This window comes from Acanthochromis polyacanthus, chromosome 6 (genome assembly GCF_021347895.1).
Source record: "Acanthochromis polyacanthus isolate Apoly-LR-REF ecotype Palm Island chromosome 6, KAUST_Apoly_ChrSc, whole genome shotgun sequence".
Taxonomy (NCBI): Eukaryota; Metazoa; Chordata; class Actinopteri; family Pomacentridae; genus Acanthochromis; species Acanthochromis polyacanthus.
In genome coordinates, this window is record NC_067118.1 from 16,278,422 (window position 1) to 16,422,600 (window position 144,179).

Here is a 144,179-nt window from a genome sequence, read left to right on the forward strand (position 1 = left end):
AGATTTCTTTATTAGTGCTATGAGAGGCTGATTGTGACATTACAGCACATAATACAACAAATATATAATAAATAAAATTTAAAAAAAATCAGTACAGTGTTTAATGGTGCCATTTAAATGCTTCAGAATTCCAAATATCATGAAAGCGTGTATGTTTGGATGCCTCATCAAACTCAAGTGTTCTCCCTCCCAGGATCCTAAAAACCCATCATATTCCTTGATAAAGTCACTCTCAGTAGGCACTGCAGTGCAGTCTCCTGAGGCCTACTAGTCTGCATCACCTGAGACCTCTCTCTTCCATACCTACTGACCTAACTTGTCATACTGGCTTCATGGTTACAAAACACATCAGCTCTGTGTCCTCAACAGTGATGCACTGTTGGCAGCTCCTCTGGGGGCTGACAGACCTGACCTATCTGATGATACTAGGTTTCTGAACTCAGAAAGTTGACCTCGGTAGGTGTGTTGGTTTTCACCCCAGCTGAGCACTTCCAGGTTTTAACTTGCTTTCAACATCATTTCTTTTATCCTTATTTATTCTTATTTAGTCAATCAATCAATCACTTTGATTTATTGATTATTTATGTGCAAATGTTTGTACATGTATGTCTTTTTTCATTGTGTTAAAAAATAAATTACGTAGAGTAGCTGAATAAACAGGCTCTGAAAATGATGAATAAAAAACAATTCGGTGGCATCACTGTCTTATTTTTTTTAAAAACACACAATTTATTGAGTTTTGAAAGATCCATCGATTTTTGTTTCATCAAATTAATCTTTAAATGCTTCAGTAAATCAGCGCCACAGCCACCCTGTGGATTCATCTGAAGACAGGACAGCAGGCAGGGTCAGCAGAAGCTCCACCGACACAAATGCAAAATATCTTACGCAGAACTACAATTTAGACAGAGAGCCTTTTCAATCAAAGGCTGCCACATCTGGAATGCATTACCAAATGAATTAAAATGTTAGCAGATTTAAAAATTTTAACAGCAAAAGTAAAGTATTGGCTGAAAAGAAAAACAACAATTTGCCACCTATGACATGTGGATTATGCTCATGTGAGTGTGATTGTTTGTACATGTCGCGCTGTGATAGACTGGTGACCGGTCCAGTTTGTCCCCTGCCTTCACCCTAAACTAGCTGGGATAGACCACCCCCCCCCCCCCCCCCCCCCCCCTTAATGTTTTTGATGTTTCTCTCTTGCACTAAATGGATTGTGGAAGAATGTAAAATCATCATCTGTACCACTCTTTGAGGCTTGCAGATGCTCTGTTATTACAGAGATGACAGTGAGAAAACACAGCTGCAGGAGGCTGTGCTGCTGCATGCTGTACATACAAGCATATATGAATACGCAAACAACATTTACTGTTTAAAACCAGTACTTAAATGTCAATTGATATTCATTAAAATCAACTTAGAAGAAAAAAAGTCAAACCATGCTTGAGTCGTAGTAGCATTAGTAGTAGTAGTTGCCTTTGCACCTTCCACTTTTACATTTCTTCCTGGAAATCAGCTTTATTATTATTTCCAATCGTATGTGACTTTTGAAATATTAAGGAATTGAATGTATGAAATAATAATCTTCCAACAAGATTTGGAAGCTAAAGCCATTAAAGATGTATGGTGCATTGATGCTAATGGTTTGTTTCAATCTGTTGAAGATGGATGGATGGTCATGCTGGAGCATGGCGAGGATGAATAGATGGCTTTTCTGCTGTGCAAAGAGAAGGGTGAATGGTTGCACTGTGCCACAGCTTCAAAGAAAGGGCTGTGGATGGATGACTCACCTTCTCTGCCTTTGTGGACTTTAGGACAGACAGGACAAACATATTTGGATAGCATGTAACATTAGCAGCTAATGTCTTTGGGCACAAAGTCAAGTGACAATGAGAATTTCGATAAACCTTTGCAACCTACAGTCAATACACGACCGTTCAAAAGTTTGGGGTCACCCTGGCAAATTTTTTTTATGCACTAACACAATTGCACAAGGGTTTTCTAACTCATTAATTAGCCTTTCAACACTATTAGTTACACGATGTAGCATTAGAACACAGGAGTGAATGATTGCTGGAAATGTTCCTCTGTACCCCTATGTAGATAATCCATTAAAACCAGTTGTTTCCAGCTAAAATATCATTTACCACATTAACAATGTCTAGACTGGATTTATTCATTCATTTGATGTTGTCTTCATTGAAAAAAATGCCTTTCTTTCAAAAATAAGGACAATTTCTAAGCACATTGTTTTGACAATATACATTCAGCTGCTTTAAACATGTGTGTGAAACAGGGTTGGCGCAAATAGCAATTTGTGAGCTCCGGATATTCGGCCGTGATCAATTAATTAATCGGTTGGCAATGCCCGACTGGGGGGTGGGTACCGAGTGTGCAACATCGTGCGACATCCTCCAACGGGTGGGAGCTGAGGTTGCAATCCAAATATTTGGATCTCAAAATAAACATTCGGATTCCACTATCGCGACCGAATATTCAGATATTCGGGTCCAGCCCTAGTGTGAACAGCTCACAGCAGGCAATGGAGACACACTTGAGGATAGAATTGCTCCCAAGTTGGTCATAAACCTGTGGTCTTATTGTCACTTTCTGTGATTGTTTCTGGCTGTTCAATCACAAGGTCATTAGGGCAACAGAGCTCTCTGACAGCAATGGGCAATAATCATTGACTGAGTTTCTGTTTTTCAGCTGCAACAACACTTTACAAATTACCTGTAAAGCGTATGACCTCTTTTTGAGTATATCACAGTGAATTTGGAAACAGAGATGGTGAATTACTTTCAGCAGAACGGAGCCAGAGTTTATGAAGGTGCTTTTAGCCCAAGGGCTTTTCATGTGTTTGGATACCAGCTGTAAATATAACATGGGTGTAGCCTTCATGTCCAAAAAGTAAATCAGATATGAAAGTGTGTAAAACCTCATTTTTTCTAATGGCCACAGAAGGGGGCGACTCCTCTGGATGCCAAAAGAAGTCTGATTTTATAGAAATCTATGAGAAAGCACCCTTTTTCTCACTTCCTCAGTAAAAAAAAAATGTTATGGTCTCAAACACTAGTTTCAAGTCTCTTTAAATACAGCATAGTGTTCATTTAGTGAATTATAGTGCCACTTAAAGGAAAATACATGGCAAAGTATGGCATGCCTACCATTTAACTGACAAGTTGCTACTGTATGTGCATGCATTGTTTCATCAGACTGACAATCAGACCCGTCCCCCCACTCATCATATCCAGTTAAAAAGAAAAGCACACACACATAATGGCAATGACCTAAATGCTGAACTTGAAGCTTCAAAAAAGTCTAGCTTGCACAGGTTATTACATGTTGTTGTACATGCACATTGTTTTGCAAGACATTAAGCATCATTGTTTTCTTCAGTCTTGGAACATCTTAAAATGTCTAACTAATGTAAGCAGTTTATTAAAGGTCGGTTAGACTTTTTGGAGTTCAGTGATTGCACAAAGTTTGATACCATACAATTGGATTTTCTTACATATATACAATCTGTGTCAGATCAAATTGTGGATTGTGCAGTTTAAAATTAAAAAAACATACATAAACATAAACTAGAAGTACATTCAGGCAGCAAGAAGGGACTGTTTTGAAAATTCAGTTCAATTGAAAACAGTTTATTTATCCTCAGGGGCAATTAAAAGGCACAGAGAGAAGTAAATAGTATAGAAACAAACCAACCCAGTCTCACATCAAATTGTGACATAGTCACGTTTGTCCACAATGCAAAACGTTACAATCTCACAATTTTGGCCTGAAAATTGTGAGATGCTCACGTTTTTTCCCGCAATTCTTTTCTATGGGTCTGACGAAGGGTCATGTGACTGCTTGCTGCAGGCTTCTCAAAATGAAAACATGGCAGCTATTCCTTTTATTTTCCGTGGAAAATGCATTATTTTAAGATAGTTTGGACAGAAAAAAATTTTTGATTACATTTTTAGCGAGAAATATATATAACACTTTCACATTATCCATTCAGTTATTGGAAATGATCTTTGGTTTGGTTTGTTTTTACGCTGAATTTCACTTCACGGCATTAAATTGTGACAGTGTCACATTTTGTGCGTTATGTTGGTTGATTAGGACGCTGCCAAAAACGAAAACAAGCGGTGTGTTTATTTTTGTATTGTTGCATTGTGTAATTTTTTGAGTTGTTAAATCATTTATGTAACGCTTGGTGATTACTGCAAGTTACTGAGATGTCTTCCCCGGCCGTTCATTAGTTGACGCGCTTCGCTCCCTTGTTAACAAGTTGCATTTCAATGATCCACAAGTCGCTCGTTGTCAATGCAAACAACCGTATTTATTTCCATGAACGTGCTTTTGTTCATTTGTTGAGCTCATCCATACACCAGTCAGCGCACAGCGATCTAAAAACTTTATTCCTGCCCACAACAAGATCCCCCTCTCTTTCTTTAGCCCGTGGAAGCGTCCATAGCAACCACCATAGCAACGGTGGGAAAGGTAACAATTCCACTCCGAGACGTGAAAGATTCATCGTAATAACAAACCAGAGATCATACACAAGAACTGAACGAATATTGTGAAATTAAAATGTATATTTTTTGGTGTCGCTGTAATGCCTGAGGCTTTGCTGCTGTCCGCTTTCTGACCGTGGTCGGCAAAATACAGGGGAGAACGACGTGCAGAACCTGCTGCACCTTTCTTCTTCGGTGGTGTCTGTGTAAAACAATGTCCAACATGCAAACAGCACACCTAGCGCCATGAAGCACAAAATGCAGGTGTAAATCAATGACATCTTACAATTACAATGTCCTGTCTTTTAACTAATAAAGACACATATATAAAGAACTTTACATAAGTTTGTTTGTTGTTTTATTAAGATCCCCTATCAGCTTTTGCAAAGCAGCAGCTATTCTTCCTGGGGTCTTCATAATTTCATTTGTGACAACACCAAAAAGCAACATGTACACAAAATACATACAAATCAAATTACAAAATACATAAACAATACATACAAAAATACACGTATACAATACAAATAACATACATATACAAAACCTGTCTAACCAAAAGCATACAACACATAATACTCCCACCTTGAATTATAAAAATAAACTTTTCTTCTTCAAAGATACCATGACCTAACAGTAATAATTAAAGAATAATCTACCTCAGAAACCAACCATAACATAAATCACATAAACAGTGACATTACAGTCACTACATTTAAGTTTAAGATTTAATTTAATGAATGATTGTATTTTACAAATTTCTATTCCCAAGCAACCCACTAAACTAATAACTAAAATTTGTGCTACATAATGCTCTTTTAGTTTAATTTTAAAGTTTTCAATATTCCCCATTTTTGAGAAAATCCGGATGTTATCACTCGCTCCCGACAAAAGCATCATTTTTTAAAAATATTTTGGATTTCGATTAATTAGACAATGAACAAATTGACGTAATTTCCTGGTGGGTGTGTTTATGCAGCCTATTAACTTTTTTCCCCATGAAATAAAGTACAATCCATACATCATGGTCCGGTGTTCATTGTTTGTTTTGTTCACTGACATAGTGCAATAAAGTTTTGTTTTTTAAACCATCCAGTACCGTAATGAATATTGAATGAATATGGCATCTCGTTTACATCTCTAATTAAGGAGCAAGAAATTTACTGACGTTGATTTATGATTCAAGACAAGCAGAGGACACACTGTGTGCCCCTTTAATGTCCAAAAGGCCAATTAAGGTCAAAATCTCACAGATTCTTTGACCGATTTGGACCAACCTGCACATGTTTGATATTGGGTCCTAAAGCAATACTGGTGTACGTTTTCAGACCACCAGGACCTACAACGGCAAAATAGGAGCAAAGAAGACACTGGAACAGGGGCCTTTGTTAAAATGAATGAGAAACAGTGTGAGAACATCAATCAAAGTGCACCAAAGTGCATAAAGTCATAGAACAGGGTGTGCTGAATGCTCTGGGAGCAAGTCTGCAGTGAAAACACCTTTGAAGGGGTCAAGGGTCACTAAATCTGAAGACTTCAAATGAAGGAGACATTTTGTGCAACATATCAAGTATCATAAAAGTCATTCCCAGTGGAATTCAAGTCTGATATTGTGTGGGACTATTCAGAGCAGTCACATGAAGCACTGTATCTGTTTTCAAGGGTCTAGCTCCATGGGAACCTGCTTTTTTCAGCAGTGAGGCCTGCTAGTAGTGATGAAGCCTGAGGCCTTCAAACATGTAAAAAACATTCCTGCTCGGTCATTTTTGGGTCTAGTGACACCAAATCGGACACTCCTACTAGACCACCTCCTGACCTTGCATATTTTTTTTCAGAGAGTTAGCTCAAAAGGGGCCCGACACGTCCTGTTTCTGACTCTACGGTTAACCCTTTCATGTCCAAATGCTTCAAAACGGGCTAAAAAGGTCAAAATCTCACACATTCCTTAACCAATTTGGACCAAACTGCACAGGTTCTAGATATAGAGGCTAATGTGAATGCTCATGCACGTTTCAGACCTCCAGGGGCCCTGAAGAAGGAATGAGGGCCAAAAAAACACGTTTTTCAATAGTTGTCCCTCTTTTGCTCTCATTTCTTTCTGTTACACTCAGAGAGCTGAAACCTGGGATCTGGTACCTCTGAAACATCTAAAATCTAAATCCACTGGAACTGTTTTGCTAGCCCCTCCCAAACCGGAAGTAGCTCCAGGAACGACCTAGAGACTTGTGCTTCAAATCAATTGTTCACCAAGGTCACCTAAATCACCCCTAAAAGTTTCAGCTCATTTGATGCAAAAATTACTAATTTATGGGCTTCAATGTCCAAAAATGTGACATTTTGACCCTGCGCCAGGGGTCACAGGAAGGTCATAGAGACACCAAACCACCACAGTTCAGCTCCAAATATAGCCTAGTATAACATAGTAAAAGATCAGCCCCAGGGTCCCAGTAGAAAAATCTGACCAAGTGTTCATGTTGGAAAATCAGGTCTTGTTAGACTTATTGACCCTGAGAGCCTTCTGCCAGTGGAATTAGACCCTCACCCTCATTTTTTACCCGAACGGGACGAAATTTTAACCACAAGTACTAGGGCCCCTGTGAGTCGGTATACACAATATCAGCCTCCTAGGTCAACAGGGGGCCAGATGGTACCATGTTGAAGTTTGGAAGTGTGCCCTTTAATGTCCAAAAGGCCAATTAAGGTCAAAATCTCACAGATTCTTTGACCGATTTGGACCAGCCTGCACATGCTTGATATTGGGTCCTAAAGAAATACTGGTGTACGTTTCAGACCACCAGGACCTACAACGGCAAAAGGAGCAAAAAAGACTGCTGTAAACTTGGACATTTTAACGCAGGGATCCATAGAGATTAACTCGTTTTTGAAGCAGCTTCAAGCAGACGTTTGACAAACTGTAATTTTCTGCATTTCCATGTTGCCTTTATTGTTCATTCAAAGAGTTTGCTGTTTGGTTGCAGCACAATTTCCTTGCAGTCATTGTACAAGTGGAAAAGAATATTCCATCACTGAAAAATCTTTGTTTTATTCATCATAACATCTCAGCATTTAGTCATCATTTTATCATTAATTTTCTTTGGTGCACCTCACTGTGCTGCGCTGACTGACTCTGAAAAGAACACTTTGCCCACACACACAAAACTTATGTCTGTTTGTGTGAAACTTTATTCATTACCTTTTTTTGGCTACTTTATTGTGTCTTTAGCGTGTTTATGGTTCCTTATATATAAAGAGTCTGTATATTTTGTAATAATGAGGAGAGCAATAATGATATTTTTCTCTGTAGATGTTGTGGTATTTGTTGTTGCTGTAGTTGTGTTGCTATGCTGGTGTGTCATTAACTCCCTGAAGTAGTTTCTAGTTGCTCCAGTCGTATTTTAAATCCCCCTGGGCTCATTGTTTTTACTGCAATATAAAGTTGTGTGCCTCTATGAAAACAGCACAACCATGGATAGAAGTATAGAGAACTGAAAAAATGCACTTTGGTTTTTTTTGGCCCTCATTCCTTCTTCAGGGCCCCTGGAGGTCTGAAACGTGCATGAGCGTTCACATTAGCCTCTATATCTAGAACCTGTGCAGTTTGGTCCAAATTGGTTAAGGAATGTGTGAGATTTTGACCTTTTTAGCCCGTTTTGAAGCATTTGGACATGAAAGGGTTAACCGTAGAGTCAGAAACAGGACCGTGCTCGGGCCCTTTTGAGCTAACTCTCTGAAAAAAAATATGCAAGGTCAGGAGGTGGTCTAGTAGGAGCGTGTCCGATTTGGTGTCACTAGACCCAAAAATGACCGAGCAGGAATGATTTTTACATGTTTGAAGGCCTCAGGCTTCATCACTACTAGCAGGCCTCACTGCTGAAAAAAGCAGTTCCCATGGAGCTAGACCCTTGAAAACAGGTACAGTGCTTCATGTGACTGCTCTGAATAGTCCCACACAATATCAGACTTGAATTCCACTGGGAATGACTTTTATGATACTTGATATGTTGCACAAAATGTCTCCTTCATTTGAAGTCTTCAGATTTAGTGACCCTTGACCCCTTCAAAGGTGTTTTCACTGCAGACTTGCTCCCAGAGCATTCAGCACACCCTGTTCTATGACTTTATGCACTTTGGTGCACTTTGATTGATGTTCTCACACTGTTTCTCATTCATTTTAACAAAGGCCCCTGTTCCAGTGTCTTCTTTGCTCCTATTTTGCCGTTGTAGGTCCTGTGGTCTGAAAACGTACACCAGTATTGCTTTAGGACCCAATATCAAACATGTGCAGGTTGGTCCAAATCGGTCAAAGAATCTGTGAGATTTTGACCTTAATTGGCCTTTTGGACATTAAAGGGGCACACAGTGTGTCCTCTGCTTGTCTTGAATCATAAATCAACGTCAGTAAATTTCTTGCTCCTTAATTAGAGATGTAAACGAGATGCCATATTCATTCAATATTCATTACGGTACTGGATGGTTTAAAAAACAAAACTTTATTGCACTATGTCAGTGAACAAAACAAACAATGAACACCGGACCATGATGTATGGATTGTACTTTATTTCATAGGGAAAAAAGTTTTAATAGGCTGCATAAACACACCCACCAGGAAATTACGTCAATTTGTTCATTGTCTAATTAATCGAAATCCAAAATATTTTTAAAAAATGATGCTTTTTTCGGTATGCTTTTGGTTAGTACAGGTTTTGTATATGCATGTTATTTGTATTGTATACGTGTATTTTTGATGTATTGTTTATGTATTTTGTAATTTGATTTGTATGTATTTTGTGTACATGTTGCTTTTTGATGTTGTCACAAATGAAATTATGAAGACCCCAGGAAGAATAGCCGCTGCTTTGCAAAAGCTGACAGGGGATCTTAATAAAACAAACAAACAAACTTATGTAAAGTTCTTTATATATGTGTCTTTATTAGTTAAAAGACAGGACATTGTAATTGTAAGATGTCATTGATTTACACCTGCATTTTGTGCTTCATGGCGCTAGGTGTGCTGTTTGCATGTTGGACATTGTTTTACACAGACACCACCGAAGAAGAAAGGTGCAGCGGGTTCTGCACGTCGTTCTCCCCTGTATTTTGCCGACCACGGTCAGAAAGCGGACAGCAGCAAAGCCTCAGGCATTACAGCGACACCAAAAAATATACATTTTAATTTCACAATATTCGTTCAGTTCTTGTGTATGATCTCTGGTTTGTTATTACGATGAATCTTTCACGTCTCGGAGTGGAACTGTTACGTTTCCCACCGTTGCTATGGCGGTTGCTATGGACGCTTCCACGGGCTAAAGAAAGAGAGGGGGATCTTGTTGTGGGCAGGAATAAAGTTTTTAGATCGCTGTGCGCTGACTGGTGTATGGATGAGCTCAACAAATGAACAAAAGCACGTTCATGGAAATAAATACGGTTGTTTGCATTGACAACGAGCGACTTGTGGATCATTGAAATGCAACTTGTTAACAAGGGAGCGAAGCGCGTCAACTAATGAACGGCCGGGGAAGACATCTCAGTAACTAGCAGTAATCACCAAGCGTTACATAAATGATTTAACAACTCAAAAAATTACACAATGCAACAATACAAAAATAAACACACCGCTTGTTTTCGTTTTTGGCAGCGTCCTAATCAACCAACATAACGCACAAAATGTGACACTGTCACAATTTAATGCCGTGAAGTGAAATTCAGCGTAAAAACAAACCAAACCAAAGATCATTTCCAATAACTGAATGGATAATGTGAAAGTGTTATATATATTTCTCGCTAAAAATGTAATCAAAAATTTTTTTTCTGTCCAAACTATCTTAAAATAATGCATTTTCCACGGAAAATAAAAGGAATAGCTGCCATGTTTTCATTTTGAGAAGCCTGCAGCAAGCAGTCACATGACCCTTCGTCAGACCCATAGAAAAGAATTGCGGGAAAAAACGTGAGCATCTCACAATTTTCAGGCCAAAATTGTGAGATTGTAACGTTTTGCATTGTGGACAAACGTGACTATGTCACAATTTGATGTGAGACTGGGTTGCAACAAACACGAAACATAACATATATACTGTAAAAATCGTCTGCAAGTAACTGATTACATTTTGAAGTGCTTCATAGTAATATTAAGTGTGCAATTCAGTCATAGTGAGACCGTCAGCAGGGAAACGGTGTGTAGGGAGAGGTTGTGATGCCGGAGCAGGGAGTGCTCAGAGTTCAGGTCATGTTTGCAAATTTAGAACTGGTTCTCAAACACTTTTTCCCTGCTAAAATAAAGGTCATATAAATAAATAAATAAATAAATAAATAAAGGTGTTGAACTGCTGCAGGGACAAAAATGACTCTCCTCCTCTGCGTCCTGCATTCTGGACAGCGCAACCTGTGTCCTGAGGAAGCCATTCAAACACAGGATGCAAGATGTGTGAGGGGTCTCAAAGGATCCTGAAGGCAGTTTTGATGTCTGTTGTTCACAGAGGACAGACAGAGCTATAACAGGATGTACAATATTTGGAGCAGGACTTGAAGGAGTGGTACAAGGTGGTGAGAATGTCCTTGTCAAGCCCAGCTGATCTCAGCTTCCTCAGCAGGTACTGGTGCTGGTGACATGTCCTAAGGATGTCCTTGGTATTGGAAGAAAACCTCAGGAAACTGTCAAAAATTGCACCCAGGTACCTGGTACCAGGTACTATACTAAAGTATACTTATTGGTGATAATCATAGTATTTTTTTTTTTTTTTACATCCTGGAAAATCAGCTCAGTGAACAAATTATAAGCAAACAAGGAAAGAATAATGTAAAATGACCATGGTTAGATTTAACACTGCAAAAGTGTCAGACATAAACATGTTGTGATGAGATTTTTTTCATTAAATATTCATTAATAGGAAAGATAAAGAGAATCAACCCCAAAGCAGTTTTTTTTCTTATCTAAATTTACATATTGCATTCAGGTTGAAATTCAGATTGACCACATATAACACAATCACATATGTAAGATCTGGGAGTTGGGGCTGAAGGGAGGGCTGGGGAGGGTGGGGTGGGATGGGGTGGGATGGGGTGGGCAGGGCATAGGAAAGGAATGGCAACCTTAAATGCTGTAACCAAAATACTGTGGCAGCTGTCTTATGTTTTGTATTTTCCTACCTGCAATGTGTGCTGCAAACAAAGTGTTAATGAAGTTAATCGAAAATTCAATAAATCAAACAAAAAAAAAATTATCTTGTGGCTATTTTGGCAACTGACTGCAACCTTTACAACAGTAATGCTCAAAAATGCACAATTTACATACAATTGGCTGAAAATGACCAGTGTGGCCCCTAATGTGTGTGCATATTGTGCATTCCCTTTCAGTCCTTGGTGAGATCAGAGAGATGTTTGAATGATTTATGGGGAAATTTCCATTGAGTAACATTGTTAGTGGCAATGAAGACAGGCAGAATAGCTGGTGAACTATATAGAGGTTGAGCTTAGCAGGTTCCAGGCTGATAAGCACTAAAAAGAATGTTTAGTAAGATGAAAGCTGCCTTCGGCCACTGTGTAGTTTGGGTTGACATCTCTCCAGTGGCTCCGACTTACTACAGCTGCCCTTTTAGCAGCCTTTAATAATCCACAACTTTCAGTTTTCCACTTAAGCTGTTCAAAAAGCAGGTAGCAACAGCATGAAACAGTAGCTGCAGATCCTGCTCTGCAAGTGTTAACACAGCGGGCTCGATGGCAGTCATCACATCACCAATCCATAAAGCCTGCAATGTTCCTGTTCAGTTTGGTGATACAGCACCTCTGGGGGTGGCAGAGCAGTGCAGGTAAATTTAAAAGCTTAGTGTTACAAGCTCAGGGGATGGAGTCACTGCAGAAGAAATAAATGACTTATATGTGTTTTTAAAGCCCTTTTAACAGCACATCTAGGATAACAATTTCTTCTGTAGTGTTTATGATCTCTGGGGCACTTACATGGTCTCTGTGGTTCGCACCAAATGAATTACAATGTGTTTGGTGTGAATACAGCAGCACATGGCTGATACACCTCAGCCGCTTAGACATTTGTATAATATGTGCAGGGAGCCGCTTCACTGGATCCAAGCTATTGGGGTGGGGGGGGGGGGGGGGGGGGGGGGGGGGGGGGGGGGGGGGGGGGGGGGGGGGGGGGGGGGGGGGGGGGGGGGTGGAGGGAGTGCCAGATCATTAAGTTATTTAATAGTTCACTGAGTCCTTACAGTTGGATGGTAATTAAACAATATTCGATCAATGTGAGGAGGGAGAGGCAGTGGATGACATTAAGTAGATGAGATAGTCTTAACCCCTGCAAACTGCTAGGATCAACTGATTGGCAATTAATGTTCTCACCAGCTGCCACTGATGAAACCTGCTGAAATGACTTTGAAAGCTCAAACTTTCCATTAATTGCTTCTGGTATTTGCAATGCCAACATGGCACTGTATGCAAAACTGCATAAACTGCATGTTAGTTGGTAAGGATTAGTATCTCAACATGAGATTTTAAAACAATGATGTACTCACACTGTGCTTACATGATAAATAATCTTCCTAGTTTTGGCAGTTTTTTTTTTTAAAACCATGTAGCGAACATCTTACTGAACCACACAGTGAGACTTAAACACTCTGTGTCAGGGCTCCCTCCTCACCCCCGTCCTTCCCACCTGACATCCCCAATACCCCCTTTCCCATCTGGTTCTTCTCCCTCTCTTGCTCCCCTCTCTGTCACTCAGTTTCTGTCTCTGTCTCCCATCCGCTCCTCTACCCCTGTCTTCCCTTACAGCTCGGTGCCTGAGTGGAGTTTGGCTTCCCAGCTGACTCCACTCAGGCAATCAACCACTTCTCCGGCTCCCGGACAACTGATGAACATCACTCTGATTACTCACCTCGGCAATAAGAACCGGCTCATCCTTCCACTCCCTGCCAGATTGTTGAACAAAGACCCCACAGTCAGTTCGCTCTCTAGTCTTCTGTAAAGATCTGTTTGAGTTTGCCTTTCTCTTACGTTGCTTTCTCCTGCTCCTCACCTAGATCAGCTGTCTGGGATCCCCGCCATCCTCCTTTCCCTCCGGCTCTTCCCAGACCTCTGGATACCGGTTCCCCCCCCCCCTCACTGGACTCCCTGTTTCTGCCTGGACCCCCCGACCTGCTTCCCTCCCAACCTCCCGGAACCTCCAGACACCTGGCCAAAACACCCCACTACTTCAGCCGCTCCCCGCTCCTGCACCCTGGTTTCCCCATCCTGGCCATTATTCATCCCCTGCAATAAATCATTCGAAATCTCCTCTGGTCTTGGTAGTGTGGCTCTCTGCTCGGGTCCAGCCCTCCGTAGTTCGTGACACTCTGTCAGAGAAGGTACCTGCAAAACAAGCAAAAGTTAGCCCTAATGACCTTAACTGTAAATAATGGTATGTGAATAAACTAATCTCTAATGTTTTGTTGACCCTCAAGAGCCCCAACCAGGAAAGTGAGTAAATAGGTAAATCAATATAGACATATACTTAATTGACCCACAGGGAAATTTATTTTGTGCTTGCTTGTCACTGCATCACACAACATTCTTGTCAACAGCATCATACTGTACATTGACACAAGTAGTTAGATCATGCAACAATTTGTGGAAAAAACAAAACCACAAGTTTACTGCTTTTGCCATAAAGTCTATGCCAAAAATACTACATCTGTAGCTTATAGAAGTTACAAGATGGATGAGTACTGGATTGTGGTCACCAACAAGCTTGAGATAGATATTTGAGATTTTTAACCATCACTCGTGTGTTCTAATGGTGCATTGCATTAACTAGTGGTGTTGAAAGGCTAATCGATGATTCGAAAATCCTTGCGCAATTCTGCTGGCACATAAACAAAAGTGAGTTTTCACAGAAAACATGAAATTGTGTGGGTGATCCCACATACAGGAGTGTATGTGACTATAGGCAATTTTCTGTCTGCACACAATGGTGGTAATGGTTGGAGCAATAAATAATTTTTATATTTAACAAATCATTTTAAGATGTTTAACAATGATAAAATAGTATATTTTATAATGTGACAATGTTCATGGCACCAAACTAATTATCTGGAATTAGAAAACATTGGGTTTTGGGTTCAAATGAACATTTTCTGGAGGAGGGGCTTGTTGAGGAGGAAGGACAAGTGTTGAAAGCAACACCTAATGTGACCACCGGCTGCAGGGGTAGAAGGGTGACATTCCTGCTATTGCTCTGCCAACATGAGTTGTTCAGTCAATTATCCAGTGAACCCTGGTTTACGCTGGCCTTATCTGTTTGCTTCATGCTTTTGTCCACTTTGACACTTTGAATGAAGACAGTAAAGTTGAGCTATATGTGCAAGTAACAGCTGTGAACTAGTTAAATTCAGATATTTTTTTCCTCCTGGGCTTTATTAAAACTAGTCATTAAAAATGATAAAAAAAATATTGATATGAACTGAAATTGAATATTTTTATGATGATAGATTTACAGCTATATTGTCCAGTCCTAGTGTTAATAATACCAAGCGTATAGTGAAGTTAGCTTGTAATGGCGTCACTCTCCTGCATTTTTCTTTTCATTTTTATTACTAGCTAAGGTTACAAATAACCTTAATAAGCATAAATGTCAAGCTTTAAACCATAGATTAAAGAAGAATCAGGAAGTGATCCTTGGAGAAATGTCACAAAACAGTTGTGTGTGTATATGTGTGTAAATACAAATGTCTATGAATTAAAAACAGACTTTTAACACACACTAAAACCAGTCTTATTAGACCCCTTCTCTGATCACTGGGATGGTGGCACCTAATGACAGCAAAACTAGGAGGCTGTCAAAGAAATAAAGGATTCTGAACATAAAGGATAAATAAAGGATTCTGGGCCTGATCCTCAGCAGGGCAGCAGCTGTATTGATCATAAACAGGGTACTCCCATGAAAACAGCTGAAAGGTCAAGCTGGCGGGACTCTGTCTGCAAAATATGAAAATCTCCAACTTATCCGTGATTGTAATCACAGTGTGCCATCTCATCTGTTGTTTGCAGGCAGTTAGCATCTGGATGGGAATTTGTCAGATAAAGCAGATTATTTTAATAATGCAACATGATACTTGGTGAAATAGTACCGCTCACACATGCAGTGGACTGACAGAGAAAACTGTGTTGTCTTTTTACTGCCTGTTATACTCATCCCTGCAAATCCGTACGAAATATCAGAATTATTTAAAATGAGTATGCTTCTCAAGTGAGCTGTAATGCTTCATTTGAGTTCCCAAAGACACTTGCCACATTTTTTACACTTTACATGACTTCATCTTTGCTCCACTCATCCACTTAATTCCCTCTATAGTGTTTAAATGCTTACACATACTCACACGCATGCAATGTTAAGGATTTCTTGCATCAAAGTGCACAAGTTCAGTTTGCTTAATTCTATCATCCCCAGTGGCTGTGTTCTCATCAGGAGCAAACGTAACAATGAACAAAACCGACAGAAAAGGCTTTCGGCTCATAGCAAAATGCAATTTCTCTTTCCCTCTCCCTCTAAAATATTAACATCAGAACCAGCTTTGATCTCATTTAACCCTCTTCACTTGAAACTGGGATCAAATGCCTCTGTTTTTTTTTAAATAAATGACCTGTAAAGTTAGTCACAGATGAATTTCTCTTAATTTTAAAAGCCAATCCTTTGGGACTAAACAAGTAAAATAATTAGATTGATAGCGAATTTGTGACCCTACCCTGTCTGCTTAAATAATAACAGAGAAAATTGTATAAAGTGCTTACTGTATAAACTCTTCTTCGTCAAATTTAAAAATGAGTTTCACTCTTGCTGTCACTTGTGCCTCTTTGATCTTGTCCTGTCTGGTTGAAAGAGAACTCAGTCATAGAGAAAGAAGTCATCTTCTATCAGCTGAAAGAAAACAAGTCACAGGCGGCAGACAATGAATCTAGCAGGAGCTCTCTCAGTCGGCCCTATTTTTCCTGCTGCCTCTACTGTTAGTTGGACTCCTGACCTGCAATCTGGCCATTCAGAGCCACTGGACTGGGAGAAGGTAATCAAGGTTTTGTGTGGACATGAGAAAAGGGACATCAGGGTGATGAGGGATGCAGGCCGTGCCCTGGAGATAGATGGGAAAAGGCGGATCTAGGCTGTCCTGAAGTCAATCTTTGTTCACTCAAAGGGAGAGAGTGATACTGGGGGGGCAGGGCACTCTCAGTGAGAGAAGAGGATATCGCCTCAGGGCACCCGCCTCCTCTGCCACTGCTGAACCCCTTTAATAAACATTTAACATTCACAAGAAGGAAAATCAATACCCACAGAAAGTGACTTTGCTGCATTTCCATGACTTGCCGCTGACTACTAAGAACATGTCTGACAGTGTGTGAACAGGTAGCAGAATGTTAAACCAACACTTCACATTCATGTGTGTGCTGAAGAAAGAAAACCCAAGTCTCTGCTCTTATATCACTATTATGTGTTAAGAAAACATAATGCATTCTGTTTATACAGGTGGGGTAATGTGCCCTCTTACAGCCATGCTGGACATCCTGTGACAGGTTTTGCTTTGGGCTTTGTATATTTTCCTTTTGCCCCAACAAGGGTGGAGCTTGATTATGATTTCCTCACAAAATGTTATTACTATCAAATATAATTTAAAAAGTTTAATTGAAAGACTTACAACTCTGTAATTAATGGCCATAAAATGCTGATGAAGCTTTTAAGATTCCAGTCAAAGTGAAATATCTCAACGGTTATTATAGATAATGTTATTTAGGGTCTTCACGCCATGATTCTTAATGACGTTGTTGACGCCTTAGCTTTCATCTAGTGTCATTACTAGTGTTGTTGAGAGTGAAATTTCTTGACATCTAAATGTATTCCAGTTTAGACATTTGTGTCCTGTTCAGGATCATTTATAATAGCATCAGTAAACCTGTAACTTTTCATCAAGCGCCATCATTACGTTAATAGCACGAGCACTTGTAATGAGCTCTTGACTTTTTATCTTTGTGTTGTAATCCCTACACTATTCACCTCATTTGGATGTAAATACCCTCAAATGAAAGCTGAAAGTCTGCAATTACCACACATCTTGATTGTCTCATTTCAAATCCTTTGTGGTGGTATACAGAACCAAATGCTAAATATTGTGTCAATGTCCAAATTTTATGGACATAACTGTACATAGAAATATGGCCAACCTGAATGGTAGCCAAGAATCCAAACAATGGGAAGTGAGATGATTCATTTTCTTGCTGAATATTATTGAATTTGCATACCTCAGTAATAAGTATAATAATGTTGAATTAACATTTACTCATATCATAAAAGTCTTAAGCCATACTGTATACACCAGAAGTGAATACACCTCTTGTGAAATATTGATAAATGTCAAATGGTTCAAATTTGCATCACTTCTCAACAATTTCATTATTTCTTATAGTGAACTGTAGAGTATTGCTCCTCAAAACCAAATAATTTGTAATGACTTTATTGAAAATACAGGCGCAAAGATACAAACTCAGTGCAGCAAAAATGAATATATCTGCAGCCACCGATACATCAATTACAAAACCTGGAACACTGAACAAAAGTGAGTAGAAGTGGGCTTTTCAGTTAGACTAATTATGTGAACATGGTATTAACACGACCAGTAAATATCAGAACTTCTTTGATTTCGAACCTATAGATTGTATCTACCTGCATCATAGCTTCACATAGAAATGAACTGACAGAGGAACAAAAAAATCTGATTGTGAAACTTTGCAAAGATGGAAAGTTTTCAGGATTGGAGACCAACTAAAAATCAGCTGAAACACAGTTGCAGCAGCAATCAGGGAGTACAGAGCAGGTCGTAGTGCCACTAATCGGAGCTGCAGTAGTCGTCCTCCTAAATGATGCAAAGGGCAGTGCACTCATCTAAGTCAGACAAACAGATGGTCAAGTGTTTCAGATTTGCCACAGGAGTATTAATGGACATCAGAGGTTCTGTGACAGCTCAGACCGTGTGAAGGACAGTGCAGTAACTTGTAGATGAAACTTTGTTAATGAACGTGTAAGCTCTGCAGAAACTTGGCAGAAAAGGAAGATTTTAGCATGATAACGACACCTCCATAAAAATCACTTCTCAAGAAAAAAAGTGAAAGTTATGGCCTGGACAAGTATGTGAGCTGACACAAATCCAATGGAATACATTTGTAATATTTTGAAAGGAAAAGTAGGACAGCACAACCTCTCTAAGAAAGAGTAGCTGAAATATTTGTCTCTGAGGAATGGTAGAACATTTCCTCAGAAATTTGATATCCTCCAAGCTGAGGAAATTGATTCTGTCATACAAAAATAAAACATTTGAATCTCAGTAATAAAAGTGTATTGACTTTTTCCCTGAGTTCTTATAAGGAGACCAAGTAATGCAAGTATTGAGAACAATTTTTAATCATTTCAAATACTGCGCAGGGGTGTACTCACTTCTTCTTCAAAACCTGACTAAAAGCTTGGCCAAATTAAATTTACACAAAAGTGGAGGTTTTTTCTGTAATTTAATGAATTTTTGATAGAATTTTTATATAGAATAATATACAGTGAAATTCAAGATTTATTGATCACATTGTCAGTATTTATTTTATCTTATGTATTATTATTGCAACAAACCCTACAGCCTGTAGGTGGCACTAATTTAGATGTCAAGTTTCACTAATTAAACACAGCTGCTTGTGCCATCTTATGTGTAAAACTGCATGATGCCTGTACAAATGTGTAAACCGGGGCTCCATTTTTGTGGTTTGTGTGATTCATACTGGGGCAATGTATTTGTTAGGTGGAGGACAAAATCTCAGTTTTTTTTCTTGCCTGTGCTCTTTTGGTATTTTGGTGACTCACCATGAACATGACTGAACCTGACTGAGGTGGGACAACAAGCACAGTGGGGGGTTTGTCATCGACGATCAAGCTGCCAGTGTGATTCTGAGTCAAGCTGCAGCTCTTCTTCAGTAAGCAGACTAAAGATTCGGCTTTCTCTGTATGGTATGTGTTAAGGATTTGGTTAGAACCCGAGCAGAGAGCACACAGCGAGACAGGCTGAATGGAAAAACAGGTCTTAATGGCGCGGGGTTTGGTGGGAAGGCGTGAAGGGAGGTGAGGGAAGGTCGGGGAGGGAACCAAGGAGGGGAGTGGAAACGGAAGCAGCGGTGGGGAACACTCAGGATGACCGGATTGTGGCACTGCTGAGCAGGTGGACGCCTAGGTGGCGGAGAGCGGCTGGCGGCTCGAAGCTCCAGGAAGGATGGAAGCCAGCAGACGGGGGGTCCGGGAGTGTGACGGCGGGCCCGGTGAGCTCTTCAGGCAGGGAGGGAAGCAAGCAGGGGATATCTGAGAGGGGAAACCAAGATCCGAGAGGGGCAGCAGGTAGACCGGGTGAGGGAAATCCGAGAGGGAGGCCGGGGTCCGGGGAAGACTGCAGGTTGTCCAGGTGGGGGGATCCGAGACGGGCGAGCGGGGAACCAGGAGGGACAGCAGGCGGTCCGGGTTAGTCTGGGTCGGAGTGTCTGGAAGCACAGGAAGAATTAGTACGAAGTACAGTCAAAAACATGAAGCAGAGGCTAGAAAGAAACTTATTGCTATAGCAGAGTTTTACTATCTTGGTGGCGGGTGGAGGGAGAGACCAGTTCTTATTGTTGCAGGTGTAATCAGGGAGATGACGCTCAGCTGCCCGGGCACTGGGGAGAATGCTGATTCCCAAGTGGAGACAGCCGTGAGGCTGCACTCCACTCGGCAGCAGCAGGGAAGAGCGAGAGGGGGAGAGAGAGGGAAAGGGAGAAAAGGATGTCAGGAGGGGGCAGAGGATGAGGAGGGGGCCCTGACAGTATGATGTGGAAATGGGCACCTGCATTATATCAGAGTCAAGGTATAAATATCCAACCAGTATGACTTCTACTTGTCTATAGGCATTTAAAACTTTAAACTTTTCATTTAGGTTGATTTAATTTATTTGTTATTTCCTGAAATACTTTTTAATATGTTTGATATTCTTTGAAACCATGCCTGCAGATAAAGGTGGCCTCAACTTAGAAGTAAGGCAGTTAGTGTTATTTGTCATAGTTTTGAATAATTTATCATTTGTGCAATTTTGCATAAAGTCCTACTCTCTTCTCTTGTGTGCTGTAAATATTCAGTTAAAAATGAATAAATACATGTTTCAGAAGTATCTTTCACATAAAACAAGTACAAGTGGGGCTTGGTTTGGAGGGAGTTAAATCCATCCATTGTCTATACACCACTTAAACATCATTAGGGTCAGAGGCGGGGGGCTGAAGTCTATCCCAGCTGACTTAGGGTAGAGGCAGGGGACATCCTGGACAGGTCACTAGTCTACCACAGGGCTATAGAGACAAACAATCACACTTGCATTCACACCTACGGACAATTTAGAGTTACCGGTAAATGTCAGCATGTTTTTGGACTGTGGGAGGAAGACGGTGTACCTGGAGAAAACCCACACATACACAGGAAGAATATGCAAACTGCAGAAACATCCCAAGCCCAGACCTGGACGTGAACTGAGGATCTTCTAGCTAGAAGGTGAAAGTGGTAACCACCAAGCACTGTGCAGTGCCCTCGTTTTAAAGGAAATTTCTAAAATGTCCGAAGGCTATAAGTGTATTACTTTCAAGGAGATGCTCTCAGGAGCACTCCAATTAAAAGCAGTCTTTCTGAGTTTATCCCTACACCTGCATTACACCTACATGTGCAACACTAATAATAATAGCAAATAATAAACAGAATACTCAAAACCCTTATCATGACCACGATGCAAATGCTCATTTAAATGCAGCCATTGTAAATGAGTTGGAATTTCAGCTACACTCTGTATGTTCCATTATGCACTTTTTGTAAGATAAAAAAAATGCCCTGATTTATGCATTTGATGACCTATAAATTCATTTATTTGTACCAACAAATGACTCCGGTTATCTTCTGAGGCAGCCAATCACTGCCAGCAGTTGAGGCACCTTCAGATAGGAAACTCTGCCAAACAGAAGGATCAAACAGCTGCTGGGACCTGTTCAGTGTCTTCTACTATTACTGGCCACACAACACACACACAGATTTATTCATGTTTAATTAAATGGAAATCAGTATATGTGGACCGCATGCAAGATGGTTGCTAGAAATCGGGCAGCATTTTTATTCCAATGTATGTCACCGTCTCTCATTTAGCGCTTCTGTGCATGTTTGTACATTTCTCTGTCTGTGCAAATACCAGCAAGATAGAATACTCCGGCTCAACTGTGCAAGTAGTGTGTGATAAAGCTATTCTATCAGCCAGCGAGGCGGCGGTTATTGCATCCGTTCCGCATCTGTGAGCTCTCTCCTTAAACTCAGCAAAGAAGCTCTTGGAGAACCCCATTTGCAAGGAATTGAATCACTGTTTGGAACACAGAATAGCCTGGCCCCAAAAAGGATAAAAAAGTGAAATGGTTTTATTTGGAAGCTTGTGTATATACTGTCTCAGTGTATCATATACAGGTAGTGTTTGAGAGGCTGCTGCAGAGAGAGAGAACGAACTCATGAATGTTTAATCAACATTTTCAACGTGCAGTCAAAACAAGCATTTATATTCCTCGAGTTGATATCCAGTGCGGATGTGTGGAGGCTGATCTATGTTTAGCCATGCAAATGTGGGGATTAAAACTTCAGGCTAGGCTGGAGAGAGGGGAAGCGCTTGCTGCTAAATTAGTCATTTCCACAGAAACGCTTTCGCATGCACATGTGGGCATGCACGCTCACAAATGCTCAAACTGAGACCCAATTTGATGTTGCTGGTCTCCGACAGAATGCAATATAAAAACACTTCAACAAAGCGTTTGATGTTAAGAATAAACTGTGAATCTACCGACCTGTTTCGATAGCAAGCCACCCGCCATGGTGAGTGATGGCCTCGATCTGACAAACATCTACCATCCTGGAGACATTGCCCATCCACTTCAGCATCAATCAGCCTGGGGCACAAAAATTGCCCAAAAAAAAGCCCATTTAGGTCTGTTCACTGATGTGTTTCCCTCAAAGGTGAGTCATTTGTTCCACACCCAGACACTCTCTAATTGGATTGTAAATCTTTGGTGACGATTAATCATACTACCTGCTTCAGAGGTGCTAATGAGGAGCTATTTTAGCTGGATGACATCACCACAAATCACCTTTGGCAACTCCAGGCTCCAGGTTTTAACCTGTTTTGGAGTGTTTCTTCCAGTTGCAAGAGGAATTAAATTGTCATTTTTACGCTTTCCTCAGGCCACCCCTGATTTTGAGTTTGTTGATGGAATGGAAAAGTCCTAACTCCCAAATCTGTGTCTGGCTCTCTCACTCTCCAGCTTCTCTAACCCTTTGGCATCTCACGGCTGCTCTAAGTGACAGACATTAAGTTAATATGTCACCCAAAACGTTTTGCCATTTTCAGATTTAACAATGCACTGCTGTCGGTGCTAAGGATGAGCGTATTTTTATAGCATGGCATTTGACCATAAGTGCTGTGTAAGATTGTGGTACTTCTTGTCCTTTTTTAAAAATCTCATTACCAAGGCTGTAAAATGTCTTACTGGTGTCAATTGGAGGATTTTCATTTAATCGCAGATCTTACAAAAAGATGAAGTTAATGTCTGTCACTTCACCATAGGTTCTTCAATGACAGTTTCGAAGCCTGGATTTGGGTTGACATTTCGTGAAACCAGATAATCCCAAACTGGTCAAATGGAGGAGCCAAGATTGGAGATGGAGAGTAATGTGAAAGCAGGACAAAGCAGGTATAGCCAATGGATGAATTCTGTCTGCCACCAGATACGAAATCCTTAAAGAAAATCCAAGCTTGACGTACGAGACAAAGGACATGCATCTTTCGTCACATAAACAAAACAGGACGCTTTCTGCAGGTAGCTGAAATGGAGGATGGCGAAACAAAAGAACTAACTATGGAAACTCCACCAAGCAAAAGAGAAAAAGGCTGTCCATAGGAAGCAAAGTAAAACAAGGGTGAACTTCAGGATGGGCTTTTGCTCAGTGGATACAGGTGTCTTTCTTTGCTTCACCATAACACTGAGTTAGAGGATTCTATTTCAATCTGAGATTCCAAGGGTTGCTTTACATGCTGTTTCTAGAAATGCTTTCTTCAGCTCTCTCCTCCACCCTGACACCAGCCTCTGCTGTAGTTACTTGTTTGCATGAAGCAATTTTCAAATCATAATATTATTTCATATAAAATTGTGACTTTTTCACTCTACCTGCCTCTTTACCTGCATTTTACACTCTACATGCCTCTTTCTTCCCTTTTCTTTCTGAAGTGGTATTGATTGTTCCGTGTTGTACTGGTAGTTGCTATGTCTAAAGAAAATGGAGAACAATTCAGTCTTTTTGGCACAACAGTAACAACCCTTGAAAATGCTAGAGTAAGAAAAGGTGAAAAATTGAATGTTGCCACTTTTATACGAAACAGTAATGGTCACTTTCATGTTGCTGGTTGAGATATTGTGTGTTTCATGACCAGACATCACTCTTAGCAATGTTTGGTTGGATCTAGGCACAAATGGCAGGGATATCTCAAACAAACACACATAGTAAACAGTACTGGACCTTTGTCATCATGGTTACATTATTAACCACTTTAGATTAGCGAATGATCATGGTCATGGTTAAAGACAGCAACATTGCCTATCATTCTGTAAGGTAATACAATGAAGAGTCTCCTGATAAATTCCACTGTTTAGTTTTCTCATCCGTCCACTACAACTTCCTTCCTCTGATGACTTCATAGTAGCACAACTCTGCTTCTTTTTTTGAATTGCAGATCTTTTTTTATTATTATAGTTGCTTTTGTCATTGTTTTGTTTGTTTGTATTTTGAGATGGAGGGTCAGTCTCTTAGTTTACAGTATGTTTTTTTTCCCTTAATTTACCCCTTCTTACTCTTTTTGTTTTGTTATTTTATAACTAATAAATAATACTGCCAATAAACTGGTCACAGTCACATGTCTAGAAACTAGTAATAGACAGTATATTGTTCAAGATTTGGTTGATTAGTACATGCTATTCCAAATTTGACCATCATCTGGTCACGAGGTAAAACACCAAGCTGGCATGGTTCTGTTTGTGAAGAACTCCATGGACTTCAAGTAAGGACAACTACATCGCTGTCATCAGTTGAATATGCAGATTAGGAGAGTAAGAGAACCTGACTAACTTTACCATCCTAATGGATTTAACAGTGGATTTAAGTGTGGATTTACTGCCTGAGACAGATTGGCAACACTGTGATTGAGCTTCTCTTAGCAGCTAGATTTGCACATTAAATAGTACACCATAGCCAAGGATCCACTACATACATCAGTTACACGGGTGGACCGCTTACTAGGAAGAGACACTTTGTAAATGTATGTTGCACCGTTTATTTGACTCTCCAGCACTGCAGTGATTGTTGTAGGAGAAGTGTAAGACAGTGGCAGGTTAACATAACCCACAGCTGTGATTTGTTAACTTGCCTGAGTCACAGCATTCTCTGAAGGCAACCCTGATCAGCTGCCATTAAGGTAGGAGGCATAAGAAGCGATGCGTTAAGATTCTGTTTCATCTGGAGCCTAAAGAATTGGCAACCAGAGAAACCAGAGAGCTGTTGCTTGCTTACAGAGAAGACTACTTCATGGCACCAAGCAGGAACTGTGCAGCTGTCTTTCCACCATAAATGGAACAAGAATAAAAATCCTCTCTCACTGAAAAAGTAACAGGATTTGTGAAAAATATAATCTGTATTTGAAAATCCACTGACAATGCCTAGACCTCGATAGAGACTACCCATCACCACCACAATGGCTGCATAACATCATGAAAGTCAGAACTTTGAGTGGGACAGTCTCTCAATCCTACTTTCACCTATACCTCAGCTGATCTGGGTGATTGTTTCCACAGTAAACAATCAAAGAGCTTTTCAACTTGGACTGGGCTTGGTGGCAACAGACTCAGACAGTTTTAGGTTTGCAGCAGGAATTAATCTCACCGCACTGAAGTATCTCCCTGGCAGCTGCTGGCATGTGCCGTCCACCCCATTGATCGGGTCCGTCTGTGCAGGCAGCGCTGCATAATTCTATTTAATGTATGAGGAGTGAGGGGGGCTCCAGGCCTGTCACAGTCAGTGGACTGATCCAACTGGCCTCATGCTAATGCGGCCTGGCAGGCCTCCCCGAGGACAGAGTCTAGCTTTAGGGAACACAGAGGAGGACTCATTCTGCCCATGCCGATTCGTCAAATAGGAGAGGAGAACTGTATCTCCAGGTGATCCCAAAAAACACCCAGATGGCATGAGAGAAAACGCGAGGATGAGAGAGTGAGAGAGAAAGAGCACGACAACACAGGGAATGAGAGATAAGCCTCTGATCAGAAGATACAACGTTAAATGGTAGAACACGAACTGACTGCATGGGGGAATTAACATTTATTGTCTCATCAATGGAATCAGTTGACTGTGTGTGCCATGTTAATGGCCTTGTGTATTTGTTTTTAATGTATTTTATTTTTTGTGAAAAATGTCAAATTGTTTTTATTGTATTTTATTTTATTTATGCAAATAAATAAAATAAAACTATTTCACATCCATGACTGTGATCTTAAATCATTGGTTTTCAAAATGGAAGAGAAAAAAAAGTTTGTTTTTTATGGTGAATTCTTTTAATTCATGGATTCACCTGCACATTTATCCACCTGTGCACCCAGGAGTTAGGCACTGTCTTTGCCAATTTTTTTGTCTCTACATCGGACACGTCTGACAACAGAATGTCCTCCCTGTGTATCAGCATTTTTACAATGACAGGAAAGAAAAAGGTGAAAAATGTGTTGTTATAAATCCAGGTCAAAACAATCATTATTCATACAAACATGCCTTTTGTTGATTTCACTGACTTCTATAAAATATTAATCTTTCAAAGTGCTAAGGCCGTCTACCTGAGAAGTACTTAACCTTTTTAACAGGATACTTTTTCTATCTTGTTCTATGTCCCCCCTTCAAACCAACAGCCCCCTTAACCTCAACAATCAGTTCATCTGCCTTAATTACAATAAGTGTTGGCTTTATAGCACTTAGTATTTGAAAACAATGTCTTGTCCAGGTAATAAAAAAAACATAATTACTGTTGTTTAGCCTGTTAGCCTGTTCTAATTACCACAACACAAAACAAAAATGTTGATAAAATTATGTGTTTTCAATTGTTAATCAAGACCATAGTATTTGACAAATTAAAACATTGACATTATGCAGTGTACACAAGTCAACTGATTTGAAAAGGTATTGTAACTGTATCCCTGTAGCAACTTCATACTATAATAAACTAAGCATAAAAATCCAGCAAATACTTGTGGGCTACAAATGTGAACCCTCATTGTGCTTCTGTAGTAGAAGCAATCCTCCAGCAGCCATTAATGTCAATACAAAACGAAAGGTAATGCATCCAACAGTTTATATTTCAGTCTGCATCAAGGTGTGGGATGAGAGGACCAGTATTACAGTCCTCATACAGTGCCATGCAGCTAAAAGTGGCTGAAATGTATCCCAAATATGACAAAAAACAGAGTAAAGAATTTCCACATGAAAAAAAGTATAATGATTCCATTGCTGCAAGTGAAGTCAGTGGCTTTCTCATGTGAGTTGCTTGTAACTTTAGGTGAATGCTAAACAGAATTGTCCACCCAGCCTTCAAAAGCCATTGTGAAGAGAATACTAAACAAATAGGGACTGTGCTCTCAAAGCTTTAATCAATGCTATTATTTATGGTTGGGTGCTTTAGATAGGAAGAAAATTCAGCTGAGAGAACATTTCACACTTTAATCAGGTAGAAAAATAGCTATTGCAGCACTTATGGCTTTCCCTGTAAATATGTTACTGCTCATTTTGGAGCTTTATATCCAGACAAACCATGGTGCCACCGTAATTTTTGTCATTTTAGAAAGCAAGGGTGCTTTAGAGCCAATAATTAGATCATAATGACCATAGTAATAGTTGTATCATATTACCAGATGTTTAGCACTAATTTCTTTTTTAAATTGCAAGCCAATGATACATTGTCAATAACTTCAAATATGCTTTTAGCTGATTGCAGTTAAGCCCCACAGTTAAATGGAGCAAATCAAAAATATTATCAAACTGAGATAATTTGTTATCAATAGTGAAACTACTTAATACACTTTTACCAATTTGAGTTACGGAGATCTAAAGTGGAGAAGCACAGCAACACAATATTTATTAACAATAATATGATGACTGACGTAAGATACTCAAAGAGTATCTCCTGGGGCTGAGAAATCTAGCAGTGAAACAAGTATCAAAAACTGCAGTTCCCTGAATGTCCCTTTGAGGCTGCTTCCTTGCATGTCGATCTCCATAGATCTCATGTTAAAATGCCCAACTTTACAGAAGAAACTAGAAAAGCACTCAGAGTGCAGACCTCCGCCAAGGATAGAGAGGAAAATAGGAAACCCATGCAGTAAAGGATCATGAGCTGGAATCAAACCTGCATTTTTGACACCGTTCTGTTTACAAATCACCTTCTTAACCAGTTGAGCTATCTGGACACCTTGCTCCAATTTGTTGGATGACATACTAACCTATGATGTTTTTGTCCTATTTTGGACCACATACCAAATCACAACCACCTTGGCTGAGGTAAACATACTAAAAAATTCAAAGTGTTCCAGAATCCAGGATCCTTTCCGGATTGCCACCAAAATTAAATCAGCTCTTCCTCTTACCATAGTCTACATCCCCTCAAAATTTCATGTGAATCTGCCCAGGCGTTTTTGAATTATCTTGCTAACAGACAGACAGACAGACAGACAGACAGACGGACAGACAGACACACAAACGCCGGGTGTCACATAACCTCCTTGGCGGAGGTAACAAACATGTTTACAGCCTGCTACAAAAAATAGTTGTGGTCTCTATAGATAATTCCCTTGTTCAAGACAACTATACATGTAGTGATTTTTTTATATAACCCGCCCTTTTAAATTATGTGCATAAAAAAAAATAGTAAGGCTGCTTTCAGTGACAAGTGGGTGTCATCACAGGAACCAGAGACATTTGCATGGCCCACCTCTGCATCATTCAAGCTCCACCTCATTATTCATTTTTGGATTTACTGTGAATTAGGAGAAGTCAGACTCTGCAAAGATGGCAATGGCTGGAGCCACTACTCTGAGCTTCAAAGCTGCTCTTTAGGAATCCTATGGGCAAGAGCTGAATAGGGATTTGTTAAGGGAAGGGAAATCAGGCCCCACAGATCCGACTGCACATAGTAGAAATAGGGACAATTCCCTCAATAGTATTCATAGTTATAATGTTGTATCTCACACTAATTCCATTTTCCTCTATTGTATTGATGACATTTTAGAGTTTCTCTCTAACTCTCTAACTGAATATATCTAAACAGGCAGAACCCACTAGGGAGAAGCCAGAGCATATTTTTCATTTATTTAATTATTATTATTTTTTCTGTATTTGTAGACTTTTTGTACCCTTAATTTGTAGCTTGGATTAAACAACAGTTAAATGAGTTTGAGGACAGAAAAAAAATATCTTAATGCTGGTATTCAGCTGGGGATGCTCCATGGTGATACCTATTAATTAAAGACTGTGCCATACTCACCTGTACTGTGTCCCCTTCATATTCTGTTGATGTTGTTTTGTAAGATACATTCATTCACATATCTGCTCACACACACACACTTGCATACAACTGGAAATATGCAGGCATTAGTTGCTGCATCATTTGAAAATTGCATGAACCCGAGTCAAGTTTTTTAAGCAGGGTCAGGGGCAGCGTGATTTTTAAAAATTAATTATCATGTATTATGCCATCTAAAGAAGTAAAATTTGGGGGTAATTTAGAAATGTCCTTATTTTCGAAAGAAAAGCAGCTCTTTTCAGTGGAGATAACATTAAATTAATCAGAAAACTAGTCTAGACATTGTTAATGTGGTAAATGATCTGGCTGGAAACAGCTGATGATTTTCATAGAATATCTACATAGGGGTACAGAGGAGCATTTCCAGCAACCATAACTCCTGTGTTCTAATGCTACACTGTATGAGCTAATGGTGTTGAAAGACTGATTGATGATTAGAAAACCCTTGTGCAGTTATGTTCACACATGAATAAAAGTATGAGTTGTCTTGGGAAACATGGCATAGTACATCATAGGATAAAGTTTTAAATGTTCATTTTTTTATGACTACAATGTCTAGGTTATGCAAAGAAAAAAATGTGCAAGACTGACTTGTTCCTTTGTTGATGCTGGAACAACCCTGATCCAGTGTCACACACGCTGATGGATAATTATGCTGCTCTTAGTGCTGGTCTCAGTTGTTGGCAGTAATAATACTAATGTATCAAATTTAACAAGATAATTATTTATTCATTAAAATGGTAACTAAGCATAACAGCTTAAAATTTAGCATGTCATTTGATTTGACAGATGCATCAGAACTCAGCTTGAATTCATATTCAAATCTTTTATTTTGTGCTGTTTGCTCTGATCGCTGCGTTCCCCCAGACTCATTCCAACAAAGTCCCTATAGCACAGGCCTGTGATGTTTTACATTTTATTAATAGCAACATCAGAGTACTAAATGTACAGAGGACGAATCCAATGAGAATCGCATTTACAGTGCTTGCAAATACAGAGCTTAGTAGTACAAGAGTAACCAAATCAAAGTCACCTGGAAATTGAAACGTTTACCAATAACTACAAAAGGAAGAGATGTGGTTCATTAGACACAAAATAAAAGTTATACAACATTTAGCCGTCACAGAGACAGACTGAAGTCCCTTTGTGGAGGTGTGTTGTGTGTGTATGTATGTGTTTGTATATACTATAGTCTTATACAAAAGTTAACAGAGGTACTCATTGATATATTAAACACAAATATAAAAAGTTTAAGAGTCACAAAGTACAAACTCTTCATTTTTATGGCGACAACACAACTTGAGTCAGGTTCCTTCACGGTATGGATGGATTGTGATTGTAGCTTCAATGGTTTACATTGTGTGCCCCCATGTGAACACCCCCCTCCCCCAAACAAAGAAAACAAATATTCTACAAATATCCTACCCCTTGAAAGTTATACTCTACTTATGGTATTTATTTTTTCATGTCATTTTTTGGCACCTACATCCACTTCGATTTTGATCAAGTCTCAGCGAACATGAAACAATGCGTCAACATTTTCTTATTATCTCAAATTTCCTTGCCGTGTCACTAATTGCAAGCCTGCGCTTTGCTCTGAAGGCATCGTACAGTGCTAGAGGCCCTCTATGCGGATTAGTTGACACGACGGCAGATTTGAGTCACATTGCCAGTCTCCATCTAGCAGAGGGATTATGGGAGAATTGAGATGCTGCAAACAAAGTGTTTTTCTATTTTCAAGTCTTTGACTGTATTGATAAGCACTGACAGTGACAGTGCATTAGCTCTTGTGAATAGAACAGTAAAAACATGACCCGAGAGGAGAGTCGGAGCCCTCCGCTTTCGATACAGTAAGCGCACAGTACGTGATTTTTCTGAAAAGACGAGGAAAAGCAGAGTGAGGAGCTACAGTTTTTTGAAGACTAAAAAATGGAATCAGGAAGTTACATATCTGTCTAGAGAGATAAGCTCTGTCCTTTTGTCTGCATTTAAATTTTTTTGCTGTATTATCAAATGTTTTCATCCTCTTTGCTGGGTCCCACTTCATTGTACAAGTCTCCTATTAAGTTTTAAAAAACTAAAAATAGCCCCAAATCACTGTCAGTGCCAGCTGTGTAATTAGTTACTGAGCTAATCAGACAGCAAAAGGTCATGATTAAACAGAGTTGATAGATTACCTCCTTTCTTTGCATACAAATACTTCCAAAAGAATCCGGGTCAAAACAGGAAAAAAATAGTCTCGAAGATGTTCAGCCAACATCTAATTTAAAAAACACATATGCCAATGAGTTCCACTCTGTGCGTCTGACATGCAAACAGGAATCACAGTCCCTGTAAATGTGCCACATCCTTCATCTTGACAGGAAAAGCCTTGCTGATTGATAGCTTGTTTGTACTGAAGAGAGCGTAGGTTTCATGGGTTGCCGAAGAGACAGAAACAGGAGCTGCAAAGTATTCATTCGTTGTGAAAAAGGCATGTCAAGTTTTTGCCCTGCAACACACGCACACTCCCCTCCACCCTCCCGCTTTTGCCTAGACTACTCTCAGATAATGTTTCCTGAATCAAATCTGACCAGCCGAGTGGAATAATTTTCCTCCCTCTTAGCTACAATGGAAAACACTCATCAGCTATCCTGAATATAAACTGAAATGGCAAGAAAGCAGTAAGACATTTCCTTTACTTTTCGCTTCGATTTCAGAAGATGGGTGATGTATGCTGATGCTTCCACCTGTTCGTGCCTGTTTAAAGTACAGCTGCTGGTTACATTTTTCTTTGTCTAAATGTCCTTCACAAATACTAAGTGGATTTCTCTTAGCTAGCAGTCCTTGTGATTTTAATGAGGGCTCGTAACAATACAAACAAGCTTTTCAAGGCTAACTGAACTTAAAACTTTTAAACCTCTTGTCCCTGAAATATGAAACACAGACAAATATCGGTGTCCCAATGTTCAGCAATCTGATTAAGTATATATATTCCAAGCTACCAGAAATCACTCTCACACCATCATGAGCAAGTTACAGAAAATTTCAACAATTTTAAGGGTCACATTGACATTCCATAATTACTAGATACTCTGCTGGTGCTACAGAAACTTACGAACTACAATTAGCTTCCTTGGTGAAGCATTTCACAACAATTTGAAGAATTGGCAAAATGGTTAACTCTCCAAATTCCATAAAGTTATGGGCATAAAATGGAACTTGTTAATATCCATCCATCCATCCATCCATCCATCCATCATCTATATATCACTTAATCCTTATTAGGGTTGCAGGAAGACTGGAGTTTATCTCAGCTGATGTATAGAGCGAAGACAGGGGACACCCTGGACAGGTCACCAGTCTATCACAGGGCCAGACATACAGAATACATACACTCACATTCACACCTAAGGACAATTTAGAATTACCAATTAACCTCAGCATGTTTTTGGGTGCTGCACAGTGGCGTAGTGGTTAGCAATTTCACCTTGCAGCAAGAAGATCCCTGGTTCAAATCCCGGGGTGGGCCTGGGATCTTTCTCCATGGAGTTTCCTTGTTCTCCCTGTGCATGCGTGGGTTTTCTCCGGGTACTCCGGCTTCCTCCCACAGTCCAAAAATATGCTGAGGTAAATTGATTTTTCTAAATTGCCCGTAGGTGTGAATGTGAGTATGATTGCTCGTCTGTATATGTAGCCCTGTGACAGACTGGCGACCTGTCCAGGGTGTCCCCTGCCTTCGCCCGAGTCAGCTGGGATAGGCTCCAGCATCCCCTGTGACCCTACTGAGGATAAAGTGGTGTATAGAGAATGGATGGATGGATGGATGGATGTTTTGGGCGGTAGGAGGAAGCTGAAGAACCCAGAGAAAACCCACACAGGCACAGGGAGAACGTGCAAACTCCATGCAGAAAGATCCTGGGAAGGCTGGGATGTGAGCCGGGGATCTTCTAGCTGTAAGGTGAAAGTGCTAACAACCAAGCCACTGTGCAGCCCCAACTGGTTAATATATGGGCACAGATCTCTCACAATCAGCAGCATGTAAGTGCAAAGAACAGATTAGTGCAACATGAAAAATCACTGAAAAAAAGTACTTAATTTTATAGCTTTGGCCATCACTACCATCAGTTCTAACATTGTATTCACTGTGTCAGTTGTTAACCGTCAGTCTAACTGGACCATCAGACAGGTGAAAATAAAACTCCAGGTACCCTAATGTTTTTAAAAGTGAAAATAAAGTTATTACCCAAACTTTATATTGTAAACACCATGTCCATTACACTTCAAAGATAGCTTCAGGCTTATTCTGGATCCACTGTATTTGCATTAGAAGTTGGTCCTTGCTTGTGTTTTCATTTGTCTGGCTTCATTGTAGCAATGTTACTATGTTCGCATGTCTCAGAATGTTGTCATTAAAAATAGCAGAAATGCTGGCCAAAGCTCGGACTAAAGCCCCTTTCAGACATGCACTGCTTTCCACTTATTCGTTTCCACAACTGAGCCTGTTGGCCTCATTTCTGAATGAGCACTCTGTTCACTTCCTTGTAAAAGTCCAGACAGTGATCTTACAAGGTCGACACTAGTGACATTTCTGTACACAGTACAAGTCTGCAGTGCATGCAGTCACAATAAGGGATACACAAAAGCAAGAGAAGTACTTCTGAGTTGTGTGAAGTGATTTGGGGAAGACTTTGTCAGCACCAACAGTGGTCCAAAACATCAGAGAGCGAAAGACAATTTGTGTGCCAAAATCACAAAACATCTTTCTTGTCTACATTGTTGTTCTTATTCACATCTACTACAAACTGAAACGTTCATAAAAGTGTAACTTTACCCCAGAAAAGACCAAATGAGACTTACTAATTAATAAATGTTATCTGTATTTTGACCATATGATAAAAATAACTGGTTTTTTTTAGTTAATTGTTTCCTGTCATTTGTGGAGTTAAAGTAAATACCTGCAGCAGCAGGATCCATGAGAACATCTCTAAAGGGACAGAGTTGCACACATTTATGCATATGGAACTACAGCCTTAACTTCATTAATTATCTGTCATTACAAAATATCCCTGACATACAGACAGGGTGGATCAGGATTAAACAGCAGGTCACACTGTGTATTCTCCCTATCCTCAGACAGATGAGTGGTCACACACTCACAGTTTATCAGCTGCAGTTCAATCATTTGTCACAAAGCGACTGTCCTTATGTTGTCTGAACTGCCACCACAGCTGTCAAGATATTTTTACATTACTGTTAGTAAAGTCATGTTTTGATTATCATCATGCATGGACAAAATGTTCACTGTTTAGAAATTCATAAATAAGCTAACTGTCAGTTGTTTGGACATTTTGATCAACAGCTATCAGTTACAATTTAGTCTTTTGTTTATGAGTGTATTATTATGTATTACACATCACTGCATGTTCTCTCCAATCTTCCATGTGTGACAAATACCATACTGTGAATGTCTCTGTCATTGTGGGGAGTATGTCTGAGAAGAAAATTAAATTTTATCACTTTACCAGAATGATGAAGCCGCAATGTTACATTTCCCATGTCTGAAAAGGGCTTTTGAGTCTCCAGTCTTAACTTGCAGCTTTGTGAGGCTGCATGTAATCACTTCAACAGCTCTGACCTAAGCATGAGTTTGCTAAAATATAGAATATATACACTACCATTCAAAAGTTCAGGGTCACCCCGGCAATTTCATATTTTCCATGTAAACTCACACTTTTATTCATGTGCTAACATCATTGCACAAGAGTTTTCTAATCATCAGTTAGCCTTTCAACACCATTAGCTAACACAATGTAGCATTAGAACACAAGAGTGATGGTTGCTGGAAATGTTCCTCTGTACCTCTATGTAGATATTCCAATAAAAATGAACTGTTTCCAGCTACAATAGTCATTTACCACATTAAGATTGTCTAGACTGGATTTCAAATTCATTTAATGTTATCTTTACTGAGAAAAAAAAAGCTTTTTTCTTTCAAAAAGATGGACATTTCTACGTGACCCCAAACTATTGAACAGTGTATATATATATATATATTATTACCATGTTCTATCCCGGTTAACCGTGTTCGTCAATATTTGTGTCAGGAGTAACTGTCTAAAACACACCCAAGCCATACCACCAACATGACTAAAGAAATAAGGCAGAAACCTCATCAACTCTGATCATGGACCTTGGGTTTTTAAACGTGAAGACTGAGCAGCCACATCAAAAAGGAAAATACAGACAGTGTACTTTACAGACCATCTTCCTTTCACAATTTTTTTCTGTAAATGTCTTTCCCTGATTATTTCACATGGTGATAAATGCTAATAGTGACTATTTGCAGTCATTACCGTAAAGTATGTCTCAAATCGTACAGATCCTGGGGCAGCAATATGTATATACAAATACAGAATGAGAATTATGATAAATGAATGCAACCCAGTCTTGATCAAGTTTAGTTGGTTTCTTGGCAGCTACTGTTGGATTTAAAATTGTTTTTTTTTTGTTTTGTTTTTGTTAAACACATTAAAATCCATGTGGAAATGATGTTTAAGAAGAGCAAGTCATTGGTTTCCCAGCCAACCATGAATACAGCAGAACCCAAGATATGATCACAACACCTTTTTAAAACCACTGTTACTTTCAGACATTTAACCTGGAAGTCACCGTCCTGTCTCTGAACTATTGCAGCGTCTACTGAAGTATTATACTGGTTAGCTAAAGATATAATACAAGTACTGCTTGAAAGTGCAGGTAAGAAGCTTGGCACAAGGTTAGTTTTGTGTTTTGAAAGAAATATTGTAGTTACACATGTAAACAAAGACACTATCCCCGACCTAGCTGAAACCCTCCCAAAAATGGGAGAGGTCTTGAAAAATAGAACACACCTGTACACAAATAGAAGCAAATATATAGAAAATACATTTACACGTGTATAATATACAGTAAGTTTCATAACCCTCTGACTAGTAAGATAACACTTTTCATTCAAAAAAATATATGTTATGTCAAAGAAGCAACACAGCCCGACACACGTGAGGCTGAACTGGTATGGGTCATTCATGAGAGTGGTCTTCATGTTGTGAATGGGCCAGCAGGGGTTTCTGCACCACAGTGTTTATCCCAAGCCATCTTGACACCTCCTGAATGGCTCACATTTACAGATACTGATCTCACTGGGACAATCTGTTTTCTTCCATCCTTTAAGGAAGTGAGTACAAGTCTAAAAACCACCAAAGTGAATTACTGGAGAACACCCAGTAAAACCTACCATTTAAATCTGTACATATTGCTGTCTGCAGCCAAAAACGTTTACAATTACAGAATTGTATTTGTGCTTTGTACAAACCCACAGCACAATGAAAGGTAGATTAGTAGACAACTTTCTCGAAAGCCTCATAGCACAAAGGTAATGTGTCTTTCGAAGCTTGAAGGTGATAGTAAAATTATTAGTGCTAGGAAGCTCTCAGGAGAGCTTTACTGCCCTTCCTCACCACGGACTTCCCTCACCTTGACTTAAGAGATAGTTTAAACCAATTTGTTAGCACTGATTGGCTTGTCTTAATTCTTTTACTTCAATAAAATACTGTGGAAGTATTTTAGTTGTTTGAAAGAACCAAATATGACTTTTTGTCTATTATGTATCATATTTTTTCTTAGCTTTCTTTTGCACAAACTGATATATTTTGTGCACAACACTGAACATCCTGGCTGTGATAGCTGAAATTCTGATATGCTAGAAATATTGTCCTCAAGTACTGCACGGAGTCCACAGAGAATTAACCTTTACAACATTTTCTGTGAGGGAATCATTCACTACTGGCATCCTGTATTAAAACATGTGACGCAGATCATTTTGATCCTGAGGAACACCATGTAGCTTCTTCACAGCTTTTTCTTCAGTTGTAGCTTAAAAACTGAAGACAATTTCATGCTCCATGCTCAACAAATTGGCTCATGTTCTTCTTGAGTTTCTGAATATAATTCAGAGTTTTAGGCTTTGAGAAAAAAAAATTCAGAAGTGAACCAATCTGGGACTGGGGTGGGGATATTCAATTACTATCTGTGGAGGGATTAATTTTTCAATCTCTTTGCTATTTATGCAAATTGTCTCGTGAATTATTTGAATGTGAAGCTCAAATTAAATCTGTTCCACCCCTTATCATTGCAGCTCGGCTCTAAATCAGAACCATTCATTAGAATTTATCCCAAACAGCTGTTGAGACAGAGACCAATATGAAGTGTGCAAAGGAGCTAGACAGACCTGAGACAGTATGAATGTCCTGTCCAGTTCCATGCAGTCCAGTGTCATATTCAATCTATACGTGAATTTACCGCTGTGGGAATTGTTGATACCATGAGCTGCACCACTGAAGCCTTTTGTGTGATTTTCCATTAGCCAAATCTGGTATAATTGTTCCATCACATGCAGTTGAAGTGGGCATTGAACTGGCTTGTACTAAGTGAATTCAGATGGTTTCTTTGTTATAATCTCAGCTGGGGTTGGGAATATTTCATTAACAGTGGTCTCAAGAGCTTAAGACCTCCACTGTTAGGGCTGTGGCAGATTATAGAGTGTAAAAAAATAGACATAACTATTCTGTTTTTAAAATGGGACCTATAGAAACAAAGTTTTCAAATCAACTATTCAATAAAGCATATACCGTTTCTATTTTTCCATCATCTCTTCCCCAGCTAGTAGAATAGTGCTTCATATAAATATCTTTTAGACTCTTTTGCAACACATTTCTTAAAACTATTTCAAAACATATTCAAATACATTTGTAGCATTGTTTAACTTTCACATTTCTTTAAAAAAAAAAAAAACAAACAAAAAAAATGTAATTGGAGTTGATACAGGGTTAATAGAGCGCTCTTTTTTTTAGTCCATCAGTTGTTGTTGAAACTTCCATCAATCCAGGTTGTGGCACATAGTGGCATTATTGGCACATTGTTCAGAAATACAGTTCATCTTCCACCCAAAGCAGCTCCTTGGGTTCCTTTGTCAAATGTCAAATATTTTCCTTGAGACATCCGTGACGTCCACAGTCTTGTTCCATACATCCTGTAAATATATCTATATATAATCTATATCTAAATGACTGTAGGTTTCTGGAAATATGGAGTGGCAGCATTGTGGCTGCTCTGCTTGTCATCTCTAGAAAAATAAATATCTTCACCACTGTCCAAAGAGTGATCACACTATTTTACAAAAGAAGCTGTTTTGTGTGTGTCTTGTTTCCAACTGGATCCTGTGGAGACGCAGAGAACAAAATCCCTATTAGCCTTGATTAGATGCACAGTTCACAATGAAGCAACACGTATGCTTTCCACATATTTCAGACAGAATTGGTATCCAACTCTCCCTGAAAGCATGCAACGCAGTGCCTTTCCTAAACCAGATGAAAGGGCAATGTTGTATTAAAAATAAGTCCTCTTAAGGCCTATTGTAACATACACTTAAGCTTAAGAAATACATTAGGTTGCAGAGATAATAAGGGATCTTGTGTCTTTTAAGACTGCAGCACTGGGAGCATGCTGTGGAAAGCTGAGCTGACTGAGACTAATGTGTGTCCAGACAACGCAGAGGCCCTGTCCTCTCTCTGCTTTACCTGCAGGCAATCTATTCCTTTTAAAATCTGGGTCAATAGCAAACGTTACACCTCCCCCCAGGTTTTCAGCAACACTGGCGGGCCAGAGCATGTGTTTAACATTCACGCTTTGAATTTCAAATGCAGGGCCATCCTGGAATATATTAACCATGTATATACACTACCGTTCAAAAGTGTGGGGTCACTTAGAAATGTCCTTTTCTTTGAAAAAAAGAAGCTTTTTTCAATTAAGATAACATTAAGTGAATCAGAAATACAGTCTAGACATTGTTAATGTGGTAAATGACCATTCTAGCTGGAAATGACAATTTTTAATGGAATATCTACATAGAGGTACAGAGGTACATTTCCAGCAACCATCACTCCTGTGTTCTAATTGTAAATTGTGTTAGCTAATCATGTTGAAAGGCTAACTGATGACTAGAAATCCCGTGTGCAGTTATGTTAGCACATGAAAAAAAGTGTGAGTTTTCATGGAAAACATGAAAGTGCTTGGACGACCCCAAACTTTTAAAAGGTAGTGTAAATGTGTCACAAGTCAAACAAAAGTGCTCCTTTACTGCTAGAAATGTTCAAAACATTGTTTTTGTTGTAAGAATAAGTGTGAGTGGCAGCATAAATATCATTGAAAAATATTAAGTTATTAAGAATTAAATATGAACCGCAACCACACAGTTTATTAATACTTACATACAGTATACATGACTAGTCTTTTATCTCAACTAAAGGCCTGCGATACTGCACTGAACTGGATTTCTTAGCCCTTTTTATTACTGTGCAAAATATGGAAAGGAGCATAATCATGTCACAAATAACAAACATATGCCAAGTTCCCTTCTATTCCCAAAGTGGGGCAGCATCACCATGGGGATCGAGGTGGCTAAAGCTCAGACGATGATTTGCAGGGGAACAAAGTGGCACAGCACCCACCAGAGCATGAATTCAGGAAGTCTCTTCCACCCACAGAACATGAACAAGGCCTTCAGCTCGTCAACAAGAGATCTCAAACCACTTCTCTGACACAAAGGCCACAGGAATCAGCTGTCTCTCAGTGGGGGAGGGCCTGTTGGGTAAAAAGTAAGAGGTTAGAAGCTTATGGGAACTCACATTGATGGATATATTATGCAGGACGATTGATTACATATTTATATTACACACAATCACAACACATTAGCTGTCAGCAATAAGCCTGAATTGATTCGTAAGTGACATTTTTGCTGAGCAGTGGCATGTCCTCAGAACACAAACATTGTGTTCATGCAGTATGCCCTCCAAGGTCTAATTATGTCCCTAGTTAGCTTCAGTACTACAGTCAGCACAGCAGCACTGCTACAGATGAACACAAACAGCGAGACAAAGGCCTTAACTGGTTCAAAATCTAGGATTACCAAGCCTGATAAATGTAACCAGCAACCAGAACCAGCAACATAATCAATGTACAGTTGTGCTCATAAGTTTACATACCCTGGAAAATTTGTGAAATATTGTCCTTTATTTTTTTTAAGAAAATATGTTTGTTAATGGAAACATTTTTCTTTCTTTTAGGGCTGGTGTTCAGACAAAGCTATTTATTGTCATGCAATTGTATTTGCTCTGATCATTCATTAAAGAATGGAGAATATTTTACAAATTCTGCCAGGGTATGTAAACTTATGAGCACAACTGTAGCTGTCCTTTCGTAACTTTTGATTTAAAAAAAAAATCAGACACTTTGGAGTATTTAAACCAGAGGAATTATCTTAATCTCGTTGCCAATATACCGACTCTGTTACATGGCTTAGATACACACAGTAAGTGTGACCATCTTTGCTGGCCGTGCAGCTTCAATGACTGCTAGAGTTATCCACCCAGACAGTAAACAGTGTCAACACTCTACCAATGTACTGTCACACTACTCATATAATGGCTACATAATTTCCATGTCAAACACACCTGTCAATTTGAATCACAAAGAGTGACACAGAGTCACCCGCAGAGAGGATCCATTTAAACTCAGAGTGAAATGCAAACACACCAATGACTCACCAATGTTAGATCTTTTTCCTGTTTCTTTGGTGTAAAAGCAGCACAGATTAACTGGGTTGGTAAACATGATGTGCTAGAGTGCAGTTCACTGATATCACATTACATGATTTCAGGGTATTGAAGTTCAGTTTTCAAAGCACATATACACCTGTGTGCCATTTGAAATTCTGTCAGACAGAGATAGACAGAAAATGGCACTGTAGAGACATCCCGTTCCCCCTGTGTCTATATAGTATTAAATATCAGTAGAACAGTGTGTGTGTGTGTGTGTGCGTGCGTGCGTTTGTGCGCGTGCGCCTGTGTGTGTGTGTGTGTGTGTGTGTGTAATGTGTGGTCAGGTGCTGGCTATACTTGTGGGGACCAATTGTCCCTACAACTGTAGGAAAACCAAAAAAAATGTGACTTGTGGGGACCTCATTTCGGTCCCCACATGTTTAAAAAGTGTTTTCTTGGCCATGTTGTTGTTACTGAAAAAAGTAAAAGTGAAAAAACGTTTCTTTAGGGTTAGGCATTGTTTTGCTCTGGTTAAGGTTAGGGTAAGGGTTAGATATGAATGGGAGTCAGTGGTAGGTCCCCACAATGATAGAAAAACACAGTGTGTGTGTGTGTGTGTGTGTGTGTGTGTGTGTGTGTGTGTGTGTGTGTGTGTGTGTGTGTGTGTGTGTTTGTTTGCAGCTTGAGCGTACTGAGGTACACCATCAGCCAGGTGTGAGGCAGATAGATAAGGAATGAGGCGACAGTACAATTTGGTCAAGTATACACTACCGTTCAAAAGTTTGAGGTCACTCAGAAATGTTGTTATTTTTTAAAGAAAAGCATATTTTTTCAATGATGATAACATTAAATGAATCTGAAATACCGTCTAGACATTGTTAATGTGGTAAATGCCTATTCTAGCTGGAAACAGATGATTTTTAACTCTCCTGTCATCCTGCGGATCAAATTGACCCGTTTTATAGTTTTAAAAATGTGGAAAATATATATATATTTCCACAGTGAAAACTTCCACATTTCAAAATTTTTTAGGAAATTTTTGAACATTTTTTGGTGGAAAAACAAATAAAAAAACAAACATGCGACCTCATTAAAATCACGGCTCTGACGACGTGGATTGTCATTCACATCGTCTCTGTGAGCAGTTTGTTGGAGCGTGTTTAAGAACATTCAGAAAAAAATCAATCAAAATCCAGTGAAGTTCGCTGTCAAATTGGGGAGTTTTTATTTTAAAAAATGTAACTTTTGAGGGAAACTTTTCAGGAACTTTCTTCCTGAAGATTTTGCAGGTTTTTTTTAATAAATTTGGGGAATTTTTTTCTGAATTTTTGGACTTTTTTCAGACAAGGCAACAACATTTTTTGGTAAGGACAACACAAGGGTTAATGGAATATCTCCATAGGGGTACAGAGGAACATTTCCAGCAACCATCACTCCTGTGTTCTAATGCTACATTGTGTTAGCTAATAGTGTTGAAAAGCTAATTGATGATTAGAAAATCATTGTGCAGTTATGTTAGCACATGAATAAAAGTGTGAGTTTTCATGGAAAACATGAAATTGTCTGGGTGAGCCCAACTTTTGAACGGTAGTGTACCTCTGATTGACGCTCATTGTATCATAGAGTAACATAGGCAAGGAGAAGAATAAGAGGATCAATGATGGCTGTTTCAATGTACTCACTCTCATTTGTTTGCATTTTGTCATATTTTTTATGTGTTATAATTTCATGCACAAGGGATGAAATTACTCTGAGGAGCTGTACTTGTGTTTCGTATCTCAGTTTACATGACCGAGCTCCAGAATCATTTATGATACTATCTGTAGTGGACATCATAAAAAAAAATCAACTCCACGGATTTGCAATGCTAAACAGCTAAAGAATTATGAGCGTATCTCCTTTTTCTTTAATGTAATCAGCCCTACCTGTTTCCGTTGTAAGCAGACTTATAGACAGGCGTCTGCTGGATCATCTCATCAGTGTAGATGGGCACGGCAGTCCGAACGCACTCATGTGAGCACTGCAGGCTGTCATTGTAGGCAGTGAATATGTCCACCTTGCTGGGTACCCGGGCTGGGGTGAAGTCTGTCAGGTTTTGGCAGCTTTCTTCTTGCTGGTGGATCTTGCGCTGATGGCTATTGTGGCGACCATTTCCAGACTGCGCACAGCTACAAAAACACGCACCAAAGACAAGAAACAAACATAAAATCATACCTTGTGCCTTTGGTTATCTATTATGATGCATGAAACAGAGTGAGTTGTGCAGTTGCTGTAAATCAAAAGTAAAGGAATCTTTCCTACCAGTTTTTAAGGACGAGCGTTGTGATCAAGGCTGCGATAACCATAATGAGAGACACAGTGATTGTGATTATCTGGTGAACTGCCAAACCTGGAAAAAGATGGAAATAAATGAGAGCAGAGAAATGCTTTCACTCCTGTTGTTCACAGCAAACAGCCATGCACTTCTCTTTTGTTTTCTGTAATGCACAAAGCCACTGATCTTCCCGAAGTTTTGAGGGCTGCTCACTTAAAAAAAAGGGAAATAACGATCCAGAGCAATGTTGTTCTTCAGCAAGTATGAATGACAATTTCACCCATCTCCATTTATAGATGAGGAGTGGCATGAATTATTCCATCATAGTACAGTCATCTGCAGTGGATACATACATTTTCTGTAGGTAGCCTATATACTGCATGAATCTTATTATTCCTGTATCATTACAAGAAGAAAATAAACGAGACTCAAATCAAATTTTCATCCCGAGCGCCACACATTAACAGTTGCTGTGCTTTTTATAACCTTTGCTCACCACAAAGTCTCTCTGTAGATATTACCTGGAGGCTTTTATTTAAACATTAAATCAGAGCAAATTATTTGATAGGGTTGACTGTATCAAATAAAATATTTGATCAAAAGGCGATCTCGATAGGTAGTGCTGTCACTTGGAAAGGAGAGAGGAATGCTAATAATGAATAAATACACACACAGAAAGACATGCTTGTTTTTTATCTTGTCACACTGACGGTCTAAAATTTAAACACAAGCGCTAGAACTAGTTTGATGGAAAGAAAAATGCTTTACATATTATTCTAAAGGGCTACAGTGACCAATTTTGTCACATTGTCAAGGATTATGATACTTTATGTACATTTTTAAAAATTAAATTTGTTTTTGTAACAAGACACAGAATTAAATGGATGTTGGAAATTCAAGTGAGAAATAAGACTACCATGGCAACACAAAATTCAATATTTTAAAGTGAATCAGATTTAATACCTTAAAGCTGGATTATTACATTTTTGGGGCCAATCAGGGAAGCAGCAAATCGAGAAAACTGAGTAGCAAGCAGGTATTATTTTCCTAAAAATGGCAAAATAACAAGAAACAATCAATTGTCTACTGACATATCCAGCGACAAAACAACATTACGTTTATCTGGAGTCTTATTGGTTACTGCATAAAACCAAAGTCTTTCCTTTCTCCTGCTAGATTTGCTTCAGTCTCCTCCAACTCATGAGGGTAATGTCTTGCTCTTACTGTGTTACATGCTACCCGGTGTTCTCCAGCTAGTTGTTAAGTGTGTCAGACTCCTGTTTGGTACTCAACATTTAGTGTACAGTGGCTTTATTTGAGCTCTTCTGCTAAACAGAACTAAGTGTTGCATCTAAAAATGAGGAAGTTGTGTGTGGACCTTTTGACGTAGTTACTTGATCCATTGAAAATGTCAAAATATTGAATAGTGCAGCTTTTAAGGAAATACGGATGCTCTGTTTTGTCCTTGGTAGATGTTTATTTCAGTATTTCAGTGGCATTTACATTGTCTGCCTTTTAATTAACCATCTGAACTGCTTGGCAGTGGGGAAGAGTGCAGCTTACTCACCAACCTCTGTACAGTCAAGTCAAACCAGTGAAACCAATGTAACCACAATCTCCCACACTTCACTCCACATTCCCGGTCTCTGGTTCATAGGTTTATTTTTGATAAGCATTCAAAAAAGTGTTACAAAATTCTGATAATTCTTTGAAGTAGGGACTACTTAGTCTTTCACTCAGCAGCATGCACTGTTGCCCAAATTTTCTCCGCTTCCCCCCTTTATTCTGTGTGACTAAAGTACAAAAGCGTTGCTCTTATTTAAACTCTTAAGACTCACATGTGTACTGATCTCTCACTTTTGCCAGAGGATAGTAATCCACAAACAAAACTGAACAAAACTGTGCAGTGCTAAAGTAAGGATTAGTGCAAGCCTATTGCGCTGTGTTGTCAGGTTGGTGTGTGTGTGTGTGTGTGTGTGTGTGTGTGTGTGTGTGTGTGTGTGTGTGTGTGGGTGTGTGATGGAGCATGAGAGCAGCTAGGACACAATGACACACTGCAGCAGGTGACATTATGCAGGAGGAAAAAATAAATAAATAAATAAAAGCCGTCATGATGAAAATGCCCACGTGAGCCTTATACATCTCACCTCTCCATCAGCCAGCTGCCTAGCTGCTGATCCAAGCCAATTTGTCTTCGAGAAATGCTCAAAAGGAAGTGCTGCTCGGTCATTTTGGAAAAACACACACAACCTCTCCTCTGCTGTCCTGCTGCCTGGACAGTCTCCTCTTAGATAATAAACTTCTACGGCCATGGCCAACCTAAAGCCATCCCGGGTCAACCTTGGATTAATGATATCTCTGGCTGGCTCATGGAAGCCTTACATTCTTAGTGCAATCAGAGTCCCCTGACATGGCAAAGTCACATTAACTTATCTGCTAAGTCATTTGCATTCCCTGCAGATCCCCTGTCTATGCTTCAGCTCCCTCTCTGCCTGTCTCAGGCTAGCGTTGAAGATGGCAAGTTGAAAGTGTCCAGTTATAAATTAACATCTGTCCAAGATCAGGAATAATAGAGCTTGACCCAGACCTTGATCAATAGCTGAAGTGTCTACTGAGAATTGTTTCATTTACCACTGATGTCACACTGAGTCAGGACACTATCTAGACAGTAGATTTCAAATCAAAAGTTGCCCTTTGCCAATGTGATCTATAAAGCTCAGGCAAAGTGAAACTCAAACTAGTAAATTACAAACTATCATCAATGTAATATCAATAAACCGACGACACGTGTTAGGCAGCTCTGACAGTCTGCAATTTTATTGTTCCATGGAAATATGGGCATGTAGTTTACCAATGCTGTTTTACATATTTTCAGGGTATTTAGGTCAAAGTAGATCATTAAGAGTTTATTCAGGCTGCCAAAATATGCATACGCTCCTACTGCAGCTTTTAATGAAACAAATGAACCCAAGAACATTAGGTCCAGCAACACAAACACGACATTTACTCTATTATAATCTAATTTTCAGAGCAGTACGTTTAAGGGTGCAGGGATAATAGAGCAGATAATGACATGGGTGACAAATCTGAGTGCAGAGGCCAGTTCTATTTCCATCTCAAACTGCCAGTTGGAGGGAGGAAAATTTGGCCCGGCTATCTAAAACTCATTGTGTCCTGGCAGTCAGGTTGAAAAATCACCTTTGGCAGTCACCTTGCTTTAGAGATACTCAGTTTGCTTTTGTTTGGTCAAATCACTGCCAAACAAAGAAACACTGAGAGGGAGATAGAGGGAAAAAGGGATAGCGAAAAGGAAGGAACAGAAAATGATACAGAGAGGAGGGGACAGCTAGCTCGTGACCTCTGTGGCAACAGGATCTGAGCTGCCATCAATGCTCCCAGCAAGAGATAAATGAAACCTTCTGTGACATGACAGTTTGATGAACATGTCAACAAAAGCATCACAGTGAAAAGAACTTTCGCCAAGATGCCTACTTTTAATGAAAGAGCACTAGCTTGTAGCTGCTTTTTTGAAAGACGATAATGTTGTAAAAGATAAAAGATGCCGTATGAATAGAAGGAACAAAGACTTGAATATCACCTAAAAGGCTGAACTCTTATTTCCTCTGAGAATACTTGCCATATACACAATATGTGGCTTTCCTTTCCATTAACGGACTAAGAAAATTTTAAAGAAGAAGAAGAATGGGCTATTCTGTAACGTCAGAAGTTTTATTTGCTTGTTCTACTGGGATTTTTTTTTTACATGGGAAGACATTTTTATTTTTTCTCAGAGTAGCAAAAGCACTGGAGTTTCATTAATGGTCTATTTAGTAATGTGACGCTGAGCCAGCATGCACAATACCAGCACCATGAAATGTAGGCAGCCACGTGAAATTCAGCCATTATTAATGTTTGGGTTTTTTTTGTTGTTGTTTTTGTTGCTGTTTTTTTTCCCCCTAAATCTGTGCTTTTCTGTCTGTTACAGGTCAAAATGTCTTCTTGTAAAGAAATGCTATTGCTCAAACATACAAGTAGAACACGTTAAGGCAGCACAGTAATATTTCCTGTTTTCCTTTCTGAACATGATAGCACACGCTCTAAATAGCAACTGCTTACTTTTGCTAGAGTTATTGTGTATATAGCACACACTAGCCTCTGTCCAATATCGCCTAAATTATGAACAATCAGTACTTCAAAAAAACAATGTTGAAAATACAGATGCCAAATTAGAAAGTTAATGCATCTGAAGTGAATACACCTGTGATCACTGAAACAATGTGAGAACAATTAGCCCGATTGCGTGAACATTTTTATAAAAATGAGCTGTGAACAGCAGAACTTTCTTAGTTTTGGACCTATAGACTGTGTCTATCTCTATGTCTGCATCATGGCTCCACATGGAAAAGAATTCTCGGCTAAAATGAAAACTCTGAGTTTTAACAAAAATGATACGTGAAGATCTGTGACCAACTAAAAGTCACTGGAAATAGCGTTGCAGCATGACCCAGAAGGTACAGAGCGAGTCACAGTGTGCTGTTTGCACAAATTAGCTCTAAAAAACAGAGTGCTTTAGACTTAGCACAGGGTTTTTGTGACAACTCCGGCAGTGAAAAGGACACTGCATAATGTGAACGTCTAAGGTCAACCTTACATGAAGTCTTTATTTTTACTAGACGTTACTTATGACAGTTCCCTTACTTGCACAGTCCCTGTGTTGTTCAGTCATTAATTTCTAACATGATGTTGAGGGTGAAAGTATTGTTTGAACTGGGGTATGTTGGGCTTTTTATTTGTTTTGTCTCTAAAGCACTTTGTGCTATTTTTCATTTGTGTACAAATTTGTCATATGAATAAAGTATGATTGATTGATCAGTCAATCATCTAAAATGTCGGTTTTAAATTTTACAGAAGAGCTAATCTATTCAGAAGTGATGCATTTCTTGAGAGGTGAAACAAATTTGAATCATTTCACTGTAAGGTGATGTTGCAAGAGGTATAGTCACATCTGTTGTATACTGTACAATAAGAGGACAGCTGTAGCATTTAGCAGCCAAGATATTCCAACCATGGTTTGCAGCCGTTCATATCACAGATTTTTACCTTGTTGAATTATCTATTTGCAGTTCAGATGGTGAATTATGTGACAGCAGGCAGTTTGTCCTTTGAGTAAGACTGCTGTAACAAGGCAATGCTGGACAAATGATGAGGAAAATGACTATTTAATTACTATGCATGTATGTATGAGTTATTATGTGTACGCTGGACTGTCTATATGTCAGCCAATCTTTGCAAAGAGCCATTCAGAGCTAATGGTACCAACGCCCACACAGTGTTTGCTTAAAAGCCCTGGAAAAATATGGAAAGATGGCTCATTTGTAAAACAGAGTTCCTGCTTATAGAGGTTGAGTCACCTCTCTCCCACATACCACAAAGTGCATTTATTCAGACATATTCAACACAGGCTAATATGCTCTGCGACCCTTCCAAGATTGCCTCTACCACAAGCGGGCACCTAAGCAGGACAGGATGGAAGAGGACTTCCATCAAAGGTTGCCGGCTGATAGTTAGGAATTGCCAATTAATGCTGGTGTCAAAGTGTCAATCTAGGCTGGTTTCCACTGAGTCACTGAGCAATCTGAAACACTTAGTGAAGAAGAGGCTGAGAGAGGCTGAGAGAGGAGCAGCATGGGCAGAGAGAAGAGGAAAGCTGAAGAGGAAGAGATCAGAAACAATTACTCTCTATGCATTTCCACTCAACGTCGAACGCATTGCTGCATGTTTCAGTCAAGCTGATGTTTGCTTGTTGCTGACTGTTAAAATGTCCCAAAAAGTGGCAGCCAAAAGATATTACTTCAGTGATGGCCTCCCTTAAAGGAAGATACACTCATCTTGTGTGCCTGTCTGTATCAGACACTCAGCGGGGGCTGCTCCAGAGCTCATCCTACAGCAGACAAATGAAAATGACTGCAATTTTCAGGTGGGTGTAAAGTGGCATCGCTACTCAGAGCAGCTTCAAACAACCATCCTGATATCTGTATACTGTCATGTTGGTGACAAAAGCTATTTTTTTTAATACCAAACAGAAGCCTACCTGATTTGCTTAGGAATGTGAAAGCACTCTGAAAAAAACTGTGCACCTGCAGTGTTTCAGTGGAGTCCAGCTCCTGTCAATAAGCACTGTGAATGTAAACAAAACTAAAAAAACAAAACTAATTATGTTGCAGAGGCGTCATATTAAAATTCTGCTTTAGTCCGTTTGATTGACAGGACAATCTCTCGCATCCAAAATAGCGTCTCAGTCAACATCTGTGCTAGTCTTCCTTAAGGCAGATGTGTCAAGCCATGAAGAAAGAGCTGGAGAAACAGAAAGTAAAACAGCATCTGCTCCGTCTAGCCTGTTCATCTCCTCTTGGCTGGGTTTTCTGTAAATCAGGGACAGGGGGTTTGACTCTGTACGCCTGTCACCAGGAATCAGCATTTAAGTCCAGATTTAACACTTGAGAAAAGGGGATTCATTTTTACTCAGTTTATTGAGAGTCAATACAGAGAGTAATGGCAATTTTATTGGATTGCCATGGTAACTGTTGGGAAAAGCGGTTTCTCTCTGTCTCTATGTGTGTTTCTCACTGTTGAAGAGGCAGTATTGTACGCCTCTACAGGTCCACCACAGGTCAAAATGCTGCACTGCAATGTGCACTGAGCTAGCTTAGTTAAAAATACATTCCTGAGACACTTAACATACATTTTAAATGTGCTCACTTTGCTCTGCAGTGAATGTAGACTTATTTATTTACTCCATTCATTTGACCCTCCACCCCCTTCACTAACTTCATAACATGATGTGAATCATTGCCAGATGGATCTATTTATTCTCAATACCTGCTGATTTCAACACTGAATGCCATCTTATATTTCAAACATCCTTTACATATTTTCAACACTGAATGCCATCTTATATTTCAAACATCCTTTACATATGTGTGTGTTTCAGGAAAGCACAATACAGATGTGTAAAGCTCTGTATCTTTCACTAACACCTGGTACTTTCTGCCTACTCTACACGGATATGTAATATTTAACCTCACAACCCTCAGACTGTCTAACAAGACCCAAGTTATCATTGGTGGCTTTGCTGACTGGAGTTTTAATCATCTCACAGTCATAATGGAGCTGACAAATCCATCTGCGGAGAGTAGAGGGGGGTTGAAGTTACGAGCAGCACAAACACCAGGAACAATCAGTGAGCATCTGGAGGTAGCGCAGCTATAACGCCCCCGCACACCTCCTCCCCTTCCTCCTCCTCGCTCACCTCCATGCTGACCAGAGTGCTATGAGAGCTGGATCAACAGGAGCCATCCGCTAAGAGCAGCAGCATCCAGAAAGACACCCATGCAAATTCACTGAGATAAGCAAGCCCTCATGTATTTTCACTCCTCCAAGGAACGCAGCAGAGTTATGTGACAATCGACGTTCGTTTGTCTGTCCGTCTGTTCGCAACATTACTCAAAAATGAATTAATAGATTTGGATGAACTTTTCAGGGAAGGTCAGAAATGACACGAGGACCAAGTGATAAGATTTTGCCAGTGATGCGGCTTATAGTCAGGATCCATGGAGTTGTTAAAGATTTCTGTATCATTGTGAGATAGTGAACATCAGAAATGATACAAAGAACAACTGATTCAATAGTGTAGGTGTTTCTGAGTCCCATCAATTCCCGCCGCCCGCCACATGTTTAGGTCATGCAATTCGGTATCCGTACATAACGTACATGTGCATAACGCACGTCTCTGCTCAGTGCAAAGTCATTTTGTTTGTGGGTACATCTATACTAAATGACCACATTCTATGTTGCTGTGATTTCTGATCATCAATAACTAAAAAATAAACAAATGCTGCATTTCTGACAATGCCATATGGAGGAATGAACAACGTTGGTGGAGTACTGCGCTCTTTGAGTGCTTTTGTAGTTAAAATGAAGTGTCACCAGTGCATACTTGTGACATTTCAGTTATTAATCATCAAGCCTGTATTGTGTGTTGCTATTTCCCACTATTGCCAGTGGCCTGCAGTGCCTAATTACAGAATTACAGTCACCTGAGGTTGCGCGTCATTGAATTTTAACGGATGTGATGACAGATGACATGAGTGAAAATACTGCAAACTACTAAAATTAGGCAGAAAGCAGGCTAAGCAATTTGCTGAAGGCCTTTGAAATGATTAAGTGGAACAATAATTCCTGCATCCTGGCGTGTACTTGTTTAATTTTCACCAACAAAAAGTGTTGTCGCTTTTGTTGTCCTGCACTATCCATGCCAGCAGTGAGTGGGAGTTAAGACACATAGGCTACAGTCAACAAGTGCAATTCAGACAAGCTGTGGCAAGCTGTCATGTCCTTTCCCCGTGTCACTAGGTAACTGGTTTCCAACCCATCCAAAATGCTTGGCAAAATGTCACAATGCTAGAAAAATCACGTGAACAAGCATGGAAATCATCTAATCTTATAGTAAGCATAAAGTGTATGGTTCCCTTCTTCATACATTTCCAAGGAGTGAGTGTCTGGCCAGAATGCAATCCCTCACAACACAGCTAAAAACACATAATTCAATCAGGAAAGTCACACTGATCTGATACTGCCTACTGGTCCAAAGTGTGTGTGTTTTTAATGCCGAGTGGGAACGTCTGACTCAACGTGCAGAGGCATTTCATTTTAGGAAATAGAAAACTTTAACAGTTTTTCCTGTGTGCTCTGAAGCTTACATTTCTAAGTTTAATTTCTATCCTCTTGTGAAACAGATGGAACAGGCAGCCTAAGATTCATCATCACTTTATTAATGATTGTACCTGCCCACAATCAGGCTCTAAACTGGGTGATTTCAGCTACTGTTGAGAGTATCTACAGTACTTCTATGTAGAGAAGGCTTTTTGGAGTTTCCCTGACTCCTTTGCTTCTTTATGCTGAGAGCCACTTGTGTGGCAGTGATGTCAGTTCTGACAGTGTGAGATCTGCCATGATGCACACATGCCATATGGGGCAGAGACAAAGTACTAGCACACTCATGGCGTACATTTGTGCTGGATGCCTACAGTATTCATGAGTCATAGTAAATTAGTCCATGCAGCCTATTTAATGCACGACTGCACAGATCTACTGTCATACATTTACTTACATTTACTGGTGGCCTGAATAGCAGTGGTATGTTGTCACACTGTCTGACCTGCAGAGCTAAAGCATTTGTGTGAAATGATAAGTATATGGAAATAAATTTTAGTCTAAAAATGAATGCTATTCAATTGCACAGTATAGCAAAACACAAACAGGTCACATCCAGTCCTTGTTACAGGAAGTAAAAACAGACAACACAAGCAGAGATGGACTGATAATGTGATGTGCATTTTAAATTATTCTGGACAGCTTACAGATGTAACAGTTCTACCAATCAAATCAATAAACACTTAATCTATAATAAAGGCTGTTACGAGCCAGTCTATTCCATTCCATTAGTGCTTTGAGATTGTAATTAGTTGTGAGTGCTGTGGATGTCAGGGTGGCTAGGTTTGTTCCTCCCAGAGGTTTACTGTGAGCTGAGGTGTTTCTGTGTTAGACTCTGGATGAGAGCACCAGCGAAAAGGGTGTGAGAAACAGAACAGCTTACATGTGTGCTGAAACTTTCATTACTGGGAAAATTCAAACAGTGCATTATTATATCAGTGATTAAATATGAAAATTATTTGGCTGTTTGGCGATAAATATGCAAAGTTGTTTCAAGCTTCAGAACAGTGCAGCTAATGGTGTCTCAGGTACTTTTCTCCTCACTCTGCGAGTAGATCCCTTGGGCTTTATGGAGTCACAAGTTTTAAAAACAAACTGAAAACAAGCTGCATACAGCTCCATACAGTATCTGAATGCCAAATGCACACAATACATATCTCAACATTTGTCACTTTAAGCCTTTGCAGAAAGCAAACATACATAATGCACACACAGCCTTGGCACCAGTAATGTGTTTTTCAGAGTGATGCATCTCAATTATCATGATATTGTGTGCATGTGCACTTGCCTAACTCTGACTCTCACAGTTGGATTGAAGTCGGCACATCACTGTTGAAATATGTTTAAACATGAACCCGACTCATTTTTGCTGTTCTAGTGCAAAAACCTTCAGCAAACGATGAGCAGTGCCAAAACAGCCTTTTGTTCTAAGCACTGACATATCAGATGCTGTTGTTAGTCTTATCCTCTGCCTGTTCACATCCAAAATATGCTTGTAGAGAGGGAGTTTACAACAAAATTTAAATATGCAACTCTTTAAAATATTATTTCCTTTTGACCAAATTACTCCGCCAAGGAAGTTATGTGACAATTGGCAATGGATTGTCTGTCAGTCCGTTTTTGAGCAATGTTGCTAACAGACAAACGGATGGATGAAATTTTCAGGGAATGTCAGAAATGACACAAGGACAGAGTGACTTGATTTTGGTAGTGATGCGGTGTATACTCTGGATCCACAGATTTGATAAAGATTTCTGTATCGTTGCAGGATAGCGGCACGGCATCACTCTAACTGTGACAGCAAGTGAACAGTACGTTAGCTGCCTGCTAATGATCACATGATTGCGATCCTACTACAAATCGACTACTGCGGACTTATTGGACCTATCAGTTGGAAATGGTACAAGGAATGGGCGCCTTGGTGGAGTACTGCATTCTTTGAGTGCTTTCAATTTAACTCTTCACCACCTCAAGTTTTTTCAAATGGGTCAGATACAGGAGCTAACCAATGACAAAAACGCTACTGCAATCACAGAATGTTCCTGACAAACCTCTGACATAGCCATCTCAAATTAAGTGTTCACCCGATCTCATAAATTATTTCATTGAGTACAATGTTTTTCTACCTTAAAAGCCAATTAGATCTCAGTCATAATTAATCTGTATTATGCTTTCGGGGCTTTAGTTAAACAACGTAAGATCTACAAATGACAAGTATTCTACATTATGTGCAATGTATGAGTTGTCTACAATATGTATGTGTATTTATTCAGTTGTTATCAAAATCAATTTTCTCCTTTACCCCCGAGAGACAAGATGTTTGGATTTACTGAACACATGCTGTAATAATCACAAGACTGAAGCAGAAACCTCACTTATTTAAATTGAGCTCTGATTACCACCTTACTCTGATTAAGACAACCAGTTGTGGGTGTTTATATGAGCTTTCCCCAAAAGTAAGTTTGCTTTAATCAGACAAAGACAGAATATAATGGATCCATAAACATCCTCAGAGAAAAACACGTGAGAATAACAGACAAAGATACAGTGAAGCCCCCCTCCTTCTGTAATAGTTTAATTTCAGCAGCAGTGCAGGGCTGTGCTGTCAGTGTGGTAATTATATCTTGCCTTGGGGCTAGAATGAGGGAGACATGGGTTCATGTGTTGTGAGGGCAAAGGGAAGTTTTCTAAAGCAGTTATGCAGCCAGGCTTTGCCTTGAAAAGTGATTCCATTCATCTGTTCTGATGAGACTGAGTCTGTTTGGTGATACAATGTGCACTCACTTGGAAAAATTCAGAGTTTCTTTCCTTATCAGTTTCCAGCTACTAATAGTGACTGATTTCATTCAGGATAAAATATCAAGCCATCAGTTCAAACACAGGTGGTCTCACAGTCACCTCCCAATGAAGGGAAAATGAAGAGATCACAGCAACGCTGACAAGACAATTACGTACTGTCATTTCACGTCACTCTCGCTATAAATAGTTCAGTCACAATAGTACAACATATATTTGTGCCACTAACATTATAACCTTCTTTTACAGGGATGTTTGTTCCAGCATGACAGCTGAAGCTCCGTTTTTTAATATGAACAGTACTGAGGGGCAGTTACGAGATTCAGGTTTACTAGTGATCCCATTTCATGACCTCATGTATTTTCTGCTTACTATCTGAATATTGCAAATATTACACTACATTTCACAATACTTTCACATTCGCCTGAGCGTGAACACAGTTTTTATAATGACATAGTAACAGGTAACCAAGGACTTTGAATCACCCTTACCTTTTGGTGACTCATTTTACGATAGTGTTATTATTGTACCAAATGGGAAAAAGTCAATTAAAATAGCTCTTGTTTATAAGTTGTTAAACATGCCTTATGTTTTAGTAGTTGCATGGGCCATTTAAAAAGCCTCGTTGCTGATAGACTTAATGAAATGTTAAATCTAATAAGCCTGGCAGAAAGGATTGTGTGTCCACAGAGTACTGAAAGGCTCCCCATAAAAGTCACATATGGCACTGTACAGTGTTTCAGACACAAGGAGCACAATGTGGTCAAGGACATAGGCGATGAATCAGGGGCGAATTCCATAAGCTACAATATTGTATTCATGAAAAGTAAACCATTCAGCATTAAATAAAAGGTGAAACAGTTTGTATTTTAATATCTTTATAGAAAGGGAGGAAACAACTTCAAATTACTGAAAGACAACTTTACTCCCTTTTTCTTGCCATTTCTGGGCATTGTCTTGTTGGAATATCCAGTCATGGGAGGCAGGAAAGAGTTTTCCAGCTGATGGAAGAAGACTGTTTTTCAAGACTACCGCTGTACATGACCTGGTTCATTCACCCATCACACAATTGCATTTGCCCTGATCCACCCATGCTGAAACAACCCCAGATCGTCACTGATCCACCCCCATGTGTTACTGTAGGGGCAAAACAGTCTGGTTTGTAGGCTTCTCCAGACTAAGTTGACTCTAGTGGGCATCAACTGAAAATTGGATTCATCACTGAAGAGAACCTTAGCCCAATAATCAACAGTCCAGTCCTTGTGATCCCCAGCAACAGGCTTTCTTCTGCCTTTCATTGATGAAGGGCTTCCTCCGTGCCCTGTGTGACTTCAGACCAGCTTCAGGAAGTCAGTTTCCAACTGTCCTTGCTGAACAAGTCACATTTCTCGACAGTGCCCATTCATTTTTAAGCCACGACCAGCTAGCAATTTGGTAGTACCACATTCAGCTTGTTTTTTCTTAGTGCAATGAATGGCTGTCTTGGAGATCTTCAGATTTTTCGCTATCTGTCGCTCACTCATGCCAATTTCTAGTAGTGTCAAGATGGCTGACTTTGTGGCTTCACATAATTCTTTTATTTTAGGCATTATGTAAGAGCTGACAACTGAGTTTTGCTATGGCTTGAATGTAAGCGGGACACCACTCTAGGTCTTTGCGTGTGCAGTGCTGCTTATGAGATGAAATGGCCTCTTATGTACCCTGGGAATACAATTAAGCTTAAGGATGTCAAATAGGACATAAAGTATTATATAATCAGCTGCATTTTTTTGTCGTGCTCATTGGATATGATTTACCTTTAGTGGTACCAGACATTAAAATGAACAAGAAATTGAAGAAAAGAAAGATGGTGTAATAATTTTTTCCTTTACTTACTTTTCATATAATTTTTGCAATTTTTTTTTCTGTACTTTGGTCTTACAGAGTTAGACACCTACTCACATTTCAAAAGAAAGTCATTCAGACTTTACAAACCTATTCATCATATCATTCTTTATTGTTTTTTGATGTGATTTAATTAATTTGTCAATAGTCTACGCTTAAAGGCTGAACAAGGGAGAACAATTGTTTGTTGTAAAGACAACATGCACAAGAAAACCTAACGCACCGGGTTTGACATTGTTGACTTTGAAGGAACATTTTTCACATGGGCTGTATGACTAAAAGAAAAAAGATGCAATAAAGGATACTAAAGCAGTTTCATATTTTCAACTAATCAACTCGCACTAAATGATAAACCGTTCATGCATTTTAGATGTCTTACCTGGCGTGTCCCTATATGGCTTTGTTGGTTTGACAGTCTCCGTGTGGCTGATAGTGGACCTGGTGGTGCTCTTGGACTCTGGGGTGGTCACCACAGTTAACGGCCTTTGGGAGAGCCTGGTTGTAGTGCTTGTGGTTGCAACCACTGTGGTAATTGAAGCCCTGGTGGACAGTGTTACATTGGGCTCTGGTTTGCCATCATCATCTATGCTATCTGTCCCTGTGGGTCCCCAGTCAATAAATCCAGCCACCGTGGTAGTCCGGCCCTCCTGAGACTTGTCGTAGCTGTCCCATTTGAGCTGCCTTCTGGCTCTAATTAAAGACTTCCCATTTGATAAAGCTGCTGGAGCTTCTGCTATTACAGCCAAAGGATCACCTGTCTCTATTCGAGAGTACCTCAACCGGCACTCCTTACATGCTGCTTGTCCTTTATGTGCTGGCTTTCGATGCTTTTGACCTTTGACTTTTGGCCCTATCCCTGCCCTGTTGTCTTGGAGTGGAGGGACAGGGTTGAGGAGGCGGCGGGCCAACGGGCTCACTGTTCTCCACTGAAGCTTGTTGGGCATATCCCAGAGGGGCTGCAAGCGAGGTCGTGAGCGAGGCACCGATTTAGGTGTGAGTTTGATCCCCAGACCCTGACTGAGGGGACTGCAAACAGAGAAGTCCAGGGTGAGGTGAGTCATTGCCAACAGGATCCACACCCGGTGCCCCACACAGCTGCCTGGCCTCAAAGCAGACGGACTGCAGAGAAAACAGAGTAAATGATAGAAACAGTTTTAGATACAATTATGAAATATCAAAAAAACATATAAATCAGGTTTCCTCTTTCTTCCACCTTCAAATTATTGGAGCATTCTAAAGATTTGTGTCTATGTTCATCCTCTACTGGCATACTTAGCAAAATTATACTCCACAACTTTGTACCCACACACTCAATTAAGCTTTGATAATAATTAGCTTCAAAAAGCACCTCTTAAATTACAGTATAAAGGTCAGCTACAAAGTAAATGTTGTAGAACATGACAAAGATTATGGATTTGCACCCTTTGTTCTCAACTGTCAAAAGCAGTACGAACTTATCCTTGATGTTACAGATTCATATCAGTTCAGGGATGATTACACCAACATACAAGGTCAGGCCTGGTTTAGCTGATGATCATATTCTGCATTATCTCCTGTAGACACAAAGTCATCTGATTCCCAAAGGGCAATTTGATTATGCAGAGCAATGATCAGGAAGGAAATGTGCAGAAGACGGCATGACAAGTATATCAGCGAAACCTTCACCTATATGGCTTTTGCGTTAATTAATCCAGTACCGATGGATGTCCCGAAATGTGGTTTGTTCCTGAATAAACCTCCATTCTGCTCTTCAACATGATGGCAAGGTGATAGATAGGCTGGCTGTTCAGGCTAGGACCCCGCACTAGACTGATTTTACAGACAACCTTCAGTGGCCCCTGGGACAAAGCTACACATTGATTCCTAAGGGAGAAACCTCATTATGGGCTATCTTTCATCTCTGCTGTCCTTGGCCAATTTAAGCCCACACACAGGACTAATTTTGGAGCACATAGGTGATGATAGATGGGAAAATGTGAATGGGTTCATCGACTGTCACAGCAACACAAATACATCTGTCAATCATAAAAGGGTCATGTTGTGTTTTCACAAATCTCCATAACTGTCATCTGGCTAAACTGTGGGGACATTTGAGTGAGTCGTGGATAATTTTAGGATTGCTCTGACCATAAAAGATTCTTCACACATGCAAATCTATATTACTGTGTTTAGAAAATGCAAACGTTCTGCAAAGTGGACAAAGAGAATTGAGACTGCACTAAGCCCCAACTAAGTGATCTGTACTTAACCAGAACATTTCACCAGAAACTCAATCTACATTTCGAAAAGGCGGTACAACATACTTTCCGAAAATGTATGACCGCTGGCTAATGCAGAATGCAAATTTTGGATTTGATACATAAACAAGGACAAGGGTGATATTGTGTGGTTAAATATACATTCAGGTAACCCAGTATACCGTACAACGACAAGAGTATTTTCTAACATTCATAAGTTTTTGATACAGACACTAACACTGGCCATTGGGAGAAAGAAACATGTTTTAATTATCCTTCGCACTTCTCATTTAAGGTGTGAGGGTCCAGCAAGCCTCTCACTGAAAAATAATTTAGAATGGCATTTTAATTGAACCATAAATGGTGACTGATGTGGTCATGAAAGACCTGTGACAGGGTCAGTGCATTATTGACAGGTCATAATAGGAGTAAAGATTTATCTTAGGAGTGCTCAGCCCTGACCTTAACCTAAAATGTTGGCTTTTGTCCAATCGGCACACTTGAGGTGACTTGGTTTTACCTCTCCATGACAAATGAATCTAATCTGATGAGGAAAGTGGTTGTTTTAACTTCACAGGAAAAATGGAGCTGAAAATTTGAACACTGCATCTCAAACATGGCTGCAACAATGTAGAACTGTTCAGAGGAGAAAGCAGCCTGAGGGCACATAAGGCAACGGAGGCGATGTCAGTGATTTCAGATAGCCAAGTCAGTTTTAATATTTAGAAAATATGGCTGAGAAAATTGGTAGATTTTTCCCTAAAGAAACAGATAAGTAAACAGCTGCATACAATACAATAGGTGCACTCATTCTCAGGCAGTTTTCCAGAAAAGTGTTTCTTGAATACATCAGAGAGAGGAGCACTGATGCTAAAGGATAGCAAATAAAAATGTGAATCTTCATATTTTAGCTTATAGTAAGCACTGCTATGAAGAGTTACAGGGCAGCATTCTAAGTTCACTAGAATAAATGCTAGCACTAATACTATACATATAGTACTACAAAATACTATTCTCCATCACAAGTCACTCCATCATTCTTCTGTCTGCCTATTTAATTGCACATAATATACATGCACATACTGCACATACACAAAACATTGATCAAGAATTGTTAATTATTGTTAATGCCATTGTAAAATTATTTTTTAAAATAAACCAGCACAGAGCAGGAATAATTTCTATTCATTTTTTAATATTTGATACACAGTTTGTACATAGCAAAATACTATGGTAACTGGAATATATAGAACTGAAAAACAGCACATGCTCCAAACAAATTAGCTTGCAAGTGATATTTTGTAAATACCGTAGTTTCATAATTTAAGAACTACTAATACACTCTGGCATCCCACATAGTGAAAATCTAATACTGAAGTATACTACACAGATGGCAGAATAAGTGCAGTATTCACAGAGTCAACATACCAGATTGCTTTCTGGTGGGATTGCATGTCTGGTGTCCTATTTTATAAGCACACGCTCCATCATACTGCCATTACTACCTTCAGAATATAGGTAAGCCCTAACATCATGGCAAGAAATCCCTTTAGTGGCACTTGTGACATCTCCTGATTCAGAGCTTGTACTGCTCTTGCCTCACATTTTTATTACAACAATGCATTGTGATTGTACAAGCAGTCCCTGTGGATCATACAAGCAGATGTTTTTTTGTTGTTTTTTTTTACAGAAAAAAACACATTTAGCTATAAAAGTGAAAAACTTGTATGTTAGTAAAGGAAGGCCCCATGCACATGTTTATTGGATGACTGGGAAGAGCTTAAGCTAACAGTAAGTTGCTTTCTATGCATAATCTGGGCACTATTCAGTGACCCTGCAGGCAACTCTCAAGTCGTAGATCTCAGTATGCTAAGCCCATTCAAGAGCCCGATATACAGGGAATTACCCTGTGAAGTTATGGATAATTAGCGTGCCCGTTGGCCTGAAGGACTCAGGTTTGAAGGTCAATTAAAGACTTGCTGGAATGATGATTTTAACCAGGACTTGACGGACAGCACATGAAAGAGGAACTTTGGGCTTCTGCTCAAAGCCACATCAGGCAAAACAAAATCTCTGTGCACAGCATGTACACGCACTCCTGGAGTCTCTACATCAAAACACACACACATAAAGCACAATATGTTTTTTTTTGTAAGTCGTAATCCCTCACTGATTCTTGTACCTGCTGATCTAGCCATCATAGTGTCTGCCATATGTTCAGTTATATCAGATATCCAGCAGAGCTGTGAGGAACACTTGGGTAAATGTGTTCAGTGTGACACCAGCTTCTGCTGTCCTTCATCAAACTGCAGTAATGTAGAATGTTAACAGAAAGCCAGTGATGTAACAGTATATGTAAGATATTTCAGAGTAATATGTTTGGATTATGCTTCTCAGCTCAAATATGAAAAAATGCTAGAGGAAGGTTCTCCAAGCTTGACTTCTCTCTCTCCTCTGTCCCAGTTTAAGCTGTACTATATTCAGTAAATCTACTTCCAACTTATTTTGCAGCTTCTTACAAATGCCACTGTCAGGGGGGTTAGGATTAGTCCTTGACAGGCCCTCCATATTAAACACATGATCTTCATGCTCATAAACCAGTCTGCAGCACATAATCAGGGTTTCCTACTTTATCAAAAACATCAGTGTAATGTTAGTCAGTCTCTCTCAATCCCAGATAAACTGCATTTTAGAATTAGACATGAATTAAAAATACGGAGAAATGTGTGTACAACACGCTAACAGAAGAAATGTCATACAAAAAGGATGGACTTGAACAAGAAAAAACTTAGAAAATAAGGTTTAAAGCTGTAGGAAAGCTGAAGTTACAGCACAGAGTGTCTGCCTCACTAATACTGGAACCAAAACTGGACATTTTTCTGATTTCCTTCCTACTCTCCTCTTCCACAGCCATGCCGCACTGCTGTGCAAACAGAAAAACATTAGACTGAGTAATCCATTGCACACAGTACTTAATACCATTTACCTAGCCTTGAAACTGGAAACCTCACATAACCAACATAATACCATCAAAAGACCAAAATGAATGAAGAGTAGCCTTTGAAGTCTGTGAAAAAGATTCACAGCATAATCCTGAATCAAATGCTTGAGCAAAGGGTGACAGCGGTTAATAAAAAAAAGGCCATTCAGACAGACTGTTATGCCTTGAAGATACAGGTTGCTTTGCATAAGAGGATGTTGTCTAAATTCCACGTCAGGTTGTTGACATGTGAAGTGGTCTACAGTGGTTTGCACTTCTGTGTAATTGCTGGGTTTCGTTTTGGTATTGTTTGTCACTCTTTCAGAACGTGTGAATTCAGCCAGAGCAGCGTTTGATGTTTCTTAATGTTAGCACACAATGACGACAGAACTAGATAATGGAATGACATGTCCTTCCCTCTAATACATATGTAGTCTGAGCTGAGGGGGTTCACATGGAGATGCTGAAGCTGATTTTTATGAGCATCAGTGATGGTAAAATTGCTGGTCTATATTTAATAATTTAGTGGGCGTCAGGTTTGACATGGTACAATCAAACTCTTCTCCCAGCACTGATACTCTTTGTTATGAATACTGAAAATGCTTGAAAGTGCACAATTTAGTTTTGAGTGAAAATGAGTCTGGGTCAAGAGATCCCAGCTGCTTTGAAAATGATGACCTAAACCATATTCATCTTTGTAATCAGCTTACAGTCAACCCCATGGACACGACAGTTTAACCACTGGGTCTGACAAAATGCTTAATATATATCCCAAACTGCAGTCTCTGGGATTGGGTAATTGCATAGTTTCACACTGCGATTTTGATGTGAAATTGTCCAGCATTATAGATAACACAGATAATTGTAAATGTAATTTAGGGCTGAAACTCACAACTACCAACAATTATTTTAATTATAGATTCGTGTGCTTGATTATTTTCTAAATTCATTCTTTGTTCTATAAAATGTATATTACAGCAGATCAAAGAAACAACTTCTAATTTCTTTGCTGTCCGAGCAGTTGTTCAAAAACCAAAAGATGTTGAATTTACTGACACATAAGACTAATAAAGGAGTACTAAGTTTTATTGTTTTGTGGTTGTAACTTTGTTAAGGAATGCAATATAATATTAGTTTGCTGTATTCAATACAGATCAATTATGCATGATCTCAGTGTATGATCTAGCCAAACAGCACGTGAGAGTTATTGGGCCAGCTACTACCACCGTTTTATCTCAGTGAACAGAACTCATCACACCCTTAAGGCTTGCAACATGTCAAGCATCTTGAAAAAGGCGAGCAATGCCCAGTGCCTGATGATTGTGCTCTTCCCCAAGAAAAGATCAAAGTGGTTGAGTGCTGTGTAGGCTATTATGCACCGCAATTCTGCAAACCATGTGCCAGTGGGACACAGATAAGCAAAGAAACAAAGGGCAGGATACAGTCTTGGTGTATGAGGGCAACTTTAAAAGATCTTCTGAAGCCTTTTTAGAATGCTTCTCAGGGCCTTGATGTTTTAGTAATCATAGGAAGTCGAGCTTGACAAAAAATGGCAAAACAGTTAAGAATATATTAAAGTACAACTACACACAGAGAAAAAAAGGTCTAAATTTAGAGCCAAATCCTTTCCTTATATTGTCTATAAATTATCGTCTTGAGAGTATAAGGGCCTACGGGAGGTTTATCTGACTCTTTGAGCTCATCACTGGCATTATGTTAGACCTAGTAAAATGAAACTATTATCTCTGCAGCTAATCAGATATTGCACAAAATTATTGTCTCTGTGTCTCTGGCCCACTTCATGTGTCATCATTGCACAGTGATCACTTGTATGCAGTAGGTCTTAATTGTAACTTGTTGGGAGTTTGCAGAAGTGAGCCCTCAGCAGATGGACTTCACACCTGAGGGAGGTGAAAAAGATATGCCTTCTTCAATCCCTTCAACCTGTGTCCCCGGGCTGCCATCAATAGAAATTTTATCAGCATGGTCCCGACAGCCCTGCCACTGAGTACACATAATTTTCTGGCCGACACAGCCATTGAACGATGCCTTGTTGAAGGTGACTCTACCTCTGCTGAAAAGCTGGGTGTGATGGTAGACACTATCTGCCAGGCAGGATTTAGACTGAATCGGTGATTTGCTTTTTTTTTAACCTCTCAGTGGGGTTTTTCCTGCCCCGGGAAAGGTGCTGCTATTCAACCTTGTGTTAACAGTTTCAGAGTGCAAAAAATAACCAATGTTTGTATTCAGGGTAGCACTAGCATTTGATAAAGTATTTACACGTTGAACCATGGTATCCATGTCTCCCACGCACTTCTAAAAACGGCACTTGGAGAAAAAAAAGAGATCCACTGGGGAAAAGGTTCACCAGCTACAGTTCACTAAGTTTGAAGCTGCAGTGGGTGGTTTTCTCTGGTGTGTCCAAAGAGGCACAGCAAGAGGTTAAAATGAGACTTTGTGAACATATACTTCAGGACTGCATCTCAACAACATACTTTTTTCATTGACATTTTCTTTTTGACACTTGTTGTGGGGACTCCAGAAAGACCAAGTAAATGCATCTCATTTCTAAAAAAAATATTTAAATCAAGAATAAACAATACATACTAAATGCGTTTGCTGTTTTTCATGGTACTGCTTAACTTTAAGAAAAGTAACTCAGACTTATCCACAGCACATCTGACCTTTTTTTTTCATGACAGTGAATTTTGCATTTAAAGTTACTGATCTTGGCAGTGATGGGCTGAACACTTTCTGAGATCTCCATATCAGCAAGAACACAATACTGTTAATTTTTCAACTAAAACTAGAATTGTCACCTGCAGGGTTGCAACAAATAACTGACATAGCTAACAAAAATCAAATCAGATCAAGTGAGTTGCCGAGTTCAATTGTCAATTAGTTGGTGCTGCCATTCCGTTATTTTCAGGCTGAAAATTACAACATGAGAGCATTATCACTTCTTGGAGTGAAGTGTGTCACTACACTAACCAATGTGAGTTGCTGCCCAGTGTTATTGAAAAGTTATTTTGAACATCTGCTCATATAGACCAAGTTTATTGCTGATCCGAAAACAGGAGAACTTAAAGGGGAACTTCATTTTTTTTCAACCTGGGGTCTGTTTTCATATGTCATTTCATACATGTGAGTGATGGAGAAATGAATTTTCAACATAGCTCCAGTATTTAGCCAGGCAGGCAGCTTAGCAGCTCAGCTAGCAGCTCAGCTAGCAAAAAGTATGGGGCAAGAGGCCCCTCGCGTCAAAGTCCGCCCTAACGTGCTTTTTTCCCACACTGACCGGCTCGGATAGTCTCAACGAGTGTCCCACAACATACTAGAGATGAGAAGTGAACGATTTCGCAAGCTATAGCGTGATTTCGGAACGAGATTTGCTTTCTCGCATCCTTAGCTTTGGATACAGACCACAACAAAGAGCGATCGCCAGGTAATGTGGAGGTTTTCGTTGACTTCTCATCTCTAGTATGTTGTGGGACACTCGTTGAGACTATCCAAGCTGGTCAGTGTGGGAAAAAAAAAAACACGTTAGGGTGGACTTTGATGCGGGGGGGCCACTCGCCCCATACTTTTCGCTAGCTGAGCTGCTAGCTGAGCTGCTAAGCTGACTGCCTGGCTAAATACTGGAGCTATGTCGAAAACTAATTTCTCCATAACTCTCATGTATGAAATGACATATGAAAACAGACCCCAGGTTGAAAAAAAACGAAGTTCCCCTTTAAGGAACACTGGATGAACCACAACAATCAGGGTGTCTGGCTGTGTGCTGCAAAACAAGCAATCCAACAGGCTGATCCAACATTTACGGTTCAACCGAGCCAGCAACTGTAGCCCAGCCTCCAGTTGTTAAAGAGCAGCCAGTAAGCACCTCGTACTCTGCATAATATCACAGAGACTATATCACCCTTCCCTTAACTTAACTGTCTGTCGATGGCCTGTGCTGGTCAAAATCAACCCCTGGTCACAGTGCTGCACTGGTCATCAGGCTGTCAAAACATCTGTCATGATACAAGAATGCAGAGAACATGTTCCCGTCATCGGGTTTAACAACTTTTTAACACAATACAGGGTGTTACTAAAGTCTGGACACATAGGAAATCTCATTAACTATAATTTTTTTGGTCTCCACAGATTAAATATGGCTTTGTTGAAAGAAGAACAACTTGAACTGGTACTTCTCAGTGAATGCTAAGGATGGACAGGGTTAGGTTTGGGTTAAGGTTTGGGGTCGAGGTTAGGGTTTTTTATTCATATGCATAAGCCTACTGATCTGGTTGATGCATTAATGCCTGGTGTGGAAGGGAATGGATGTGATTATGGCCTTCAGATGCTATTCAGTCCTGATGGTGTTGTGGCTCCCAGTTTTGTGTTCCAGGTTTTTTCCACTCGTTTTCTCTGTCCACAGGTCCAATGGTCATTGGCTTAGGGTAAAGGATGGACATATCGAAAGATAGAGTTTGGATTAAGGAAGTGACTTTTTTGGTCTGGTATGACCAATTCTTTAGTTTTGGCTGACATATTTGGTTGCCCAGAACACGGTTTGTCAATGACACTGCCTGTTTCTTTAAACTTTTTAATAACCTTCGCCACCATGGAAAAGCCAAGTGGAATCCTTCTTGGATGATGCTCATTAAGTTCATCTACTATCTGATATGTCCATCTTTCACGTCCACTGAAAAGCACCAGTTCAACTCTTTCTTCTTTCAACAAAGTCATATTTAATCTGTGGAGGCAAATAAAATGTATAGTTAGTCAGATTTCCTATGTGTGCAGACTTTAGGGACATCCTGTATAATAAAGCTGGGTATTGAAAACTGCAGTGTTGTAGCAGCAATTAATATAAATCATAAAAAACACAAATGCTAACTACACAACAAGGATCTTAACTGTCCTTATTGTTAGCTAGGAGATGCCTAAAACAACCTTAAGGTAATAGCTCAATCTAGATATTAAGTTAATGCGTAAGTCAGAATGTCTTCTTGCAATAATTGATAGATTGTTAAGCTATCAAAATAGTCAACAGTTGCAGCCCTGATAACCTGACACATACCAGAAATACTAAGTCATTATTTCACTTGATGCCAACACATTTGTAATTAAGTTGAGTAACACACATTGCTCCAGAAAATATTTAGACCCATTCACTTTTTTCACTTTGTAGTGTTTCACATTTAATTTTAATGGATACATTATTCTCATCAATCCACATTCAATAACTCATAGTGGCAAAGTGAAAACCTGTAGAGATTTTTGCCAATGTATCACAAATCCAACACTGAAATCTCTCATTTCAAATTATTCAGACCTCAATTAAAAATGGTGTCGAAGCCCATTTGCCAGCTATTTATCCCACTCTTCCTGGCAGATCCTATAAAGGTTTGTCAGATTGGAAGAGAAATGTCTGTAAATTGCCATCTTCAGGTATCTACATCGAAGCTATATGGGGTTGGCTGAGCAAGGATCGACTTGTCCTGAAGCTACTCCAGTGTTGTCTTTTCTGTTTCCTTTGGTTCACTGTCATGCTGGAAGGTGAACCATTGCTTCAGTCAGGTCACTGCACTATGAAGCAGATTTATTGCTAAGGCCTCTATGTGTTTGGCTGCACTAATCCTTCCTTTAACTCTGACCTTCTACCTGCCACTGAGAAACACTCTCTTGCTGTCACCACCATGCTTCACTATAGGGTTGCTATTAGCCAGCTGATGAGCCATTCCTTGTGCTCAGAGTTACTTCCATCTCGCTGCTCTACCATGTCTAAACATCTAAAGGTCTGTAGGAGTCATTCTTGGGTCACTTGTCACCTTCCTCATCAGGGCTCTCCTTGATTGGCTATTCAGTTTGGCTGAGGTTCATACTCAAGGGAAGATTTTTAAAAATGCATCACTTTAAAATGTTTAACTTTAATCAGTATTTATAGTTATTGAGAATAACCCAAGAAATAGTCCATTGATGATTACAGAGTGTCAACATACCTTACCATTAGCAGAATGCAACTCAAACACTTCAGCCTGGATCCGCTGTTAAGTGAAGCATCTTTTACTATATTCACCCAGCTGTTAGTGGTGATACCACCTTGTTTTCACTCAGACTCTGTGGTCCTCTGGAAGTTGTTTTAAGGCATTTACTAATCCAGCCATTCATTGAAGAGTCACGCTGATATGTAGCTCACATGTGCAACTTGACCACATATTAGAGGTTGTGTGCAAGTAGCAGATTGATAACAGATCCTTTTCTGTGAAACCACTGTCTTTCAAATGTGCTTGTGGTCTGGAAAAACAAATCAGTGGTCAATCATGCACAGAAGCTTTCAGAAGCAATATTTTTCAATCATGCTGAGTGGTAATACATCTTTAGCAATGTGATGTGCTACCAGACAAGTTATGTCATTGTACTCTTTGGTTGTTTTGCAGTACGATACTGTTGCTGAGTACCTTTCTATTGTCAGCTGCCTGCAGACTGTTTCTTGAGATGTAGCAGATGTAGTTGTGATTGGTGGTATCAATTTAAACAATTTTCTTAACTGAGAGTCTTCCACATTACCAATCAATAATTACTCCACCAAGGAATCCAGGGGAGTTCTGTGATGATTGGCATTTATGCGTCTGTCTGTCTGTTAGCAACCAGTGAGGTAGCTTATAGTCTGGATCCACGGATTTGTTAAAGATTTCAGTATTGCTGCAAGACAGCAGCATGGTGACACTGTAACTATGACTACAAGTGATCATTACATCAGCTGACTGCTGATGATCACATGACTTAGTTGCAGATGTCATTCCAGATGCACTTTAGCAAATACTAGTCCATACATTTTGGTAAGTTGCCAGATATATTTTCGCAGTATTTTCTCTAAGGAAAGGGGAGGTTTTCCTATGAATTAATTTTCAAGAAAACCCCTTTGAAGAACAAACTATGAAAGAATATCTCAGCCCGTGATTTATGCTTTGTGTTTAGCTCCAGACTGATAACCAGCACCAGACGGTTAAGCCTCCAGGCTTAACCAAACACTTGACCTGAGCTGATTTTACTGCTGGTTTCAGCTTAATGATGATTACCTAGTCAGCATCTCCAGTGTGTAGACTGTGGCTATGTGAACACCGATGACACTTATTTAAGTTTAGATGCAGAAGACCAGCGGGGTTCCTTTTTACATAAAATATGTAAATTACAGAAAGATCCCTGTTCTCCTATCCACTAATCATGGACCAACAGTGGTTACTCAGCAGTAATAATCATTAGATTATTACTGTGTTTTTTGATTAGTGTGTTTTTTGGCAAAACGTCTGGTAAGTATCTGCCAGTAAATAAGTATTTCATGGTTATTGAGCAGCTTTTCACAGTGACACCCTAAAATGTGTAAAACATATGGGAGAAGATCTGTAAGAGTATACTCGTAATGTTAATCATTTCTTTGATGGTGTCCCATTGGCCAGATACCATTCCACTTGGAAATGTTCATTCTGGTATTCTATGCCTCATTGTGTTCAGTGATATTAATAGTCAAGCTGTCTGAAATGCATGACATTGTCGTGGCTTTCCTCAAAGGCCTCCAAGGGATTTGTGGATTGTTTACGTCTTCTGTTAAAGTCATACACTGTGAGGCAACTACTACAGTAAGTAGCTCCAGTAGACACATTGCTTGATAGAACAACTTTAAAGGGTTATGTGTTGAGAATACACTAAAGACAGTGGGATGCTGGCAAGAGCTCATACAATGTGTTTCCATTCATTCCACCTTCCCCGATTCTGCCAGCCCCAAGCACAGCGTGGGAACACTGGGGAGAAGATTCTTAAAATAGAGATGGGATGATATGGCGTGTGCATTTGCATTACCCTAAGAGAGTGACAGAGATGGAGAAAGAAAAGAGTGAACGAGGAAGAAGCTGTGTGGCAGTCTTGCCCCTCTAGGGGGTATAAACTCTCCGATAACATCCAGGCCATCGAACAAGGACACTTCTCTTTTCAGATGACTCAGTGTGAGGGCTGTCTACACAGGAGTAAAGATTGGGCCCTACTGGCAAAGCAAGCTGCATTTGACTGCTTCATCGTCATCTTACTACAAAGACATATGCGCTCACCGACCATTATCTTTGGTACAGTTGTGATACTGAATGCAGACCAATGTAACAGCTCTGTCAAAAATTCTAATTGGAAAAAGGTTGGACATTTTGACATTTTAGGTTGATGCTGATGTTATCAATGAGGTGATAGCTAAACGGTCAACACTTAAATAGTGCTATTCTACCTTATTGGTATTCAAAGCACTTTACGATGTTTCACATTCACTCATTCACTCACACATTCACACACCAATGGCGACAGAGCTTCCATGCAGGGTGCCTGCCTGCCATTGGGTTCAGCGTCTTGTCCAACGATGCTTCAGCTTGCAGAGGAACCAGGGATTGAACTTTGTGGTCAGTGGAAAATCCACTCTACCAATTCAACCACAACCCCTGTCATGATCCCTGCTCCACCCTGTTCTTCTCCCTCCTTCTTCCCTTTCTTCTGTCTGTGTCTGTCTTGACTTGTCTGTCTGTCTGGCTCCCTCTTCTTGCTTTTGTCTGTCAGATCCCCTCATGGACTCCATGTTTCTCCCTCCAGACTACAATAGCCACTCACGTACCCAACTCCCTCCATGTATTCCCTCTCGTCCCTGCTATGTTTCCAGTCTTCAGTTTACCGAGCCATTGTTTCTTGCTTGCCTTGACTGCCGCCATCTCTGCTCCGACTTCTCTTCACCCAGCTCCTGGATTTCCCGAGCCTGCCTCCCCTCTTTGTATTCAGTTTGCTATTTTTGTGAGTACCCGCTTAGTCACTTACTGGTTTATTATGCTTTGGTTTTGGTAGTTTTCACGTTTGGGTTTGGTTGGTAGTATCTGTAGGTTTTTGTGGAGTTGCTTAGTTTGGAGTAGGGTTTATTTTAGATTCCCATGTTCTGTATTGGCAGTGAATGTTTAATAAGCATAAACCGCTGCTTTATGTTTATTATTAAGGCCTTGCAGTTGCATGTAGAAGTATTCCTGATCATATACCCTGCTCATGTATATTAATCAGGTCAACACAGCTTAAAAATGTAATGCAGTCCAGTGTTTCACCACAACCCACTATGACTGTTTTGAATTGATGCTCCCCTGGGAAAAAAATTTAAACATGTTTGCTTTACATGTTCATATCTGGCTATTGCCAGCATTTATTATTTGCAGAAAACTGATGTCAACAGCTATTATGGGGTAAAATAAATAAAATCTACATAAAACATTTTCCACATTACTTTCACATCAAAGTTGCCAGATTTCAAGGCCATTATAAACATGACTTTGCATTTAAAAACTGTAGATAATTTAAGGTCAGAAATATTTTCACAGCAAACATTTGAAGCCAATGTCTACATTCCATCAATCAAATAACGAAACAAGAGAAGCACTCAAAATGCAGTACTCCGTTAAGGCTGCTCAGTCGTTTTCTAATTGTCAAAAGATGAAGTCCGCAGCGTCGGATTTGTAGTAGGATCGCAATCATGTGATCGTCAGCAGGCAGCTGACGTAGCATTTACTTGTTGTCACAGTTACAGTGACGCAGTGCTGCTGTCTCGTACTGATATGGAAATCCAGAATATAAGCCACATCACTGCCAAATTCTAATCACTTGGTCCTTGTGTCATTTCTGACCTTCCCTGGAAAGTTCATCCAAATCCATTATTTTGTCTTTGAGTAATGTTGTGCAAAGACAGACAACATATCCCAATCGTCACGACTTTGCTGCGTTCGTTGACGGAGTAAATATGTTGATACAAAATGACGGAACCCTAACCCTGGCAGGTTAAACATAACGTAGGCATGATTTTCAAACCAAGGAAAATGTTTGGACCACCTTAGAAAAACTGTGGTGTATACAGGTGGCTGGCTAGATTAAGCTGAAAACCTACCAAGCTAAAGCCCAGTATGTTGACCCACAACTGTCACACCTTTAATAAACATTAATAAACATATTTATTAATATCCACTTTGAACTGCAAGGGTAAACAGAATGTCTTCTAACCTCACGTTCAGCAGACTCTTTATCAACCCACCTTACTCTGCATTTGATTGGCTAGTAGCCTACTCATCACCTGTGGTGGCTAGGAGTGAGAAGACGAGGGTAAGAATATTGAGGTCATTGCCAATCAGAGGCTCAGTAAGGTAGTTCTTAGCAAAAAGCATCTTCGTGGCCTGTGGAGTTTGTGTCTTGAAAAGATGCTTGGCTGGCAGCTTGTTCTAAGCATTTTGAGGAACTTGACACAGTTTGTCTGTGGATTTAGGCTGTTTCAGTGTCTTCATGTAATCCCTGACTGACTTGATGATGTTGAGATCAGGGCTCTGTGGGGGCCATGCCATCTGTTGCAGGACATCTTGTTTTTCTTGACACTTTGTTTTTCTGGCTGTAAATTTTCGGTCGATTGCATGCGATGCAGGAGGAATTTGTTCCAAAAGCTTCAGTAATGCAATACCATCTTTTATTTAATCAATTTTGGCAACACTTGTCCTACAAGTCATCCTGTTTAGCACTTACATGCAGTGTAAGAACATCTAACAAGCAGACAAAACTCTTCATATTTCTCTGAAGTGCTTCTGCAGAAGGCAAATGGACTTTTTTCGAAGACATTTTATCTCTTATCCTATATGTTCCTCTGTTTTACCTGACTGATGGGGAGAACCAGGTACTTATTAAGGGCCACCAGTAGGTAGGTACTCATCTGGAAATAACGTAACTTAATAATTCTTGGATGTGCCAAAAACCCAACAAGAAGCCCTGTTGCCTTCTCCTGAAGCACCTAAATTTACCATGACCTGGATGACTGAGAATTATCTTCACACCTTAAAACTAAAACCTTACTTGCTTATTCTGTAAGTTATTACATATTTCATGATGTGAAATGACATTATCATATTATCATAGCATGACTCCTCTAAAAGTGCTGGACACTGACTTTGAGTTACAAGTCTGATGTCCAAGTTTGGGGTTGGCTGACCTGCCCAGCTGATTATCAGATAAGATAGGGAGTATTTTTCTTCAATGTCCCAACCAGAACACTATCTGACTGGCTACATTCTATGAACACTGTCAGACACATTTTGCAGAGACATTTCCACAAATATTATATATTTTCATTTTAACTGTAAGTATATCTGTTCCAAGTATTACTTACTGGTCTCACTCACTGCTAACATTTGGTAATTATTGAAGATAGGTTTTTCTGCTTATTTATATGTATGTGTGTGTGCCACAATGACACAGTATTCACGATTCACCCAAACCCTATGTGGTTATGTTAATGTAACAGTGATATTGTTTTGGTGCATCATCTTCTCAAAAATATTTCCCAACCTGACACAGTGTAACTGCTAAAAATAATCAAAATGTCGAACTGAAGTCTCCATGTCTGCAGAATGGACGCGTTTATCTTCTGCTCCACAGATTACTGCTTGACACTGATGAATTTATAGTACATAAATTGCATCAAGACCTGTCACACTATGATAACAGACCTAAGCTTTCAATAATAGAGGAGGGTTTATGCCATATCAGCATCACAGTAGAATCTCAAGCAGATAAATCATTTGGGAGCTAAAATGCTGCTTAATCTCCCCAAAGTCTCACCAAACTCTGACCTCTAAAAATACATGAAAAACAATGCTGACGCACAGTAGCAGCATCACTCTCACTTTTCACACACTGGTAACTACATTGCTTTCTTACAGGAAATACAGGAAATTCAATTCAATTCAATTCAATTCAATTTTATTTATATAGCGTCAATTACAGTCAACTCGTCTCAAGACGCTTTACAGAACCCAAATGCCTGACCCCCAGAGCAAGCCCAAAGGCGACAGTGGCAAGGAAAAACACCCTTTTAACAGGGAAGAAACTGAAAACTGAAAATCACAATTAAAACTAAGTAAAAACACCCAACTGGTAAAGAAGAAACAATAAAAGAAAGTTGCACTGAGTTTCTACTATGGAGGCTGTATTTTTAACAAATACTATGACCTTCTGGAATTCGTAAGTTTTTTTTTTTTTTTTTTTTTTTTTTTTTTTTTTAATGGCTTAACTGCAGCATACTCAGAAAATTAGGGCATGACAACAACATTCCAGCATGTAGCTTTAAGAAAGTCTGACCCAGAATAATCACTCTTTTCAAGGAGGCCAGCACAGATGTCCTGTAAAGCTGAGACAGCCTCAAGAAGAGACGCTCGAAACAATTCAAACTAACTAGTAGTCTCTGTAAAAAAAAAGGGGCCCTACAGAAGAAGGAATTACACACTATCAAAATAACCTGACTCATGTTTTTGACAATATATTCAATAGTCAGTGATTCTTTGGGTTAGATGTGGATAGAAGTAAAGCAAGCTATCTTGTTTGGAAGCTGTTCTTTACAACCATCCATCCCTCCATTCATTATCTGTACACCGCTTAATCCTCATTAGGGTCGTGGGGGGGTTAGAGTCAATCCCAGCTGACTTAGGGTAAAGGCAGGGGACATCCTGGGTGACATATTCAGACAATCACATTCACATTCACACCTATGGACAATTTAGAGTTACCAATTCATCTTGGCTTGTTTTTGGACTGTGGGAGGAAGCTGGAGAACCTGGAGAAAACCCACGCATGCACAGGGAGAACATGCAAATTTGATGCAGAAAGATCCTGGGAAGGCCGGGACACCAACCGTGATCTTCTACTGCAAGGCAAAAGTGTTAACCACCAAGCCACTGTGCAACCCTCTTTAAAACCAGTAGACATTTTGCATTGCACTGTACTGTATATACCTTGTTCATTTACATTTCAAATACTTTTTTGTAAAATAAAGTTTCCTCTGCTGCATGAAGAGGGTTTAGTTGTTCCCAAAAGAGCAGATAAGAGAACAGGTTTCCTGAATGCTATGTCTGACACAGGTTTCCCTTACGAACCCACTGCTTCTTAGCTGCTACTGGCAGATTCACTGATCAGGAATCACAAGCACTGAGCTGGACCAAAGGTTGCCACATAGGTTACCAATTACACTACGGGTGTTAGCACCTCAACAGAGAAGGACATAGCCGTAACCTGAAGCTCACAGGCCAGTTGGGTGCCTGATCTGAACCTACCTCAATCATTGGCCCTAACCCAAACTTGTCTGTGAGAGAAGTACTGCTTCAGGTTATACCATCATCAGTACCTGGAGCAAAATTTTGCATGAAAGTCAGAGGAAGGATCACATGGAGGGTGCTGCAGTAAAATAATATGAAATGAAGTCTTCTGCAGACTCAAGGCCTGTTTCTGACAGATGATTTTTCCCTCTGTATCTGTTCAGCTAAGCTAACCTCTAAAACATCCTCACAGCATGAGTAAGCAAGTACATGCAAATAGACTGCAGAATCGAGAGAAGGCTGTGTTTTTGTTAAGATGACTCTTTGCCATTTTTTATTGTTAACTTAGTGAATTTCTGTAAACAGGTTAAAAGTGCATGTAACAGCTGTGTCTTATTCTATATTATTATTATTATTGTATCAAAATTAGTTCCTACTCAGCTTTGAGACTGAGCAGCCCCTCCTCCTCTCTGCCAGCAGTAAACTCAGAACAAGTTTATATCAGTAGCAGAAGGAGCAGAGGATGAATGATGCCATAGACTGTTTGCCAGTTTAATGTAAATGTCAGTTGCCTTATTCAATCCTAGACTATCAAATCTCTGGTGTCCAAACTTCCCCAACTGAGCTGTTCACTTAAGGGTCATGCGTTAGCATAATTAGAAGTTAATTAGTAGTCATCAAACTCGACATCCTCCTCAGACTCTTCATATATATTTTCTACGCTGCTATGACTGCCTCATCATCTCCATACTGTAATGTTAGTATGTTGTTCTATTCTGTCTATTCCTTCATCCATCCATCCATCCATTCTCTATACACTGCTTTATCCTCACTAGGGTTGCAGGGGGTGCTGGAGTCTATCCCAGCTGACTCGGACGAAGGCAGGGGACACCCTGGACATGTCATCAGTCTGTCACAGGGCTACATATACAGACAAACAATCACACTCACATTCACACCTACGGGCAATTTAGAGTAACCAATTAACCTCAGCATATTTTTGGACTGTGGGAGGAAGCCAGAGTGCCCGGAGAAAACCCATGCATGCACAGGGAGAACATGCAAACTCCATGCAGAAAGATCCCAGGCCCAGGCTGGGATTTGAACCAGAGATCTTCTTGCTGCAAGGTGAAAGTGCTAACCACTACGTCACTGTGCAGCCCCTGTCTATTCCTTCCACCACAGAAATGAATTCAATTTTAAGTTCTTCCTGGTACAATTAGCAAATCTATCCATCCATTCTATATACACCGTTTAATCCTAGGTAGGGTCATGGGCAGGCTGGAGTTCATCCGAGCTGACTTAGTACGAAGGCAGGGGACACCCTGGATAAGTTATAGTCAGCAATTAAAAAAATGAATTAAAAATAGGAATTAATAGGAATTTTACATTAAACCAGCTCAAGGGAATTATTCGCACATTTATTTCAAGAGGAGAGAGAAAAGCACATCCAGCAGGTACAAAAACTGGAATCCTGCACACTGCCTAACTTGCAAACATAAATGTATTAAAGCAACATTTCGGTACTAGACCGTCATTCGACAAAACTGTTGCATTTTGTACATTAAACTGGCTAATTTTTTTGTGGCATCATCACTCCTATGTCCTGGCTCTGCTGATGTGAACAGACTTTCTGCTCTGTGAATACTGCTGGTAGACAACAAAGCTGCTTGGTCTCATTCTTAAAGTGTACAAAAAATCCACAACTTCATGCATATACCTAATTAAACTTAACTATCACATGAAATTCAGTTTTACACTTTGATTAAGCTTATTCACAATAATTCATGAAAATTAGCGTAGCAAATACTGCATGGATTTGAAAGCATACATAACAGTTAGGGATGTCAAAGTTCAACAAATTTATGCTATGCTTGCTCAACAGGCGCTTGATTAATTTCACTCTCTGCTACAGAGAGAAAAGGAAATATTACAGACTTAATTTTGCTCTGCTGCTTTATGATCTGTGTGTATATGAGGTGTAGGGCAGCGCAATGCAGGAAAAACCTGGCACTGCATTGCATAATGAATAGTTTTTAAAAAGCTGAAAAAAGGGTTTTTCATATGGTGTAACACTGGTCAAGGCATCTAGAAAAGTTTTTTGCTTAGGACTGCATTCAGATCTGGCTGTCATTACTCTGTCAAGGAACATGGTGGAATTAGCAACATTACTCAAAAACAGACAAATGGATTTGGATGAACTCATCAGTAAAGGTCAGAAATGACACATGGACCACTTCATTAGATTTTGGCAGTGATGCGGCTGATAGTCTGGATCCACACATTTGTTAAAGATTTCTGTATCATCGTGAGATAGTGACACAGTGCCACTGTAACTATGAGTACAAGAAAACACTACATCAGCTGCCTGCTGACGATCACATGATTGCGATCCTACTGTAAATCGACTGCTGCAGACGATAAATTGTTTAAAGATGTCATCCGTCTTAAATCATACAATGACTGAGCAGCCTTTGCGAAGTACTGCGCTCTCTGACTCTCTATTCTTGTTCAGACTGCTGTGGTGTCGATTTAAATCATCAAACAGATTACCGGTAGTTGTGTCACCTCTTGTATTGTTTACAGTGGGGAGACGCTGCTCACAGACCACCTGTTTTTCATTATCATCATCCTTTGACATTGTTTCTTTCTGCAAACAAATCCTCTTTTCACTGTTTCTCTCCTGGTATTTGGTTGTGCACACCTGGAACCTGCATGTCAACCAACTATGTGTCTTTTCATTCAGTTAAACAAAAACGTATATATATATCCAAGAACCCTTAAATCAGAGCGATTCATGTTCTATCAGACACATACTTCTCTTGTAGATAAGTTATGAAAAATGAAAACTGTGTGAGTTGTGCATGTGCAAAGTCCTGGTGTGGGGTAAAGCAGAAGATAGGACTGCAGACCTCTGGGTATTTAGATTGCAGAACAAAATTGGAGTTCTTATTTTGCACAGTCCAAAATTCTCAAGGGGAGTGAGGGAGGATATGGGAGCTTCAGTTCAAATACGTCCAGAAACACATTTACTCAAATACACTCTCTGACCACGCTGTTGCCCTTAATACACCTGTCTCTCAGGTGTTCCTTCTCCTTTTACTCTATTTTCAACACACGCTAGGGACCACAAATAAATAAGACCATGAGTGGAAACTAGGAAAATAGCTCTGTGTAATCTAAAGAATGAAATGTGAATTTTTATTTTTATTTTTTTAACAACCATTTTACAACTATGTGCTAGTTTTGCAACCCCTCATCATTCCGTCCCCTTGCCTGGGGAATGGACTTCAAACCTATACTCTATATACTTAATGATGCCTTGCTAACGATAGACTCAAACTGCTTTGTTGCAGCAAACCTGGCCACTGCATTTGTAATGTTATTTCACAGTGCATATCTTGGTTAGTTAAGTACTACATGGTAACTTTATGATGTATTACCACATATTTTAGTACATTTAAACATTAAAGCTTCTCAAAATACTATTGACTATTGATTCATTTAAGCTAGAATTACCTGTAGATACAAGTAAACACATACTATGTACAAAATATGAGAGCAAATAGATGCAAAAGCTGCCAGGATTCCTCATCTGAATCACATTTTAGTTTCACATGAAACAAAATACAGTGGTTTTATAATAACCACTTATATTGTTTTTCATAATTCTACAGTTATAGGTACATCAGTACTGACTGTGTACTGATAATATATATTATCAGTACACAATAATATATTATAAATTCTAAAAATAACTGTTATTCATAGCGATCCAAAGTATTTACTGGCGCCACAGTATTTTGTGAAGTTACCCCGATCTAATCTCATTACCCTTCCAAGCTGGAATGCATTGATCACTAAAATCAGGCAGGCAGATCAGAGACACAGTGTGCTGTAATCTGTGTCTCTCTTGAGAGATAATGCCTAAATTGACTGGAATCATCTCCTTTTTCACAAGGAAATAAAAATACACACAGTGGAGTGTAATCATGCATATAGTCTGAAAGAAACCCCAAACTTTCATTGAAGAAATATGGCCATTAAAAGGGCTGAACTTCTCAGAAAAAAATGTGTTATTCATGTGAAAAATATGGCAGGTCTGGCTTTCCAGTTCAATAAATTCAATAGACTGTTAATGATAAAGCAAATTGAAAATGTCAGAGGGTATACAAAATGCTGAAGGGAATTCTCTCAACTTTGATGAATGGTGCTGCATATTATATATTTATGAATTATGAGCTTACATGGCTTGTTCCATTATTCTATTTGAAACTCATTTTAACTGGCATACAGCCCTGGCCACAATAGAGTCTGTTATGACACTAAATGCAAACTTTAACACATTGTTGAAGAGCCGCTTTACGTTGAATCAGACTGGAGTAAAAAGTAAAGTCTAATTTACCTTACATGCAGGCCTTCATATATGTCAACACATCTGAGAGAAAGAATGACAGCATACATCTGTTATAAAGCGCTAACATTCTCACAAAGTATGGCATGCGAAGTAATAGGACTTCTCCAGAGACATCAGTACCTTTCCTATCCACCATAATTCTCACAGCGTATCACATTGTGGCAGAACCTCAAAATGGACCATTAGCAAAATGCTCTATTGTTATTTTAATCCAGTTCTGCTCATTTTTCATTTTTCCCTTCGCTTGGCACTTTTTTCTACTCGCTCCCATTGTGTAGAGCACTTTTCAGGGACGAGCCTCGAACAGGCTTTTTATTTCTGAGCGAACACTGGGGGGGGGGACTGCAGATTATGGGAGATGACATCTAGATATCTGAAAAGTGGAGCTGATCTGATGAATGTCTAGTTTTGTGTGTCTTTTTTTTAGAACCAGATGTTGCTTTGGCAGCACTTCAGTCACGGGCCAAAATACATGACATGGCTATCACACAAAAAATTTAACAAGCGAAGAGTTCGTCTGTTTCTCAGTACCTTCCATCATCCCCTGTATGTCTTTATCAGCCTTAAGCAGATTTGTTGTTCCTACCAAACACATAAATGTGTAAATATTTGTTGCAGCAGCAGTTTTAAAATGGCTACATGATTATCCAAAACAGATGTGCATTGTAGTTTAGCAAATGTTACTCAAACATGGAGAAGAGTATAACACATTTAGTATAACATTGCTTGTTATACTGACAAATCAGTAAAGAAAGGATGGTTTTTCCTTGCTGACATGTTTCAACTGCATCTGTATAATAAACAACCAAATGAACATCTTTCAACTATGTACAATGCATTTGTCGGGGAAAATTTTCAGAAGAGCTGTGATACCTCTGCCTCTCTATTTGCAGCCTGTTGAATATGCAATCATGCCTTTGTTGGAACTGAAGAGGGCTGTGTGCTCAAGTTCTCAGACTAAGTGACAGGACAAATATAACCCAGCATGTATACACACACACACACTAACATACACACATGCAAGTGGCTCTGTGGTGGCAAGCTCATTTGCCAAGATACACGGGAACCAAATCACTTTTCCCCCACTATGTTGTGTTTCTAATTTGTTGATTACAGTGGCTAAATCCTCCTAGATACTGCTCCAACTAAGTGGCACACCACTGACATCAAATGAGTGTGATAAGCTTTGAGATTGGCCAGGTGTTCACAACTGCTGCTGACATCTTGCATATCCCTCAAGTGTTTTGCTTTAGGACAGGTCATATGAGGAACAGCTCTTTCACGGTGGCCTGTGTAATCATAAATACATGAGCTTTCCCCCAGATTATGATAACATTTCAATTTAAAGTAAAGGATTGTTTAGCAGCTGAGAACAAATATCATTACAGTAGGTGTTTGTCTGACAATTCAGTATCTAAATTTAAGGAAATAATACCCTCACTGTTTACTTCAGCAACATTTACTGATAAATCAGAAGGCAATTATTATTATTTTACCCCCACAGAAGTGGATTATTATGTTAATATTGCTTCAGCCTCACTGCGTACAACTCTTGATAGTGTTGCACCTGTAAAAAAGAAAGTTATATCTCAGAGAAGACTTGCTCCTTGGTATAATTCCCAGCTGCGGACTTTAAAGCAGGCATCCCGAAAGCTGGAAAGAAAGTGGTATTCCACTAATTCAGAGGAAGTGTATGTGGCTTGGAAAAATAGTCTAGTAATCTATAAAAAAGCTCTTCGTAATGCCAGGACAACTTATTATTCATCTTTACTAGATGAGAACAAGAACAACCCTAGGTTTCTCTTTAGCACTGTAGCCAGGCTGACAAAGAGTCAGAGCTCTGTTGAACCTTGTATTCCTTTAGCTTTAACCAGTAACGACTTCATGAGCTTCTTTACACAGAAAATAGTTATGATTAGAGATAAAATTAATCTGGCCCTTCCTACAAATGTCACAGATGCTTCTGAATTGGCTGTTAGACCTGATGAATCTTTAGAATTCTTCACTCCTATATGTCTCCCTGAACTAATTTCAACAGTTTCTACATCCAAACCATCAACATGTCTTTTAGATCCTATCCCAACTAGACTCTTCAAGGAGATTTTACCTTTAATTAATTCTTCAATGTTAGATCTGATTAATCTCTCTCTAGTAACAGGCTATGTACCACAGGCTTTTAAGGTTGCTGTCATCAAACCTTTGCTTAAAAAGCCCACTTTAGATCCAGATGTGTTAGCTAACTATAGACCGATATCCAACCTACCATTTCTCTCTAAAATTCTGGAAAGAACAGTTGCAAATCAATTATGTGAACACTTACAAAGGAATAATTTGTTTGAAATGTTTCAGTCAGGCTTCAGAGTGCATCATAGCACAGAAACAGCTCTAGTGAAAGTTACTAATGACCTTCTCATAGCATCAGATAATGGACTAGTCTCTATACTTGTTTTGTTAGATCTTAGTGCAGCGTTTGACACAATCGACCACAACATTTTATTACAGCGTCTAGAACATTCAATTGGCATTAAAGGGACAGCACTGGACTGGTTTAAATCCTACTTATCAGATAGGTTCCAGTTTGTGCATGTCAACAATAACTCTTCTGAGCATACTAAAGTTAATCATGGAGTTCCTCAGGGTTCTGTCTTAGGACCTATACTTTTCACATTATACATGCTTCCTTTAGGCAATATTATTAGGAAGCATTGTATTAACTTCCATTGTTATGCAGATGACACACAATTGTATTTATCTATGAAGCCAGATGAAACTGATCAGTTAGCTAGACTGCAAGATTGTCTTAAGGACATTAAAACCTGGATGACTTTTAACTTCCTACTGCTAAATTCAGACAAAACTGAAGTCATTGTATTTGGCCCCAAACATCTTAGAAACTCGCTTTCAAAGCAAATAGTTACTCTGGATGGCATCACATTGGCCTCCAGTACTACTGTGAGGAATCTTGGAGTTATTTTTGACCAGGACATGTCCTTTAACTCACACATAAAGCAAGTCTGTAGGACTTCCTTTTTTCACCTGCGTAATATTGTAAAAATCAGGAACATTCTGTCTCAGAGTGATGCAGAAAAATTAGTTCATGCTTTTGTTACTTCCAGGCTTGACTATTGCAATTCCTTATTATCGGGTTGTCCAAATAGTTCTCTCAAACATCTACAGTTGATCCAAAACGCTGCTGCGAGAGTACTGACAGGAGTTAGCAAAAGAGATCATATTTCCCCTATACTTGCCTCTCTTCACTGGCTTCCTGTTAAATCCAGAATAGAATTTAAAATCCTTCTTCTGACATATAAAGCTCTTAATAACCAATCTCCATCATATCTTAAAGATCTGATAGTACCTTATTATCCTAGTAGAACTCTTCGCTCTCAAGCTGCAGGCTTACTTGTTGTTCCTAGAATTTCTAAAAGTAGAATGGGAGGCAGAGCCTTCAGTTATCAGGCGCCTCTCCTGTGGAACCTGCTCCCAGTTTGGGTTCGGGAGGCAGACACCCTCTCTATTTTTAAGACCAGGCTTAAAACGTTCCTTTTTGACAAATCTTATAGTTGGGGCTGACTGGGTGACCCACAGGGGTTCGGCTTGTGTCTTCATTTGCACAGCTGACTCCTTCTTGGACGTCCCTTCGTTCTGCCTCTAGTCATGCTGCTATAGGCCTAGGCTGCTGGGGGACTTTTCTTGACGCACTGAGCCCTTCTCTATCTACCTTTACATTTAATATATATACCGTTATTGCAGTACATTCACTCTGTTTCCCCCTGTGCTATTTCTCCGAGTGTCCCTGGTCCCAGAGCTGGATGCTTCAGATCTGCGGTTGATGTTCCACCAGCTGGTCCAGTCTCCACCATGTCCACTGTGGGATGCTGTTGCTGACCTTCCTCCAGCCCTCTGCTTCCAACTCCCTTTTTCCACCAGTCAACTCTGCATTGCCTTCACTATACTGTTATGCTAACTTACATACTGTTTGAATTTTACTGCTAGCTATATATGGAGTATGTTTAATGTCAGAGCCGTACATCATAAGAGTAAATTATGAGTCAGTTTTCAATGTTAGCTTATACTTTGTCTGTGTCACATATCCTGTCATGCATGTATCCAAATGTGTGTTGTGTTTTCCTTGCTTTCCCACCCCTCCCTCTTCTCCCATCCCTCCCCCTTGCCCTCTTCTGTCCTTCTCAACCCGCCCGGCCAGCAGGCAGATGGGTCCCCCCTATATAGAGCCGGGTTCTGCTCGAGGTTTCTTCCCTGTTAAAAGGGTGTTTTTCCTTGCCACTGTCGCCTTTGGGCTTGCTCTGGGGGTCAGGCATTTGGGTTCTGTAAAGCGTCTTGAGACGAGTTGACTGTAATTGACGCTATATAAATAAAATTGAATTGAATTGAATTGAATACTTTGAAAATAAATAAATTCTAACAAACTTCTCCAGAGGTCAGAAACAGTGGTGCTGAAAATCACCACTATCTTTGTGGATACACAAGCTTCTGCTGTGACCTGTCACTACGCCAGCGTTCTGTATTGCACTACCTGTTTTCCTGAGAAATTTTGCCTCTTAACATCTCATCCATTCATTATCTGTACACCGCTTAATCCTCATTAGGGTGGCTGGAGTCTATCCCAGCTGATTTAGGGTGAAGGCAGGGGACACCATGGACAGGTCACCAGTCTGTCACAGGGCTACACATAGAGGCAATCACACTCGCATTCACACCTACAGACAATTTAGAGTTATCAATCACCTCAGCATGTTATTGTGGGAGGTTCTGTGGGCTGTTTAGCTGCAAGGCAAAAGTGCGAATCACCGAGCCACTGTGCAGCCCCCTTTTCACATCTTCTCAACGTAAATCAAAAAGCAATTTTTGAATTATCTCTACGTCCTGGCTATGGGTTGCATTTTTTGTTGTGGTTTTTTTTTTGTGTGTTTGATTTCTAGAATATCAGCTGTATACATTTGTGTTGTTTAGGAAAATGAAGGCTCTGAGGTGTAGGTGTTAAGCTGTCATCACTAGATCCAGTATTAGGGAGATAAATACCACAGTTGGCTTTCCGAGGAACTACAGAGATTTATGGATTGCTTCTGTGCAGCAGGCCTCTGGGTAGGCAAATATTGTATAAAACACACACACACACACACACACACACACACACACACACACACACACACACACACACACACACACACACACACACACACACACACGGATTCAAACTGTGGCTGTAACACTGAGCTGCAGCAGCTGCTTCTATGGGTGTAGTGTAGGAAACGCTGCAGCACCGCTGAGGTCTGGACATATTTCATAGAAGAAAACAAAAAAAAAAAAGAAAAGGGCATGGTGAGGTGGGTATGTGTGTGGGGTCGAAGATGCAACAGCAAAGAGCGTTGCATCATCCCATTAATTACTCCCACTGCACAATGTCCTCCGGCGCAGTATACATGACCTACATGCTCAGGAAGATAAGCAGGGCTGTAAAGAATTAAGTGTGAAAAAGAAAAAGAATCAGAATAGCACGATAATGCTCCGACCATATCAGTCCCTCGCTGTCAAAGTTCTTACTGTGCCTCACGCCACAATCCACTTCAATAACCACCGAGTAGCCCAGAGCAAAATAAAGTGGGCTGGAGTTTGGAGGACTGATGGGTGGGGTGGTGGGGAAAAGGGGATGTCTTTTGTTCATTTATGAAGTATTTTAGCGGAAAGTGGTCTGCTGAGCGACGCCCCTATGCCTGGAGAAAGCTAGTTAGTGGGAAGGGCCAAGACGGATAAATCTGATCCTTTGTAGAGGCAGTATTGATCCAGCAAAAGCTCACTACATGAATCAAGTATGAGCTCTGCGCTGTTAGTTCCTTTACTCTACGGGATGGATGTGCTCCAGTGAAATAGTAACCCAAACTTTCTCACTGGACAAGCTGCTCATTAAATCTAATCAGGCTGAGGGCTGCTTGCACTATAGCAGGAGCTTGGACTTGGATTTCATAAGATCCAAATACAGGGATTTTACTGTAGTTTAGGAAGGCTTCTGTCCCATGATGGACTAAAGCCAGCTTCATTGAGTTTTAAAGTCCAGAAAAAAAAAAAGCAATCAACTTCCTACAATCGAATGCCACTGAACCTATTGTATTTTAGTGTCACTGGTCCTCCAAGTTATATGAACTGAACTTTTCTCTTGTCACGCAATATGCAGTTATGTTATCGTGAGTAAGTGAACCACAATAGCAGTCATGATCCAATTCTGCCTTTCTCTTCTCTGCTAATTGCTGTGTCAGTCAGTGAGAAGTCATTTACAGTTCAACCGTGTCCTCAACAACAACTAGTTCCTCTCTTGCTCTCTCATCTTTCACTTCTCATGGTATTTGCACAACGGTCAGGTGAGCGGGCATCTATGTCTGTTTTGTCTCTTCCGTTATTACACAGGGGCAACCTGTTCTGGTCCTTCTGGATTTAACAGACTGCTGAGCACAGGGTGTTAACGACGGACACGCAGACACACACACTCACACACACTCACACAGTCACACACGCCTCCAGAGGATAGGATCTCAGAGAAGCAACACAGCCTATTTCACTGCAAATTAGGTTAATCACGCTCCAGAGAGGCCCAGTTAATAACCCTCATAGAGGCTATTAAGATGGCACCTAAATCATAGGAATATCTGAATATCTGATGGCCCCTAGCACAGCAATGCCACTTTTAACCCTGGAGTTCTTGGTCGAGCTAGTTGTGAGGATGACGGCTATTCATACACACCCCAAGCAGCTCCAGACTCAAGATGTTGTGCAATTTTTTTTCCACTGGAAAAACAAGATAACGTTTGGTATAACGTATTATTAACCCTTGTATATTAAAACAGTGACATTAATCAGAATTAGCCTTCGTCTTGATGCAGGTTTAACACGCAGAATACTAAGCATGTGATCACCGGTAATATTAATACGAGGAGATCATTCCCAGGTTGTTGTCGCACACACTTCATTAAAACCATGTTCACTAATTTTGTTCCTGTTTTTCTAATAATCACTTCAAACTAACACTTCATTTACTTTACATATCAAACCCTATTTCCATTATTACAGGTATTTAACCAGGCCAGAAAAAAGCAAGGCACGTGAGGGAATGGTCACCTGCACTGAACAATCCTACTGTAAGTAAGTGGAGACAGACAAATGAGGCAACTAGTGTTTCTGCCAGCGATATTTTGCAGCTGCAGTGTGCCATGACCTGATAACATCTCCAGTGCTTCAGCAGTACAAGAGCACACCGTAGGGAACCTAAGACTGTGTGACGTCCGTGAAAGATTAAGTCCACAATGCTGAGCCTATGAGAGATGAGTCCCTGCTGGTTACCCCTCAAGTCAGACACTGGATCTAAACAAATCTATCTTCTTTGAGATAAACAACATGTATGCAAATTGAAAACCCTCGGGCTGTGACTTTTTGGTGTCAAATACAATGCAACATGTTCTGTTTTATTCAAACTGACAATATCCCACCCACAGCACTGTGTGATTGGTTAGATGCCATCAGAAATATCCTCTCAACAAAGTTATAAATTTACGTTTTCTTTAAATTTTGACAAAAAGATTGTCAGTTTTATTGCAAATGTACACTACTGTTCAAAAGTTTGGGGTCACCCGGACAATTTCATGATTTCCATGAAAACTCACACTTTCATTCATGTGCTAACGTAATTGCACAAGGGTTCTCAAATTATTGGTTAGCCTTTTGACACCATTAGCTAACACAATGTAGCATCAGATTACAGGAGTGATGGTTGCTGTAAATGTTCCTCTGTGCCCCTTTTTAGATACTCCATTAAAAATAATTTGTTTCCAGCTAGAATAGTCATTTGCCACATTAATAATGTCTAGACTGTATTTTTCATTCTTCAATGACATGCTTTACTTACAAAAATAAGGACATTTATAAATGACCCCCGACTCTTGAACGGTATTGTATATCAGATCCAAATATAGGTTTTCCTAGATTATGAATGATTACTATTGGTATCAGCCCCTCAAAATAACATACAGTAAATCAACCACAGTATTTACCATTGATTTTAATTTATCAAAAAAGCAGGATGCATGCAATACAGATGTCAAATCTGCCTTCATAAATTCTGAACAATTGTTTCAGTTGGCTGTTTTAGTATTATTTCACTGAGAAAAACTCATATATTCAAAACTGTCAGTTTCTAATAACAATTTGCTTGGAAAAGTTACGGTAAAAAACTAAATTTTATGACATGAGAATCTGCTAATTGCAATATGTTATCATATTATCACATATCAGTGAGTCTATAAATGTTGATAAAATTCACTTACCACCCAGCCCTAGTCTACAGGCTGTTTTAATTACACCGTTTGCTCTGAATACATAATGAGTAGCCACAGTGGTTATCTTCTAAAGCCTTGGTTTCACATTTTGTCTTCATCTATCCATCAGTCCTTTCCTCCTGGTTTGTTAACGTCAGTGCTGTTGCATTTACGCCCACATATCTAGTTTCTGTAGGTGGTCTGTTCTTTGTCTGCTCCAACAGGTACAATAGCTTTCTCTGCATACACTCACAGTACATTTCTGCCTTTTTACCAAATTTAAAAAAAAAAAACGGGAAAAGTAAAAACTCATTAAAGGAAGGACCAACGAAGGCTTGATATCCCTGTCTGATAAACGACAGCAACCAATAATACAAGATTTTAGCCTGTGGTGGTAAACATGCTGAAATATGTTAAATTATGACAAATCAAAAATGATTTCAGCCCATTCCGGCAGTCACTGTTCATCCAGCATCCCATTTTGACATTCCACATCATGTCAGCAAGCAAATTCTTGAAGAAGGAAATTGGTTTCTCTGTGCCTCGTACCGATCCATCTACAGATATGGTACCTAAGAGCATTTCATTTCATCATCTTGTGCTCTGTCTATGGCATGTGTTGCCATTACCCTGCGAGGTCAGCCCTAAGATGTACAGTGTACGCTATGCATTACAAATGCATGGCAGCAAATGGCCAGGAATTAGACCTACCCCTGGGAAATGAGACCCTGCAGGTGGCAAAAGAACCCTACCGCCAGCAGGTTTGACTTCATTTCACAGCACGTCATTACCTCAAAACCTATTTTAAGGTAAATAAACGAGCTCGGGATTGGGTTTTAGTTTAGAAGCTTCCTCACTAAGTTGAAATCAGTAGCCTGCTTTCCATGCTGCTTCTACATAGGGATGGATTTTTATTCATCACCAAAGGGGAAATGCTGTTCAATAAGGTCAAGCTTACCTCTCCCACATTCCATCTGTTCTTCTCTCCTGGATAAGCACTGATCTGTGCACACACTCACTGCTTCCATATTTTGAAGGTAGAGCCAAATAAAGCTTTGAAAGCAACACACTCTAGAAATGGAATAATCCCATTTTTCTAAGTGTAATTCCACTAATTAATTACCCTTTTAATTGCGTGCGCGTTCATGTGTTTGTTGTCACAGGTGGGGAGGAGCTGACAGACCTCACCTTGAGGACATACACGCGCATGTGTCTGTGCACATGTGGCGTGAGCACGCGCGTGTCTGTTCGTGTGATTGTGTTGCTCCGTGCTGTTGGTGACCCCCAGCGTTCAGCAGGAGAACTTTTCCACCGTATTCTTCCATCTGTAAAACACTGACCATATCTACCTTAACATTGTTTACCGTCAACACCGGTCAGCGGTCGGTGTACGTGGAGAACTTTGCTAGAACGGTTCCATAGCTGACCTGCTTTTACGCACTTACAGATACATGGAATCCAATCATCAATTCCAGCACTGTCAGAACTTGCAGTGGCGTAGATTTAAAACTGAGACGAACATGTTGCCGAACAACGTCGTCAAATGTGAACACAAAACAATATCGACATTTTTGGGTTCATTCCAGCATCTCCCCAGTGCAGCCTCAAGTTAAATGGAATTATTCGTGTCTTACCTGCGCGCAACACTCCGTTTTATCCACATTTTTCTCGACTGCCGAATCAGTCCTCCAGGTATCCTCCCATTTAGATGGGATTCCACCAAAGTCGACAATTGCTGATGCTGATAAAAATAAAAATAAACAATAAAAAAACACTCAAGTTACGGATCTTTCTCCAGCTGTCAACACAAACATTATTTAAGCCATATCCTTCAACGTTGCGCACATCAGATTCCTCCAATAACGTAGCAAAATCCCACTAAAAAATACCAGAACAACAGTCAGGTCTCTTTGAAGTTGTTCGTCTAATGTTCTGTTGACGTTCCTCTTCCAGTCAGTCAGGAGGAGAGGGGCAGGCGGACAGGTGAGCGGGAAACCGGAGAGGTACCCTCAAACTTTACCTTTACGCAGAGCTTTCATTTCCACCCCACAGGCTGCAAACACGCAGATGTAAGAAACGCGAGCAGAAACAGGGCATGGAGTTGGCTTCCTGGTCGCTAAAATGACAGCGCATCTTCTTCTACATTGTTGAAAGGCAGCTGAAGGTCCAAAAAAATGGGGGGCGGACGATGAGGATGTTCGCTTCTTTGACGCCCGGAGGATTGAATGGCAGGGGGGGTCCTCATTATCTGCTTACATCTCTGGAGGTGTTGAGGGCGACGAAGGGGTTAGAGAAAGTAAATAAAAAAAATAAAATAAAAAGAAAGGGGAAAAAACATATATATAGGTGCAACTGAAAAAAGGAAGAGGGGAGCGACGGAGGAGAATCCTGGAGGCTTGTTTCGGAGGAGTTGGACAGAGGGGGATGAGAGCGCGTCACTGGAGAAGAGAGGAGACTGCTCCGTCTCCTCCTGCTGCTCCTCTTCTCTCACACTGACGAACGACCTGCCTGCTGAGCCCCACGCTGCCGTGACGTCATTTTAAAGCTAAATATGTCATGTGCTGAAGTGTCTCACGTCATATGGCTGCACATCCCTGATTGTCAGGCTGGATATGACAAGCAGCAGCGTTGTGCTGCTCAGAACGGGACAGGTGACCACACCAGCGAGCAGTCATAATGGATGTGTAAAAAACAGACAGCAGGACACATAGACACAGTCAGGACCAGCAAATAGGCCCCCTGTGTCTTATAATATATTGAAATATAGTATAATAGACATGATCCAATTCCTAGCAATTCTACAGAATTAGGTCATATCCCTACAAAATGCGCTGGTTCTGTTTAAGGATGTATTTTTGTTTATCACCAAAGGGGAAATGTTGTTCGATAAGGTCATGCTTACCTCTCCCACATTCCACCCGCTCTTCTATCCAGGATAAGCACTGATCACTGCACACACCTACTGCTTCTACATTATTATGAGTAAAACCAGAAACAAAACTTTAACAGCAACAAAATCTAAAAAAAATGTTTCTCATCAGTGATGATCACACAGTGTACCTGTTACAGTTCATTTTTTTCCCACCTGTAATTCCACCAACTGATTATTTATGTAAGCAGGCATGCATGTGTTTGTTCTTACAGGTGGGGAGGTGCTGACAGACCTCTCCTTTAGGCTGTTCACGCCTGTGTGTCTGCACACATGTGTTTTGAGATGTGTCTACGGTGCTGTGAAAAAGTATTTGCCCAACAGAAATCTATTTTTGCATATTTGCCATGCTTAAATGTTTCAGATCCATCCATCCATCATCTATACACCACTTACTCCTCATTAGGGTCATGGGGGGCTGGAGTCTATCCCAGATGACTTAGGGTGAAGGCAGGGGACATCCTGGACAGGTCACCAGTCTATCACAGGGCTACATATACAGACAAATATTCACACTTACGGACAGTTTAGAATCTTCAATAAACTTCAACACTTTTTTGGACTTTTTTGGACTGTGGGAGGAAGCCAGAGAACCTAGAGAAAACCCACAGATGCACAAAGAGAATATGCAAACTCCATGCAGAAAGTTCCCAGCAAGACAGGGACATGAACCGGGGATCTTCTAGCTGCAATTGCAGCTCATGTTTCAGATCATCAAAGTGTTTTTGATATTGGGCAAAGATAAGTCAAGAAAACACAAAATGCTGTTTTTAAATCACAATATAATTTATTGAATGAAAAATGCTGTCCACCTCTTCCTGCCCTAATCTACCAAATGGCCAAATTCATTTGGCAACTGGGTTCAGTCTCAAAAGCCACACCCACATATGACTGCTGCCAGGTTTGTTGAACCTAAACATGACAAAATAGAACCTGTCTGGTATTGTGAAGCAGCTAAAGAGTCTCAAAAAGCAGCACATAATGTCACGTTCTAAAGAGATTAAAGAGCACATAAGAAAACAAAGTCATTTGCATTTATCAGTCTGGAAAATGTTACAAAGCCGTTACTCAGGCTCTAGGACTGCCAGAGAGCCACAGTGAGAGACAATATCCACAAATGGAGAAATGTTGGAAGGCTGATCACTCCTGAGAAGATTCACCACTGTTCCATGTGTTTCTAGAGTGTCAATATCTCATCCAGGAGGTCATACAGGAACCCAGACGGACATCAAAAGATCTGCAGGACTCACTAGCTTCAGTAAAGGTCCGTCTACATGATTCCACAATAAGGAAGACTCTGGGAGAAAATGGCATCATGGGAGCGTTACAAGGTACGAACCACTACTGACCAAAAAGAACCAAAAGGTTTGTCTGGCATTTGCAAAACAATATCTGGATGAGCTGCAAGACTTTTGGAATAACATCCTGAATCAAAGGTGGAACTTTCTTTTGTAGACATGGGCCCTGTGACATCTGGCATAAAGCTAATACTGCATTCCACAATTAAGGGGGGCAGTTACTTTTTTCACAGGGGTGATATAGGTTTTCAAAAAATCTTCAAGAAATCGTCATTTCAAAATTGCATTTTGTGTTTTGTGGGTTTTCTGTCTATAAAATTCCATAAATATAAATAGTTTCACTGTCGGGAACATTTAAGTGTGAGAAGAGAGGACATCGGGCAGGGGGGCAGATACGTTTGCACAGCACTGTATATGTCATGCTATGTGTTTTCAAAAATATCTCCAGAAATTTTGTCAGCATTTTTACTCGTCACCAGTATGGTCACAACATCATGTAGTTTTCTTTGGCCTCCTGATGACCAAGCAGTAGGTATACCAAGGAGCAACACTGTCCATGTCCATTAGAGTACAGAGCTCTACACTAGGCATGGATGACCTTATCAGTGGAGAGTGAAACTGTTGAGGACATTTCTGGAAATATTTTTGAAAAACAGCTAACCCTGAGTGTGATTATACGTCATGCTATCTAAGAGATCTACTCTAATCTAATCTAATCTAATCTAATCTAAAATAATACAATCCAACAGACTTTATTTTTTATAACACCATTCAAACTGGAGGAACGAGGTGTTTTACAAAACAAGAACAATGAAACATTAAAAAGCCCCAGTAAAACATGAAAAGAAAGACAATAAAACTTCAGTAAAGCCACTAAAATATTTAACAGGGCAACAAATTAAACATCAGATAATGCATAAAATATTTTACAGATCCTTGTGTGTACAGGTTCATAAAAAACCTTTTGAGCTGAGGCACTGAAACAGCTTTTCTGACAGTCAGAGGGAACTTGCTCCAAAGCATTGAAGCTAAGAACATGGTCTCCTTTTTGAAGTCCTGACTGGAATTTTTAACAGCAGCTTTTTCTCTGATCTAAGGGGTCTGTAGGTGCACAATAAAGGGCTAAAGGTTCTGAGATGTAGAGTAGAGCCAAACCATGTGGTGATTTAGAAGTAATCAATAGAAACCGAGATAGAATTCTATAACGAATGAGAAGCCAATGTAATTCAGCCAGGACTGTAGTGTTTGTGAGCCGTCCTGCTGCTGTGTTCTGCAGCCATTGTAAATGGGCATCATTAAGGTAAGTGAATAATGAGTTGCAGTAGTCCAGGAGAAAACATAGATGTGGATGAGTCATTTAGGGAGGACCAGTTTGACTTAGGCTGTATTTCTGATTTGTAGATATCAGGATTAAACCAGAGTCCTATAAATAATCCATTCTTATTTATTTATTTATTTATTTTGCTTCAGATATTTCATCTACCAGCAGCATTATTGGTTTTAGATTGAGAAATCTCAACTTTTTGGCAGCATATTTAGCTGTAATGGTAAAGATGTTTGACACAAGCTAAAACTCATTTGAAGAAGTTTTTACCATTCTTATTCCTAATTACCTCCGACAAAGGAGGTTATGTGACACCCGGCGTTTGTGTGTCCGTCTGTCTGTCCATCTGTCTGTCTGTTAGCAAGATAACTCAAAAACGCCTGGTCAGATTCAGATGAAATTTTCAGGGGATGTAGACTATAGTAAGCGGAAGAGCTGATTTAATTTTGGTGGCAATCCGGAAAGGATCCTGGATTCTGGATCACTTTGAATTTTTTAGTATGTGGTTTAGTATGTGGTCCAAAATATGACAAAAACATCATAGGTTAGTTTGTCGTCCAACAAATTGGAACAGGGTGTCCAGATAGCCCAACCGGTTAAGAAGGCAGTTTGTAAACAGAACTGTGTCAGAGACGCAGGTTCAATTCCAGCTTGTGATCCTTTACTGCATGGGTTTCCTGTTTTCCTCTCTCCCTGTTGATTAATTAAGAATGGAATAAAATTGTTCATGAAAATATGTCTTGTTTCCATGAAAATACAATACAATACTTCAATTTCTAAATCATACATAAATGTATGTGAATACAATGTTCCATGGGAATGTCAATATCCTTAGCGGAGGTCTGTGCTGTCTGAGTCATAGTTTGGTATGTTGTCCAAAATGTAACTGAAACGTCATAGTTTAGTGTGTCGTCCAAAATGTGTAAAAAAAAAACGTCATAGTTTAGTATGTGGTCCAAAATGAGAGAGAAAACGTTATAGTTTAGTATGTCGTCCAAAATGTGACAAAAACGTCATAGTTTAGTGTGTCGTCCAAAAAATGACAAAAACATCATAGTTCAGTATGTCATGCAAAATGTGATGAAAACGTCATAGTTTACTATGTGGTCTAAAATGTGAGAAAAACGTCAGAGTTCAGTATGTCGTCCAAAATTTCAGTAAAATGTCTTATTTTCGTATGTTGTCCAAAATGTGACAAAAACTTCATAATTTAGTATGTCATCCAAAATGTCACCAAAAATGTCATAGTTTAGTATGTCATCCAAAATGTTCTAAATCGTACATAAATGTATGTGAGTACAATGTTCCATGGGAATGTCAATATCCTTGGCGGAGGTCTGTGCTCTCTGAGTGCTTTTCTAGTTTGGTATTGTACCTCCCATTCTTAGGCCAGTTGCTAGTGCTGCAACAAGGACATGATTCCTAATAGGTTTTCAACCAGGAAATAATGATAGCTGTGTTCGTTGGAAAAATACAGTCAGGGCAGAACTTTGGCAATAACTACGTCCAAACTACCAAGACTTGAAGTAAATGTAAAGGTCTTTTGTTCCTCTTGTTGTGTTTGAAGTCACTGACAGCTCAAAAAACACACAGATGACATTTGCTAATTCTGTAGGAATTACTTTTAAAATTATCTTTATTTATTTTATCTATTTAACCAGGTAAGTTAATTGGGAACTGATAGTCATTTTCAATAATGCCCTGGCCAAAAGGCGGTACACCAACAAGATAAACAAAACAGATTACATGTACAGCAAATCACGCAATATAACAAAACAAAGTACAGAATGGGAAGAACAAAGGAAGGCTAAAAACAGACGCAGAGGTCCTGAAGTGTTAGTCTAACTGACTTTTTAAACGACGAGAACAATACCTATGAGGTGAGTTTTAGGGATTGCTGCAAAGAGTTCCAGTCATTAGCGGCAGAAAACTGGAATGAGGATTGACTGGGAGTGGTACGGACTTTGGGAATGTGGAGGTTAATGAAACTGTTAGATCAAAGAGTACAGGTGGAGTTATCTTGACCTGATCTTGGCACATGTATGGTGCAGAAAATGATGCACCATCTGTTTGGGGTCAGAGAGACATCAGCTGCAAAACATGGTGAAGTACAATGGATTGTCTTAGGTTCTATATTTGGCATTGATTTTGGCAGTGATTTTTTTTAACGCTGTGTTTGGTTTTATGACTCTTTATTCATAAATTGCTCTGAAAGGGAGGCAACAAGGTGGTCCAGCTGACACCCCAAATAAATGATTTAGTGTATGCATGTAGTCCAGCATATTTTTGTTTTTCTATGATTGACTTCTTGGAAGGGCTGCAAGCGGTGGTTCGCGCTGTTGCCTTGCATCTAGAAGATCCCTGGTTCCCGTTCCAACCTTTCCGGGATCTTTCTGCATGGAGTTTGTATGTTCTCCCTATGCAGCCGTGGGTTTTCTCCATACTCCAGCTTCCTCCCACAGTCCAAAAACATGCTGAGGTTAACTGGTGATTCTGTATTGACCATAGGTGTGAGTGTGAGTGTGATTGTTTGTATGTATATGTAGCCCTGCGATGGACTGGTGACCTGTCCAGGGCGTCCAATGTCTTCACCCTAAGTCAACTGGGATAGACTCCAGCCCCCCTGTGACCCTAATGAGGATTAAGCAGTGTTTAGATAATGGATAGATGGAAGGATTTCTTGGAACACAAAAGGATACATAGAATAATTTTTTTTTTTTTTTTTTTACGTGTAGGCTGTGGAGTAGAGAACTTCTTCCTATGAATGAATGTAAAAATACATTTACAGTGTCAGTCCATACAGTGATGAGGTAAATCTCTCCGCTATGCAGTATACCAAACTTCAAAGCCTTGTATCTATGGTGGCATTCTCACATGGATGCACCAGTAGCAATGTGGTTCATGTCAACCGGCAGTGATTGGTTTGCCAGAGCTGAAGAGGTGCGCAATTGTAGCAATGGTGACAGAGTAGGCAGAAAGCTCACCATTCAGAAAAAGAGACGGATCAATGGCACGTCGATGGTGTTGTCTGTAATTACTGGCAGTGCCAAAGGGGGGAGGCAAAGCATCCACACTGCAAATTTGAGATTTTTTTTTTTTTTTTTAGTGTGAAGAAACTTCCACATTTCCTTACTTTCTTTTAAATATGCAAACCCAGTTTTTAAAGAGAACGCGTGACATGAGAATTCAGAAAAAGTCTTCGAAAATCAGGATCAATCACATCACCCTGAGGGCTTTCGAGTGGTGACAACTCCCTAAGTTGAGGTTAAATGTTGTTTCTTGTAATACTTTCCGGCTGAACGCTGATGCAAAAGGTACTTTCTAGCAAGAGGCTGATATCTACCGTCTTTCCCATATGACACGAATGCAGCATTAAACTGTCATCCTGGAGGCTTTTTGCACACCTGTACTACAAGATGTCAGTGGTGGGCAAAATCACATTTCATTAGAATCATTGTGCTGATGTGACCGCACTGTGAGATAGGTGGAACATATTACCTATGACAAGCTCAGCCCTTGCATGAGAAAAAGAGAGAATGCGGCGGCCTTTCTTGTACACCTTGGGGTCAAAGTGTCAAACTGATGAACACATCACACCTGTTTTAGCTTTTGCAGCTGGTCGAGTTGTTTCTGAAAAAGCACAGAAATATTGCACCGGGTACTCCGCCTTCCTCCCACAGTCCAAAAACATGCTGAGGTTAATTGGTGATTCTAAATTGTGCGTAGGTGTGAATGTGAGTGTGATTGTTTGTCTCTCTGTGTAGCCCTGTGATAAACCAGTGACCTGTTAAGGATGTCCAATGCCTTCACCCTAAGTCATCTGGGATAGACTCCAGCTCCCTGCAATCCTAATGAGGATTAAGCGGTGTATAGATAATGGATGGATGGACTTGTTCTGTGCTCAAATTCTCACTGTGCAAAGATGAGCTTCCGTTTGCTTCTGGTGTGGTTCTGTAGCTCTGCTGGGTTTTGGCTCACTCTCTTTGGGCCTGTCTTGATCACCATGCAGTTATGAACTCAGTCACTCATCTCCTAATCAGATGAATAGCAGCTGTTTATAAAATTGACTGCTCTATACATGATGAGGCAACTTTCCTCCCACACTAATTGTTGCTATAAAGCACACTTCTGTCAAATACCTTCATTACTGCATTACTGTGTACACATACATACTGATCCAAGTGGGTATCTCTGTCTGAGTAGTCAGCAGCTCCCCAGCAGATGGAAGCTGTCATCGCTGTCTTTCTCTTTGTCACTTCCTCCATGTCTTGCCTTCTCATTCACACTTCATCTCCCACAATCACTGTTTTGCATGTTGTCTCCCTCTGTTTCATGTTTGTGTGTGTACGCCTACTTGCACATCATTACTTTTGTTCATGCAAGTGACATATGCGTGATAGAGCGCGAACAGGTTTATTTTACCTCAGCGATAGATTCACAGGTTGTCATGTATGTCTAAGACTGTGTGTGGCTTCAGCTCGCATGGACCTAAACTCAGCATGCTAAACATCTGTTGTGTAAGCCATTAACACCCCGCCACGAGAGTGCGAATTAAAAGGAAGAGGGATTTGAGTATTGCTGTGTATCTGCTAAGCTGCATTGAGTCACTCTCAACAGCAGTTGTGGGTACAGTTAAGTGTGCAGGGCGAATTGGATGCTGCAGAGCGGGTTTACGGCTGTGGTCTCGCTGGCGTCACAGAGAAGGAACACAGTGACTTGGTTCTCACTGGGCAAGAGTTCAGAGGGTGTCATTAAACTGTCCTTCCTGGCACTCTTGTAAAACAGAGTTTAATTTAAAATGGCTTCGCAAGCCAAAGCATGTCTGTAACGCTATATCTTATGGGCTATACTGTATATATATATTTAATTTTCAGCCAGTAATTATTATATACATTTGTAAAATGTATTCTTATCAGTGACTTTATTTCTGAATAAAACCTGCAATTCCCAGTTAGGTTCACAAATCTTTATTTTTTGCAATATTATTTCATATTTAAATTTCAAAGTTAAACCTTTTGTTTATGCATGTAAATGTCAAATACTATACTAATTATAGCAGATCTGTGTTCACCATATATGTTTTAGTTCCTTGAGCACAAGGAGACTTAACTGCTCTATATGGAAGTGAAGGTATCTCAGTCCCACAATATACTTTGTGGGTTCAGCTCTATGAGTGACTTCTATCACAATTAACAGATCTGTCTCCCAAAAACAACATTCTCTTGGATCATGTTAGTGTGTGACGTAGGACAAATGTGTTCCAAATCAGCATATCTTGGTTCTTTCCTTTATTGCTTCAGTGTCTGTCCTTTTTAGACCGTCACATATTGAGTAGCTAGGAATTATCACCCTGATAACCCAAGATGTCCTTGGAGGGGTTCAACAGAGCCTCACTGATGTGGAGAGATGATGAACTTTACATCACAACGACTGCAGCAGACACTCACATAGTTGTGGATGGTGAAAAAATAAAACTGGCCTTACTGTTACAGAGTGGGTCAGAGGCTGAGATATAGATTGACAAAACACAGTCGAAACCAATATTTTAAATACGACATTAATGTATTTATAATACTAGTATTTACATTGATACACAAGAAAATGGTAAGAGGTTAACAGGAAGTGACGATTACTAAAGGGGAGTAACGAGACAGATTATATCAGAGAGTGACAACTACTGACTGGAGAGGAAAAAAAGGAAACTAGAATAATGCTGGAGCATACACAGTACTTTACACAACCAGACAGACTAGATCTTACAAGATACAGACACAGATAACCAGGACTGGGTTCTCCCAAGTCACGAAAGTGGAGCAGACAAAACAAATGCACCCAGGGCGCGAACAACAATAATAAGTATTAGCAGGCAGGACTGATTAGCAGACGAGCAGAGGTGGTTACAGATGAGAGTTATTCAACGGTCCAGCTTCGTGTCGTGGTCTGAGCCTGGCTTTTATGGAGCAGAGTGAAGAGTTGATGGCTGACCACTCCTTGCTGCAGGTGTGCATACTCAGGTAATTAACCAATAGTCTGCAGTTGTACACATTGTTCACACACACACACTACCACCCTTAGGCCCTCAGGAGAGAAAGGGAAAGGACGGGGAGAGGGAAGGTTGCCAGCCAGCTGGAGCTGGAAGTGGAGGGCATGGCACTTACTTTCCATAGACGGCCTAAGGCCAGTGTTATATGATCTATGTCCATGAGTACACAAAGGTTCACTATAACTACACGTCTGTGGTGAAGCTGTGTGCAAGCTGTCTGTGTGTCCTGTAATCAAGGCCTTGCACTGGCTTATCCTGTCTGTGTGACTCTTTCAAACTGGAAGCCTTTTCCTACTACTACTGTCCATAAGAAAATATGTTTGTTTTGAACTGAAATGACCATTTAAAGCATAAATAAGAATGCAGGGTGTTTGTATTGGAACGGAATTTTTGAGAGAGGCCTACGCATTATACATTTAATCATTTGTTAATGCATCATTTTTGATTAGTGCCACTTTAAGGACTAAGGACTGTCCTTTGACTGGCAATCGCCGAATGAGTTCTTGTTATATTTGCTGCTTATTGTCCTGTTTTTTCTTCTTTTTGTCTTTTCTTTTTGATCCTAGAGGGGAAAAGACAGTATTTGAAATTTAATTGCGATGTTTGTTGATGTTGAAAGTAATATTGCAAAATCTATGGCAGCGTGATAAAGCATAGTCTTATAAAGAAGAAAAGCCTCTTTTCACAGAGGATACAGAGGAGTTCTGTTGCTGCTGCTACCAAACAAATAATATATATAGCATACTAAATGGAGGCAGTGTTTACCATGTACATTAAATTTCAGAGCATCTTTGCACTGTTATTAACATTCCACCAAACAGCTCCATAATTAAGACATACATTAGGAGCCATCTAAATGATTAAATTGCAATTGCACTCACACAGCTCTCTTGTCTAATCTTCAGTTATAGGGCTGCAGCAGCGTTGTTGCAATTTGTCTTATTTATGTTATTCTAATGGCAACATATACATACGTTTAGACTTGTGTCTTTCATGTATTTTAATAGGCATTTTAGGCATTGATATTATGTGGTTATTGCTATAAGAATTGAAATAATTTCTTTTAATGCTCGATTATGCAGTCTGATACTGTTACACCTAAATGTTCAAAGAAAAAATATTGACATGGTTCATATATTTTTGTTTAATTGTCAGGCCCTCCAAATTTATCTTTCACTCAGTGGTTGGTCCATTGCTGAAAGTTAAGACTTTACTAAGAACATTTATTTTCAGGTGTCTACTGATTCAAAGTCATCACTAGTGGGAATTTCAAACTGAAATCATGAACACAAACAAATTTCAAAGGCTGCACAATGGGCTTTTGCTTTCCTTTTCATTCTACCAGTGGGCAAAGTAGTGCCAATCAGAAAGGACTGTCTCCCTGAAGCCCAGAAGAATTGTCATGGGAGCCCACAATTCTGCAAGCAACTTTTTTCATCACAAAAACATGTGCAGATCTTTTTCATCACAAAATGCAGTGTAAGACCAAATATGTCTTTTTAAGGTAGATTTACTTTTTTTAGAAAAAAAGTTAACTTAAGTCAGAAATGCATTTTCGAGTGAAAGCTATTGTTCTATTTATGTTTCTAGTAGTGGATGGTCTGCTTCATTCCTTAGAAAACTGTATTTACCAATGGATTTCTCTAAATACATGAAGAAAATAGCTGCTTCAAGTGCAACAGAAAATCCTTGCAGGTTTCCATTTAATGTAATTTACTACGTTACTTTGTAGGAGCATCTGAGTGGCCAGCTATCTATGCTGAGGTGCACACCTTTAGCGTTGAAGGTTGGACAATTCACAAGGCTGTAGCAACAATTGCCATGTTCCCTATTCACCTAACACAGAGTTCTCATCCAGAACTGATCATATATACCGATCAGGCATTACATTATGACCACCTGCCTAATATTGTGTTGGTCTCCTTTGTGCTGCTAAAATTCTACTGACCCAGTGGGGCATGGACACAGGACACAGGGGATGTCCTGTAGCACTGGGATGGTGGCAGTGAATTCTGTGGGTCCTGTGGGTTGCAAAGTGGGAGCTACCTAGATCAGACTTAACCTGGCACATCCCACAGATGTTCAATAAAATTGTGATCTGTGGAGTGTGGAACCAAGGTGGACACCTTAGCTCTGTCGTGTCCCCTGAGCCATTCCTGAGTAGTTTTTACAGGGTGTTGAGGTACGTTGTCCCATTGCAACTGGCACCAAGGACTTCTGTTGCCATGGGGAGTTAGGGGTTGCAGTGTTTAGGTGATGGTACATGTCAAACATCCACATGAATGTCAGGGCTCAAGATTTCCCAGCAGAACGTTGCATTATAACATGATGATCGATGTTATTCAATTCACCTGTCAGCGGTCATAATGTTGTGGCTGATCGGCGTACATGCACTGCAAGTCATTTATATCCACATTGGTACTGTTTGTTCTTCACCATGGTAACCACACAGCTTGTCATGGAAATCTGACAATCATTACATCTCATGGGCAAAAAATGTAGAGCACAAGACTCAGCTGATAGAGACTAAAGCTGATGTGTTACTATGGCAACATCATTTGGATGAACATTTTGGTGGCAGCAGGGACTAACAGTCTAACTTTCCAAGGATCATGTTATTTTTCATCCAAAGCAAATAATTTAAACAGAAAAATTAGAAACATTGGAAGAAATGTTTTTCCAAACTGGAATATGATCATTTTGGAAACTCGTATATATATTTAATCTTTAACACTGATCTAGTGCCCACTCACTGGTATGAAAGAGAAACCAATTGGAGCTCACTTACAGTCTAGTGAGGAAGACTATTTCATGTTAGATATTTTTTCTTCTAATACTCTCTGCTTCTGGGCTCCATTCATGTATTTTTATTTACTTCCATGGCCCTGTTAGAGCACAACTCATACATCAGTTCCCGCTTGGATAATATCAGCAAATTAAAACACCTAAAACCACAACTCCTGCTGCAGCACAAGCAGTAGTACTGATAATTAGAATATTTAACATGCTAAACTACAACCAACAAAATAAATTGAAAAACAACTACAATGAACATTATTATATGTATTTCCTTGCCATGTTTGGATCATAATTAAACAGGACAATTAATGAACCCACTTGTGTTTAATAGGTGAGTCGATAGTGAAGCTATGAATACATAATTCTGCACCATCCATCCATCTATTATCTATACACCGCTAAATCCTCATTACTGTTGCATGGGGCTGGAGTCTGTCCCAGCTGACATAGAGTGTTTGGGACACTCTGGACAGGTCCCCAGTCTATCACAGGGCTACACACAGAGACAAACAATCACACTCACATTTATGGACAATTTTGAATCACCAGTTAACCTCAGCATGTCTGTGGACTGTGGGAGAAAGCTAGAGAACCCGGTGAAAACCCACACATGCACAGAGAGAGCATGCAAATTCCACACAGAAAGATCCCAGGCTAGCCATTGTGCAGCTTCTAACACGGCAACAAATAAATCTGAACATAGAAAACAGTGCAAAAGGTTGTGCTGCTTTTCAGTCTGGTCCAAATTAGAGCAACATAAAATATCCATCACTAAATGCAAAACAATGTCATTTTATGTCATAAAGAGGTGGAAGGAAGATTTTTTCTACTTGAAATGTCAAAATAAAGAACAAGTCAACTACTTTGGGCAGAACCATGGGCATAGTTTATCATTGCTGATATGATCTAATAGCAGTCATGCTAGACTGGCTTTTCACAGACACAATTCCCTGTGGGCTGCATCAAACCTACAATGACAGCAGTGGATATAAAAATAAACAAAAACATATGTCTTATCTTAGTGACTGATTTGTTTGAATACATACTTTATGATTTTCTTTTTCTGATGGCATTTTTGATCGGGCCATGAAAGCAAACAGAAAGCATGTGGGAGAACTAAGGAGTTCATACTTTACAATGTAATACAAATTCCATTACATAGTCACAAGTTACAGCCTTTATCATAAAGCTCAATCCATACCACCCCACCACAAAACAACCGGTTGTGGGACTGCCTTCTATCTTAAGGCAATTGTGCACACTTCCATCTCTTTAACAGAATAACATCTGGAAAAAAAAAACATTTCAATTCATGAAGCAGTTGTGTAAATAGTATACACAACCGCAGATGTAAATTTTGCAGTTTAGTCTTCTATATTTCAGTATTTATGTTGATTGTAATGCATCCAAGTGCTATATTTTGGGGCTGTGCACTATGACTCTATGAACAACTGGATGCACAACTGGGCCTGTAGCAGAATTAGACTGATATACTGCATGAGGCACTGTCAGAAGAGTCCCTTTGCATCATAATGGACAGTTTGTTACAGCTGTAGCATTTGGGGATTATTTCATAGCAGTGAACAAAGTTTGTAGAAAAAGCAGACTCCGGTAACTGAGCAGGTCAGGTTATGTAAAAGCCCCATAACTTGCAGGGTGGAGAGCCAATAGGAGAGGGTGTAGGATGATCATCAACAGTAACTCTGATGTGACAAACGGGAACAGCTTGAACACTACATCAGTTACACAACATAGACAATCATCCATCTATCCATTATCTATACCATGCTAAATCCTCATTAGGGTCGCGGGGGGCAGGAGTCAATCCCAGCTGAATTAGGGTGAAGGCAGGGGACACCCTTCACAGGTCACCAGTCTATCACAGGGCTACAAACAAGCATGTTGTTTTGATGCCGTAAATCAGAGACTCAGAAGAGAGGCAACAGAGACAGGACAGAGTTGGTATACATTTAAGCCATTTGTTTATTACAAGCTTTACAAAAACTACAACAGGATGTGACACTAAAGGGTCACAAAAGAGGAAATACCAACTCAGGAAGATTTCAGAACAGAATCAGGACTCTCTAGTGGGGCAGAAGTTCACTGAAACCAGGCATAATACACGAAACAGCAGAACTACAAAAACTGTCCCAAAACGTGGTGACACCAAAGCAGGTAAGCTAAAGAGTAAACAGGACATGGAGTAACATTATTGCCAAGAGTTCAGCACACGATAACAAAAGCAAGTAGCTCTGGGAGCAGAACAAACTCGGAAACTAACCAGGATCACTTGTATCGCTTTTAACATGATCATTTTACATGGAAATATCACAGAATTCACAGCTTATCCATATCCCCAGAGCTTTTATTTCACACTTCCGAGTTTTTAAGACATACAAACCACAATACACCATATGGGATCTCTATAGGTCTCTTGCAGTTTTTTCCAACCATATGGAACGGAAAAAGTAAATTGCTGTAGAAGTCTCTTAATGTCAAACAAAACTGCACAATGCACACCTTTTTTTTAACACTTACAATGTTGAAAGGATGACTAATTTGATTATAAGCTCTAATATTTTCAGATAAGATCACACAAAATTTCAAGAAGAAATTTTTATTTATAAATATTATATTTAGAAAGAAAATGTATTGCTGTTGCATCTACCCTGCTTTTTTTTTTCCTGCTGCCTTTGTCTAAACTGACTTGAAATTTACCTGGCAATATTTCTGAGACTAAGTGTGAGCAGGGTGGCAGTTTGGGTGTGAGGAACAGCAATCTCCATTGATCTTCTGCCATCCCCAGCAAGACTCCAGTGTCACGCTGGACATCCACTTATTCCGTCTCTTATTAAACACACACACACACACACACACACACACACACACACACACACACACACACACACACACACACACACACACACACACACACACACACACACACACACACACACACACAAATACAGACAAAGATGCCCTGTCAGCACAGTGGGCTGTTGCTCAGGGCAACTGAACTATATTCATGGAAATGTCATATCTTCTCAATTCAAAGACAAGCAGCAGATTTCTTTTTCAGTGATGTTCAAGCTCGCATGTACCTTTATATTTACATGTGGTATTTGGAATACAAGAGGAGACACAACAGCAAGTGTTTGTATTGTGCAGCACATAGTGCATTAGGAGCTGTCTGAAACAGGACAGGACGTTTATGCCTTGGCAGATAGCTCAGAGATGAATGTAGAAGGAGGAGAGGAGGAATCGTACGCATACAGGATGTAACTATTCGATGTCTGCTCTCTCAGTCTGGAACAACTACAATGCACTGCTTTCAACTCCTTTCACACAGCTGTGGTGAAGTCACACAGATTTTTCACATGTCAATCTGAAAGGAGACAAATTCACACTGACACCCTTAAGCTGCGACACTGATGCCACAAGTAAAACTTTAACAATGTGGCTCTTCAGAATGAAGTTCAGCTTACTGGAGAGAGAAAAAAGTTGAGAGTGATGATATTTTTTCATATACAGTGACGAACAGTTGTTGTCTTTGAGCTATTAGCGTGTGTTTTCCAAATAAAACAGACTGGGGTTCTTCCATTTGGCATCCATAAATTGCCACAGACATATGCCTGGTGTATGTGAACAAATAAAGCAACAAAGTGACTCAATCCATTTCACTGCCTGTGCAGTCCTTTCTAGAAGTGGGAAACATCACCACGTGATAAATCACCTCAGTGCTTGAGTGTTTTACATGATTAGATGGTGGAGGGAACATTAAATCAAGCTCGATTTGCTAATTGACGGACTGCAAGACCCTTATCCCTGTGCATTCTGGCTGTAAGCATTTTTCATGCATAAATGGAAATGACTGTCCAAAAAAAATAGCCATAAAAAGCACCCTCCATCACACAGACAATATCCAGAGTTGATTGTTTTAATGCATGATTTTAGAGACTGCTTTATGAGTGCAGCATATACATCTCTTCAGCTCCAGCTCTGTGCTGCCTCTTACTTTTGTCATTTTGTTGAATCATACAAAGTCGGCTAGATAAATCAGGATTTGAGCAACGTCAGCAGAGCCAGTTGAAGGCGGTGCAGTGATGTGAAATGCAGGGAGTTGACCTTGAAAATATGCTCAATTTGTGTTAGTGGTGGGGGCTAAATCTGGTTAAGTAGTGTATTCTCCTAGCCCAGAGGATGCCAAAATGTGGCTACGCATAATGTTTAATATTGTTACACAGGAACAAAATAATTACATAATGAAACAAAGGCTTTAGTATGCATAGAAACATAATGCATGATTAGATCTTTGAAAATTCTCTTTTATATTTATCATGCAGACTTTAAAACGTCACCTAAGTCTGCTTTGCGTTGACCCTTTAGATTTAGTTTAACACAGAGTATAAAGTATATTGTATAAATCCACTCTGGTATTCTGAATGTTAATGTCCAAGCCTTTCAACAAGATATCAATGGAAATTTATTGGCGCACACTCAAGGACAATTGACTTAAAGCAAGGATATCACTCTTTAGTCTAGCAGAGGAGCTGTAATGATGAGAAATTCTTCAGTGAAGCACTGTAACCCCAGCAGTGCCTACCTGGAAGCAGAGAGTGTGGGAGCACCAGAGTCATTGCTATGGAAACAAGCATAACACTGCCAGGAAAGAAGCGCACACAAGGCATAACTTAAAGCAAAAACTGCACCGCGGAGGAAAGAATGCTCTAATTGATTGGTCAATAGCGTTGATGGAAGTGCAGAGAAATACCTTGCTCCATTTTCCCAGGTCACACCTGTGTAGCTCACTTTTTTCCATGTCTAGGCAGAAAAAAGGTTGTTGTAACAAATGGTAACAAGTCTGTGCAGGAGACAACGATAAAAGCCGGGGGAGAGGAGGAATATCTGCACAGCAGCTTCATGTTGGAATCTAGATATCCACAGCAAATCTGATTGACCTGGTTTTATTACCTAGAGGGCAATGAAAAAACATCTAAGGATATAATTCACTGTCCAATTGAACTTTGAGAAAATTAAAGTAAAAATACTGAATAGACACACCTTTTCCCCTAAAGTAAACAGAATCCATTGACATCTTGGCTTTTTTCTAGAGTTTGATGGGGCAGAAAACAGGTCAAGGAGACAAGCTCCTCTCCTCCATCTGAGAAACAGAGCATGATGACCAGCATGACCACGAGGGTGATCTGATTTATTTCAAGTCACTTCTCTGCCCCTGTCACCTTGAAAAATGCTGTCCTCTTGTAGGAAAATTTTAGCCAGGGTAACGACGATTTCCTGACTACCAGTGAAGCAAAGCACTGCTGGAGTGCAATGGGTGGATTGTAGTCATTGGAAAGCCAGCACAGCCAATATCACACATGGTTGCCTTTAGTATTAAATAGGATGGGAGGTCTATGGACAGAGGGAGAGGGAGCAAAACTGGACAGACCACAGAGTAAGAGCTGTTGGCGCTCTGAGAAAAAACAAAAACAAAGACTGATAGAGGACCAACTTTAGCTTGAAAACTGTTCAGACTATAGAGATATTGCCAACATTAAAAGAAGTACATTTGCAGCTGCTGAGGCTGAAAATCCTTGCATATCTTAGGAACTGATCTTTTAACCTGCACTAGAAACACTACGGATGGAAACAGGTACTGTGGCATCCTAGTGTGCTAGTAATGTAGGTAGGCCTGTCAAATTTATCAGTGGAATTTGATCATCCTACACTTTAGTAGAGAAACTATTATAAGCCTTGATTCTACCTAAATTGCCAAACTGGACCACTGCACCCCAGTACTGATAACCACAGTCTGATCATCTGAAGGATAAATACTTTTTTTTTTAAATGGCAAAGTTACAACAAAGAAAGATCCTTCAAAGTCTTGCTTCACTCAGGACGTCCATCTAGCCTAACTGCAAGAGCCAAGGATCTGATGAGAAAGGCCAAGGGTCAAAGACACCAGTCATGCCAGCGACTCAGTCAGAGGCTGAAAAATCTTCGAAAAGATGTTTCTAAGAGCACTGTGCATCATTATTTAACAGAAACTTTGGGGCAGAAAACTTACGAGAGGCAACATACAGTGCGACCCACCTAACTGCAAAAGGCGAAAAGGCTGACTTTCGCAAAGAAGTACATAACTCTGACTCCAAACGACTGTGAGAACTGGATTTTCTTTGATGAATGCATTCTTTACTTATTTCTGACACCCAATAGCCAAAATGACCGTTTGTGTACAGATGATGATGAAAAAGTACCATCTTCTGAGCTAGTCAAATTCAGTGCCCATAGTATGGTTCGGGGGGCAATGTCCACTTCAGGTCTCTTAGAGCTGCACATTGTGTCTGTTAATGCACAATATTATACCAACAACATTCTAGAAAAGGTACTACTTCCAGTTTTTGCCAGGAAGAAAAAGGCCTGTGACTGACCTAAAAATGTTTACCAGACGTTCACAATTGGTATTTTTGCAAGATGGTGGCCCTACTCACACTGTCCGTATGACTCAGAAATGGTATTCTGAGCATCTACCTGGCTTTCTGCGTAAGAAGAAATGGCCACCAAACACCCCTTACCTCAACCCAGTTGAGATCTGTTGGGGAATCCTGAACAGTCAGATCTTTACCAGTCCTCCACGAACCATTATGGAACAGCTCAACTCTAGGGTTGTGTGGGAGTGGGAGAAGATAGAACCATTCACACCGAAGAACCTTGTACATTCCATGCCTGAAATACTGAAAGCCGTGATCAGAGTGAAAGGGTGAAATGCTGATTATTAAATAAACTGATTACATTCTTTGGCTTTGTTTTTCTGGGGAGAACAAACTTTTGGCTCACGGTTTAGTTCAGATTATGACAGTAATTTCACTTCAAAAATTGTTGCCATGACGCCAGGCAGCACTGGGCTTTGTGCTGCAAACTCCCACTTTTAACTGCTGACCACTTAGGCAGTGAGCTGATCAGAGGGAATGGGTTTACCCAGTGTGAGAAGTTTGTCACTGAAACTGAATTAAGGCAAATTGATGGTATTATTCCTCAGGCTGCACTACTGGGATGGTATAAATCACCTTGCTGCTGAGCAAAAAAAAAAAAAAGAAAAGTCAGGCAGTGGATTAAAGACACTCTGGCTATGATGAACTTTTCTTTTCTCTGCTCAAGCTACGCAAATATGACATTTGGAAAGAGCAGGACCCTTGAAGCAAAAGCAGCAATCATCCTTGCAACACATCCGGTCATATGATACCACTACTATTGTATGCCAGGGGCTGAAGAATAGTGTGTTTTTATAAGAGCTTGTGTGCCACCAGCATATTATGAGACAGTTAATAGGTTTTACTTGCTTTCATCTGCAATTCAAAGGGTTTTGCTGCACAAACAAAATTATTTGCTTTTTCTGTCCCGATGCCCCCACTCTGTCCCGTGGGTAAATGCAGATTTAGCACACATTCAGTCAATCTGGATTGCAAGAGGGGCATTTAAGGTTAACTTATTTATTTGATCTCTTCTTATCCCTCATTTCTGCACCTGTTTCCCTATTTAGTACTCCTCTACCTCCGTAGGTAATGCTATTGCAAAAGAAATGAGGGTCACAAATCCAATAAGATTCATCACAGGCTCAAATCAGATTAGTTTAATCCGATATAAAGCAGGAGCCAAATGTAGTTCCTCTCAATATGGAGCGTCAGAATCCAGACAGAACAATGACAGCACTTCATAACAGCTTGTTAGAGTTAAGAGAGTGCAGTATTAGCCAGAATATATTTACAGTTTACATGCATAGAAGCAATATGCGCTCTGCTTTTAGACACCATTTAGCACTCACTTTACTGCTTGTCAAAGTGCTGGCAAATTTAGTGTTGGAACATTTTTTTCAAAGGGACCACTCAGACTCATGATTTTGCTGACACAGAAGTCCTCTGGCATGAACAACACTTTTCACCAGAAGCTTTACAAATGCTAAAATGTAGAAGCTGAAATCTGCACATTCTGTGGGGGAGTCTGCTTCCTCAACAAATCAGGGCTAAAAGATAGCCTCCTGCCATTCTCTTTTGCATCAGTGCTCCCAACTGTGGGCCAGCCTTCCAGCGTAGCAATTCTTAGAGACACTGTTTTAATCACCTTGTAATAGTGCCTCAGTTCAGTTTCTTCTTTTTCCACCCTCTCCCTCCTGTTCCTGTGGCATTTTATTTATCCTCCATGTATCGATTTAAGATCAGAAGTGTGTGGCTGCTCCTGACGACTCCGTTAGAAATTATTCATATGTTTATTGAGAGGATTGTAAAGATCAGAGCCAACACACACACACACACACACACACACACACACACACACACACACACACACACACACACACACACACACACACACACACACACACACACACACACACACACACACACATTCCTGCTTCTGCCACTACATTTCCATTCCACACCAAACTCCTTCAAGGTTTCAAGACAGGTGATTTGAATGATTTATATCTCCCCTTACTTGCACATTGCTTTAGTTTCTCTGTTAATGTAAAACACTGGTGTGTAGTGGCAATTTGCTGATTGGAGAGTCACTTCTGCTGAATACCTTTGCTGAGCCGAGCGTGTGGGTTATATTTTACCATTTGCTGATTGGCAACTGAATATCTGCAAACTTTAAGGGGGCTTCATCCTGTGTGCATGCTCATGGCACTTCATCCAACATGTAATCATGAAAGGCCTTAAGCTGTAACTTAAATGTCATGCTATATGTATGTACTGATGCTATTATGGCCTGTCAGGACACTTATACAACCACAGTAGTGCAATTGAAGTAAGTGTGGCACACACATTAGCTTCGTCCTTTTCCTCTCCGGTCCTTCCACTCTCAGATGACCTCAGGGCTCCCTTTATATTTGTCTCACATAGGGTCCACTTGTTGGAAGGACAGCGAACATACGGTAATGATGCCCAGACAGGGTTTGATAAGTGGTCAGACAGCTGCAAACTGCAAAGCAGATGGAATGATGTACCCTTTACAGAGCTGAATGTCATTGGCTGGCATTTTCCACCATGCTTTATGGATAAGACTGCTGAAAATGACCTGCAGCAGAAAGGAGAGGCCCTCCTCACTCTAACAATGTACAGGAAAAGAAATGCATTATGTTGTGATCACATATTTGAAATGCACAATAATTGCATAATACACATAGTTATGTTGAAAGTGAAAGACCAAAATGTGTTTAATGGCTGCATGTGCTGTCTTTTATGCTGCTAGTTGTGATGGTGATCATGACAGTCATTGTCACTGTGACTGCTGCTAACAACAAATTCAGTGAATGAATACAAATGTCTGAACTTGTTCTAAACTTGCAGATTTATGGTCTTGAGGGCTGCATATTAGTGAAGACGCATTTGGCACAGGCCATTTAAAAAGCGCAATTCATCAAGTCTGCAGGAGGCCTTATGGATTTTCTGCAAATCTTTCAGTCCACTCTGGGTGCAGACTTCACCAAAACTTATTTGAAGGATTACTCATAATTCATACAACTATGGATGCGAGAAAGTATGAAGCTCTTGACAGAAATTTATAGTGGAAATAAGATGACCATGAAAGTCCTCATTAATAGACAGAAAAACAGGACAAGCAGTCATTAACGTTAAAATGTTGTTTAGTATGGCCGCTGTCTTAGTTTTGCTAATTATCACTAAACACAAAGTAGAGCTAACACTAACTCAAGAGATCTATAGGTATTTAATCTTAAACTGAAGTATTGGACAAATTAAAGTTTGAGCTGGTGACTGCAATAAAGGAAAAGGAAAAGAATCATCAAAATAATTTCAGTGGCTGGGGGGAACCTACATGTCTTTGTCAACTTTGATGGATTCTTTATTTAATGAGGCATTTCACTGGAAGCTACAAATGTAAAAATCAAGCTGGCATTATAGAAAAACTCAGGGCATCACCAAGGTCAGCAGAATGTATCTTCTGGTGGTCATGAAGGTTTGTGACTATATTTCATGACAATCCATCCAAGGTGGTTGAGTTACTTTAGCTTTATCTGCAGATAACACAAATTCAAAACCCACAGAAACAGGTAGATGACTGTGCTTTTCCCAACTACAGTTCAGCTCCATACAATAACTTTTAACATGTTTACAGATCTTTTACTCATGTTACTTATGCAGTGAAGCATAGTGCCAAGGTGACAATTCCCACTCACTGTTCAACAAAATGTTCTGATATTAATTACACGGTCAAGATCTTGGCATTGGTTGTGTCTCTGGCAATGACTGAAGTAGGGAGTCCTTATAATGTATTTGCCACATACATTATCTGGATTGTTAGGGCCTCAAAAATTTGGCTGAGATATGTCAGTAAGTTGTATAAATTCTGCCATTTTAAACGTTCCTATAGAAACCAATAACCAAAGCAAAGAAAAAAACGTCTTTCAAGATGATCCACCGTTTTTCTCATTTTGAAACCTTAAGCCGGTAATGTGCCGTGTGATGTCACCTGCTAGGCTGCTCCAAAACACAGGCAAAAAAAGTATTTATCACAACAAGTAGTAAAGAGATGATAAGATCTAAGTGTTCCTTTTTTCATCCCCCTCCCTTCTTTAATTTGGAGACTGCCGTCAGCAATAGCAATAACTGTAGATTAGCAGTAGGGGGATTTCTCTGGGGATAGACGCTACAGAGGAAATCGTTCCAGGCCGTTCCTCTGCAAATGTTTTTCTTTCCAAAGGCCAGATCTCTCTGCTCCATTGTCTTTGCAACCCCCGTATTTTGCCCAGTTTTACTGCTCTTCTGAGGGACAATTTGTGTGTTGGGCCCTGGCTTTATTTGTTGGTGCGCTGCGAAGGGTAGGAGAGGACGTAAAAATGAAACCCATTAATCACCTCACAGGCTATAAGAGATAATTGTGAAGGGAAAGACATTGAGAGCAGGAGAACAAGTGAGCAGGAAAGGAGAGGTAAGCGAGGGAAAAGAGTCGAGGGAGACCAAATAAAATAAATCAGGAAGTGTGGCGTGGGGATTCTTACATATAACAGCCTTTGCCTTCACTTTCCTCATTCACTCAGTCTTCCTCCCACCATGCTTGGAGAGGGTTGATTGAGTGCAGCAGAAAAGTGAAATATTACAGTCAATACATGAGTTTTCAAGCTCCCATGATACTCAACTGATGGCGCCTTGTACCATTTGTTTAAATTACAGAGCTGCATTGAGGCTAAATTTAGAGTCAGCTGACAGAGCACAGACATGTACTTTATGAATGAATTGTGAATCTGTGGATTCACCCTAAAACAAAGCAACAATAAAAATCCCAAAATGCTCTGAATTATACCAATTCTCTTTGGGACAACTAATCAGAATTAAGGTCAAACAGCCATAACTCCCGACATGATGGCATCTACTGCACATGCACTACCCTTCAAAATTGTGGAGTCACTTAAAATGTCCTTATTTTTGAAAGAAAATCAATTTTTTTTCTTCAATGAAGATAACACTGAATTCATTAGAAACATTGTCTAGACATTGTTAATGTGATAAATGACTATTCTAGCTATAAACAGCTGATTTTTTAATGAAATATCTCCATAGGGGTACAGAGGAACATTTCCAGCAACCATCACTCCTGTGTTCTAATGCTACATTGTGTTAGCTAGTAATGTTGAAAGGCTGATTGATGATTAGAAAACCCTTGTGCAGTTATGCTAGCACATGAATAAAAGTGTGAGTTTTCATGGAAAACATGAAATTGTCTGGGTGACCCCAAACTTTTGAACAGTAGTGTATGTATTTTTGTCCTGTTGCTAGTGTTCGGGTTTTTTTTTAGGTCTTTGAAGAATGTTCTTTTTTTTGTATAATTTTATATATACATTATGTATATAATTATATATAGTTCTAAATTGTCTGTTATATATCAACCATACATGATGACAGGTGTATATTATTTTTCTTAAAAAAAAAACTAAAACATATTAACTGACAGAAATCATGGATGAATTGTTGTTTCTAGTGACAGGTAAATGGATGGGTCATTGGAAATCCTAAATTAAATTTAAATAGCTGACAAAATGAATGATTTCTCCAATGATCTCATCCTCTTCTGTCAACTCTCACTGAACTTTGGATGAACTAAAAACAAAATGTACATGATTAGTCAACACAGCAGACATCCTGTGCAAATACCCATGGCTCACAAGATCAGTTGGGAAATATTCCATGGTATCACAAAAAATTCAATTCAATTCAATTCAATTCAATTCAATTCAATTCAATTTTATTTATATAGCGTCAATTACAGTCAAATTGTCTCAAGATGCTTTACAGAACCCATATGCCTGACCCCCAGAGCAAGCCCAAAGGTGACAGTGGCAAGGAAAACACCCTTTTAACAGGGAAAAAACCTCGAGCAGAACCCGGCTCTATATAGGGGGGACCCATCTGCCTGCTGCCCGGGCGGGTTGAGAGGGACAGAGGAGGGCAAGGGGGAGGGATGGGAGGAGAGGGAGGGGTGGGAAAGCAAGGCAAGTACAGCACACATTTGGATACATGCATGACAGGATATGTGACACAAACAAAGTATAAGCTAACATTGAAAACTGACTCATAATTTACTCTTATGATGTACTGCTCTGACATTAAATATACTACATATATAGCTAGCAGTAAAATTCAAAACATTTTCATTGTTTCTTTGTATTATCTAAAAGGCACATGTAGAATAGGTTGATTAGTTGCAGGATTTTTGCATTGGTTTGGGTTTTTGTTCTTGCAGTGATGAAGATGTAGGATTTCTTTAGGATGCTTTCACACGTTACCTGTTGGATAAAACAAACCCTGGTGCATTTGCCCTGTTGGAGCCGTTCTTTCAGGCTGGTGTGAAAGACATCAATCAAGCTCTGGTGTTGACTAAACAACCAGACCGTGACAGTCTGAAAAGGAGGCTCTCAGTTTAGTTTGTTCCTTTGTGGTATGAGAGAAAAACAGCAAACCAGCCACAGCACTGTGTGAGCGTATATGTAAGATCTGAGTATAAATTCAAATGCTGAACTGCTATTAAATCCATCTATCGATCAAGACATGTTACAAAAGCAATGTCAAATAAATAATGTAGAGCATACAGTAAAACAGAGTGAGTGTAATATCACTTAAATGTCAAAGGATTGCATCACCTTACAATAAATGCATTCTAAGTTGAGCAATAGGGTAATTGTTTGTGTGTAAAATTAAAAAGTAACAGCTTATATTTACTATATTTGAAATACAGGCCCCACAGTAAAAAGCTCAGTGCAACAAAAATGGTTAAAGAGATTCAAATGTTGTAATTGTTTCACACTTCCTTTGTCAACCTTTAGTTTTAATGACAGAATCAATCCTCCTCTGCATCCCAAAGATGACCTATGGAATTTAAGTCAGGAAACGTAGTTGATCAGGTCATAGTTTCACTTTATCATATCATACTGGAATATTTCTACTCTGCCAAGCTTGTGCAGAATGGGAATCATTTTGTCAGCTAGTATTCTGGTGTATCCACAGACATTATTGGTGACAACTATAAATGTCATGTCCCTGACACCTTTGGCATGTAGCCCCATCACTCTCCCATCTCAGTGCTTCACTCTCAGGACTATGCATTCACTGTAGTTGTCCTGACTAGTTCATGCTAAACACACTTGACCCCATCTGAGCCGAACAAATTGAACTTGGTCTTATCTGGCCACAAAATCTTACAGTTTTGTGCCACAGAGCAAGCAAGGTTTTTTCTCTTGGATGTTGTCTATAGAGGTTTAACATTGTGATAAATGGTCCTCACTTCTATAGCTCCTCTCTACCTTAATGGTGCTCAAAGCCCTTTTAAAATGTGTTTCTCATTCACATTCACACACCAATGGCAGTAGAGCTTCCATGCATGTTGCCCACCTGCCATTGGAAGCAACTTCAGGTTCAGCGTCTTGCACAAGGACACTTTGACATGTAGAGGGGGTAGGGGATTGAACTGCCAACCTTGCATTTGCTGGTATTCTTTACGCTGAGCTATCACAAAAAATCAGATTTCCATTGATAATCCCTGTGCCAAGTCTGAATCACTTGCCTTCCTGTTTTTCAAAGGTCAGTGTGAAAGTGGCACATTGTCTGTGGCATCACTTTAAGGTGATCAGTGTGGTCCTGATGTATGATGCTATGGTTTGTTCTATACCTCCTATACCTGCTACTGTGTATCAACTGATTTCCAGCAGGACATTAATCTTCCTCTATCATTTACCATCTTTGTGAAGTCTCACAATTCTCTTTCTCTCTCTGATTTCCCAGTTCCTCACAATGCTTTTGACAGTTTTATTACATGTGATTTCAGGATGTTGGCATTCAGATAGACACAGTCCATTGTTCAAAAACTGAGAAAGTTCTCATGTTCACAGCTCATTAAATAACCATGACCATGCAAATAGACTAATTGGAAATCACAAGTGCTTTGTACCAGTGATAAGAGAATGTGAAAGTGGTTTTACTGATCATAAGCGTATTCTTGTATTTCTGCTTTGGGGCTTACATTTTTATATATATTATATAATTTAAACATTCCATAGTCAATCTAAGCTATTTGCTTTCGATTGTTAAGCAGAAGTACTCTACTGTTTTGACTGAGAAGTACGGAAATTAGTAAGAGTTGATACAATCTTGAAACATTTGACATTTAAGTAATAGTGCAGCATTGTGAATCTATATCTGTTGAATGCTGTGTATTGACATAAGGTACTTTTGAAGCCATAGTAATCCATAATAATCCATAGTAATCCTTACTTTTTATATTCTCTTGAACAAAAGTGAATTAAACTCAACACACTAACTATCCGTTCATAATATTCAGATACAACATTTGTTATTTGTCTCATTTCTTTCTGTCCATGCTCATATGACTTTTTGACACCAGAGAACATACACTACCATTCAAAAGTTTGGGTCACCCAAACAATTTCATATTTTCCATGAAAATTCACACATTTATACATGTGCTAACAAAATTGCACAATTATTTTTTAATCATCAATTAGCCTTTCAACACCATTAGCTAACACAATGTAGCATTAGAACACAGGAGTGATGGTTGCTGTAAATGTTCCTCTGTACCCCTATGTTGGTATTCCATTAAAAATCAACCGTTTCCTGTCAGAATAGTCATTTACCACATTAACAATATCTAGACGATATTTCTGATTCCTTTAATGTTATCTTCATTGAAAAAAATGCTTTTCTTTTCAAAAATAAGGAGATTTCTAAGTGATCCTAAACTTTTGTTTGTGAACATAAACAAAAGACTGAAGTAAGGAACCATGACGTGTCATCACTGGAGTTGTTTTTTTTGTTTGTTGTTGTTTTGTTTTTTTCAAGATGCAGGGCTGGATTACCATCCAGGCCAAGTGGCCATCTCATTTGGGATCCCAGACTTTCAGGAGCCCTGAAGTCCCAGGTTCATCAACATTTTTCATATGTAACTTTTGTACATTGACACAAATTTATTCTATTGCTGTATAATAAAAAACTATATGACAGATCATCTTGTGGCTCTGGTCTTGTAGAAAGACACCATGCCAGAATGCAGTTTTTAGAAATAAAGAATTTTAAATTATTTTGAGCTCATCTGTTTAAAATGCCTTTACTTTTTTTACACTGAAACCCTGGGAGAACTGTAAGGCTGGAATCAACCATTGTTTTAATTGCACTATACTGAAAGGAAGACAATGAATCAAATAAGCGGTCTGAAGCTGCACTGTACCAACGAGCAGTCTCAAAAACATGAATTCATGTAGGTAGAGACTACCTCTACAGAGCTATGCATTCTAGAGGAAGTAATGATGCAGCTACATCTGTGCCATTTCGAGATAGGAGGGGATCATTTTTGTTGAAAAACAAACTTCCAAATAACTAAAATAACTTTGAAAGAGATGAATTTTTATGGATTATCCCTTAAAGCCTGATGGACACATTTTGCATACAAATTTACATCCCTGCTTGCCGGTTGAGTTGCTCTAAAAGCATTCATTGCAGCAAGTAGCACATCAAATGAAAGCTGTATAACCTGACCTTTCCAACAGTGCTAGCTGTTTGTCTGTGCTACAGCGTGTTATTGAGAACAAATAGCTTCATTTCCATCAAGTACTGAGCATCATAGTCACAATTTGTATACAACTGGGCAATCATCTCCACTCCCATAACTCTGGCATAAATTCCTTATGAAGTCATCATTGCATAGATATGTTCACACATGTGTTAATAACTATGCAATGCATCACTGAATGACAGTAATGACACTAAACATTTATTTTTTTGTTATTTTCTAAGCCATATAGTGAGCCATCATCATGGTTCTGATATGTGATGGATAAGATCCGTGCAATTTGTTATCAATAAATCTTGGCCTTTAAATTCAGGTGTGAGAGCAAATACTGTGGCACCTGAGAAGGCAGGACCAGAGAGGAGTGTCAACAGCATTTATTTTAAGAGTTTAACACTAAAAGAAATCCAGGTCAAATTAAAACTATAAAAAAAGAGCAATAACATTAAAATGATTTATTTTTAAAATTGCTAAAAACAAGCAAGCCGGCCAAAAAGTCCCTTAGTGTCAATATGAAAAGTGAAGTGGGGTGCTGGCCATTCCAGCAGGATGCAGACAGAACAGGATAAACCTGACTCTGTTGAGAGGCGGAACATGGTACACTGTTAGGCTGAAGGCTGGTCCTTCTGATCGCTAATGCCTGATGTGCCGTCAATTCTCTGCAAAATGCAAGAGTCACTGAACCTATACATAAAACGCAAATTGTGGCCACACACAGCCAGAGTGCAGCAGTTACTCAGCAGGCAAACTTCTGGGTCACTCCACTTGGTCCACAGCTGCTTCACTGCCTCGATCGCTCACTCGTCCTGTTGTCTGCCAGGCAGCGACCTCTGTCATAAGATGTGCTGTAATGATTCAGCCAAGGTCCTCTTTTTCTCTGGCCTATACTCTCCTTCTCCTCATTGCTCCCGAATCCTCTGACATACTGCTGGTAATTGAGCAGTCCTCTGTTCTTAAAAGCCAAATGTTCATACATGTAGGCAATCAGTGATTGGTCATCCAGAATCACAATTCATACACTAAGAATTACCAAATAAAAGTGCCAGGTAAAAGTCACACACGGCAGTAAAACACAAGGTAGAAAATGTGCAAAAAAATAAAAAATAAAACCACTGTATCCAGGATGTAACACACAAAGTCATTGTACACAAAAGTATAAATTGAAAATTTCCCCACAAGAGTAGATGGTAACACAGACAACCAATTATTTCCCACTGATTTATTTCCAGATGCCAGATCTCCCAACAGTTATGAAAAATAGCTCTCCTGCCAGTTTTTTTTTAGGTTGAGACACATTTAAATACATTACAATTGTATACGCACAATATTTTTTATAAGAAGGTTATTGTAAACAATCTGCAAATATCAAATCAAATGATGGAAGATCTAGATAGCCAATACTGGTCTGAAAAAAACAAGATACATGAATACATGAATTACTCTAATACTAAACTAGCTTAAATGGGTTAAATCAATGACCAGAGAGGGATTATAAGAGACAGCTGATGAGGAACATCTGAGATAAATGGAAAAACCGGGTGTATCATTGTAAAAATAATAATTATTTCAAGATAACTGGGGACATAATGAAGCTAACTGTAACCATTGACCAGACAGTTGCTTTTTAAAAAGTAGGGACCGGAACTAATCAGCTACAACAGACTCATCCCCGAGATAAAATCAACAGAAACCTGAGGTTTAAAAGCTAGCAGTACAACCAGTTTTCCAAGCCTTTGCAGATAACTGATGAATGTACGACATGATTTATTGTCATTCTCATCAAACCATCCAGTAAAAAATCATGCAGCATATAGGGCCATTGGTATTTTATTCCAAGACTTCTGCAGCCGTAAGTCCACACCTGAGATCCACAGTGACTCAGGTGAAGAGTTGCCATACTGTGAAGTCATCAGGCACAAAGGCTAAAGTTTGCAAGCTAGCATGTTAAGTTTCATCTATTTTTTTTTTCAGAATTCCTGTACTAACCCATCTTTGTAAACAAATCATTTTCCTAAATTCCTATGTGAATAATTTCTTTGTTTTTCGGTTACCTTTGATATACAGTGCCTTGTGAAAGTATTCGGCCCCCTTGAACTTTTCAACCTTTCGCCACATTTCAGGCTTCAAACATAAAGATACAACATTTTAATTTTTTGTCAAGAATCAACAACAAGTGGGACACAATCGTGAAGTGGAACGAAATTTATTGGATATTTTAAACTTTTTTCACAAATAAAAACCTGAAAAGTGGGGTGTGCAATATTATTCGGCCCCCTTGCATTAATGCTTTGTAGCGCCACCTTTTGCTGCAATTACAGCTGTAAGTCGCTTGGGGTATGTCTCTATCAGTTTTGCACATCGAGAGACTGAAATTCTTGCCCATTCTTCCTTGCAAAACAGCTCGAGCTCAGTGAGGTTGGATGGAGAGCGTTTGTGAACAGCAGTCTTCAGCTCTGCCCACAGATTCTCGATTGGATTCAGGTCTGGACTTTGACTTGGCCATTCTAACACCTGGATACGTTTATTTGTGAACCATTCCATTGTAGATTTGGCTTTATGTTTTGGATCATTGTCCTGTTGGAAGATAAATCTCCGTCCCAGTCTCAGGTCTTTTGCAGACTCCAACAGGTTTTCTTCCAGGATGGTCCTGTATTTGGCTCCATTCATCTTCCCATCTATTTTAACCATCTTCCCTGTCCCTGCTGAAGAAAAGCAGGCCCAAACCATGAGGCTGCCACCACCATGTTTGACAGTGGGGATGGTGTGTTCAGGGTGATGAGCTGTGTTGCTTTTACGCCAAACATATCGTTTTGCATTGTGGCCAAAAAGTTGGATTTTGGTTTCATCAGACCAGAGCACCTTCTTCCACATGTTTGGTGTGTCTCCCAGGTGGCTTGTGGCAAACTTCAAACGAGACTTTTTATGGATATCTTTGAGAAATGGCTTTCTTCTTGCCACTCTTCCATAAAGGCCAGATTTGTGCAGTGTACGACTGATTGTTGTCCTATGGACAGACTCTCCCACCTCAGCTGTAGATCTCTGCAGTTCATCCAGAGTGATCATGGGCCTCTTGGCTGCATCTCTGATCAGTCTTCTCCTTGTTGGAGGTGAAAGTTTAGAGGGACGGCCGGGTCTTGGTAGATTTGCAGTGGTCTGATACTCCTTCCATTTTAATATGATTGCTTGCACAGTGCTCCTTGAGATGTTTAAAGCTTGGGAAATCTTTTTGTATCCAAATCCAGCTTTAAACTTCTCCACAACAGTATCTCGGACCTGCCTGGTGTGTTCCTTGGTCTTCATGATGCTCTCTGCACTTTAAACAGAAACCTGAGACTATCACAGAGCAGGTGCATTTATACGGAGACTTGATTACACACAGGTGGATTCTATTTATCATCATCAGTCATTTAGGACAACATTGGATCATTCAGAGATCCTCACTGAACTTCTGGAGTGAGTTTGCTGCACTGAAAGTAAAGGGGCCGAATAATATTGCACACCCCACTTTTCAGTTTTTTATTTGTTAAAAATGTATAAAATATCCAATAAATTTCATTCCACTTCACGATTGTGTCCCAATTGTTGTTGATTCTTGACAAAAAATTAAAATTTTAAATCTTTATGTTTGAAGCCTGAAATGTGGCAAAAGGTTGAAAAGTTCAAGGGGGCCGAATACTTTCACAAGGCACTGTATGTATACTATAAAGCTATACTTCAGCAGCAACTCTTTATAGGGACAGCAATAACTAGCACACTGTCAGGCTGGCCATGGCCAGGCCTACATAGTGCCCTCCCCTCTCATGTCCTTTTTAGGTATTTCCTGCAGCATACGACAGGCGCTCTCCATCTGCTTCATCAGCTAGATCGGGGACAGGTGGAACACCTGCAACCAACGCTGCATAAAAGGAGACGCCACCCACCTCTCTGTGCTGGATCGTGACCAGTGCTCGTAGGGTTCACAGTTAGTGCTTTGAGATTCTGTTTGTTTTCTGCAACTCACTAACCGCTGCTGTCCTCCGTTTATTGCAGTGCTGGATTTACCTGTCCCGGCACCCACTCACCTGTCACTCCTCACGCCGCCCTCCACCTGGCACCCAGCACACTGCCCTCACATGTTTCCAGCTTCGCTATGGACCCGTCCCGAGCATTCCTGTGTAGTAGTTGCAGTAGGTTGAGTCTTAGTTTAGTTTCATAGAGACTGTCATTGTATTAGAGTAACTCGTTGTATTGCTCTCGTAAGAGCAGCCGTACCGAGTTATAATCCTGGAGCTATTGTGGTCATCTTAACCAAGTAATTCAGCGGCGTACCTGATTTTCGTTTTGCAATATTAGTTTTTAGCCACCCAGTCACTAGCAGGTGCTACAGTTTTTCGAGTCTTGTGCTTTCGCTTTCCATTTCCGTTTGTAGTCTTTATTTGTTCTGTAGTTTAAACTTGTGTTGCATTCAAGGCCGGCTTGTTCATTCCCTGCACCTGAGCCCACCCCAGCAATTCGTGACACACACAAAGGATAGTTCATGGAGCCTGAGAGTGTGGACCACTTCCAGACAAAAAAAATGAAAGAAACAGTGCTGGGCCATGCCAGCACTGCCTGCTCAGGCAGTTTTAAATCTTTATAGCAATTAAGGTAATCAGAAACACTTCATTAGCTTGCAGGCAAAACCAGTGATGAATTGCCAATTTTTGCCAATAAAATATCACTAATTGCAAGTTTAAGAATTGTACTGAATTATCGGACTGGTCTTTTTAGGTGTCACAACTAAAAATTCAGCTCCTTTATTCTAATCTGCTTTCTTAATGAGGACAAGCTCCTTCATTGACCACTTGCACGCTGTCGCCTTTTTACGAGAAACTGTATTCAATGGATTGTCATTCAGTTTTAAACTCCAGAATGCTTGACTGGTGCTGATCACTCTGTATATGAGTCAATGTCAGCATTATATGGTGATATAAGAGTCAGTCTCCCACTTGCAGTGTGCTGTGCCAGAGCTGCGCATGAAAAAAAAAGACATTTGATTCAGAGAGAGATGTTTCACAACAGAATTAGAAGGCTGTCAGTGGCTGCCAAACTTTTGCAATAGGATATGCAAATGTGGTAACGGGCTGAAGGCAGAGAAGTGGAAATTATCTTGAAATACAACACTCTGAAGCAAAATAAGTGTGAACTGCCACAGCTCGCTCCAAGAGACCCTGTTCTCATGTTACTCCCATCATTCAAATTGGCTAGAGCCTTGCTGTTTCTGCCACTTTTATGGTGTCTATTTATTGTTGGCTGTTGAATCATTTTGCTTATCCTCCCTCTAGATATGTGGTTTTATTCACTATAAGGTCTTTGATTTAAGGCCCAATTAACAAAAAGCACCACAGCAGCTTGTTTATAACTCTGTGCATCAATGATCCACTGACTCCAGGGTACATAGGATTTTTGCTGTTTTCTCGTACCAAGTATATCACTGAAGCAAACCACATTCACCAAACTAGACCAAGGCCAAATTAGAGACCTTATCTCATAATTACAGCTTTCGTATCTTGTAATTTTAACTTACAATTTCACAAATAAATGTATCAATGTTAAATGATTGGGAAAGGGTTGCGTAATTTGGAGTTCATAATTACAGGATCTTTATCTTGCAATTACATTGATTAGATAGGCAACTGATTTTTTAATTACTTATCTTGTAATTATGAAGTATGATAAAGTCTCCATTTTTTTCTTTTGATGAATGCAGTAGTAAAGCAAATGAATGTGTATTTATGCAGTATTTACTGTGATGTGTTTCTGATACAATGCTATTGACTCTTAGTATGCTTGTCTGCTGAAACCCTTTTTTATGTTTGTGCAGCCTTAGTCATTGTTAATACTTAATTACATAACATGAATGAGTGCAGTAACTGTATACACTTCAAATTTACACAAAACATGCTTCATTCTAACATTCTGTAACTGAATGTTTTTCCATTTTCTTTTTAGATTAACTCATTACAGAATGAGAAGCCACGTCATCAAATGGGTTGTAAACAAGTCAGCAGTTTACTCCAGTCATCTACACCCCTTTACCGGGCTTTCCAAAGATTCTGTTACACTCAGTTTCATGATCTTTAGAGACGTTTACATGGCGGAGTGAAAAATTCCATGAAACAAACTGAAAGTTCTACCTTATAGGCAGGTGTCATTAATACAAATTTGCTCTCCGTTGAAGTTGTATCAAGATGGAAGTCAAAAGAGTTGAGATATCTGCTCTCCTTTGTGCTGTCCACAACAAGTCTGACAGAGCCAAACAGCTGAACATCAGCCGAATGACTGTCCACAGAATCTTCACCATTCTTGAGCCTCTCCGCGACTCTGTGGACGGTCATCTGGCTGATGTTCAGCTGTTACTTCTCACTGATGCCAGCACTGTTATCTCTTTTTGTTCTTCTTAGTTTGAATGGTAAATGGTAAATGGTTTGTATTTATATAGCGCTTTACTATACCTGAAAGATACCCAAAGCGCTTTACATTTTGCATCACATTAACCCATTTACACACACATTCACACACTGATGGCGGAAGCTGCCATGCTAGGCGCTAACCACGACCCATCAGGAGCAATTAGGGGTTCGGTGTCTTGCTCAGGGACACCTCGACATGAGCTCTCTGGGCCAGGATCGAACTGGCAACCCTCTGGTTACAACCCACTGAGCCATGCCGCCCCCTGTGAATGATGGAAATAATGTCCAAAGTTTTGAAAAACACATCTGAAAAAAACAGAATCCCATCCATCCGTTAGCTACACACCGCTTAACCCTCATTGGGGTCGCAGGGGGCTGGACAGGTCACCAGTCTATCGCAGGGCTACAAACAATCACACCTGCAGACAAATTAGAATTGCCAGTTCACCTCAGCTTGTTTTTGGACAGTGGGAGGAAGCCAGAGTGCCCAGATAAAACCCACACATACATGGGGAGAACATGCTCCATTTTCCAAACTCCATGCAGAAAGATCCCACGCCCAGGCGCGAACCAGGGATCTTCTAGCTGTGAGGGGACAGTGCTAATCACCAATCCACTGTGCAGCCCTGTAAACCAGAATTCCTCTTTGATATCTTTATTCTGTATGTATAAGATTAATGTTGTCCGTTCCCATGTGTTTTTGTTCAAGTGGGGCAGTGTAAGACAGGTCTTGCTCTACTGTCTTTCTGATAGTGATCAGTCTGAGAAGATTACAACCCCCAGCCCAGGCTGGCAGGAATAAGTCAACCTTAAAGAATGTGAGGTTACAAAAACTGGCACCTAATACCAAAAAGTACTGACTCTTAGGTTTTCAATATGCAAATGTGTTCATTGTTTGCTTAGCAGCTCTAGACTGCACATTAGCATGATGCATCTCAGAGGTTTGTTCCTATATTTTCTGACTCTGGGGAAGTTGTTGAAGTTGTGCTTACAAATACTGATTGGGCATCCAGAGGCCATCGGAATATGATTTCTGTTTACCTTAGTTTTCTGGTATTCCACTTGAAGTCCTCATCCTTCCTCCAGGGCTATGGAAATAGCTCATTTTAAAATTTATATCACGTGTTTTGTGAGGGGCCGAAAGCTGTGATTAAATTCGCTCATTACCACTCACCATATGACTGAGTACCAAGACGTAATTTTGCTCAGGTCAGGCAGCCTGAGAGCAATATTCATAAGAGAATAATGTCTGTTTCGCGCTCATTAAGAGGAGGACAGACACCGCCATTTGCCTGGTTTTAGAATTGTAAAGACTTTCTTGAGGGGCACAGGATCAAAAGCATATTAGAAGAACCCGTGCCAACCTTTAAAGTAATGGCCAGGATTTTTAAATCCTCAACAAGGACGACACTGGGCTGATGCTACACTTATCAGCTGCTTTTTATGGATGGTAGCTGATTTAGTTTTACTGGGCCACAGTGATGCACTTGTCACCTGTGTTTTACTTTAATTGGATGTGCTTCCTTTCCTACACCATGGCATGAACACAGAATACAGAAGTGATTTTTTTTTTTTCATATTGTCAGCTCTGGATGGGGATAAACTTTAATATCAAGAAAGAGAAGAAGAGATTAGCATCCATAGCTGTAATGCTTTATTTGTTAAGCTGAGGAAAATGTTTGAGGTGTCACTTACTGGACAGTAAAAGAAAAAATAAAGTGCTTATTTTAACTGACATTTTCTTACACATCATGTAAACCGAAGCAGTCCAGTTATGCCTTGAAAGAGTTGGTTTTGTACAATAGCTCTGACCAACTTCAGTGTGAAGTCATTGCCTCTATTGATGAGAACCATGACATTCAACAGTCTGAGCCCTAAAACTGGGTTTTAAAGTTAAAAACGATGTCATTCATCTGTGATGTGCTGTTTTATTGGAAAACTTTACCAAATCTAAGCTTAAAATTAGGATATTTTATCACAAGCATTTTATTCTACATGTGTCTTTTACAAATGTATCAAAGTAAACTGTCTGCTGTAACTATAAAATCTACAAACAAGAAAAGCAGTCAGAGAGTACAGCACTCTGCCCAGGCTCTTCATTCCCTCATATGGCATTGTCAGAAAGTCAGCTTTTTTTTAAAAGAAATGCAGCATTTGTTTATTAGTTATTGGTGATCAGAAATCATGACAACATAGAATGTGTAAAGGGAAGCTTTAATCCATGGATTTTGAGGAACATCTTTCCATCTAGAGGTGTCAGTTATATCAAAGTGCAGTCCTTCCCAGCTGATACATCGCTGCCACGACCTTGTGGTGCTGCAAATCATTGGTGCACTGGTTATGGAGTCAACACCGGATATTTTATTGCAGCAAAAGGCCATTAGATTTATCACACACCGTACAATTCAAACCTCATCTGACAATAAGAGGGCAACCCCACTTTCACTGTCAGTGCCACTGCATATTTAACTCAGCTCTCATCCATACACAGTAATCACTCTCCTCGATCCCTCATCAATCCATGCCTCTGTTTGGCTATATCTCGTCACTGACACTGAGGTTAAAGCCATCGACTGGAAATGTATGACCTACTGTTGAGCGAGGAACTTGGTTCAATAATCAATCTCCTGTGTTATCAGAGTAAGAGTTGTCTGGTCTCAGGTGGAATTAGTTGCCACGCTCTCTGTATGCTGGCAGTGTGGTACAGAGCTCAGCAGCTTGGAAGAATATCTTCGGCCTCTCTGAAAGAGCTGGTTTCTGGTCAGAGCAGGTGGATATTCCCACACCTTAAGAACCTCGAACTACACCGCTTTCTGCTTCTCTCCACAGAGTCATACACAAGAATGCTCCTCTCAATCGATAAAATGGCTCCTTTCTCAATAACACTTCAAATTTTAATGCTTTTGTGCACTTACTCCCAACCTAAATGCCACTTCATTAAAAAATTATCCCAGAAGCTTTGCTGGATGCTGAATTTCTAGTCTCAGCTCAAAGGTCTGAGACAGTGTTCAAAAATCAGGCCAAAACAATAAGACTTTGCTGAGGTCACCAGCATGGATTGTGCTATTCTTGGACACACTGTGCTGTAGCATATTAGTATATAAAGTGACAGCACATTTTGTTCCTCCAACACTCATTTAATTGAATGCCCAAATCTGCACGGGCTACAAAGAAATGGCAATTAGCTTCATGGCAACCAGGCCTCTCAGCTTTGCACAATTCAGGGGGAAATGCTAACATAATAGGTCTCCCTGTGAGTTCCTTTAATAAATATTACTAGCTGTGCAGCCACACGAGCATACTTGCGACATTTTACTCAAAAGTGTTATCCACTGATTTGCATTATACTTATTTAACATTGCTGGACCCATGAAAGACAAACTATCTTTTCTTTAATTGCACATTCCCTTTATTTGTCAAAGCTTGGTGAATGCACTAACAGCAGCAGTTTGAATGGAGATTCATGTGCACTATGGTAGTAGCAGCTAATGGTACTTGAATGTTTTGACACAGCTTGTTAGTGTTTCCCAAACCTGCAAGCAAATTTGATTTCTAAAACTGTCTTTTCCATTAACTGGTTTGTAAAGGCAATGTGCACTCATAAATCCATGAAATAAGGACCAAATGTAAACTATAAAACTTGACACTTATAGCATACATACAGCCGATTACAATCTGATCTTCATCAGGAAATTAAAACGTAAAATGTTTTCTCTCACATGACTGTGAATGAGTGAGGATGAAACAGCTCGCTTCTTTTGTGGCTACATCTGGACCATCTATTAATCACGATAGGTAGCATGTTTTTGCATGTCTTGCAGTCTTTGATTCACATGAAATTTAATGCCCAGTTATCTTTTTTTTCTTCTTTATTTACAGCCTTTCAAGCAGTACTGTGAGTTTGTGGCCAACTTAAGCACTATGGCACTTTAACCAACAGTACCAAGGCAATATGTTCACAATGATAATGCTAACATGATGATATTTAGTAGAATTTTTAAGATATGAACTTTTGCCATGTTCACTATTTAATATTCACTAATTAGCACTAAAAACAAGTACAAAGGGACATTATTAACTTTGCTGGTATTTGGTCCTAAACCAGTATTGGCCAAACTGAGATGTTGGCTAATTGATTATGTTGATGCTGCCAAATGAAAAATGAAGTGATTGCCTAAAGTTATTTCTAGATTTCATAGTAATACAATATTTCGGAGATTTTGCTGGCATTGCTGAAAACTTGCTTTATTTCATATCTGTAGCTATAAAATGACATAATTTCACAGACTTCCAACACTCACAGTCAGTCCTGTTTATTATTTTTTGTATATCATTTTTTACACAAATGCAATGTGTAAAGAAATAGACCCTACCAAAAATTCACAAAAAACAGTCAAAAATAACAATATTCATAAAAACAATTAAACAAATTGAATTCAAAGCCAGACTAAAGAGGCAGGTCTTGATTTTGTTTTGGAAAACATGTGGTTGGTGACTAAATGTCGTACCTGAACGAGCAAAGTTCTGCTGCATTTGAAGAAATAAACTAAACATTTGACATATTTAGGTGTGTATTATAAAATGGTCTCACCACTCATTGATCCCTCAGTGTAGAACTGTGGGCAGTGGTGCTCAGTAAACAAGCTCAGTTGACACTACATTCCCAGCACAATAGAGCAGACAGCTGTAGCAAAATAGTGGCTGGCAAAAGATATTTTTCTCATTAGTTGATGAAGACTAGAACACGGTGATTATTTCTGTTGTTATTATTCAAACAGATTAATAATGTTGTGCATGGTGAATATAAAAGTTGGCTGATGTTTCCTAACGACTAATCCACACTTTATTTGTATTTGAGATTTTAGGCCTCCAGTGGCAAAAATAAAGAACAAAAGAAAGACTTGAAAAAGCATGAAAGTGTTGGAATGGAAGTGGGGATTAGTGGGGTTTTTTTGTTTGTTTTTCCATGAAGATGTTTAAATATGGCATTTTAGTCATTTGGCATTTAGCAACTCAATAGTGTGAAATTTATAATCTAGTTTCCAGACTATAGCTATACACAAAGTCTGCTTTAAACTCCTTTTAAACCCTCATTTTGCTGCCTATTTTTAATTTTGGGCTGCAGAAACTAATTTAATTTTTAAAGATCCCATGTTATACCATGTTTTAAACGAGATAAAGTAAGTCTCACATGTGCAGTTTCTAAAATACTGCACAGCATTCCAACATTCCTATTATTCTCCTGGTTTTTGCCCAATTTGAAACTCAATAAAGTCCAAAGGAGGAGGAGCCTGCAGGGGGTGGAGCCTATCTTGTTGTGACATCACAACAGGCTCTAAACCAGAGATGCATTCTTTAATCTATGAGATAGAAAAGATATGAGGGAATGAGTTTTCTCATATTTTGAGGTATCTACACACACATTTGGGAAAATTATCATGAAAAAAACTAAGGAAAAGTGGGTTTTGCATGAAATGGTCCCAAAAACAGCTGCATACTGCCTCTGGAAATACTTTGGCCAGTAAATCTCCAGATTTCTGAGCCAGATGTGACCAGATGTGGCCCATAGATACAAGCACCTTTTGTGTGGTAGTTATTAGATCAGTTGCTACCATTAAAATAGTGAGAATGAGAGCTTTATATATATATATATATATATGTATATATATACACACGTGGACAAAATTGTTGGTACCCCTCAGTTAAAGAAGGAAAAACCCACAATTCTCACTGAAATCACTTGAAACTCACAAAAGTAACAATAAATAAAAATTTATTGAAAATTAAATAATCAAAAACAGCCATTACTTTTGAATTGTTGATTAACATAATTATTTAAAAAAACAAACTAATGAAACAGGCCTGGACAAAAATGTTGGTACCTCTATAAAAGATTGAAAACTATTTGACCAGAGTGACATGATTAACTCAGGTGTGTCATTTAATTGACATCACAGGTGTTTCCAAACTCATAATCAGTCAGTCTGCCTATTTAAAGGGAGACAAGTAGTCACCCTGCTGTTTGGTGAAAAGGTGTGTACCACACTGAACATGGACAACAGAAAGCGAAGGAGAGAATTGTCCCAGGACATCCGAAAAAAAATTATAGACAAACATCTTAAAGGTAAAGGCTATAAGACCATCTCTAAACAGCTTGAAGTTCCTGTGACAACAGTGGCTCATATTATTCAGAAGTTCAAGACCCACGGGACAGTAGCCAACCTCCCTGGACGTGGCCGCAAGAGGAAAATTGATGACAAATTGAAGAGACGGATCGTTGGAATTGTATCCAAAGAGCCCAGAGCAACCTCCAAAGAAATTAAAGGTGAACTCCAAGGCCAAGGTACATCAGTGTCAGAGCGCACCATTCGTCGTTGTTTGAGCCAAAGTGGACTTCATGGGAGACGACCAAGGAGGACACCACTGCTGAAAAAAACTCATAAAAAAGTCAGACTGGAATTTGCAAAAATGCATGTTGACAAGCCACAAAGCTTCTGGGAGAATGTCCTTTGGACAGATGAGACCAAACTGGAGCTTTTTGGTAAGGCACATCAACTCTATGTTCATAGACTCAAAAACCAAGCATACGAAGAAAAGAACACTGTCCCTACGGTGAAACATGGAGGAGGCTCAGTAATGTTTTGGGGCTGCTTTGCTGCATCTGGCACAGGGTGTCTTGAAAGTGTGCAAGGTACGATGAAATCTGAAGACTATCAAGGCATTCTGGAGAGAAATGTGCTGCCTAGTGTCAGAAAGCTTGGTCTCAGTCGCAGGTCATGGGTCTTCCAACAGGACAACGATCCAAAACACACAGCCAAAAACACCCAAGAATGGCTGAGAGAAAAGCGTTGGACTATTCTAAAGTGGCCTTCTACGAGCCCAGATCTGAATCCCATTGAACATATGTGGAAGGAGCTGAAACATGCCATTTGGAGAAGACACCCATCAAACCTGAGACAACTGGAGCTGTTTGCTCATGAGGAGTGGGCCAAAATACCTGTTGACAGCTGCAGAACGCTCATTGACAAATACAGAAATCGTTTAATTGCAGTGATTGTCTCAAAAGGTTGTGCAACTAAATATTAAGTTATGGGTACCATCATTTTTGTCCAGCCCTATTTCATTAGTTTGTTTTTTTAAATAATTATGTTAATCAACAATTCAAAAGTGATGGCTGATTTTGATTATTTAATTTTCAATAAATTTTTATTTATTGTTACTTTTGTGAGTTTCAAGTGATTTCAGTGAGAATTGTGGGTTTTTCCTTCTTTAACTGAGGGGTACCAACAATTTTGTCCACGTGTGTATATATATATATACGGTTTATGTTACTACCATTCATTTATGGTTCATGTAATAGTAACAAATTATTTAATAATCCATTTTCATCAGTGCCATAAAACCTCTGATATTTTGCTGAGATGTTTACAAGTGTTTGAATCAACAAAGGACAGTAATTTTATCAGATTTTCACCAGAACTCTGTCAATCTGCCTTTGAAGTGTCTTCAGCTTGTTTTATGTTGCTACAATGAAAAGGCATCCATGCATTTTAGAAAAGGAGTACAGAAAGCTTTCAAACATTTTGTCATACATTGTTGGTATCCTTAGCTGACACAAGAATTGAAACAACTCTCTCTGAAGTTATATTTTTGTCTTTGTCTTCTTTGTTCCAGAGTGACTGATGTTGCGTAAAATCTTTGCAGAATGTGCCTGATGAGAACAGTCAGATCTGGGGGAAGATAGCTCCAGAACCTCTAACTAACCCTGTTAGAATATTCATGAGTGTGGAGGTAATTTCTTTTCCAATGCAGGCATGTAATATTAACACTGGTTTAATGGGCTGAAATGGAGTGAAAAATAAACAAAACCCCTATGTAAAATACTCCTAAATAGGTTATACTGTAGAAGCCTTGGGAAAACTTACAATGTCCTATGAAGGTGAATAGATTATAAAATCTCCATAGAGCGGCTCTTAGTTTTGCATCACCTGCCTGGCACAGAAACAAGTGTGTCCCCATAAACTATCAGAATACAATTTAGCTTAACCTATGGTGCATTTCTGTCCGATGGGTCTTCTAGTGTAGATGTACATGAACAGTTTTAAAGAACATAAATACTCTGATTTTTTTCTGAACGCAAGACTTTCTTTAGTTTCTGTTGAAATGCTGAGCCTCGCCACATATCATGTGTGGTGAGGGGCAGCAGTAATTCCTTCAGCTTATCAGTGTTGGCCATTCTGCCCACATTGATTTTGTCCTCTTTTCACATCAGAAAGACAAATTATTTGACTCCTTCAACAACAGCACAAGCACGGCCTGAGGTGTTTTAATGGACACCTCCTTCATCCATGGCTATGTCAATAGTCAGCGTAAACACTCAGACAACAAATCTCTGTGTACACTCTCGCTTCCTTCGCCAGCTGTGTGCTGAAAACACACCAAACGGAAGGTCATGATGAAATACCTCGAGCCTTATCCCTCATTTATTGCTGGCTTGATACCCATTGTTGTTTGCAGCGACGTCTCGAGCAAGTCACCGTGTTGACAGGTCCTGAAATTACTTTTGTCAAGTTTGTGGTCGCTTTCTGCTTGTTTAGATGATTTCTCTTTTGTTATCACCTCAAAGCAGAATGTGTGCGAGAACACCCTGTACATGTGCTAACAACTTCTCTGTGTTTTGGTGGAAGAGTGGGACAAAAAAAATCTAATTAACCGGTACAAACCCACAGGAAGTGTATTCACAGGAAGTGTATTCACTGTAGTAGCGCTACCTGCTTCTAAGAGTGATCAAACAAAGACAGTCATAGCACTCTGAAGCCACATGTCCAGTCTGTTTATTTAGGGAAATTTGTTTCTTGTTCAAATGATCTCAACTACCCAGATCAGTTGACAAAGTCATACAGAGAGGGATGCATACAGCATTGATGCTGCTATAACAGTAACAGATTGTAGCTGGGTTGTTTTTCATGTTAGGCAGCAGTTTGCAACATTTCTTCATATAAACTCTGTTAAACTATGTGATGGATAAGAGAGTTTAACTTGGTGCTTTTACTTGAATGTATTGTTTCAATTTACGTGGAATAATGAGAAAATACTGGCATTTTTTGCTTTGGGTTGTTTTTGGTTGTTGCTAAGAATCGTTTCGCTCTTTAAGTCCTACATTCTCTTCGACTACACTTATTTGCAGCTGTAGCTAGTATTGTTTGGCACAGTGTGAGATTTAATTTGTAATTATCTGAAGTAGGATGATCCCAATCCCATGCTGATGAAGAGCTGCAAAAGCTGCTGGCATGCTAATGCATCAGTAACAATGATCAGACATTGATATATATTAATATTACACATTCTTTTTTCCATTTGATCATTTTTCCTTAAAAGCCTTGACTCCTTTTACTTGTTAACATATTCAATTAGAGTATTTTTATTGTTATACTACTACTTTATTTAAAGAATCTGCATACTGTTTTCTTTTGCCTGTTTCTTGTGTTTATCTGTTTTGTTTGTTTTATGCAAATGTGCTTTATATAATTTTCCTGCAAGCCAACAGATGCTTGGTTTGTGTTTGGAGCACAGTCTCTTGTATTTTCTGCGTTAAATCCCATCAAAGAGACAGCTCTAGAATTACACCAGCGAAGGGGGCACATGTTTCAAAACTATGCATTTAATAATGAGCAAATAAAACCATTGTGACAGGCAAATACCCTTATTAGCTGAAGATTATCTTCAAGCAGACAACATTCGAATAGTTTCCTGCACTGTGTTCAAAGTGCTGCAACAACAACCACAGGCAAGCTATTAAAACACTGATACACTTTTTAGCTGCACGAACGCTACCAGGCGAGGGACACAGGAAATTCATTTTCTTGTTATTGCAAAATTATTCAAATGAGAAAACCATCAATAATATGATTCCCACAGAGAAAATTCCCCATAACAGGTCCAATGGGATGAGAGATTTGATAAGAGGCCGTGTCCCGCTGGCACAACATAATGAAAGGATTTTCTGAGCCCATGGGTTCAGTGTCATAGATGCTCGAGTCCATGATGGATGCAGAGGAGCCAACCCTTCTTTCTTTTTTTAATTATGGTTTTAACAATGACACAGCAGCAATGAGGTGATTTGGTAACCTGTGCTAATTTTTTTCTCACCTCTTCAGGCCGCAGTGACAACCCAATTTCCATTAAATATAATCTGGCAGTTTAAGACTCGCTATAAAACCCAATGGGGCAGAGACAGGTATTGTGCAGGTTTTAATTATCTCAACGATAGCCTTCAACAGATGCTGTGTGTTTATTTCTCCTCGCATTAAAAGGAATGCTTCTTATTCTCCTGAAACGTGCCTCCCCAAACAGTTTTTTCCCCAACACACACCCCGCTGCCATGTTGTGTGGAGTCTCTTGATATTGTTCCTTCCTATTTTATTAGTTCATCCTGTCAAAAAAAACAGAGACATTATGATCATCATGCTCAGCTTACGACTGACCTCATTGTATCACATTGTCGGGGCTGCAGGCAGTATAGAAGGGGTCTGCAATACCGGATTGCAGATTCTGTTGTTGCAGCTTTTAATTGGTGTGAAATTACTTTTTCGGTGGAGGCATAAGTATCTGACTTTGCAGGGAGTAACTGAGTTTGATATGGTTGACAGGCACCCGCATGAAAGTTGTGTGCAGTTTGATAACGGTGTGGGGCTGACGTAAACAAAGCGATGTCAGTGGATTCCAGCAGAGGCAAACAGGGAGGATGCTGCTCAGCCAGGCGAGCAGTCACAGGCTGGTAAGCCACACTGGTCAGCCTAGCAGCGCAGCCATAAATACTTGATTACATGTGCACCTTCTGTGTACAATGGCATGTCTAACTGCTGAAAGGTTAAAAGAGGACAGGTTGCTCTGATTCATCCGTATGCCTTTATATGTGTCACTGTGCAGAAATCTGGCCTTTTACTAGTCAGATAATGGCATCAGTCACATGTCGAGTGATGGCTATCTTCTGTGAATAAAAGAGCAAATCACTACATTTTGACCTTCACTGCACATGTACGACCCGCGCATAAACCCAGTTTGACATGAATTGCTGCTTTGGCACAAGTCCTCGTATTTGCACTGGATTATGGGAGGCTCCTGACCCTGAGTACTGATTCAGTCTGAACGCTTGTTTGACAGCCAATCGTCTCAGAGAATACAAAATCATTTATCTTTGGGGTTTACGGGGAATTCACAAATAAAGAGCAATATTTCCATCATATAGGATGAATTACTGAGCAAAGGTAAGATAACTACAGGTGTTTCTTGGCTTTCAAAGTCTGTCAAGCTCAGGGTCTTGTCAATGTTCTTGGAATTTAAAATGTAGCCTTGCAAAGCTCTTATACCAAGAGATAAAGAGATACAGAAAGCTGGGTGTGCTAGGTCATATTTCAACAGCTACAAGCACATGTTTCTATTTGTTTTAATTTCCTTCTTGTTTGTTTTTTGGAGCATAAATTTGAGATAGTGTATTCAGATCACAAACACAAAGTGAGGTGGTGCTTCCCCAATATGGTGTGAGCATAGATTTCCACTGTCAGAATAATAGAGTACCTGTAGAGACTGAAATAGAGTGAGGCATCGAGGGAAGCCACCTGGAGGTCTGATGGGCTAGCATGAAGGAAAACAGTGCTGCTGCATGTCAAAAAAACTAACTAGAAGGGAAAACACCAAATCGCTAATCAAACACCTGGTCCAGGTGGCCAAATGTAGGTCGCATTTACAATCCTGGCTATCCTTTGGCACATTTAAATAGCACTGGGTGCAGTGAAGTATGGGGTAAAACTAGAGTACTTCCTCACTGGCTTCAACTTGAGTTCGTGTGTTGTTTTCCCAATGGGATTGTATTATTTAAGGTTATAAATCTTAAAATCGGTTCAATTTCCATAGAAATCACAAGTCAAAACTTCCCATGGGGTTGTGAATTTCAACACACAATACAAAAAGCAAAGACACAATATCTAACAAAAATATGAGAAGGGAAGAAGGCCTTCATGACTCGGTGATGAAAGGTTCAAATTGTGGTGTAATCAGTAGTATGAGAGAGCGTCTGAATCACTGACTCGTTGTCAGTAGTGAATTTAGCATTGTATGTCATGTGGTGCAAGGATTCAACAGAGTTTTGCATGAAAAAAGGGAATATATGTCAGTGTGTATCCTCATTTTAATGCAATGCTAAATAGATGGACTTCTCTTACAGGGTTGGCAAAAGACTGTAGACAAGTGTTCCTCCTCTTGACAGTGGAAATGTAGTCCTTATTTTACTAACAATCTATTAAATTTGCTGAAATTTCTTGTGTTCAAATGGCAACTCTGCCTTTATAGTGGCACTAAGGAAACATGAGAAAATAACGACACAGCAGAATGTCACCTCAAAAGGACACTGAATATCCAAAACGATACACAGGCTTCTTCTCCTGAATTTTTGACACAGATTTTTATCAAAGTACCTTGGCATTTATGTCAATCACAAGATTTGGGCATCATTTAAGGTGATGCTCATTAATAAGTCTGAAATAATAGCTACTTGAAACTTCATGGCTGTTGTCCCTTGCTTGAAACATGTCACACGTTGCAACGATATTTACATAAATGTCACCTATATAACAAGTGTCTTACCTAAAGTCCTACTGCTATTTTAATGCAGTGTTGACGGCACTGAACACGAGCTACAGTGCAGAACAGACCTGGCACATACTCATTTAGCAAAGCCTGTTATCTGTGTCCAATCAAAAATAATTGCCTCCTCCTTCCAGATCAAGCCACCTATATAGAGAAAAGAGCCTTAAAATGAGAAAAGAGCTTTAAAACACCCCAGCGGTTGGAAGCACATATCTGAATATGAATATATTGATGTTAAATAGCTGCCAGAGATTAAACACAAAGCGCACACACATAAACAAAGAGGTCCACCTCCTCACACCCACTCCCGCATGGATTCCTTTATAAACAACATGAGTCAGTCCGGTTGGCTTTTTATTGCCGCTATAGCTCTCCACATCCCTGTCCTTGGACTAGACTCAGCCAATCACGCCTGCAGGAGGGAGGAAGATGGAAGCAAGCTGCAGTCATCAACAGCTAACCAGAAATGGGCAGAGGACAGACTGACCAGAGGCTGTGTTTCTCTCTGGTAATTGGCTCAGTTTTAGATCTTAATACATTCAACAGATGTTTGCCTGAGCCCTGAGCCATGGAACAGCCAACAGTGGAGGAATTCGCCCTCTGTGTAGCAGTGTCCTTGTTTTTAGCTGCTCATGCGCCTGTTTCTCCACTTGAGTTTATTGCAGTGTGCACAATGTATAGTACAACCTGACTCAGTTCAACTGTATGTAAGTTGGAAAAACAAAAGTAAAGAAAGAAAGACTCCTTGACATGATAATGCTATAGAAGTGGTTCTCAAAGTGGCGTCTAGGGACTAAGCTAAAGTTGTTCGTGCAAAACACTTAGTTCCACAAGAGTTTAATAAGGGTTTATTTTACAATTCAATGAATCAGCTCAAGCTTCTCGCGTGGAAAAAACTTAGAAAACAGATGATCACCCTAATTGACCTTTTGTTTAATTTGGCCATCTATGAATAGTTTGTAGAATGACGATATGTATTACAATAGAAACCCAAAGTAACTGGCAGAAAGAAGTGCAATCCCAATGCCCCTAGAAACTGCTCAAAGCACTCGTGCACTATCCAGTTCGTGGTTGGCCCGTTGTAGCAGAGTAACGCCCCTGTTCACAGAATGCAGAAGATCCAGCCTGACCCTGAAAGGGCCTGTAAAACATTTAACGGCCAGATATCATGCCCATTTTTAACAAGATAGTGTAAATCTTAGATTCAAAATGTGTTTTTCATAGCCTAGCCGCGCTAGACAACCCACGGCAACGAATTTAATTCTCTGCCAGGGTGGGTCTAGTTACTCTCCATAAGGCTCGAGGCTGGATTCTCCTAAAACTGGCCGGACCAATCACCATGAAGTGTAGAATCAGAAGGCAGGCGTAACGAAGTGACGACAGAGGCGCGACGATTCTGACAGAAACAACCAGCACACAATAAACAGTTATCTTTCGACTCGGCTTTGGCCACAGCCCTTAAAGATTTGAAGCTAAAATTCAAATTGAAAGATAAACAAAGGACGGCACTGAAGTGTTTCATTGAGAAGAAAGACGTATTTGGACTTATGTCGACGGGATATGGCAAATCCTTAATATACCAGTTGGCTCCGCGGCTCCGCTGGTTGGGAAGCTAATGGGACTTAGCCACAATCCGCCGGTGCTCTCGGAACTACGTCAGCCTATTCGTTGCGTTGATTGGTTGTATACCTACCCAATTGCTGCAGAGGGATTTGATAGACAACCTTTTAGCCCGCCTCCCTCCCTGTCGAGCTTCCCTAGACCCTTGTGCCGTCAGAAACATGGGTGCAGCATGGCTAGGCTATGTTTTTCAAGTTTCAGTTCAAAATACAGAACCTTGTTTCTATCATGCCTACAATAGCCCTGCATTTCAGTGTCTGTAACTTCAAATCCAACTAAGCTGCTGCTGCCCACGCTCCTTTTCAGGCACAGGGCCACAGGCACATCTGCTTTGTTCATTCAGTGGAACAGAGGAGACCAGAGGAGGAGGAGTCACACAGGGGCGGTGCTTATCCGGTTGTGACATCATAATAGGCTATAAACATGAACACCTTGTTCAGAAATGCACATTAGCTGCTAGAGGAGTGAGCTACAGAATGGAATGAAACCATGACACTGTCATTTCTAATATTTTGTGGGACTGTAGACACGCTATGAACACTTAATTATGTTCCAAAACAAAGAAAAACTTGATTTTGCATCACATAGCCTTATTAAAGAAGAAGACTTTTGAGTTATCACATTTCTCTCCTAATACTTTTCAGTATTGCATTATGGCCCAGTATAGCATCTTTCATGTTTAAGATGCACAAGGACATTCATTGTGATCCTGGCTTGAAAAATTGGCCACGGTGAGGAAAATATCATTGAGTTCATGTACCTATTTCATTACATCAAGAGATGTTTGTTGTCAATAATAACTATGTGGTCAAGGTTAGGGAATTGTCGTGACTGTAGTTAAAAGGAACCACAATTATGTCATTAGGAAACAGGAGACAAACCATGGATTGCCATTCTGTCCCACAATGCATTCGCTTTTCATTATGCTAATGTGCCTTCTTACTTCCCTCTTATGTCTCTTCCTTGTGTCATAGCTTCTCCCAGTGAGGATGTGAGACATGTGAAGTAGAGAAGCGAAGATGGAGGAGCCAAAGCTGCCAAATGAGAAATACTTGGTCCCTTAGCATCAGACTTAAACACAGTTACTGGGGATATGCTGTCTTATCCAACCAACAAAGGTGCTGCACTGATACGTCATGCCACTTGATAAAAGACTTCTGCATAGGATACACCTGTTTTTGCTCACTCTAAGCTCTGACTAAAGTTTAATCCCTTCTATTCTCCTTGTGGTGCATGAAGTAACTGGAAGAGTCTCAATGGCGACAGGGAGATAATAGGGTCAAAGGAGGGGAGAAAACATGAAGACGTTAGCATAATGAAAGACATCCATTGACTTTGTCACTCTATGATAATGTCACTCAGCTTCCACCTTTGTTCCCAAAAGACAATTCCCACAGCCTGTAGAAATAGGTAGAAATATATTGTTTTTCTTATACTTCCTTAAAAGAACTGATTATGTTGTTTTGCTCAGTAGAACAGTCTCAGACGTACTGATAAGCAATGGACTTACACTACTAAACACTACTAAAGAAAAAAAAATTTCAGTGAAGATAGCAAAAATCAGTCAGAAATACATTCTAGACAATGTTAATGTGGTAAATGACTATTCTAGCTAGAAACAGCTGGGTTTTAATGGAATATCTACATAGGGGTACAGAGGCCCATTCCCAGCAACCATCACTCCTGTGTTCTAATGCTACATTGTGTTAGCTAATGGTGCTGAAAGGCTCACTGATGATTAGAAAAGCCTTGTGCAAATATGTTAGCACATGAATAAAAGTGTGAGTTTTCATGGAAATCATGAAATGTTCTGGGTGACCCCAAAGTTTTGAATAGTAGTGTATGGGTTACTGGACTGCAGGAATGGTTTGGGAGGTTTTGTGGACAATTTGACGTATACTTCTGTCATTGTTCTGATCCATGATGGTAGGTGTCATCCTCTGCAAAGAAGCAAGCTGCACCTGCACGAGTAGAAAATATTTTACACCATGAGTGATTTTTAACAAGGTTTTAAGAAAACCACAAGGGTACTTCACATAAATTGTCAGGTTACTTTAAATTATTGTGGCTCACTGTAAGCCAGTGCCAGAATTAAAGTACCCTTGAGGAACCTTTCTGTCTCTGCGTGCAGGGCAGCTGCTAATGAAGTGACAAACTCCAGATAAGGGAAGCTGGTGTTAAAAGTGTGACTCTTTTAAAACCCCATAAACACTCTCCAACCAACAAAAGACAGTTTTCTGGTTGCTTTTTTTCTAACATGGCCTTTTCAGCTGTGGGTGGTAATTAATTCTTCATGAACAGCACACATTTTTATCAGTGCCACAAGATCCATTAAACAGGGTCACACAAATGGAGTTCACTTATCAACAATGCTTGCTTATTTCTTGGCTTTAATGCATATTTTAATGACAAGCAATTATACCCTGCTCCCTGCACAGGGATTCACTTTGATAATCTTGGATTCCTTTGAATCTGATTTCACTTGGTTACATTCTCCTCTCATTCTCTTCTCAGGCTTTTGCCTACTGTTCTCTCATGACCTTGAAAATGCATTTTCCATCATATCAGCATATTCCACATCTCCTTATCACTTTATGATGCTTAAGTTTGACCGTTGCAATTGTGCTTCCTTATAATTGCTTCAAGAATGTTAACCTCTTCTATTAATGGTGACTCCATTTTCACTGAAGCCAGTCTCTGAGGGTTAGTTTTATTGAATTGTCTGTTTAAATCTCTGTCTGCTCTAAATGGAAATGCATTCAGCTTATTTCATTTATCATAAGCCTATAGTCTCCAGCAGTTCCTTCCCATTGCTCATAAAGAATTGAACAGATAATTTTATCCACAGTGGAGGGTTATGTTAGCTGGCACAGAAGTGAGCTGCGGTTCAACTGCATTATTCAAGAATTAAACACTTAAAGTTGATTGCACACACTCTATAGGAAGTTTTCAATGCAAACAGAGCTGTTGTAAATGTTATCCGTCATTTATGGGAGACCAACGTTTTTATGACCTCTATGCCAGCACAGATGTGTATGTATGCTATGTACTGCCAACAAATGTTAACTAATACTTCTGCTGTGCATTTCAAATTTATTCTGAGCCACTAAATATTGAAAGTGCTCTTTTTTGTTGGAGGAAATTGATGTCGTCAGCCAATGCCAGTTTCGTCATTGAGGATCATGAGGCTGCAGCAAAAGTGAAGTGAAACTAAGAGGACTGCTTTCTGTCAAGGCCCCCCTGTTCTCTATCTGCCCCACCTGACAGCCCATTACCTTTTCCCTCTCTCTCCCTCCCTCTCTTTCTCTCTCTGCTGTGACCGTGTGGAGGCAGCCTCACAGCTGTCTCCACTCAGTAATCAGCGCTCCCTCCAGATTCCGGGCAGCTGAGCGTCATCAGTTGATTACCACTCCTGCCATAAAAGACTGGTTCCTGCATCCACACCCTGCCAGATTGTAAACTGTGCTTGAGCAGTCAGTTTCCCTCTTGCCACTCTATAGTTTTATGGAAAATATTCGTGTTACTAATTCCTGCCTGTCTTCTCCTTTGCCCAGCTCGACCCAGTTGCCCGGACCCCCTCCTGTTCTGCCGGATTCTCCTGTGTGTACCTCCGTATTTCCTGCTCTGTTCTCTGCCTGCTCTGTCGGACCCTCCTGCCGCTCCGAACAGCCTGTGTCTGGCTTCCCCTTAACTGCGATCAAGCCACCGATCCGCTCACAGCCGCCAAGCGTCCTTCCGTTCCTAGCCGCCACACTCTCGCCCTCCCAGGGCAGCTGCACACCGTCGTTCCCCGGCTCCGCTGCCTACCCTCCGGCCAAGACTCGTCTTGCCCTCCTGGATCCCATCACCGTTCCCCCACCCTTCCTCTCCTTCCTAATTAAAACCTGTTTAATCCTACATCCGCCTTTGCTGTGCTTTCTGTGCTTGGGTTCCCCGAAACGGTTCCATAACATTTTCTCCCAGTTAAAAAGTTGTATATTTCTCTCAGTTATTATTGTGTCACAACTGAAGGGGATTTTCTTTCTTAGGAAGTTGTGATGGACCTATCAACAATTGGCACTATGCAGTGTAAGTAATGTTTTGTTTTTTTTTTCATTTCAAACAAATAATCACCAACACAGTTTTTGGTTAAAAATGTTCATTTAGCTTCTTCGATTTGCATGAGTGTACACATTTTGGTAAACACTTGAAGAGTTCATTTGCAAAAACAGATAACTCTGTTTTGATAAATATTGAGAAAACTTTTGAGAAATGGAGAAAAAATAAATTACTAGTGTTGTTATCTCAAGTAAACAATAATAAATGAGTTTTGTACCATTCTCTTTTTTGCTCCACACCCTGCAAGGTTCCTGACTTATGGGAGAAGTGGAGTTTTTTAAGACAGCCTTTTTTGTTGGCAGACAGGAAGTTGAAGCCCCCCCCCCCCATGTTTGAGTGCCTGTAGGCTAGCCTATGTGTATATATACCCTTTCTTTTGTATCAGTCAGGAGGTCAGGTTTGATCAGTTCAGACTTCTGTCGCTATATTGGTTTGTTGACCTCAGTTTATTTAAGGGGTCCAGAGTTAGCATTTCTGTTGATACTCTCTCTTTGGTTGTGTATTTTAATCTTTTGCAATTCTGGTTCTTCTATTGACTGTTTCCTTTGGCCAAATAAAATCATAAGGTATGAAAGTTTCTCTTGTGTCCCTGCTTTGCTGCTTGGTCCCTAACACAAGTCATGAAGTGAAACTTCAGTATGAAATCCAAAAGTAATTTAGAGGCAGTGTCATCACCACTTTCACCACATCTGCTAATATGGAGCAAACTATACATCTGTGAAGTGCAGTTTACTTATATTATGCAACTTGTTTTGATTTTTAGGTCACAGACATTAAAAAAAAACAACATACGAAAGCAGCACATCAGCAGCTTTAGTGTCCACACTGGACTCATTCAGCCACAGTACTGTTGTGCAGTCAGACACAGGCACAGGCCAATACACAATCATGTGCTTACGAGCATAACTGCAAACAATAATCTGCAACCATGCGGGCAGCTCTGTGAGGCTGTACTTAGTCACAGCAGTGCTTTGAGTTAAATGTGAATGTCAGCATGCAAACATGCTCACAGTGACAATGTTATGGTTGGTTTTATTAGGTATTTATTCATAAACTGAAGTATAACCAAAATTCAAAATTTTTACATGGTCATGGCACTAAGAAGTTCAGAGGTTACCAAAGTTATTAGTTTATTTTGTTACTATTGTGAATGTCTGTATCTAACGTCTTGGCAATCCTGATAATAACTGCTGAGATATTTCCCACAAACAACAAATATCAACCTCAAAAT

General features: G+C 39.8%; 1 protein-coding gene across 1 annotated transcript; it reads right to left on the reverse strand.

The window, feature by feature from the left end:
• Positions 1 to 30,026: 30,026 nt before the first annotated feature.
• On the reverse strand, positions 30,027 to 90,182 carry ajap1 (adherens junctions associated protein 1). Its single transcript, XM_022213992.2, has 6 exons — positions 89,307 to 90,182; positions 56,976 to 57,715; positions 43,132 to 43,219; positions 42,756 to 42,998; positions 39,742 to 39,874; positions 30,027 to 38,451 (listed from the first exon to the last, which is right to left on the reverse strand). Exons 1-5 carry the CDS (start codon positions 89,333 to 89,335, stop codon positions 39,802 to 39,804), a joined length of 1,173 nt encoding a protein of 390 aa, XP_022069684.1. The 5' UTR covers positions 89,336 to 90,182; the 3' UTR covers positions 30,027 to 38,451; positions 39,742 to 39,801.
• Between the last annotated feature and the right edge of the window lie 53,997 nt (positions 90,183 to 144,179).

Excerpts from the sequence above, each read along its gene's own strand:
- ajap1 (XM_022213992.2), bottom strand. The coding sequence starts at position 89,335 with ATGTGGATAAAACGGAGTGTTGCGCGCAG. Across the intron at positions 57,716-89,306 it reads AAACGGAGTGTTGCGCGCAG|TCCGTCTGCTTTGAGGCCAG; the intron begins GTAAGACACGAA and ends TTTTCTCTGCAG. Across the intron at positions 39,875-42,755 it reads TCTGCTTACAACGGAAACAG|GCCCTCCCCCACTGAGAGAC; the intron begins GTAGGGCTGATT and ends TTTACCCAACAG.